The sequence below is a fragment of the Platichthys flesus genome, chromosome 12, assembly GCF_949316205.1.
Source record: "Platichthys flesus chromosome 12, fPlaFle2.1, whole genome shotgun sequence".
Lineage (NCBI taxonomy): Eukaryota > Metazoa > Chordata > Actinopteri > Pleuronectiformes > Pleuronectidae > Platichthys > Platichthys flesus.
The window spans coordinates 11,471,043-11,581,235 of NC_084956.1; the positions used below are offsets into that span (position 1 = coordinate 11,471,043).

General features: G+C 43.7%; 9 protein-coding genes across 14 annotated transcripts; 4 read left to right on the forward strand and 5 right to left on the reverse strand.

The window, feature by feature from the left end:
- Positions 1-6,045: 6,045 nt before the first annotated feature.
- Positions 6,046-16,950, reverse strand: LOC133966382 (E3 ubiquitin-protein ligase TRIM8-like). The gene is made up of 7 exons (XM_062401294.1): positions 16,674-16,950; positions 13,984-14,583; positions 9,092-9,187; positions 8,245-8,478; positions 7,900-7,931; positions 7,363-7,478; positions 6,046-7,252 (listed from the first exon to the last, which is right to left on the reverse strand). Exons 2-7 carry the CDS (start codon positions 14,551-14,553, stop codon positions 6,702-6,704), a joined length of 1,599 nt encoding a protein of 532 aa, XP_062257278.1. The 5' UTR covers positions 14,554-14,583; positions 16,674-16,950; the 3' UTR covers positions 6,046-6,701.
- Positions 16,951-19,768: 2,818 nt separating this feature from the next.
- On the reverse strand, positions 19,769-28,447 carry sufu (suppressor of fused homolog (Drosophila)). The gene is made up of 12 exons (XM_062401225.1): positions 28,008-28,447; positions 27,525-27,659; positions 27,083-27,219; positions 25,706-25,848; positions 24,837-24,922; positions 24,310-24,382; positions 23,891-24,047; positions 23,647-23,749; positions 23,134-23,268; positions 21,484-21,622; positions 21,303-21,371; positions 19,769-21,209 (listed from the first exon to the last, which is right to left on the reverse strand). Exons 1-12 carry the CDS (start codon positions 28,154-28,156, stop codon positions 21,120-21,122), a joined length of 1,416 nt encoding a protein of 471 aa, XP_062257209.1. The 5' UTR covers positions 28,157-28,447; the 3' UTR covers positions 19,769-21,119.
- Positions 28,448-34,377: 5,930 nt separating this feature from the next.
- mettl18 (methyltransferase 18, RPL3 N3-histidine) lies at positions 34,378-37,868 on the reverse strand. The gene is made up of 2 exons (XM_062401318.1): positions 37,608-37,868; positions 34,378-36,039 (listed from the first exon to the last, which is right to left on the reverse strand). The coding sequence occupies exons 1-2, from the start codon at positions 37,710-37,712 to the stop codon at positions 35,071-35,073; spliced, it is 1,074 nt and encodes a 357-aa protein (XP_062257302.1). The 5' UTR covers positions 37,713-37,868; the 3' UTR covers positions 34,378-35,070.
- Positions 37,869-38,047: 179 nt separating this feature from the next.
- Positions 38,048-43,210, forward strand: zdhhc16a (zinc finger DHHC-type palmitoyltransferase 16a). Of its 3 annotated transcripts, XM_062401315.1 has the most exons (12): positions 38,092-38,205; positions 38,434-38,760; positions 39,476-39,733; positions 39,836-40,030; positions 40,118-40,206; positions 40,542-40,570; positions 40,672-40,805; positions 41,007-41,090; positions 41,180-41,265; positions 42,092-42,215; positions 42,386-42,456; positions 42,567-43,210. In XM_062401315.1, exons 2-12 carry the CDS (start codon positions 38,758-38,760, stop codon positions 42,667-42,669), a joined length of 1,176 nt encoding a protein of 391 aa, XP_062257299.1. In that variant the 5' UTR covers positions 38,092-38,205; positions 38,434-38,757; the 3' UTR covers positions 42,670-43,210. The 3 variants fall into 3 exon arrangements, with proteins under 3 accessions (XP_062257301.1, XP_062257299.1, XP_062257300.1); XM_062401317.1 differs by lacking the exon at positions 38,434-38,760 and having other exon boundaries at positions 38,048-38,205; XM_062401316.1 differs by lacking the exon at positions 41,007-41,090.
- Positions 43,211-44,153: 943 nt separating this feature from the next.
- On the forward strand, positions 44,154-50,804 carry ubtd1a (ubiquitin domain containing 1a). 4 transcript variants are annotated; one of them, XM_062400427.1, is made up of 5 exons: positions 44,154-44,493; positions 44,715-44,947; positions 48,835-49,062; positions 49,532-49,717; positions 49,935-50,804. In XM_062400427.1, exons 2-5 carry the CDS (start codon positions 44,869-44,871, stop codon positions 50,147-50,149), a joined length of 708 nt encoding a protein of 235 aa, XP_062256411.1. In that variant the 5' UTR covers positions 44,154-44,493; positions 44,715-44,868; the 3' UTR covers positions 50,150-50,804. The 4 variants fall into 4 exon arrangements, with proteins under 4 accessions (XP_062256411.1, XP_062256410.1, XP_062256412.1 ...); XM_062400426.1 differs by having other exon boundaries at positions 44,861-44,947; XM_062400428.1 differs by lacking the exons at positions 44,154-44,493; positions 44,715-44,947 and adding an exon at positions 46,052-46,477.
- Positions 50,805-51,437: 633 nt separating this feature from the next.
- Positions 51,438-61,619, forward strand: rrp12 (ribosomal RNA processing 12 homolog). The gene is made up of 34 exons (XM_062401354.1): positions 51,438-51,632; positions 52,690-52,919; positions 53,134-53,217; positions 53,341-53,417; positions 53,504-53,609; positions 54,005-54,121; positions 54,206-54,344; positions 54,443-54,570; positions 54,675-54,773; positions 54,858-54,949; positions 55,061-55,172; positions 55,786-55,886; positions 55,976-56,090; positions 56,182-56,324; positions 56,406-56,527; positions 56,614-56,678; positions 56,768-56,930; positions 57,175-57,329; positions 57,497-57,564; positions 57,672-57,765; positions 57,853-58,011; positions 58,120-58,200; positions 58,320-58,425; positions 58,579-58,686; positions 58,778-58,935; positions 59,020-59,111; positions 59,410-59,565; positions 59,660-59,823; positions 59,930-60,034; positions 60,115-60,161; positions 60,259-60,337; positions 60,682-60,749; positions 60,890-60,972; positions 61,066-61,619. Exons 1-34 carry the CDS (start codon positions 51,494-51,496, stop codon positions 61,166-61,168), a joined length of 3,858 nt encoding a protein of 1,285 aa, XP_062257338.1. The 5' UTR covers positions 51,438-51,493; the 3' UTR covers positions 61,169-61,619.
- Positions 61,620-62,503: 884 nt separating this feature from the next.
- Positions 62,504-85,263, reverse strand: antxr1d (ANTXR cell adhesion molecule 1d). The gene is made up of 18 exons (XM_062401684.1): positions 84,899-85,263; positions 80,081-80,152; positions 79,927-79,998; positions 79,506-79,587; positions 78,851-78,881; positions 78,696-78,769; positions 78,221-78,289; positions 78,043-78,123; positions 77,861-77,921; positions 73,587-73,685; positions 72,874-72,943; positions 69,532-69,610; positions 69,172-69,267; positions 68,662-68,700; positions 68,448-68,546; positions 68,194-68,358; positions 68,023-68,103; positions 62,504-63,613 (listed from the first exon to the last, which is right to left on the reverse strand). Exons 1-18 carry the CDS (start codon positions 85,054-85,056, stop codon positions 63,311-63,313), a joined length of 1,731 nt encoding a protein of 576 aa, XP_062257668.1. The 5' UTR covers positions 85,057-85,263; the 3' UTR covers positions 62,504-63,310.
- A 2,669-nt stretch (positions 85,264-87,932) lies between these two features.
- On the forward strand, positions 87,933-90,302 carry znf488 (zinc finger protein 488). Its single transcript, XM_062401522.1, has 3 exons — positions 87,933-88,145; positions 88,509-88,737; positions 88,868-90,302. Exons 1-3 carry the CDS (start codon positions 87,933-87,935, stop codon positions 89,953-89,955), a joined length of 1,530 nt encoding a protein of 509 aa, XP_062257506.1. The 3' UTR covers positions 89,956-90,302.
- A 3,310-nt stretch (positions 90,303-93,612) lies between these two features.
- gdf10a (growth differentiation factor 10a) lies at positions 93,613-98,092 on the reverse strand. Its single transcript, XM_062400523.1, has 3 exons — positions 97,614-98,092; positions 94,764-95,917; positions 93,613-94,643 (listed from the first exon to the last, which is right to left on the reverse strand). The coding sequence occupies exons 1-3, from the start codon at positions 97,855-97,857 to the stop codon at positions 94,452-94,454; spliced, it is 1,590 nt and encodes a 529-aa protein (XP_062256507.1). The 5' UTR covers positions 97,858-98,092; the 3' UTR covers positions 93,613-94,451.
- Between the last annotated feature and the right edge of the window lie 12,101 nt (positions 98,093-110,193).

A 110,193-nucleotide genomic window follows, 5' to 3' on the forward strand; every position in this document is an offset into this window, starting at 1 on the left:
CTTGCATGGGCGGGGGGGGTAACACTAACACAACTTTCCTCCAGACAACTTGGCCATGCCGGTCTGCTGCCATGGCAACACGAGGAATGCACTCGCCACCTGTGTGTGGCACTTGACGGCAGCTTTGTGCTAACGAGGAGACGGGACGGAGGGAGGAGGCTCTTATCAGAGGAAGCTTAAATAAATGATGGTGCATTATCAGGGTGTGTTTCCCCCCCCCCCCCCCCCTTTAAGGCCTCGAGTGCCTCAGTTGGTCGTTGTTATTGCGACGGGAATGTCAACCGTGAGGGGCGGGGGGGGGGGGGGGGGCGATGAGAGGGAAACAACAAACCCATCGCTTCACCTCCTCCGGACTGCGATGGTGTTGGAGGAGCTCGGCTCTTCCTGTGGAATACGATTAATTGTATCCCACAGTGCCGCACTGTTAAAAACCCCTGAAAGCGTCACGTGACAAGTCGGCAAATCAACGCGCAACAAATCCCACCGACGGTTAATGCCGCTGAGAGCAGGTGCCGCTGCTTCTTATTTTCTGACTCATAAAGCACATCCATCTGCTGTGTGCTGAGTGGGAGTTTGTGAACCTTTACACAACTTTTATTGGGTGTAAGGGTTTTATGGTACAGTGTCTGTGTGACCTTGGCGTGGAGGGGACAGATGTGTCCAGAGCAGATGCTCCAGTCTGGAGCATAAGCAGCAACTTGGGCTGCACCTAATAATAAAATGTTGTACAGGAAGAGTTTCCTCTGATTTCTGTCTTCCGTTCTCACCATCAGGTCAAACTCTGAGCACATTTTGGGGCTTATATTTGCTTTGTGCATAATTAAGCTTTAAATTCCCGACATTTTCCTTACACTGTATATGCAATGGATAACTAGAATGGAACTCGGTAGAGAGCAACCTTTTTCAAAGGCATTAGATTTAATCAAGCTGCACCGAATTCCACACATTAGTGTGATATTAGTCAGATCTGGATCTGCTCCAAAATGTAATCCTCATTTTCTTGACTTTTAAAGCATCTTCCACCAAGTGTCGTATCCGTCTGGAAGTTGTGTACTGTTGCTAATTAACAAAACAAGCAGTGATAAAAACATGTCCTCCTTTGCAGAGTGAAAATCTATATTTATAAGGACGTATTTTATAAATTTCATTCTTCACTGCCTTTATTCCTGCTTGTGACAGTGAGTGAATCGCAATTTAACATCTTTAATGAGCATACAATTTGTCATTACAGCATTTACCGATGAAATATATGAGGTGAATTTATTTTTAAGTTTTATTATCTGTAAAAGAAAAAGTGGCCTCATTAATTTCAGAACATTAAGAGAGGGGTTAGAACTGCTGATCTGTGGGAGCACACATTGCCTGATTTTTCATTTCAGCTTTAATACAATTGACTGATGCTTGAGAAGTACCATGCAGCCCAGTGAGTGGGGTCAAGTATAAGCAGCATCTTTTACCAGAGGGGGGCTCTTCACCAATATGGCTGATGCTGAGTCTCTCTTTATTTTTGGCTCATTAAATAACAGAAAAGCTGCTCTCTGACCAGGCCCTGGTGGCGTTGGGGCAGAACGACAGCCGGGGACGTCCACGTGTTCCGGTCAGCTCATCACTACACTCCGATCCATCGAGGAGAGGCATTGTCAAAGCAGCTTAGGTTCATTGTTAAATCCACTGTAGCGACAAACAGGAGAAAAATGGGCAGATTCATGACCGGTCGCTGCATAATGTTTCCTATTGTGGCCTGAAACACTAAAAGCAATAAGCAGAAAAATATCTCAACTCCCCGACATACGACATGAAACACACTGGGGAAAGATAACTACTAAAAACAATAACACAATTGTGAATATGCTTATGCACATTGGTAAATCCATAGTCAACACTCTTGGCTTTAAAACAATGTTGTTCTTTAAAAGTCGCATAACACAGCTATAAGAGAAGTGGCCAAAATCCTAATCATAGATTGTAAATAAAGATGGACGACAAGTTCTTAAACCCTGCCTCCTCCATGTTATTGGATGGCACCGAGCTAAAAAGTCAAAGTACATGTCAAATACATTTTTCTTAAAGATGGCTCCTGTCACTTGAGGCAGTTGTTCGTTCAAGTGTAAGTTTGGCTTTAGCTTGTTATTCAAAATTATGAAGATGGGGTGAACCACCATGATTGACAGCTGACACCTACTCGTGATTGGTCGAAAGCGTGCATCAACGGGACCTTGTTATCACGGTTCAATCCCCCTATTACCACCATGCAGACTCACCAGTCCATGCACAAACTGGCAACGGTTGTATCTGGGATCTGTTAGCTTCATTTCTTGACAGCGGGGGGGGGGGGGGAGTGGAGATGCGTTGTCCATCTTTATAAACAGCATTTAGAATTTTTAAAATGCATATACTGTTCATCCATCCAATTGTAAGTGTTGATATAAAGATGATTTTTAGAAAGTTAGAGTTATTGAAAACAGAAGGAGAAACCTTATGTCTCCATACTGAACTCCAGAGGAGACGAAGCCGGTGGATTTTGCGGTGCCTGAGCAATAAGTCTAACTGACAGCTGACTGGAGATTTTGACGGTGTCTGTCTGAGACTCATTGAGACACTGTGCTCACATTCTGTCAGTTTCATCTGGCCCACAGCGACGCAGGAGCCGGGCCATGTGGCGGACAACAGAGGCACGAGTAGCAGAACTAATTGTCACGTAGGCAAAACTGTTCTACTTTTAATAAGTGCCACTTACGGAGAGAGGCAGTGCAGCCAAAAATATGGTTCACTGACATGTTGTGGAGTGGAAGTAAATCTCTGCAAAATGTAAAAAGAAGGAAACAGAACCTAAAAAAAAAATGTTTGAAAGTGCTGTACTTCAGTAAAGACACTTCTGACATGTGTCACTCTAGGGCCCAGAGTTACTATGGCAACAGCTGAAGCACTTTGTATTCTCACTCGGATACAGCTGTTCTCCACAGTGGGATTCTGAAATGCCCTTTAATTATGAGCTGCAATGTCCACACACACACACACACACACACACACACACACACACACACACACACACACACACACACACACACACACAGCTCCACTGGCACGGCTCACCTGCACACACCCTTCCTGTCTCTGCTCATTTCACTCATATACATTATTTTAATGTCGCCTGTTTCTCTGCAGCTCAAACGCGGCAGAGGGCTGGTTTATGTTACAACCATTTCCAACCGCAGAAATAGATCTGAAGATCAATAAACATCAGCCATGGACCTTTGTCTTTGATGTGTGTGTGTCTGTGTGTGTGTGTGTTTGTGACACTGGAATGCAGTTTTGGCACAGATTTCAAAGGCCTTATCAGATGAAGGTTAGCATTCTGCATGGTCAACGAGTAACCGCTCTGTATGCATTATGCTCTATATGTCCATGTTCCTGTCAGTGTGACATTGTGTGTGTGTGTGTGTATGTGTGTGTGTGTGTGTGTGTAATACTTGAGTGTTGCCATGCCGGCCACCTCTCACATGCACTGCTGAACTGATGGGACAGTTACACAAGCTGTAAATGAACTGGGATTCACTTCAATAATGGTTATCAAGGGCCTGAGCTATAGAGAAAGAATACTCACTAGTATATGTGTTTAATTTAATTTTGCAAAAGGATTCATCTACGAAGCCCCTTTCTTTAAATTCCAGGGACCGACACTTAAATCGTAAGTGTTTAGGATGAATTCACTCTATCTACTCACCACTAAGCCGTTGGAGGCGTGTGTGAAGTGTTTGAGTCCACAAAACACTTTTGGAGTTTCAGGGTTAAACACTGTTGATATGTGATATATGTGTATGATTGTATTGGATGAAACCACAGGAGCAGTGTGGAGGGATTTGATTTTTTTTCTGTTTTATTACGTCAGAAGTCAGTAGTTACTTCAATAGTGTCCGATTGCCATCGCCATAATGGTGCATAGATAATGAGTGGATTTTCATGTTTGGGTGAACTATCCCATTGAATCATTACTGTTAATGTCTTTAAATACAATATATCTGAAGGAAGAAAGTTGAGTAAATAATGGGTAAGACACTGTGTGTGAAACAGAGATAGTGCCCACCCTCACTCCCACTCTCTGATAGTACCTCTAGCCACTGGATAAGGCACACAAACAACAGCTGCACAACAGCTGACAGTTCCCCATGCATTGAGCACACACAAACACACACACACACACACACACACACACACACACACACACACAAAGCAGGCCCACAATCCTGCTGCAGGCAAGGGCGTGTTGTAATCATACATATACAGCTCCAACACACCTGCCACAACAGAGCACAGCTGTCAAGTGCATCACCCTGCACCCTATACGTAACCTCAACCTCACGCACACATACACACGCACACACACGCACACCCTCACCCTGAGTCTACTTCTGCACACATATGAGGAAACACACTGACTGGCTGATTGTCCGCTGACACCTGAGCACACATTCAGTTGCACAACAGGATTCGATGCTCTCCAAGTCTGCACACGAGGCAGCATACACCAAACAGACCCACAAAGCTGCACAGCTCCTTCTCAAGCTTAATGTTGCTGCTAATGCTGTGAGATTGATCAAACCACCACTGGGCAGCACATTGATCTGCAGTGGCATTCAAAGAGGAAAACACTGACGCAGAATCTCCAGAGGATAGAATGTGACACAGTCAAAATTTTTTCAACATTTGGATTTGAAAGTTTAAACAGTTTTGCTGTCATTTCCACTGTTTTGTCCTTTTAGTTATTTATTTTTTTATTTCTCTATGAACACCTTTCTCATTTCTTTATAAATGCTTATTTTTCTTTCCTCGCCTTACAGCTCAAAAAATGGTTGGTTGATATGAATACACAGCTATGAATTAAGTTATTTATATGGATTGAATTAATAGTATGGTCCCTTTTATATATACTGTATGTTTTATTAATAACACACACACAGAAGGAACGGTGCACAAGGGGAATGCTAATAGGTACACACACACACAATAAATGTCAAATTGATGCCACACTGTAACTAAACCTCAGCTCCTCCTCCTCCTCCGCTGCCTCATGTATTAGATTAGCTGCTAATGAAAACTGGGTCCTTGAGATATCAGACATTTGAGTACTCACCTTCCTGAATTCAGTTTAAGTAAAAGAATAAAAAAATAGAGAGAAAGGGAGAATGAGACAGGAGGGCAGAACATTTTATCACCCATAAATAAGTGATGTGCCTCACATGCTCCCCGCATCTCCCCGCCCATCACCCCACCCCCCTAACCATTCTTCCTCCCTCTCAGTCCTCCACTCCGCCCCCTCGGCCCGCTCCCCCTATTGCACAGGGGAGGGGGGAGGGGAACAATGAAAGGGGTGTGAGTGACAGATAAGTAGATGACTGCACTGTCCCAGCCCTCATTAAAACTCTGCGCTTCTATCGGGCGGCCCTCCTCCTCGTCCTCCTCCTGCTCTGCATCAGGACCTGGCAAATGATACCCCGGGAGAGGAAGAGGAGGAGAGAGAGGGGAGGGAGGTGCTGCTCATCAGTTATTCCTGTTCTCTGACCCAACTTGACAACCAGCTCCAATAATGAGACAAAGAGGGATGAGACGCAGACTTTGCCAGGGGACCGGGATCCTGACAAGGGGAGTGAACTGTCCCTAAAACGGAAAACATAGGCGTCCCGACTGCTGCCGCCCGCTCTTTAACAAATCATTTCCCTCCATCATATTCTGGGATTCTTCTGAATGCAGCAAACATGTGGCGATCCAGTGTCTCCCTTTTCCATCTGCAAGCCTGAGCCTATGAATAGACTGAGGCCGAGCTGCAGGGTGGGCTGCACTGGAAGCTACAGGAAGCTCTGACATTTCAACTGTAACCCAGAGAGTCAGTGAAACCTCTTCATCCAAACAAATCATAAAGTGTGCTTTTCAGTATAAACAGACCCCAAGCTAGAATAAAACATTTTTAAAATAATAAATGTCTCACCTAGCTTGTAGTGTTAAAAGTCCACAAGATTCCTTTTAGGTGAAGCTTGAAATACAACAAGATGCGATTTAATATGCTTGTTTATTCAATATTTTCCACATCTTTTTGGTTTATTCATAATCGTATATATTAAAAAATCCATGAAAAACCTGACAAGCAAATGTAGCCCAGTGTGTTTGTAAAGCCACATGGACTTTGGAGTGCACAGGGAGGCTCCCTGCATGCTTTCAGCCGCAAACAGGAAATAATCAAGAGCTCGGAACTTGCAAGTACATTAAGAGCGAGTTAACAGTCTTTTTAGGCACTGAAGTCTCTGGAAACCCATAATGAAGGATATGTCATTTCTTTTAGTCCACTGCTTGACTGGATTTAAGACTATGTTGTTCACATTAGCACTTCCAGTCGAAAATAAAACAGAAAATAAATACAAGTACAGAATGCTTTCAAATTGGAGCATCACTGCTGTATATGTGATTCGGAAAGTGAACAGGACATGGTTTCCCATAATAAGGTCAAGTTAATGTCGAAATAATTTATGAAGGTGTGTGAGTCTGTATGTGTTCGTCCATCAATTTATTCCTCGTATAATAATCTAGTGAGACACAGCGTTGACGACATAGCACTGATGCAAGGTGGAAATTCAATACAAATAAAAGGGAAATATGGAAATGCTGATTCCAAGTCTGCATAAAAAATAGAACAGAGTGACTCTGCTTCATTATTTGGTCCCATAATGCTTTGCTGAAGGCTGGCCGTACAGCTCGTAGAAGTCAGGGTGCCGGGCCGCCTGCGAGCCCACCATCAGTCCACCGATTGGGAAATGCTGCAGCGGCTGGCTCGCATGGGGGGGAAACTCCTGAGAGGTCATGGGGGCGAAGGAGCCCGACGGCGGGTACGGAGGCCGGGCGCGAGGGGCGGGGGCCCTGGAGCAGCAGCAGTTGTTCAGAGTGCACATGAGAACTTTCCTCCCTTCGTACATGGCTTGTTGCGAGGCACCTCCACTGGGGAAGTGGGAGGAGGGGAAGATAGTCCCTGAGTGATGGCTGGAGCTGGAGCCTACACCCATAATGTGATGGGCTGGAGAGTCAAGGAGCCGAATATGGCTGGAACTGGGGTGAGTATTCTGGGAGGTGGAGTTCTCTGTTTTACTTCCCATGAAAGCCATGCTGTACTTCCTCTTCTGTGGCGCTGAACTCGTCCCCAGTTGGGAGCCAGCGGAGCCGGCGCGAGACTGGACGATCTCAACAATGGCCGACTCGTTCAACGGCTCTGAAAGTGGAAAGAAGAGGAAGATGAGAAAGCAGTTCATCTTGATCATTTCCCAGAAATAGTTAAACATTTTAGAATCAGCACATCTACCCGCCACATTTCTTTCTTACCTTCCAGCATTTTCCGCAAGTTCTTCTCTCTCGTTGAGAGTTCAGAGAGCAAATGATCAGAGTTGAGCTGGCCCAGTCCGAGTGGAGGCATGGCACTAATCAGGTGAGAGGTTGACCTGGAAAAGGGGACAGACAGAATAACACGTAAATCCATAAGAAACAGACTCAGCTTGAGACGCTTTCTGGACCTTGAGATTTGGGTAACATTTTCAAAGACTACAAGCATAATTTGCAAATCAACTGATGTGCAGACTTCCATCAAGACATCAGAATAAGGGTCACTTCAACAAAACATGTGCATTAAAGCATCCCAGAAGTTTTAAGCTTTAAGGCAGGAATATTAGATAAACACAATACCCAACAAATCATTAATACCAAAAAACACAATAATTACTGTCCTGTTGCTTTTGAGAAGGATTCCAGGCACAAAGTTGTCCTGCATCAGGTTTCTTCTCATTGTGATTGTATAACTCACGATGAATACAAAAAACCACGATGAACTATGAAATTAAATAGAATAGAAGTAACGAGGCTCACCTGTCCATCAGCATCTGGTAGGGTTTTGTATTCTGAAGAAGACAATAAGACACAAGAGGTATTCAGATGCAACATTTGCTTCGCTAACGGCTGCTGTGAGAACAAAAGAAAACATAGACAATGTTGTCTCCTGGCTTGTTTACACGCATCAGTGTGGGTTACACATGACATCTGTGGGCGACAAAGCTTTTTGTGTTCTTTAAAATCCGACATTTAATTTCTTGGAACGGCTGGAATCACATAATGTAAAACAACTTCTGCTGGTGTGTGTATTGCATGCGTTTGTGTGGCTATACAGACAAATTCCACGTGGGGAGATGTTGCGTAGATTTGTTTTATTCTGACCTTCATGAAGTTGATGTTGTCGGCTTTTTGAAGAAACGTTTGCACTGAGCTCAGGAGCTTCTCTGCTTCCTGACGCCGCTCGTTGAGCTGCAGCACCTGCTGGGATTGCTTCCTCCCGTACACGGAGCAGGTGCTCTCCAGCATCTGCATGGTGTCAGACTGGTTCTCTTCCAGCAGCCTGTGCATCCTCTGATACTGGGCTCTCACACGCTCCTTCAGGTCAGATACTGTGTCCTGTAGAGAGAGAGAGAGAGAGAGAGGACGGGTTAATCTACAAACACACACATTCTACAGGCCTATAACAGCTGTATTTTTTTAGGTCAAAATGAATTCCCTTGCAATGGAAAGTACTACTTTACTGGTGAGAGTGGTTAGTCAATGTTTTTGGTGGCTCAGGAAAATAGTCACTTACATTTTATTAAGTTTGAACATTTTGTCTCTTGAAAGTGCAATAGTAAATTGCTGGAGTGCCAATTTAAACAGACAATTTGGCATTTTGTGTTGTCTTTTCTTGAATTTCCCAGGAGAAGCTACTAAACTATTCAAAAATAGTCTGCAACAGAACAGAAGTAAAGACATGAGACATGTTTAAATATATCTTTACTCGGTTCGTTTTGTGGAATCCACTTGTTCTGGACTAACGTAGTATGGTAATTGGTAAAACATTTTCCACTCTAATGCACAAAGCTTGAAATAAATTACTTTCTCGTAATTTGTCAACAGTGGGTACCACAGTGGTTTCATTTAAACACAGTGTTGACAAAATAAAAAAGACAGATGGAGCAGTGCTGGTCGTGGTCAGATCTGTGTCTCTGTAAGTGCATGCATTGTGTGTGTTGTACTGTACCTTCATCAGTGTCTTGTCAGCCTCCAGCTTGGCGAGCTGCTCATCAATGTTCTGGACACGACCCTCCAGTCTGTCTTGCTGCCTCATTAACGTGGCCTGCAGGGAGACGACAAGCAAGACATGGATAAGACAGAGGAACCCGGACCAGTGTCTTTGAAAGCAGAAAATTATATGTGAGGAAAGTTTCTTAAAAACTCTGCTGCGACCATCAGCAAACGCTGGCTGCTACTCGTGGCTCACTGAGACTCCCTCCTCCACAATCCTGATCATGGAGGGAACAACAGCTGCCGGAGACAACCACATGCATTTATCCATTAGGGAGATCACCAGCAAAAGGCCAACGCAACAACACAAGTCCATCTCTGATTGCCTCTAAGTTTATCAGGGATCCTGCTGCCTCACATGGAGCCCATTGTTGGGACCTGCCGACTTCCTCTGCGGGCTGAGGCATAGTGCAGAAAGAGCCACAGGCCATTAAAAGAGCCGGTAAACATAATCCTTCTCCACTTACAGCACAAGATGCTAATCAATCTACAGTCACAGGCAGACTGCAAACAGGGGAGGGCAGGTACCTTTCTTTAATGAACTGTTTCTGAATGGGGGAAGGCACCCTGCCCACTGTCATGGCAACCAAAAACCTTACCTGTATTCATAAGTGACAGCTAATGTGTGTGGCGGAGTTAAAAGTCGGGGTGGGGGGTTCTGCCACATGCATTGCTCCCGTTGTTTGCATTGGCCTCTGTGTGTCGGTGACAGCCTGTCGTGTCTGTGTGCACAGCGCCGGGCTCGGCTCTCTCCCTCCGCATGAGTGTGCACGGGAGAAAGAGATCGGGAGGAAAGGCGAAGGGCTGTGGGCTCCGCGTGCACATGCCAACAACGGACAGAGAGAGAAGGGAGAAAGACATACAAAAAAAAAGAAGAAGAAGAAGAGAGTGGAGAGTGAAACCAACAGAGGGAAAGTTTGAAGCGCAGAAGAGAGAATGAGGACATTCCTGCGGTCTCCAGTGAGCGCGTTTCAGGGTATCTGCATTGTGGTATCACAGCAACAGGCCTCTTCAGCTGCTTACACCACTCATGGAGTCTTATGTACGACAACTGGCTGGCCACTGTGGTGCACCTCGTCCAGCTAGCTCCTAAAACCAAACTGTAAAACGACTCTAAACGACATAAAACACTGGCCAATATTAGATCCTTTAGTTTGGGTTTCCCTTTAAGCTATCCTTTTAACAGCCGACAATGTGGTCACCTGGGAAACAGGATCTAGTTCACGTGTTTCACTATTCAAGATGATTTGGATGATGGCTTCTGGCATTAGATACACTGATAAACAGAAAGGTAGCATCTGAATTAAGTTTTAGAGCAGTACCATTTTGTAAACCCAACATTAGCAAGTTACAGTTGCTGGTGAGAGTTAGCAATAATTAGCCTTGTTACACATCCCGCAGACCAATATTGTATTTATGTTCTTCACCACACAACCATTCTAGGTTCAATATTCAGTCTTTTAGCTCTGTTTTAGTCGTCACCATCTCCTGTCTGCAGTCTTTGCAGCTTAATGCTACTCTATGCTAGCAGGTCTCCAACTTTTGGCTAACTTTGCTAAAAGTCACAAGGCCAGGAAACCAGAACACTGACCTGAAACCAGCTAAAAGGCTCCATAGAGCTGATGGGCAGTAGCCTACAGATATTTGTCTATGGGGTCGTCTCGATGAAAGAACCAACGACATACAACGATCCTGAGAAATATTGATCCACGCAGTTTGAGTGCTGAGAAGAAAAAGAACCATTTTCACACGGCGGCCATTTTCTTGTGATGTCCCACTATGGGGGGCAAGCTACAAGGTTGCAATATACCCATTAGGAATCTGACAATCTGTTATCATGCCCTGCTCCTTGACTGATGACTGCAACTGAAGGGACAATGGACGGTGAACATTTGGAGGAACATCGGATCATGTTTCAAGGTAAAACAATATATCTGCTAGCTCATTAGCTACTGTTAGACAACAGCTAAAGTTAGCGTTCAGCCTCTTTGGTTTGCTGCCGTTTAATGATACGATGGGGAGGGTGCTTTATTTCTGAAACATCGATAATATAAATTAATCAATATCAATATCTGTGGACACATTTATTTAAACCTGAGGGTAAAAAGCACTGGATTAAAAATTGTAATGCTAAAGGCCCAACTACTACCAGAGCAATTCTGAGGGTGGGTGAAAAGAGCCAGGAATTCAGAAAATTGATGTGGTTAAATCTAATGCATTTTATGTGCAGGGTTAAATAAACACCTCTAAGATGTATACTGATGTGTGTAAAAAAAAAAACTCATGTAAATTGTGCACTGGGGACATATATTTCACGCATTTAACATATTTGTCAGGCTTTCAAGAGAGAAACAAGTAGGCCCTGTTTAGACTAACTAACTGTTAGCATCTAGCTAGCATTACATGCATAACTGTTGTGCATCTAAAAGGGTGGTGGCCCACTTTTGAGACACATGCACATGAGGGAAAGTTTTCCACCAGCAGCATTCTTGTTGGAAAACAGCATCGGTCCTTAATCTCGTGCCACATCCCACACCTGAGCTCCATCTCCACACCACATGTTGTTACACAAGAGGCACTTTCAGTTAACCAGCTCTTTTCAAACAATCTGATAACTGACTCTGCAAACTCACATGGTGCCGAGGCCATTGGCAGAGTTTCTTGTTAAATCCAGTTTTTCTAGTTGCAGTACGTTTAAAACCTTTCAGACAGCTCACTCGCAATAATAATCACCGTCTTAACATAGCACAGCTCAGTGGTGCCCATGGACAAACTCAGGGAAGAACACTTACTGGGTTATTGCAATGGTAAACATTGCCTGAACATCTCTTTGTGAGTTGGTTTCACATTGTAGTATTGTTTCTTTCTGCCTAGATGCTTCTGTTCAACAACCTTGTCTTCCTTATTTTGCCATGTTTCCACCGATTCCCTTTTCGGGGACAGGAAATAACTGATCTGCTGATCTCTCTGTTACAGTTTGAATGCCTACCTTTATCAAGATTAAACTCGCCAATGATCACTTTCCCTACTGTCCTATTTAGGCATTCAGACACCCGCGGGTTGCCAGGAAGCTCATGTTTAAATGAGGAGCCTCAGGCTCAATGAACAGAGAGCCTCTTTCACAATCAACTGACAACTATTCCCCACGTCTGATGTCAATGGACTACCCTCAGCATTCTGGGGAACTGACTCACACCAGCCCAAATACAAGAAACTGCAAACTGAAGAGCTCCCATGAGCGATGGTTTCCTGCTGAGATGCCTGAGAAAACCAAGGTGAGGTTGTGTGGGAGGACTCCTCCTCCGCCTGTCCCAGGAATGACATTACTATTATATTACTCTTCCTTTCTCATCCCAAAATTACCCACACACCTGCAAAGGGTTACTGTAAAAGTTTCCTTTGAGAGCCAAAGTATCTAAAGATATGAACACAGCTACACTGTTTATCCAAAAACCAACAATAGTGCTGCCAGGGGGATTAAAAATCCTTTTACCAAAATAGACCACAGCCCAGTCGAGAAGGACAAACGCTCAGAAAGAAATGATGAGAAGCAACTCCTGCCTAGAACTACTTTAACAAAATGACCCAGCATCCAGGAAGAAGCCTTACTTTGGGGGTTTTGTCACATTCATCCCCATTGATGTGCACTCAGTCTAAAGGCCTAGGCATGGAGAGTGTTCATTTGAGAAGAGCAAGGAACTCTTTACCCTGCAAACATACAGTTGTGAAAGAAGAGAAAAATGGGTGGGTGTGTGCATGTGTGTAGAGAGAGAGCAGCTTTGGAAAGGGCTGAACAGACATCTTTTGTCCCAATAATAGCTCTGAACCAGAGCAACAGATTGGACCGAAGACTTCTACCCATTTAGAACCTAGTGATCTACACACTGGAAAAAAATGTGTCTGTAACATTCCCAACTGGAATAATTCAACTATCAGACATATCAACAAGACATTGAAGATGACAAATTAATCTTAATCTCCCTCTCAGTCATTTTCCAACATTCTTACATTAGACTTAAAAGAAATTGTAGAAATGAGTAAAAAACTGAGGTGGACAGAGCCATGATACACTGGCCTTAAGCGAGATGCATACTATCACCTCTTGAGGTCAACCCTGCCAAGCTGGATCATGATTCACTTCTAGTCAGATAGGTTAACAAACAAATAATCTATGTTCTTATTTCTTACAAGAAATGTCACTAGAACCACTTTTCAGCTACTGCAAATGCTTGAGATTTTATTGATAATCTCTCTGGTTTGAGAACTGTCTCGCAAATCATCACATTTCTATTTTAAAAAACAGCAGGTCAGTTTCTTTATCAGCCTCCAAAGCCTTGCCAGTGTTTGTTTCCCCCCATGAGCAAATGCTGAAACTGATCAGGGTAGCTAACCAAGCAGCTAAACAAAGTACATGTGGATCCGCCCCCCCCACTGCACAGGGTTTATCATTTCTCGTGGATGCAGCTTGCATCACAGCACTTACCCGAGGGCGCAGGGTGGCTTATGTGTGGAGTGGTGGTGTGTAGGCGTGGTTTTGTGCAGTGCTATGATCAAGGTTAAAAGCAGTGTGTGACATATGCCTGCATGTGTGTGCGTGTGCGCCTATCATCTTCCCCGAGTGGTGGCTTTTCACCTGTCCAGTCCATTCACATCACATGAGATTAAAGGGAGCGACAAAAGAAGGAAGCCCCAGACTAGTGAGCTGAGAGGAATATTTGACTCCATGAAACTCAGACAAAAAACAATGAAAGAAAGCTCACCTGTCACATTTTTTGACTGTCACCTGCGTTTCAGTTGACAGTTTAAAGTGAATTGGTGAGTGGGAGTGCGTGTGTGTGATTAATCTACCTGCATTTGTATGCGCTGCATATCCACATCGCAGACTGTATGTCTTTGGTTCGTGCAGTGCGAGATGCAGCAGAAGGGACACAGAGCCAAATGCTCCTCCTCACAGTGGAGCAGCCTGTACTCCTCGTGTGTGGGACAGGTCCAAGCGCTCAGCTCCTCAGCGTCAACTAACAGGTGTCCCGGGGCCGCACAAGGCTGCTGTAGGTGCGTCTGGATATGAACTTGGCAGCAGGGCTCCTTGCAGCGCAGGCAGACCTTCCGCACAGGTAGTGGAGGGCCTCGTCTACAGAGGACACACTGTAAGACGACCGGGGCTTTCTCAGTGTTCAAGGCATTGAACCGCTTGACAATATTGGCAAGCTTGAAGTTCTTCTCCAGTGCTGGTTTCTGGCTATAGTTGTGGTTGCACTCAGGGCAGCGCACTGCAGCATTGTCTTTGGCCCAGGCCTCCGAGATACAATCCTTGCAGAAGTTGTGCTTGCATGGCAGCTGGATGGGCTCAACGAAAACATTCAGGCAAATTGGACAGAGGAGTTCCTCTTCCAAGCTGTTTTTCCAGCTTGCATCCATGACTAAGGCTGGATCCAAACTGATGTGTTTCTACAAGGGTCAAACGAGAGAAAGAGAGATTATATTGACATATGAAAACAAAATAGCCTTGTGACAGTTAAGCCTTCGAGTCTTGTCACTGCTATCTTGTCCAAAATGGTACAGAAAGATCTAAGCAGGGACAGTAACTCTTTACACAAGCAAGCAATCACCCTATTCTTCTATGACTGTCATGTTGTGATCAGGCTAGTTTAAGCTTGTTTCCGATGAAGGCTTCTGGTCAGCATCTTTTTATTTGAAATTTGTGAAGTGGGTAGTTAGCTGTGTTTGTCCTGATAATTATTTTTAAGTCTGTGCTCGCAAATTGTGGTCTACTGCGTAGCCTGAGTTAGCCACATCGATGCTCCACAGGCGATTAGCCCAGTTAGCAGCGGCTCTCATGATACTGTGATGAAGCAGTTGGGCTAATTTTAGCTTTCTACAATTATAACTGTTGCTGGTTGTTTGCGTCATGTTATTGCATTTGCAAAGTTGTTGTCTCCATGTTGTTTTTTATAGCCTCTTCTGCTGCTGTACTTACTATACTGTGCATGTGCTGCAGCCTACTCTGTGATGTGGGAAGGGGCTTTGGAAATGGCAGGGAGGGGCCTGGAAGTTGTAATTGTGCTTTCTACTTTACCTTCAATACAAATCAATTTTTTCTAATAGGTTTAAAATTGAGGTTGTCTGATATTTCAAGACAAAACAATTAATTCTTTCTGAATGTAGTGTATGTAAATATATGTAAATAAGAGTTCAATTATGCGCTGTTTAATATTGCTAAGCTAGCAGGTGTTGTGGAGTGAGTTCTTCGCATTTAATAAGCTCTAAAATGTGTTTCTGAAGGCTGAAACTAATTTAGTCTTGCATCTTCCATGCAGAAATGAAATTGCTGAGAAATGCATCTGTCAAGACGATGTGCTAAAAAAGAGTGAAGTGTGAATAATGTGAGATTGTCAGATAATGCCACAGGATGAGAGTGACAGAGGAGTCAGGTGACTTTCGGCCACTGAGACGTACAGACATCCATAACAGAACCAATATATCGGTAAGCAAATGCTATGGGAGCAGGACAAACTTCAATCGACTCAATCTACGTCTCATTTTTACTGGTGTTATTTTGGAAGATGCTCACTTGATACGTTGGCACATTTGTTTCACTTCATACGGAGTGTGCTCTTATACATTTAACTTTTGATATTATAATGGTCCATAATGATGGGGACATGCATACAGAAGCCGATTGCCACTCACCTTCACACTATAGCTGTGACAGGTGAAGCAGACAAAGCAGTTCAGTATGTAAATGTTGTGTTTTGACTAAGAGTCATCCCACCTGCCCTCAGCACCAAACAATAGAAGTGCCTTGTGATATTACAATTAGGAATTAGGACTTGTTACTTTTTCAACATTAAATCAAAATCTTCAAATTATTACAAGGTTTTAGGTTCAGTTTCTGAAACATTGTTCTACATTTATATTGAAATTGATGCAGATATACATTTTAACAAATTAATAATGCCATTTAAACAATATTTATGGTTTGGAGCACTTCATATACGGAACAGTATTCTGAGGATGCTGTAATTTTATTTCTAAATAGTGTTCAGATTATTTTTTAAGGCAAAACATCAACTTTTTGTTAAGGTCTTAGGATTTCTTAAACCATAAATATGTTGATTATATAGCGAGCAGAATATTTAAAAGGAGTAAAAAAGGGTAATTGTATACGTCTGTATTGTTTCACTTTTTAATGAACTGTAACGTAGACAGTCTTTTAAATGATGGACGAGTCAATGTTGTTTTAATAACACTTTCCTCTCCTGCTGCGGATTGAGTTTTTTAGAATGTGGATGAATCCACATTGATCTAGTCTCGGTGATGGTCGAAAACCCTGCGTTCGTTCCGCGTAAAACATCCTTTCAATCTGGCTCCGGTGTCAACGACGATTCAATACTTGGTTTAAAGGTTGTTTGAAGCAGGTTTTTCCGGAGCTGGGACCAACAACATGTCACAGTGACACCGGATCACTGTGAAAAAGCCTCATTCCAGTCCACTGAGACACGTTGCAAACACCATTGAAGGAAGAAAGGCTACGTTACCAACTATTTATTCCTGCCCATGTCGTCGGTGCACCTCTAATGCCCTCGGAGCTTATCGCATCCAGCCCGCGGTCTGATCCAGCTACTGCCGTGAGATCGGAGCAGGGTGTCCGACATACATCGCTCGATGCGGGGGGAAGGTTTGACACGGTTCCCGGTTGTTATTTCGTCTGGTTCCGCTTTCCCGTGAACTCTGACTAATATCGGATGATAAGTGCAGGCGGCTTGTGACTCGTCGGAACGGAGCTTAGTGCTTCCACACACCGACTCCCCCTCTCTCCCCTCGCTCCCCCTCCTCTGAGATAACGTGACCCGTCACGGAGTTGATACACAGACGGGGGAGGAGCCCGGTGGAGGCCGGAGGAGCCGCGGCCACACAGCAAACTCTACCGGAGAGACCTCACATGTGCATGGCTGGAAAACAACAGTGTGTCCCTGACTGTAGTCAGTGGGGCCCAGGCTTCCAGTGAAACACTAAATCACGCACAGAAAGATGTAGATACACTTCATCTAAGGTTGTGTGCAGAGTTGGTACCTCTTCTTAATGAGACAGCCTTCTTACCAGTTTTTAAATGTAACCAATACTCTGTACAGATAATATAGTTTTGCCTAAGGTTCAATGAGGTATTAATGCGTATAAATACATGGCAATCAAGTGAAGGTTCAGTGTATAGTGGTGAAGTTGCATCTTGCAGCTGAATACCCCTCACCTCACCCTCCACTTCAAAACACAAAAGAGAACCTGTGGTAGCTTTCAGTTGTCGTTAAAACTCAAAAGGGGCTTAGTTTGTCCAGTTTGGGCTACTGTACAAAATATGGCAGCTGCAAACTGTCATGCATCCCCAAGAACTTTTGGACTGTAAACAGATGCACACACAGGCAGACACATTTGTAAGCTATAAAAAACAATACAAAAATATAATAAAATCTATCAAAAGAGTCCTGTACTGATAGCATAGCATGTCATGTCGACACAAATAAACATAAATGATGTCCACAATCGAGGTGATTCTTACCTCTATATTGTTCTTTCTTCTCCTCTTCTACTTTGTGGTGCTTTCTGAATTGTGCACCTGATAATTTAATATTTTCTATCACCGCAGCGTGTACGTCAGGGACATAACTGAGGCGGAAGCGCAAATTCTGTGCGAGCCGCCGCCTGACTGTTCACACAGGGAGCCATCCAGGAGGATGTTTTAGATGCTGGCTTGCCTGTCCATGGAGCCACGGGTGGTGACATCAGCAAATGTCCCTACTATGCTGCCAAAATGAGTAGGTTTTTATACATCTCTTTGTATGCATCATGCTGCTAAGAGGAACTGTTAAGTGAAATGAAATGAAACTCCCTTCTTGTTTTCTGTTCATGCTGAAATAAAGTGGATTCACTTGGTCTGATGTTTTCGATCACATCTTTATAAAACACCTCATTAGCTTCACACTACAAACCTTATGGGGGGGAAAAATGTTTTTGAGAGAAGATTCCTGATTCTTAACTTTTAAGTAAGGCTGTCAAATATATGTAGAAAAGTAGAAGTGTCTGAAGTGTTTATCAAAAGCAGCAAAAATGACACTCTTTAAAATATTTGTTCGTCAAGGCCGGAAACAGACCGTTTGGCCTAGTCGGTAGCGCGTTCGCCTCTTCCAGTTTTCAAGCTAGTAGAATTTCTGAAGATTGACAGTATTACTCATTAATTGCGAAATATCTTACACGATGCAAATTTAATTTAATTAAATATAAAAACAGGAAAAAATTGAATTTGAAAAAAAAATGCGCGCGCAATTCCTGCGCATTCGGCTACTGCGCAGAATGTGCGCAATGGGCTTCTGCGCAGGTATGCGCAATAGGCTTCTGCGCAGAATGTGCGCAGTGGCTTCTGCACAGGATGTGCGCGCGCATTTTTTTATTTAATTTAATTTAATTTAATTTAATTAAAAAAAAACAAAATTTAATTCAATTTAATTTTGTTAGATTTAATTTTTCATCATCATCATCATTTGTCCGTGCTGGTTCAGGGGTAAATGATGCTGGTCTTCACAGGTGACTGACCTACGCAAGCCTGTAGCCAACCCCCCCCCCAGGAGATTATGTGCTTGTGTGTTGTGTGTGTGTGTGTGTGGCCGCGGCGCTTCCCGGTTCTTCCCCGGCACTACGCTGCCTGCCGGTGCGAACAGCCCAAGTATTTAACATGGGCGAGGAAAGGAGGCGGACCGCTTTTTGCAGCTCTTCTACCTCCGGTGCGTCCTCGGGGTTAGAGGATGATGGTGTGACGGTAATGTATTGTTTTACATTGCATGTGTCACGTCATGATAAATCACCCTCCTGTGTCGCCTGTACCAGGAGCCGCCCCGTCACTGGTTATCTTGGCTCGCTGTCTGGCTGGTAACCAGCCGTCCGGACCGCTCCGTGAATAAGGAGGAGGAGATGTTTCTTTACTTGGAATGCGGCCACTTCATTTCTAGGATATACAGCAGGAGCAGCACTCGCATCCCCTCTAGATGGTCCGTCACTTCTCGTTATACACACACGTTTAGCGTATTTTCCCACAATTCCCAGCTGCCCTACGTCACACACTACAAACTTTCCTTAAAGGGGCAGGCCATACCTGCAACACAACAGCTCTCGCTCTCATATACAGATGGCAAGAGAAAGCAGAGAGGGATTTTTACACACTGTCTGATAAAGATTCTGATAGTAAAGGCAAGGGGTAGTGATCGATAAGGTTTTCTTTAACAAGTTAAGTCTTTCATTCTCACTTTCCACCTTAAAACTTTGAAATGAACTGAACTATGAACTAGTTCAGAATTTAAATGGTGAACTATGAATGTGAACTATTCATGTTTACTTTTATGAACTAAACTTTGAACTAGTTCATGAGAGGTGTGAACTTGCACAACACTGATGGCTTCTTAATAGATGTCTGAAGCATTAGTATGTGATTTATTACCCGTTAGCAATGCTTCTGCATTATAGTCACAATAAAAGGTTCCTGGTTATTCACATTCACATTGTTTTATAAGAAATCAAGTATACATGTAAATATTGACTTGTATTCAGCAAAAGGCTTTTAAAAGGATAACGTTCCTCTTTAAAACTACATTAGTGTTCCAGCTTTATTTGTGTAAATATCTACACTCTTTAATGCACTTTGGTTTACAATTAGCCAGTTCAGAAATAAAAAAATGCCATTTCACCCCTGTCTAAACATTACATTTTACACTTTTGAGTTAAAAAACAACAAAAAAAAGATTATATAAGAGTATAATTTTAAGGAGACACGGTAGTAAAAGTAGTCTTTGCTTAGTTTCGGCTTTAACATGGAATGCACTGATGGTATCAGAGAAAGACAGCGAACGCAGCAGCCTTGAATCAAAGTGATGTTTCTCAACAAGAGCTGAAGGCAAGAGTCGACAGCGAGTATGCAGTGCTTGTCAATACAAAGCACTGTGGAATTTAACTCCAAGCAGGTCCTACTTATCAAAATACACATTTTACATTTCAACGGCCACTGGGGAGGACACTTGAGAGAGGACGCTGAACACAGATTCCTAGTTGTTGAAAATTTACAGAGGTGATAGATTTACTTTCATAACTAAACACATGCAGAGTCGAGCATGAGAAAACAGAAAAACGACACATTCAAAAAACAATTACCCAATAGAGGAGTTGTGTTCTTGGCACAGGGGACAGAGGTGGTTCTCCCTGTAGCGCTTGAAAAATATCTACAAAAGATTTGAGATGCTCGTTTGGTTTTCCCAGACAAACAAAGGCAGTGAATGGTAGTTAATGATAGTTCAACCATGTCATACTACAGAATCATGACACTTTTAAGACAAGGACAGTTCTGGCAGGGAACCGCCAACAGTTACAACTTTGGTATGACTAAAAACATAAGAAAAATGTCCAGCATTTGTAAATACTATACACGTTAGCTCAGTTGAAAACAATAGTGACAGAAATGGTTCAACATGTGACTATGCAGCCTTTTTCTAGGGCCACTGGAATAAATAGAACTAGTTTATGAGAACTTTGACTCAGTTGTTGCTAGGAACCTCCTGTCTGCAGGACTCATGCTCAACTACATTTGTGACATATAAGTCAGACCTGGCCTTAATGGATGAATGGGCATCTGGCTTTGCAGGTCAGATAGTGTGTCACCTATAATGATTGTTTTAACAGGTAAACCATCTGGACAGGCTGGATTTGACATTTTTTCGAGGCATTCATGTTGTTAACACTGGGGTTAGTCTGAGATTGCAGTAACAGTCAAAAGTCTCCTGATAGTCCTCTGGGATGAAACAGTCTCAGACTCTCCACTGCAGGAACAACACATCTGTGCGCCCCAGCAGCTTTAGGTCGCTGCATGTTCTGGGAGGCCTCCAGTTCATGACGGTCCACTCTGGAAATGTGTGATTGCAGGTATTTTCTAGTGATTAAATGTCTTGGTCTCATTGCAGTGGATTATCAAACACAGAATCTGGTAGGACAGAGATCGTCAGCTTCTTTTCTGGCCAACTGTACTCCTTTGGTAACTTTGTCTATACAAAGAGAAAGGGTACATGAGTTTAAACAGGCCAGCAGTTGAACAAAACAAAACCGAAAATAAAAGTTAAACAGGCGCTTTTACTTGCCTCCTCACGAGTGTTCAGTTCTTGTAAATCCCCAAGCATTTGCTCTACAAACTCTTCGGTCAACAGTATCTAGACAGGGAAAACAGAAATTCCAATAAATGCCATTAATATGCAAGTGCTACATGAAAACTGTGAGTTTCTGTGTGAGTCTCGATGTGTGTGTGTGTGTGTGTGTGTGTACCTGGAGCCAGGGGCCGTGGGCTGCATATGGATGCTCTTCAGTAGCAAAAGCTCCTTCAACTCCCGTTGACACAAACGTTATGGCTGTGTCTCCATTGATACTTTTGAAAGTGAAATGTCTTCCATGGAGCAACCGACCCCTACAAAAGGGTTGAATACAGCACAGTGTGAGCCACAAAGGGGAATTATAAGTACACAAGGATGTAATATCAATTATTGTGATCATAACTGAATATTTCTCGTTCCATATGAAAACTACTAGCAAGCGTTTAAAAACTTTTAAGAGTTCTATGTTGCAAAGGCAATATAAGAACAGATATGCTTCTAAATTTGTATCATCAGAATTCCAATTCATGGCCAATCTTTCCACATTTGATTTTATAGACTTAATTTTCCATCGTATAAAAATGTATTATTAAATAAAAATAAATTGTAATTTCTTTTGAGCAATTGCATGTTGAAAATTGACAAATAAGCTGAGACTCACTGACTGCAGTGATCAGTGTTAGTCTGTTGTGTCAGCTTAGTTGTTTCCATCCATCAAGTTACAATATCACTATTGATGAGCACATTACTGAAGCTCTATTTGATGAATTATGGTAACGGGGCTGCTTCAAAAACCCATTGTGACTTCAGATAACAACTTTGCTGTTTTAGGATTTTTACTGTAGTATTGATTAGTAAATATTTTCTTGTTCTGAATCTATTCTTAAAACATGCAAATGTTTAAAGTGAAAACTATCTAAAGAAGGACTATGGTGAATGGCTTGACCTAAACATGGTCCAGCTACTTTTCAAAATGAAAATGTCTTAATAAAAAATTAAAACCAAACAACTTCATATAATGTACAATAAAACAAAACTTATAACAAATTCCCCTTAATTATAATGACAATTGCAACATATACTAATTCATACAACACATATTCTGTCGTACTTTAATATGACAGACACATCTTCAGTAAGGTCTCGTTGGGTCTGCTGCATGGTTTGAAACTATCATTTAATTCAATATCTTTTCTAGGTATTAAAAGTTTCAAGCAGAAAACATTTGCAAAGGTAAGTAAAATTAGTCATAGTCACACTCAATGCCAGTATCACATAATCCGGCCTTTTACACCATTTTCTCACTCATAACTCTCCACACGTCTTTCCCTCTCTCACACAAACCTCTTTGTGTGAAGAGCAACATTTTTTTTAAATAACAGTTTGTGTTTTTCAAATATTTCAAAAATATTTCAAATAACGTCTTAATACTCTTGCAGATACAGACGAGCACCAAGCCCAGGTTGTTATCAGCCATGTGTCAATTCCATCAGATAAGGAGAATATAAGAAAAAAAAATACTGCCTGTGTATGAGCTGTTGCCTCTGGTTATTCAATCATCAATATCAGTCAATGATATACAGTCGACCCAGAGTCCAAAAATAGATACATAATGTTCTTATTCATGTGGTTATATTTAGTCTGAACTGTACTGTCTTAAAAATAGCACTGGACATTTTAATAATTATCCAGCATCGTCATTTTTACAGGTGTTTGTGTTCTCGTGTTTATTGAAACCCGGATCGTTTTTTTATTTGTTTCTATTTCCTGCAGAGATCCCAGAGCTGTAGATGCTGTATGTGGGTGCAGGAGAACGGTGTAGTACCGCAGGCAGAGGGGCAGCAGCGTGCCTGCCTCTTGGTTGAATTTCAGATGGACGCTCTCCAACTGACGTGTTCGGACCAACTCATGTGGAACGATGGCCGCTGAACTCTCACTCTCCAAACTGTCCTTCCGACTCCTGAGAAACAGACGTAGAAGAGAAGAGAAAGGTGGAAGGGAAATTAAAGTGAGGAAGTCTGAAATAGGGCATTCAGCCATTATAGGATGAGTGTCTGTGGATAAACAGCTACTGTGAAGGAAACCGCCGCTCCTTGCACTGTGTCCGTGAAGCGTTACTTGACTCTGCAGACGACGCACACACTTCCCGAGAAAAATAGCAACAGGATAGTGACAAACCACAACATCATGCTGGTAGCTAAGAAACAAAGCTGGTAACAGTTCATATGTCAAATGCTCTGAGTCACTGCACATGGTGGAGGGAGTTATCCTGGTGCAACCTCTGTGCTGAGCTGAACCCATGTTAGTGTGTGTGTTGGTGTGTGGGAGGAACACTTACTGAGGCCTCTCATGGCTCTGTCTCTGGCTGCTGATTGGTGGTAGAGCTGCCTTACTATTAAACTCCAGTCCTTTTCTCAGGGTCTCCCTGATCTGCTCTGTGTCTGTCAACACACAAAGATCAGCGTGGAATTATTCCACTGTGCATTGCTGCCAGCACGCGGAAAGAATGGTTAAGTATTCTTGGGTCTGCTCAGTCTTAATTGGAGGATCTAGTCTTTTATTTCCTTTGGGACTTGGCTAACCTTTTTCGGAGAGCCTGCGTGGCTGTGATCCGATGCAGATGGATCGGCTGTCCTCCTCGTCCTCTGGCGGTCGACTCAGATCGTCCCACACACACTTGGCACTGACCCCACTTAGGTTAGAGCCCTCTGACTCAATTCCTTGGTCCACTCTCTCCTGCTTAGAAGAGCAAGAAATATACGCAATCATTAACACTAACTCAAATAAGACTCACCTAAGCTAAACATATTCAGAAATACTTGGACACTGCACAATGATGTACCAACAGGGGGCACTAAATACAATGTCAAACAGGGGTGGAGAACCCATCATGGGCCATTTCATAAAATTACTCTCAGTATTTCCACTAGTTCTGCTATATATTAGATATGTAGTGCATGTAGCTAGCAGCTGAGGAGTATAATAAATAATAAAGCCTTACTTGTAAGTGTGGATCAATGTCAAAAATGGTCTCCCCTCTCCTCATATCTGTGATTAGCCAAGGACCACCAGCTCTGTACACAGGAAAAGCATTAGCATTAGTCCGGCACAACCTTAACCACAGGTTAAACACACACACATTTAATAAATTAAACAGTAACTACATTCTTCAATCTGCTACTCATAATGTGTTGACCGAGCTTCGGTATTTTTCAGTGGCACTGACGGTAGTCTTTCAATTTCAGTTCAGTGACACAAATGCATCTACAAAAGACACTTAACGACTTGAAATGCATGTTTAGTTGTTTTTAGAGCAAACCTAAATGATGAGTTTCTCTCTTTGTGACATTTTTTACAGATGTAGCAATCCTAAATTATAAAACAACACTAACCCATCAATTCAGGTGTGAAACAAAAATAAGCATACACCAAACCATGGAGAAATAGCATAGTCTGTTATGTAAAATACGACTTAAAAACCTAAAACAAGCCTCTGTAATCTATCCAAGCCAACACTTGTCCACTCACACTCGGACTCCACGCATCAGCTCCAGAATCCCTTGGCCGTTCCACTGTTGGGCCGCCTGTAGCTCCTCTGTACACACACCCACAATCTGAACGAGACAAAGAAAGAGCATGAGGAGTGTGGTCTTCAACCTTTTTAGTTTCTAAGTCCTTCTTACAACCCATCATACCGACTTCAACTCTCTCTTGTGGGGCAGCAGCAATGAGACATAGACATCCTCTTTATGTAAGTGTGTGTAAAGCTCTGACTCCCAGAGTCACCATTAAAGATAATTAAAGTGTTTGTGTGTGTGTGTGTGTTTGTGTGAGTGTCAGTAATAGAAAAAAGAAAAGCCAGCAAACCAGATATTGGTCCTCGAGGACAACACACCACATTAGTTTTTTTGGATATCAAAAGTAATCTAACACATTTGCTGTTAATTTCTGGAGGAAGAAGACTAGTGAAATCAGTCTTAGTTCATTTTCTCTACTTAGAGGGGGAGATGCACACATACAGGTGAGATGTTCAGTTAGGTTGCAAATACCAGCATTGTACATATGTAAGTGTGGTAATCATCAGTTTTTATATCATGGTATTGGGAAAATATCGTTTACAGCCATATCCCTAATAATTATTGAACTTACTTTTCTTAAACCTAAATAACAAATACAAACTCAGTTGGGCTTCAAAGAATTATTTATGTACTGAACAATAAAATATAACTTTTACCTAAATGCTCAAAGGTTTTTCCTACATTGTTAAATTTAAACTAAATCTTAATAAAAGTAGCTGTGTCCTGAATTAACAGCAATGATATTATGATGTATGGTTACTTGACAATAATATTTCAAAAGTGCATTATGTGAAGCCATTAATACATATTTGAACTCACCTGGAGAAAGCTCACTGTGCCAAAGGGTGTTTGAATTGGTTGTATCTGTGGATCGTCTGTGAGCAGCATGTGTTGGATACGAGATTCACTGTTGTCCAGTGGATTGTGCCACGATACATGGTCGCCACTACAAAATGTGTTTTCTGTAGAAGAAAGATTAAAAAGGAAACATTCATTTTAAAGGATAGAAAGTAATGCTGTTTTAATGAGTCTACATTAACTAAAGCAGCCGTAAGAAGTATTCACTGACTACTTCTTTTAATAGTTTGATAACAAAGAATTGCTGAGGGAAACGTACGGGAACAGCAAAGGTGAGGGACACAGAGAGGTGCGAGAATGCAAGTGAGCGAGAGAAATCAAACCCCAAATGCCATATGAAGAACATAAAAACCACACTTCAATCTGAGAAATCTGCTTGGGAGGTAACATCCACCCAGTCTAGATTTACTGTAGGAGAAAAGTGAGGGGGAAGACGGCCAGGAATCAGCATTCATTTAGCTCGAGGGCCCAGCCCACCCACGCGCAAATTGACCCCAGCTGGAACGAAAAGGGTTGGAGAGGAGAGGAGAGAGAGAGAATAGCCTTCTTCTCTTTCTGCGTGGCTTTTAAATGCCCCCTCTGTTGTCAACCATTGTGAACATTATATACACAACTGAAGTATTTCAAGAACGTAGCAGAATAGTGTATACTTATTTATCTTACTCATGATACACATTCTCACACAACAACAATGATCTTATTTGTCAAGTCATCCATAAAAAAGACAAGCGTTGCATAATGCTTAAGGGAAAATTGAGAAAATAGACTTCCTCTAAATACAGAGCGCTCCAACAAACACTGATAATGTATACAAAACTTTTATCAGTGGAGTTATACACTACATTTACAAAGAATACATTCGGAAATTGTGTATCAAATCCAGCACAGATAAATCATTTACTATACTATTAACAAACTTTGACTAAATGACTAACATAAATCAAAAGGTGTCCAAGCGAAGTCTGAAGAATGAGGAGCTGTACAAATGTATTTCATAACCTTTTTAGTGTGTCTGGTTTTTTATTAATTAAAACATTCATGTCTTTTTTAAGAGTATAAAGTTATAAATGACATTTACAGAGTACAAATTCATGTCTCAAAACTGCTTGTTTAGTTAGATCAATGGTTAAAAATTCAATTAAGCTTTAAAATGTAATAAAATAGCACCCCTCTTCGTATTTGTTGCTGCAAAACTGGCCATAATTAAGTTGTTACAAATAAGTAATAGATTTCTTTAAATATTTTTTATGAGATTGAATGACGTTACCTTGGTGTTTAAATATGTTGTTCAATCCAAGCATGGGATCAAAACAGAAATACACTGTGTTGTGCTCTTACCAGACTGGAACACGTAGCGAGCCAAGCCTTGCATGAGTTCAGCTGGCCAGGTCGGGGGTGCCGTCTCTCCAACTTCTCTTTTGAGCCTAAAGGTTAGCTCGAAGCCAAACCCGCTGGGTCCATCTGCCGCTGTGAATCTGACACACACACACACAAACACACACAGACCTTATTTAATCTCTTTTATATACATGGGGATTGTGATAGTCCCACTGCTTGAAAAGATCAACAACACACTGAACATGCTGTGAAAGAATAACAAGAGAGGGACACACAGTTCCAGTGTAAGTTAGAAGTTCATGGTATGTTAATGAGATCCTGACATAAGCAATATAATATTACAATGCCCACAGTTTTTCACATTGTGTAATGAATTCAATGAAAAAGATCCCTGAAGCTGCCTGAGCAACAGGTAGTGGAGTATTTACAGCAGCGTACTCACTCGTGCACCCTGTTGTCCCCGTACAGGTCACTCAGTCCGAAGCTGACATAGTGCCAGTGCTCCTGGATATCCTGAGCTGCACAGCCCGAGTTCCTGTACATACTGATGTAGTCTAACGGGTCGGGTCCCCCTAACCTGTGAGGAGCAGGACAGGACAACCGTCAGCCGGACCAAAGATCAACGTGTTCTAGGGTTTCTGCACCCACACCTCAGTACACATGATGTACAGATCCTCAATTGACCAAGCATGCATCAACTTTCACACCAATAGTAAGTACACTCATATTAAGTTGTTATGACGCTGGTGCAGGGCCCCCCCGACCCAGAAAACGGTGGGGCTCCTGGCTGTATTTGGCTTAAACGTTAGCAAGGCGGCTAGGCTAACAGTAGGATAAACGTTTGGCCATTACTATTAAAAACTAGTTCCCCTAACTTCTCAGCGACAGAAATGGCGGACTAGCAACAACAGGACGTGGTACCTACCAGTATTTGACGATGGCCGTTACTTGCAGCGGGTTCGCTTGCTCGGGGTAAAGTCGCCGGCACTCCCCGTAGATAGCCTGCAGTCCGGGGGGAAACAGCGGCACCAGTCCGTGGGCTGGAGCTCCACTGGTAGGCCGTGCCTCATCCATGCCACGGTCTCGAAAAAATCCGCTTATTCTCTTTAAAAAACACCGCGGAGGCAGCGATCTTCCGCTGTCCGCTCCCAGTCAAACTATCAGGAGAGGGAATCAAACCATGCGGGCTCCACGGTGGCGCGGACGCCGGACGGTAAACAACTTTAAGTTCGCTCGTTGTGCTTCACTCTGCAGGAGCCAGCCTGTTGCTCATCTTCTACAAAACCCATCCATCACCATTGGTTGGACGGAGCTTTTTGCGTCACTGACCGACGGCTCCTGTCAGCCAATTAAAAAAGGAAATGTAGGTTTGTGTGGATTTCCAGATCATTCTGATTGGCCCACACGCTGTCAATCAAACAGAAGGCGGATATAACTCCAGAGTCGCTACTAGTTGAGTCAGATGGAACTTCAGAGAAAAGATCGAGTAGCCAAACTAGTTAATGAAGAAGTATTTAAAGTATCTAATTAAGTATAATTAACACAATGTTATTCAAAAAATACTCGAAAAGTCCTGTATTACATGCTTTCTAATTCAATTGTAAGTATCAGGCCTATTTACCAGCAACTCATTTCTACCACTGCAATCAAAATCATGTTTTATAGCTTTTCTATCAAGTAATTATTTAGTCATATTCGTCATAGTTTCGTAAACTTGTGTTTTCATGAACGTTTTAACAACTACTAGTGTCGCAAGTTGCAAGTAAACATATCTTCAAAAAGTATTTCAAGGGCCTAACCTCCACATAAAATCATTAATATTTCACATAGAGTGAAAGATTCTAATCAAACTCTGCTTGAGAACCATTATTACTTAATGTCATAGCCAAGAAGCCAATGTTACAGTATGAGTTACTTAATTATTGATATATATCAGACTTACATTAAATCATAGAGATGTAAACATTAGAACATCTTTAATGTTGGCATTTGAGGATATTCATCAAACATAAGGAGGATTTATTTTCATCCGTTTTCCTGCTGCCTGGATATCGTAATAATTGGGTCACATTGCAAAGGCCTTATTGTATCCCACATGAGTGTTTTCCAAAGAATTTATTACGGTCAAATTGAAATGAGTCAGCAGACCCTTATCATGGGATTAATAAAGGTAAGGAAGTTCAGGGTGGATTTTTTAATCATTACTTCCCTGATAAGAGATAACATGGCATGTCATGGCATCTTTCACAAGCGGAGCACAGCATGTAATCGCACCCTTTATTTTATTAGCCTATGGTTTTGTGCAGGGAAAGGATCATTGAATCCTAACTGTCAGGCATCAGGGTCTTCATAACTGGATTTTCTTACATTTTCTGATATACTAGAACAGGTCAATGGTTCAATACAAGTTTTTTTTGGCTATAACCAAATAATTAGTATTCAACAATGATGGTGAAGAATTTAACCACTATGGGCCTCCTCCAGTGCTATTCTTTAACCCAGTGATTCTCAAATGGGGGTACGCGTACCCCTGGGGGTACTTGAAGGTACTCCAGGGGGTACTTGAGATTTTGTTTTTATATATTTAAAATTAGCATCCATTCAAAAATCCTTGAAAAATTGTTATTTAACAAACATTCAATAAAATATAAGTGTAAGTTCATGAACTAAATTTTATATTCAGTAGGCTTTTCAATTTAATTATCCTAAAAAAACAGAGTCTCCCCATACCGATGGTTTGACCCAACCTTGCACACGCCACCTGTCATCACCTGTCATCACCTGCCTTGAAAACAGCAATGCTGCTGAAACACGGAGGGACAAGTACCAAAGAAGGCGAAACCAGAGCAGAGAGCCTTCCCTAAACAACACCGTGAGAGCTTTTGCCTCTTCGGAGCCTTGCTAAAACGTAAAAGTTTTCCGTTGTGAAGTTAATCATTCATAACAAGTCCGCGTCTCTACCGGTACCCTTTCAAAATAAAAGCATGTAATACAAAAGCGGAAATGAAATTGTATGACCTTAAAGCGAGCAAATATTTTACAATAAATAACAGAAAGACACTTCAACAATATTAACAATAACATAGATTGGGTTATTTACACTGTTTTTTCTGTGGGGAGAGATTAGCCAACAGTGGCATTAAGCCACCACATCTTCAGCGGTATCTCCAGACAAAACATGAAAGTCATGTTGGTAAGCCACCTGATTTTTTTAAGAGGAAACTTTCTGAATTCAGGTCATCTCAAGACACGATGCGAAAAGCCTCCCCGAAGCAGAGGGAAACAAGCTACCTGTCAGTATTTTTTTCGATCCTTAAAGAAGATATTTTAAGATGATAAATATTGAAAAAATATGTTCTGAGCTAATCTTTTATTTAAAACTAAGTTAAAGATTTATTTTTTGGGAAGAAGTTTAGCTATAATTAAGTTCATGAGTTCAGTTTGAGAACATATCTTTATCATGATCCCAAAAGAGGTCACTTTAAGTTGATAATTATTTTGATGTGCACAAATCTTTATTTATATTGAGATAATAATAGTTATTTTTTATATCTTTTTATTTCGAAATAGTTCAAGAGAGACCACTAAAAATGAGCAATGTTATGGACATTGATGGAGTTTTAAAATGCTTTGCGCTGGTTAGGGGGTACTCTGCAGAATTTTCTCTTCAAAGGGGGTACGTCACTGAAAAAAGGTTGAGAACCACTGCTTTAACCCATGTCTTAGTTGTGTATAAACTGAACAACCACAGCACCTTTGCCCTCGTATCTGCAGTCCAAGAACGGGGTCAAACAGTGTTAGGGTAGATTGGAAAGAGTGAAATCCAGCTGTAGAGCTAACAGAGGGGGACAGGAGGGTCCTGGGTACATCGCACAAATGACCTTTTACCTGTAGTGTTTCGGGTACCTCAAAATAATTTTGTCAGATTACCATTATGTTGTAAAAGGAAAGGATGATGATTTTCAAATTTGATCCTATCTTGTTTATAGATAACCCAACAACCTGCAGTCACCATCGCTAAGGATGTTATGAAACTACATAAAGAGAAGATATGCATGTATGTTCAGTATGTAGCGTGGTAGCTTGTGCATGATTTCCTGCCGCAATGTTAATGTAGCAGAATTAAAATAAAATGTGAAAGTTAATCAATTACAGAGGAACAACATTATTTTTATATTTATTAACCACATACAACATGATTAACATGAACGTTGACAAACTTAATGACAAAACAGTAATATTATAAACAATTTCAATTGAACTTATCATGCATCATTTGAACACAAAAATGAAGTCAACAATCCGTGAAGCTGCGCAGTTAGGCTGACAAACCAGTACCGTACCAAAAGAACTAAGCCCATAGATGACGCCTGAAGATGCCCCCATCTATGGAATTCAGTTCTCATAGTAAAGCACTTATGAATATGTGGTCCCCAGGAAACTCTTAATCCAAAAATATCTAAATCTCTTGAACACTATCTATCGTTTCATTTAATGTTTATTTTTTAACTCAGCTCTTTGTATAAATAATAATGGAACAATACACAATTAAAATAATCTATAAAAAATAAGGAAACATGAAATATATGGTGATTAAAAGCAAATGCGGGTTTAAGAGGTATGATGCGTCCATCCCTATTTCTCAAGAAATTCAGATGATGAGATGATGTCATCTGCACTACTTCTATCTATCTTAAGATGATTGAGCAAATGACCATTACTAACTACAGCTTTTATTTCAATTAAATTTTTTTTTACATTTTCTGAAAGTGGTTACAAATTGAGAGGCGTTTTATTCTATAAGAAACAAACCTCCAAACTGCAGTTGGGATTTGTGGATCCAGCTCTGTGGTTATAGAAAGAGTCTGAGGAGGGTTTCTTGGGGTCATCTGAGGAGCTCCACGGTCTTCTTAATCGAAGTATTCCTGGAAATGCTTCACAACGACTGACCGTCTGTCCACCAGGCTGATATAGAAGCAACACTGAAGCAGATCATGGTGCTGATAGTGCTCCGATCAAGGCATGAAATGACTCATCAGTTATCACAGTACACTCCCAGGAAAAGAACTTTGGGACGTGTAATTGTTGGAATACATTTAGTCAACGAACTGTCATCCCAGATAAAAAAAAACTCATTCAAGGCCTCTTATCGGGACAGTATATACATATATAGAGAGAGAGAGAGAGAGAGAGAGAGAGATACTTCCTCAATGTTATCTCAGTCACTGTGGTTGACTCAGTTGGAGAGTACATTCTTTTAGGACACATGCAATTCAGGACAATGAACTTTCTGATGAAGGCCACACCTGAACACATTCAGGAAACTATCTTTCCGGCCGTTGGAATTAGAAACAACCAGTTCTACAGTGTCTCTGCTTACGAGAATGAGGACATTAACCATGTATTCCCGCCTGCACTGAACTAAACAGCAGACTGGTAAAACCCGGGAAAAAAAATCACATCTTAAAAATGTATAAATTGTAGTTTTGTCTCAGCAAATCAAACAATTTAGTAATCATTTACATCAATAATTTCAAAAATGTCAGCATGGACCCGTTTCAGACAGTTCCCGCCTATATACATACCCTTGTCAGTTTCCAGATCTTGGATTTACCACTCATCCATTTCATCATAAAGGCCTCCTAGGTCTGTGCCGTAGCGGATTCAAACTTTAAACATACCTCAGCAGTCCCATCTCAACAAAAAAGCAGTTTCAGTGTTGAATCCGCAGAATCAATCTTTCCAAGCTGAACGAAGACACAGCAAGACATCCCTCCCCAGTTCACCTGCATGTTCAGCTCACGCTCCTACGTCCTCCAGCTCCCGGGTAAGGATACAGCACACTGTCTGACATTCAGAGCAATAGAACCTTAAATACCAGCACCTTTCATATCGCCCATCAGCCTCCCTCCCTCCTCTCTGTTTTTTATACACTCCCTCTGTACGGTAAGCCCGAGTGTCACTTCCCAGTAACAAGGAAACAGTGGGAGTGAGCAGCACACCCCCTCACAATGAATCAACACATAATAGTTTCTGAGGAAAACCATCTGACTGGCCCTGCCCCCTGTTCCCATAAAGTAAGTGGGGGAAAGGCTGCGTCTTCTCGAAGAATCAGGAATTCCCCTACAGGCCTTGAACAGCTGTCGAGATGAGAGGCGATGACGAAGCAGACACACTGGAAGTTTGCCGGGCGAGCATATGCAAACAGAAACTGTGTTAGGTGCTTTGTATGTACCCAACAGTGAAATAAGTAACACTTAACACTGTATTTACATAACCTGTAACAGGAAATTCTGTCCCCACGCTGCGGGTGTTGAAATGTAGAGTCATGTTTGAGCTGGTGACAGTGTTTCCTAGAAGACAGTATTATCTTTGTTAAATTATATTGATCAAAAGGCCACCACTTGCGTCATGGGTGAATTTAGGACAAGACTGATTAATAAGTATATTTTTTGTGGTTGCAGTCGTCATGACTCAGGTCTCATAAGAGCGTTTCATCGAAAACAAAACCTACCTAAAATAACTTTATTTGTCATGTGTTCATAGTCCAACGTGACAGGGATGTGACACTGATCTTGTTCAATCACATGGACGTGGCAGGACTGGGTCAGCAGGGTAAAACCACTGCTTTAAAACAAAGCAGCACACAGTAATATTCAAACAGTTTAACTGTTCGGTGACCACATAAAAAAAGCTGATTTCCTCATTCCCTTCACACAGTCAGTTAAGGTACAATACACTCCCCTGGAATTGATTTATACTTCCTCCCAAAAAAATCCCAGTTAGAATAATTCAATAGATTTCCTCGTAATGGGGTTTCACCACAGTGTAGGAATAATGACAACATAGCTCTTCTGGTATGTGAATGTGCATATTTCCAGGACGTGTCCATCCTCATGTCCTGACTTTGTGTTGCAAGATAACGTAATAAATTTAACTGTAGGTAGAAACCGAAAGGATCAAGAGTACTAAAAATAAGAAGATACAGAGACCCCATAGAGTCCTACCATTGATGTGCACTTACTCCAGAATCCACTTTCAAACTCCATCCTTGGGCTGGTGGGATAAGTTGCAATTGACATTTTGCGCCAGACTTCAGAAACAAGCCTGGCTTTCATGCTGCTGTTTGAACACTGGGGAAATCACTCGCAAAAGGTCACTGAGCCCATTTCCTTTCTTTCCTCCCTGTGCATCTAAAGACCAGTAACAGCCCCTTTCAACTGTACTTCAGTTACTAGCAGAGATATTCAAATGTCTACATAGGAAGTGAAAGACGGTTGAGGTAACCAGAGAGATGAAACTGAATTGTTTTTATTTCAGCTATTTCATGATCTGACAATGTTGCTGTAACATAAAACATACATGCATTAAATTGAGGACTGGAAAACAATGCTGACTGTTTTATTAAGCTCTTATTAAAACTATTAAACTGCAGCCATAAATCCATTAACCCATTAAGACCAATTGCAATATATGCGTGTACATACTTTAAGACCATTTGGGTACGTCTCTATTGCATTTGTCTCATCCACAAAGACATTGTGTAAGACATGTGCCTGATGAAAGACATCATTCGCTGAAATACTCATGGGAGGGTTGAAAAGCATTATATATAATGAAGTTTGTTTGCGCTCTGAGCCGGCAAAAAAATATTAAAGCAGACTTTACTTGTGATACACTGACCAAGGCTCAGTCAGTAAGAGATATGTATGAGGAGATGGACGAACAAAAGGGGCGAGTTTGTCTGCTTTATTGGTTTTTCAAAACATGTTCACAAAGTTCAGGGAGAGGACAATGGTTTGCAATGAAAGCCAAATGTTTAAGCTGTCAAATGTTTTTACTTCATGTCTCTATCTGCTTCAGAGCCTAAGAAATAGGTTTCATAGACAATTGCAATCCTGTCAGCTCCTCCGATTTTAGGTGGTGGATTTCAAACAATGCTTTGGATTTAATGGGTTAACAGACCATAAGGTTCTCAAACACTTTATTCAAATAGCGTTTGTTTTCTTAAAACGTAGGACTACTACGTGTCTCTGAAGTCCTTCCTCCCCCTCCCACAGGTGATCCACAGAGAAAGTCCCCCTCTGCTCCACAAATGTCTCAAACAGGTGGAGGCCTCCGCCTACACCAAAGTAGTGGGATTTGGTGGCGAGGTAGACGAGTCCATCTGGTGCCAGCAGTTTGTGGAGCGTCTCGTGGAGGGTGGGGTAGTAAGCAGCGTTGTAGATTGTCTCTGACGTGAATATAATATCATATTTGGGTGGTGAGCTCTCCTTTAGAACCAAATCCAGAAACGTACTCCAGTCACCAGAGAAAAAACGACACTTCGATAAAAGCGGGTGCTGGGATAGGTCTATGGCTCGTCTCTTTGGGGGCGTGCTGCCGTCTTTCGACGCTTCTTTCTCTTTCAACGTCTTTCCGCAACTTTCTTCCTCTTGTAACTTTCCGTTGCCCCTCCCTTCTTTGTCATCTTCACTGTCTATTTCGTCATCCTCCTGGCAGTTTAGAATTACAGTAGGCACTGTCAGCTGTTCAATAACTGTGCTGTTATAATCTTGAAAGTGGATGTGACTGGCTCCTCTCTTCAGAGCTAGTATCCCCAACAGCCCCGCACCACAGCCCAGATCTAACACTGCCTTCCCCCCAAACGTCTCTCCGTCTCTCTCCATGAGCTCCAGAAGGTCATAAGTGCACTCCCACACCTTCAGCCCTCCCTCGTACACACCGGAGATGAGATCAGACCTCTGCTCTGAAGTGCGAGAGAGGATATTCTCATCATCCTCTCGCTCCGAGGCTGTCTTCTCGAAAACTGTCTCGTTGAGGAAGTGGAGGGGAGGAAGACTTCCGATAGTGACTGTTTCAGGGACAGCGTCCACAAGGAGGAACTGAGGGTCAGATGGTAGATGGTGCTCTTTGGCCTCTTTTACTGGCTCTGCTGGTTTGGTATTGTCCTTGTTCTGAAAAATACAGTATTGTGGGTTAGGGAACAAAGATTTTCCCGGTGGTTATGGACGTGCTTGACGTCTCTGTGCAAATGTATGACTGTGCAACATGGGAGCTACACTGGTTTTAAGTACGGTGGGTTGACGGAAAACATTTTGGGATAAAACTATCATTGTGCCTTTGGACCAACATTGGTATTTATTAATGAAATGTGGATGTTTTAAGATGCTGCGTGTGTGCTGCGTTCACAAAATAGACACTGTCTTATCAAAACAATAAAAAATGAATATTAAAATCTTCAATTTACATATATTTGTACTTATGCCTACCTTAGACTCTTAGTAACTAATCACACTATATAATCAACAATTATTATCTTTAACCAGGTTTTGATAACTAAATAAAAATGAGTAAAATGGGTTCAAAATTCATATTTCAAGTAAATTAGAGTAGTGAGAGGTCAATTCAAATATAACCATGCAGACCTGAACTAATTCTTGCTTCAAAGCTTCAACAGACAATCTACCTTACTTTGTTTTATGTATTTACTAGTCACCTCATTTCCCCATAACTCTATACCAGACCCCGACAGTAAAGATACAAATGTCAAATGACTAATTCATCATGTACTCTGAGGTCGGAGGTACAGTAACAACCCATACAGTCATACACCATCAAAGTGGACAGGATTTCCGCAATGACTCTTTTTTGAGATGAAGGCGCTCTGGGATGTCAAGGCCTGTCAACCTACGCTCTCTAGTGGTTAAATGAACATGAGCATTTTCAGTGTTGACAAACAGAGATGAAATTACTCACAGGGGAAATTTATAAGATGACCTGCATATATGACGACTGTGTGTGTGTGTGTGTGTGTGTGTGTGTGTGTGTGTGTGTGAGGGGGTGCGCCCCTGTGCTCCATTTGAGAGGCGCCTCAAAAAGTTTTGACCAGAACCCAGGTCTGTGTTTAGAGTTGGATAAAGAAAAATGTATTCTAGACTTGTCCAAAAAAGTAAAATTATGAATTAAGTAAAAACATACTTTATCACTGTATTTAGTAATCGCGTTTATTCTAGAGTTTTCTCACAAACACACCTGCCATATCAAGTCATGTATCAGTGACTCTTTTAGAATATGAACTCTTGTTAATTTTACTTTGCATAATGGTTTATTTCTATACCCTTAGATATGATAAAGCTGTTTTATATATTTATAGCCCAGACCATAGAGACAAGATTTAATTTGTCTACTATTCGTCTCATATTTATTTTTGTATAATTATATTATTATTATTATTTATTTTTTTTTACTCTCTCCTTATCTGACTTGTTGATGCATATGTTTCATTATAAATAACAATTTTGTTGGTTCTACAATCATAAAGCTGTTCCACTGGAAAACCCCACCACAGACATACTGAGGGTCCTGCTCCTCCACTTCCAGCCCCATGACCTCACGAAGCTACACACGCCACTGTCTGTGCATGATCTTGAAAACTGCGATCTGACATTACTACCTGACAGTTTCGAGTGTATTGAGTTTCTCATTATCAAACTACATGAATTGCTGGACTAACATTACTTACAGTTGGAGCAGCATTGCCTTTCTTGCAGATTTGTGATTCGGGTCCACTCGCTTGGTCCGAGTTCACACTTTGTGTCGGGACGTCGAAGTTAAAACAAAATGACATGATGACAAAACCTAACACGAGTCGCTTCAGGTTGTAGCTGTTTACTTCAGTGTCCACATGGCGAGCACACCGCCGAGCGAGTGAAGCTAGCACAGCCGCTGCGAGGTGGAACTACAAGTCCCACAATCCCTAGAGCCAGAGTCCCCAACAGCAGGTTATTAAAGTAATTCTAAATTAATAAAGGTAGACAACACAATACATGTTGTGTAGTATTAAGTGTAGATATTTATTACAATGTAAAATGAGGGTAGATAATCGAGAAACTAATCACTGATTATCTGGAGTTGTTTCCTGACTCGGAATACCATAATCCCTTGCGCCTCTCTCCCCCGCGCATGCGCACCACCTCAGGGATCAGGATCCAGTTAACTGTCAAAGCAAGTCAGGTCCTGCTGCTCTTCGTTCAAATGCGGGAATAAATCCGGTTTTCACCTCCTTTTGGACATGTCGACCGGAGGGCTGGTGTCGGTGGGTTTCTGGCTTTCATAGAACAGTAAGTATTTTTCTGAAATAACCCTGAAATCCGGTCAAATAACCAGAAATGAGCCGCAGCTCTCAGCGTCAGGTGTTAAAACCTCGGATGACATCCAAACAAAAGAGATTTGGGAGGGTGGCGGTGCAGCGGGGCAGTCCACAGCTCTGGTCTGGGAGTGATGGGTGCGTTACATGTCACGGCTGTCATGGGGCTGCAGCCACAGCTAACCGTTGTCTTCGCGTCTAGGAACCTGTCAGTGCCGCTGCTGGTGCTCCCAGAAGTCCAGTTCCCTCCGGAGCTCTGTCACCCTGAGGTATCTCACCTACCTCCGCCCAGTCTCCACCCTGCTGCTTCACCCTGTCCGGAATGTAAACAGACAGGAAAGATGTGTCTGTCCTTTTCTTCGACAGAACACACCACCTCTATGTATTACTGTTCTATCATCAGGTTTCTTTGTGTGTGTCTGCTAAACTGTAAAAGTACCTCGTGGAGTTTAAGTGTCCGCTGATCATGGAGAGAACAACTTAACTAACAAATAAAAGAGAAAAATCCAAGTTGACTGACTCTCATATGGTAAGTGTCATCTAAAGAACTGTGTTGTAGGTGAAAGGATTCATCTATCTATTAAATGCTATGCTATTATAATTCCTGCCAATGTTTACACGTATCCATCAAGAGGGATGTTCTGTAAGTTTTACGGTATCTGAAGTGAGGGTTATTTAAATATCCAAGCTAAAGAAAAAACACACCTTGTCGGAACTTGTACCATTTTCTGTCTTTTATTGACTGAAACTAATTTAATGTGAAATCACACATACTCTGGATTGTTAGTAGAATTAATTTTCTTTGTCCACTTTGTTGCAAATGGCTGTACTATGCATGAGATTCGATTTAGGATAGTTTTTAACAAAGGGGAGTGAACAGTTTGCTGCTGATGATTATTGCCCAACAGGTTCGAGTGTCTCATCTATACATTTCATATGTCGAGGTTTGATGTATTTGAACGTTTTATTCATTCTAACATTGGTTTTAGGATTTATTATAACATCAATTTTAAGGGCTCATATTTTATGTATTTAGAGTATGTTTGTGTATTTCCCTGTTTATATTTGGGCTTGCAGGGACACATTCCTTTTTGATATGACAATAAAGGAGTTTTGACAGATTTACAGTTAACTAAAACAGAAGTACTATTACTACTACTACTACTGCGATTAGCAAAGTTGCATGTCTTTCCACTTTGCAGTGAGAGTCTTTAGTTGACTCTTTCTCTTTTTTATTCTTGCAGGTGCAGTTTGGTCCCAGATGCAGAATGCGGTGGTGTCCCAGCTCTGTGCTACACCTGCTGCGCTGTGTATGGTCCCGCTTCTGCACCAGGAGAGGAAAGAGCAGGCTGCCTCTGTGGATCAGGGAATCATGGGCGTACATACTACTGCTGGTGCAGTCACTTTGCTTTAACTCTCTCACTGACTCAGATGTGGTGTTCGACTCCGTCTTTGAACCAGTTTTTTGGACTGTGGACTACGTCACCCGCTGGTTTGGCAAAGTGAGTTTGTGTTTGTCTGTGTGCTACTCTGATTGGTTACAGGAAGTTTTGTTTCCATCTGGAGAATGATCTCTGTGTGTAACCTCTGTCTCTGTCTGGAAGGTGTTTGTTTGCCTGGTGGTGGTACTGACCAGCTCCATCCTGGCGATAGTCTATTTGATTCTGCTGCCTATGGTCATCGACACGTACTCCACTGCATGGATCGTTTGGCACCTTACGTATGGACATTGGAATCTCGTCATGATTGTTTTCCACTACTACAAATCTGCAAAGACCCCACCCGGGTGTCCCCCCACTGTAAGCCCTCAACTTCCCTTTTCAGCTGGAGCACAAATAACTTTTCTAAATGGGCTTAAACTAAACTTAAATGTACCTTTTTACCAGGTAAAAAATGACAGTCCATTTGTGGCAGTCTGTAAAAAGTGCATCATGCCTAAGCCAGCAAGAACACACCACTGTGGTATCTGTAACAGGTGAGTCATTCTTCTCCTCTTCTATAATTTCATTATTGGGGAGAGATTTCTCCTTGGAGATTCAGATGTTTGGTCTATATACTGTATGTCTATATATCTCAAATGGACTCTGTGTCTTATTTTGACTGTCAAAGATAAGTTGTTTGAAAAACGATCCTATACTCACAATAGCTTAGTAGAAAAACTGATTTACTGGGGCCAGGCCTGGTTGGAAAGAGCCGTCTGGTGTTACATGCATTTAGGGTACTATTGCTGTATGTTGTCTGTTAAGAGAGGAGGGAAAAAAGTCCTTTCAATATAAGTATCAAACTGAAAATTCTCTCTTCCTTTTGTAGGTGCATTCTGAAAATGGACCATCATTGTCGTATCCTTTGGGCTTATCATCATTTTTGTTTTATCAGAAATCATATAACTTGACAGTTGAAAAAAAATAGACGGTGGTTTGCCTTAATGTCAGCGTCTCAGCGTGGTTAAATAACTGCGTGGGTCATTTTAACCACCGTTACTTCTTCTCCTTCTGTCTCGTCATGGCCATGGGCTGTGTTTACTGCAGCATCAGTGGCAGGTACCTCTTCCTGGACGCTTACAATGCTATTGAGGTGAGTGGCTCAGACTTACGACACACTGTTAGACAGATGTTGGGTGCAGGACTGCTCTAATGTTGTTCCAAACTGTTTCTTTTTCGGTTACTTTTCCTCCGTGTCAGGTGTCTCTCTCTGTGGGGCCTAACTGTTACCTTACTGACTAACATCTCATGTTTCTGTCTTCAACTTTTGGGTTTATTTGGGCTGTTCCATTAGCGCTTTAAACATTTGGATATGGAAAAGCATGGGATACCAGTAACAGGGATGGGACCTCTTATAGGGCTGCTTCCCCCTGGCCAGGTATAGTCTCTAAATACTCACACAATACAATAACTGTTGTCCTTGTTTATTATCACTGTCTAACATTTCCTCTTTTCATTTTTATCAAGACCCACTATCAGACGCCTGCACCACACTACACCTTTAAAGAAAAGTTCATTAATAAGTGCATCATCTACATGTGGGTCCTCACCAGGTAAAAGCTACATTTCAAGTTGTCACTTGTATAGAGCCTTGCCGCCCAATGTTACCTATTACATACAACAAGCTAAGCAGGTTTCATTTGTTCAGTAGATAAGAGACAGACAGGATGGTTCTGTGACAACATATTCCACCAAGGAAACGGAGAAGATTTTTTAATCAGTTTTTACATTTATAAATGTATAATTTACAAAAAAACTATGCAAAAAATATCTGCATATATGTTTATATTTTACTTAAAATTTATTCGGTTAATTTCCTAATTCAAGGTCTATATATTTGGTTAAATTTGTGTTGGGGTCTATTTAACAATATATACCCCAAGCAATGCTTACTTTTGTAATATTGTTTTTTCACTGTAAAGCCATTTCTTAATAATATCATCACGACAATATTTGTAGCATATGATGACAAATGTTTGGTTAATGTAATTAAGCTGTTGTTCATTTCTTTATTCTTATTGGTTGCTGAAGTTCCTATTTTTAAACTGTATGATGTCACTGTGACTTCACACTGACATCATCACAACAGCATACCTACCATATGATCCTAAATTATTCTTTAATTTATAATGAGCTTTAGCTTGTCTATGTGCCATAGTTGTACACTAGCATTGAGGGTTATATTGTACACTAGAATGCAGCCATTAGAACGTACTTACCAAACTGTGAAGTGCTTTGACTTGTCCTATGTTAACTCCACACATTGTCCCATAAATCACATCCTGATGACTGTCAGTACAGTGCTGTGGAAGTGGGACACGTTTGTTGGCTTTTATTAACTTAGCAGCGGATCTAATGAGGTGTCTTGTGTTCTCGCAGCACAACGGCAGTGTTCCTAGGAGCTCTGACATTTTGGCATGCAGTTCTCATATCCAGAGGAGAGACCAGCATCGAAAAACACATCAACAGCAAAGAAACTAAGCGATTGGCAAAACGGGGGAGGGTAATTATGTTTGATTATTACATTTTTAAATGGTTCTTGTCGTGATAACTTGGGGTATATATTTATGATGAGTCTCAACCCATCAATTAAAGGAAGTTTGTTGTACGTTGAATGTAAAACATAATGAGGTTTTAATTACTCATATTGTTTTCTCTAAACGGTTCTTCCAGGTTTACAAAAACCCTTTCAACTACGGTAGGCTGAATAACTGGAAAGTCTTCCTCGGCGTGGAGAAGAGAAGGTGTGTTTCTCTGATGGGTGTAGAGGCTTTCTTTTGATGCTGCTGGAAATGATCTATGAACAATATACAAGTTATTCTTACCTGTGATTTGCTCCATCTTTTGTCCCTAGTCACTGGGTTACTCGTGTTCTCCTTCCATCTGGACATCTTCCACTTTGTGATGGGTTGACGTGGGACTCCTTACCATTTAAAAAGGACATGATGCCTGTATGACAGACTCCGCCTGGGAACACTTATTATGGTCTTTTCTGTGTCCAGCCCCCTCTGGTCATTCGATGTGGGTGGCTGTAAGGATATGTGCTCCTCAGCTCAATACAAGGAAGAAATGGGGTCATGTCAACCTCCAATACCTCAAAAACTTTCTGTGGCATTGCTCACGGTTCGACAGCCTACGTTTTTCACTTGTGGAAATACAAAGGGTCAGGAATACTTGACTGGGGTTTACTCACAAACGGATATTACTCGATTATGAGCATTGTGAAAATTATCATTTGATATTTTGAAAAGACACGTACTGACTGACATATCATTGGACTGAAGTACATAAAATGATATATATATTTTTCTGAAACAGATGATCTTTAGAACAAAATGGTTCATCTTCATACCTCCTCCTCCCCACAGTATCATTTGCACTGCAGTCCAATAGTATCATTTGATTTGAACATTCAAGCAAAACTGCAGTGCCATCACAATGAGTTATTTATCTGTATTTTGTACCTGTTAAGTTAATAAATCTGTTTTTATTTAAAAACATTGACACTATCAGTGTTAACCTAATACTGAAGAAGTGTATTGTTATTGTTACACATACACAATTTTGTTATTGTACATCAAATGTAAAAAGATGCATTTTTACTCGGGTATTCTTCATATCTGTGTTTAGTTGCCTTCCTCCAGGATCATTTCATCATATTCTGTCAAACTCCATCTCCAGTGTTAAGTCACAGGGTTGTTTAGGGTTGGTTATTCATTTACATGCACGCCAGATTTGATCTGCAGATACACATGAATATATAATAGTGGAAAAAGGTTGACACATCAGTGAAATGAAAACATAAGCGAGAATGCGTCCCGGTGGCGTTGGTTAAAATGGTGGAATGTGAAAGGAAGTCTTTGGGAGGTAGAGAGGAGAGATTAACGGATGAAAACAGATTTCAGTTTGAGTCCAACCCTCTGCTCACTGCTCATTACACCCACCCACTCTGACTGAAACAGACAAGAACATGTGTCAGTATTAATACTTCCAGCAGGTGTCACTGTTCAACATGTCAGGTTTGTGAAGATCAGCTTTGGATAATTTATAGTAATTCAGAAGAAAAGGGAAAGGAATCCTGCAGTTTTTGGAAGAATTTGATCAAATATCATTACTTATTCTGATAAATGGGAAACAACTTCTCATTAGTAATGAAACTTAAAACAATTAATTTGTCATACTTTTATTTCCATGATTTCTGTTATCATGAGCAGCCATGCCCTACTGGGACATGCTGTGGTGAATGCTTGGCATAGATAGGCCATAGGTTGTGTTGTGCAAACATTTATTGTATATGTTTTTGGACCTCTGACTTTTTTTGAAAACGTAGCCCTCTTATTGTGAAGGAGTCCTATCTCAGCTCCTGCTCTTATTCTGGTGAGCAGATTTATCTGAAGTGCGCATGCGTGCAGACTGAACAGGATTTAATTCCAGCCTTGGTGCCAACTGGTCCGTGCGTGTGAAGTGTCGTTCATCATGGTTCGGGGGAAATATGGATATTGATTTCAGTTTTTCTTTTATTTTGGTGAGAAACAGTTGAGATTAGCTGGAGGTTGTGCAGCTCTCTCTCTAACACACACACACACACACACACACACACACACACACACACACACACACACACACACACACACACACACTGATCCCCTGTCAACCCGCTGCTGACTCTCATCTGCTGATCGTCGCGTCAGGATCCAGAGATTCAACTTCACCGCAGAAGCAAGTTCGGATGTGGCAGGCGAACTGCAGACGGATGCATAACTTAGCGCACTGGATTTCTGGTATGGCAAAAAAAAAAATAAACACATTTTTCAAATATGTAGAAAGTGAAATCAACGACATTATCACGTGAATGTGTGTATTTAAAACGATGGGTCAGATAAAGTGTAATGTGGCATTAGCGTGATTGACGTTGGAGAGAGGCTGGCAGTGGCTCGGGCGCGTGTCCCCGTCAGCTGGCAGTACACGTGACGTAAACATCGCGGCTCGTCTGACCTCACAGGACCAAGGAGTGCTGGGCCGTCATCATTCCCCCGGCGTGCTTTTCACACCATCGTTATCATCACATGTGCATTTTTGGAAGAACGCGTGGCTGGAGGATGAGATGCGGACGCTGATGTTTTGTGTCTCCTTGCTGCGGTGATGCAGGGGCCGTGATGGGAGGCTGCGTGGGGAGGAGCAGGACGGAGGGACCAGGGAGTGCCCGGAGCTCCACGAGGAGCAAGAAACGTGGAGGTGAGGATGTGAGACACACGTTGAAGTTTGAGTGAATACACAAGAGAAGTGCTTCGTGCTTCAAGAGATGATGTCCTTCAATCAGGAAGTGGGGGTGAGGTGGTTTCTGTGCGTTGACTTTTGCAGAGGGTGCCATATGGTAAATGTTCAAGTGTAGTCACATGGTGGTTTTCCAGTCTTATCGACCATAGTCAAGTCATAGTCACCCATTCACACCCCACTTTCTGTGAGACACAGCCAGGGGATCAGTATCTTGCCCAAGGAGTCTACAGCAGACTGAAGGTCATGGGGATCGAACCACCAACCGTCTGGTTGGTGGATGACCCTCTCCCCGCCCCTCTTCAGGAGGCAGAGAGTGTCTCAGCCTGAGAGAGGCTACAAATATTTTTTGCAGGCCTTGCACTGTTACGTTGAAACATCATTCCATTACCGTCAAGTGGAAATTGCTTCTGTTACACAGCAGACACAAAATAATTATTTCAGGACGCACTGTCACAGCTATCGATGCAAGCGATTGGCTCACTTAGCACCAGGCAGATATGGCAACAGGATGCAGCTGAAGAGATTCAGGCATTTCATGATGAAATGATTCCTGTAGCTGCATGGTAGACGTCTGCCTCAGTCAGCAGGCTTACTGACTCAGGTGCTCAAACATTTCAGGCGCCACGGCTTAGTCATGTGTCTAATCTGTGCCGAGCAACTTGCGCTGATAAGGCCGGTGTTTAAACTCTTTTCACTTCATTCCTCGTGTGACAGAGCGACACCGGGTTGTCATGCATTATGTATTGAGCAGCAGCAGCAGCAGCAGCAGCAGCAGCAGCACAGGGTGGTTTCACATCAGAAGTTGACCCACTTGGTGCAGAAGGAGATGATGTGACCTCACAGCTCAGACCACGTCCTCAACAATTTGTGAAATGCAAACACACAAAACCCTTTTACTACTTGCTCTGTTCATGCAAATCTGAAAAGATATATATTTGCATGTGTTCATGTGGAAAAACGTCACCTGTTGCATGAGAGGTCACAGACGTCGCTTCTCCTTCAAACATGCCATAAGAGTTAGACAAGGGTTTATTGTCTGTTAATTGGTTTAACATGTTGCCTTTGGGTATTTCTATCCTGCCGCTAAACACAGCTGATAGGATTAAGGCTTCTTCTGGCCAGGCACCTTCTTCCATGAACCGATTCCTGTGGTGTTTTGGGGGGGGTGATGGTTATTAGCATGGATATAGGTGGAGGGATAGTGGTAGTTTTAAGTCAACTGGGCGGGTGACCATTAGCTGAGCTTTAAATCGGCGAAGCAGTGGCCAGATCAGGTGGGGTTGTTGGTGTAGCAAGCTGGATGCACACAGCTGGTGTTGTGCTCTTCCTCCTCAGGCCCCCGGCTCTGTAGCTCATTATTGCCGACTTTTGATTTGTAGTTCAACTCGGACTCGAACCTCAGAGGAAGAGCAGCTATGGGAGTGCCGAACTCCACAGAATACAACTATTACCATGCTCCGAATACTCCCTTTAGGATGTTGTTGAAAAGTAAGTATAGATTTCTTCTGGTCTAGGGTGAGAGAAATACTTTCATGTTTGCTGTTTTCATGTTTGTTTTCATGTCATGGCTCAGAGGGGTTTGTGTAGAGTTCAAAACCTTCTGTGCTGTTGTTACTATTGTTCAAAGGTTTTTAACCTTTTTTTATAGAGTTTGACATCCTTTTATCAATGATTTGTGGTTATAGCTGTAATTTATTAAATAATAGACATAATTATAATGCGTAATTATTGATATTTTTCCACAGTGCTGCCTCTTTAAAATGTCTTTGATGGATTATGAATGCGTTTAAGGATGTTATTGTTGCAAAGCCGATACAGGACTTACTTGGATTAATGCATTTTCCAGTATCATCGTTTTAAAACAGTGCAGTGCAGAAAAAGGAACTATTACATCCAAATAGCATTAAGCAAAGGTGCAACATTAACTTGTGCCCAAAAATAAGGATTTTTTCAGTTCTTTTTCAGCTACAGGTTGACTTTTTCCATCCAATGTGAATTGTTAAAGTTAACAGAGAAAAAAGCTGGAGCAACTGACTTCAATAGAAATTGCTAAGCTCAGATTCCAGGTACATATGGCTCACAGCTCATGACACACAAGCAGAGTTGACCTTGTGCATCCACAGTGTACACGAACAATCAGGCTCAGTGACGTGGATGAAACCATCATCACATAATCTAGGTTGTCATCACTGATGAAATTCACATCATTCTATAAAACACAGAGCCAAAAGGTTATATTAGGATATTATATTGCAGTATGTACAACCAGGAAAAGGTGTGTGTTGTTGTGCTGTTGCCCATATTAAACCTTCAACACATAAACTTTTTTTTTTTCTCATTATTCCACTTTTATTCCACAGTCTGTTCTAGGATCTTCAGACGTGAAATATTTGTTTGGTTTACATATTCATGTGCACAATTGCAACTTTGCAGCTGCACATACACAATAACTAAAGTAGATATGAAACCTGAAGAACTATCTTTGTGCAAGAGAAATCAAATGAATATTTTAATATTGATTATGCACAATCATAATGAATAATCATTGGCAGAGATGTGATTAAAGGAGTACTGAATATATCTTTTTATTCTCCAGACTCCTTTCATCTTTTTATTATATGACTTTGAAAATTGGATGAAATTATGTACAAAAATTTGGGAGGTACAGTTATACTTCAGTCAGAAGATCAAACTCTGTTATATCGTCATGCAGTATACATCAGATAGTAAACTACACTGTGTTTGACAGCAGCACAGCCCTGTTTAGAAAAGTTCTCCAATTTGAAACCATATGATGACGTGATGAGTGAAGTGTAGTGGATTTGTGTTTGTGATGTTGTTGTGCTTGCTGCTGGAAGACTTATGTGTTTTCGCTGCCTTTCATTGGCCAATGGGTGCTCATCTCTGCAACCAATGCCTTATGGGATGGGGCAGATAAATCCTGTTATGTGGAACCTGATTACTGCCTATAATCTTCCGCAGTGTGTGTGTTTGTGCGTGCTCATGTCAGTGCACATGTTATGTGTTACTAGCCACTGCAGTAATCTAGAGCACTATAAATAATCACTTTGATTTTCCTCTCCCTGTAAACCAAATTTACTTTCTTGGTACGTGGGCTCAGTGGATATGTCGGCATGTTTCACTTTGGAAACACATTCAGGAGGTGCGTGAAGTTACTTTGTCCGTCTGCTGTTGGACTTCTGACAAAGAACAGTTCTGTGCATTGTAGTAATTGGCTTGTACTTAGCTCATGTAGCAAATGAAGAAGATGAAGATATCACAGATGTCGGGGTGTACACAGCTCCTTCTCAAGGATGACTTTTACTAAAGACTTTAGCATGGGACCGAAACAAGTGAGACTTGTTATGTAACTTTTCTACTGTGTATTCCATTTATTTTAGTTTATATGATGTGGAATATTTGTTATTGTCAAAATGTTTTGTTTCATAGTTAATTCATCCTCGCTTGATACAACTCTGCTCAGGGACAAGACATTTAAATGAATGACTTACTGATATTCACGTGTGTTCCAAGGTCAACATAAAGTTATTCAGGCCTGAGCCAACAAATCCACCATCTACATTCTGGGCCAGTTTCTCATTGCTCCAGTGCTCTGTCATCCCTTTTAGCGGTTTTACCTGTGTCATAAAAAATTTAAATAAAAAGTTAATGCAAATCTAGAAGCTTTTTAACAATTTTGGAGCACCTAGTGGTTCACCTTGTTGGTGGGGTCACCCCATGTCCAGAGGCCTGAGCAGGCCTTTGCTGCATGTCTTCCACATCTCTTTCACGCTTTTGTTCTCAGGTCAGATTAAACACAACCTTCTTTTTTTTTATCTTTCAAGGACGTAGCGAGCCCCTCAAGAAGGAGCGACCAAAATGGAAGAGTGAATACCCAATGACGGAGGGCCAGCTGAGGAGTAAGAGGGACGAGTTTTGGGACACGGCTCCGGCCTTCGATGGACGGAAAGAGATCTGGGACGCACTCAGAGCTGCAGCTCTGGCTGCAGAGTGCAATGACCTGGAGCTAGCACAGGCCATCGTGGACGGAGCCTGCATTACTGTGCCACACGGTACGAGCACGCCCACAGGCACATGCTCACCAACGCACACACTCAGATATTGAAATGTTTCTCATCCGGATGTGAATTGTAAGCTGTTAATGTTGTGGGAACCTCCAGCAGAAATGCACTATAATGATTCAGAAATTGTCAAAGGACACTTTGCAGGATCCCCATGCCTCAGTTGTTCAGAGATTACTCCTGTGGTAGTTACATAATAGTCAGAGTGCTGCGTGACCGCTGTGAGTGGCCTGGTGCACACACACAGCCATGACTGTGTTCATTCACTGTGTTCATGCTTTCTACTTTCCATAGTGTTGTTGATGTAAATGGGTTGTAAGTAAATATAATGTAAATGTGTTGGCCTCATACTTCCCCTTGTTGACAGACCTGGGTTTTGGAGTAGAGAAAGGGTTAATGTGTCTGGGTTGGAAGGTTTTTGGAACCAGGTTTCTGATGTGGATCCCATCTCCTTCCGCAGGCTCCCTCACAGAGAGCTACGATGAACTGGGAAACCGCTACCAGCTCCCGGCCTACACTTTAGCCCCGCCTGTCAACCTCATCACTGAAACGTCCAGCCCGAGCAAAACCTCTGATTCCGCCCATAAACAGGCCCAGGCCGCTCCGTGCAGACAAGAGTTCCAGCTGCGGGTGCGGCTGTCAACAGGTGAGAAATACCCTGCATGACCTGTGACGTACTTGCACGCACACAATGACATTTAAATGTAAAGAACAACATGTTGTGGAGTTGTCCTCATGCATATATAATATCACATAGGCTCTTCTCAGCTGGAGACTGATCTATAATTTAAAGCCTTTCAATGTCTCGCAGCTCGGTCAGGAATCTGTGTCAGCTCTTATTTCTTCCTTGTGGTTTCCCTCAGGGAATGATGTGCGCCTGACAGCCAGCATGGCGGACTCCATCGCCGAGCTGAAGAAACAGCTGGAGGAGCAGGAGGAAATCGATGTGATTCGCCAGAGGTGGTTCTTCTCCGGGAAGCTCCTGACCGACAAGACTCGACTCCAGGACACCAAGATCCAGAAGGACTTTGTCGTCCAAGTGATTGTGAACGTGAACCCTTCAGTCATACCGAACTGAGGCGGGGGGGGGGGGGGGGGGCTGCAGGGAGAGGAATAGGGCTTGAAATCCCTTTCCATTCGGTACTGCTGTGGAATTTTCTGTACATTTTTATATAATAAATTATTGCTTTTATATTGCTCCTTTTTGTATTTTCCTTTTTCCAATTGAAGTAAGAATATTGAAAAGCACTGAAACACTTTAGAGAAAAAGTAGAGTCCCAAGATGTGCATCCAATTGTCTGTCTGTGTGTCTGTGTGTTTGTCTTGACATTAACTAGTTGTTTACATGGACTCACCTCCCCCCCCCCCCCTCCACTCCTTGTCACGTGTGTTTACTTGTGCTTATTCATGAACTAAATCTTTTAAATAATCTCTGGGATCCACAGAAGGAAAAATCCATTCTCCTATTATTTCAGCTTATTTAATTTTATTCAAGATTCCTGTCATGCAATTCGAGGAATTGGCTGAAGAGGGCAGAAAACAAAACATGTAAATATCAGTTTCCTCACACATGCTGTTGGGTCTTGCGACTATCAGCCAACTACACTTTCATTTCACACTCTTTTATTCATAATGAGGTCACGGAATCCAATGAATGATCAGTTCTGTTTATCATTCTCATCACTCCAAACAAGATACTATAGTTTTATTTACAACAGTTGCTCCACTGTACTTCGATAACTTATCAATAAATATTGTTAAGTCTAAGTCATTATGTGCTTTTCTGACTCCTACGCACCACATGTATGTCTCTGCAGAAAGGAACAAGTTGGAAGTATGCTAAAGCAATATTGGTACAGTATGTTTATGTTCTGCAGGATTTTACACTTGTCCAAGATGGGCAAACGAAACACTTTGGAGTTTTTACGACAATGAAGGGGAAGGTGAGGTGGAGGGTATTCAGCTGCAACATGCAAATAAACCACTAGATGTCACTAAATTCTACAAATTGAACTTTTAAACCTTTATTTTAGAGAAAGATTACACAAACACTGCCGGATGGAAATCCAGAGAAAAAGGTGGATGGATGCAGAGCCATCAAATTTGAATGCGGATCCAGGAAGATTTTTCCCTGTTTTCTCTTTTTTCCCCGAGAATAAAATGATGAAATAAATCAGGTCCATTTGAACTGATTTAGGTGAGTGTGTGAGATTGGGTGCAGCTTTATTTCAGGGGGACTGTTGGGTTGACTTGTGGTTTATTTGTGTGCAGTGGACAGCCCCCTCTAACGGCAGAATAACACCATGTGCATCTCAGAGATACACCCCATACACGTGAGAGGGCCTGTGACGTCACTCCAGAGCGACAGAGCCGCCTGAAGCAGCTCGGGCAACGGAGCAGATTGTTTTTTTAAACCCCGAAAATGGTGAAATCGGGGAAACTTCGCTCCGGAGCGGGCTCGAAGCTGAAACGCTGGAAGAAGGGACACAGCAGCGACTCCAACCCGGAGACGAGTCGCTTCCGGCAGGCTGCTAAGAGCCGCTTCTTCAGCCGACCCACCGGTGAGACTCCCCATTACACGTGGGTCTGTGGCTAGAGGCTAAACTTAGCTACAGCTAACCATTTAACTTCTAGCAGCACGGGGGAAGTGTGTGTACTGCGCGAATCAGTGTGTGTGTCAGTTAAACCAGTAAGGATGTCAGTGGGAAATAACTTCAGGTCTTTATAAATTATTCTTCAGTCTGTTTGAACAACCTGAATCCGACTGTTTTCATCTGATCATCACTGCAGTGTGTGTGTGTGTGTGTGTGTGTGTGTGTGTGTGTGTGTGTGTGTGTGTGTGTGTGTGTGTGTGTGTGTGTGTGTGTGTGTGTGTGTGTGTGTGTGTGTGTGTGTGTGTGTGTGTGTGTGTGTGTGTGTGTGTGTGTGTGTGTGTGTGTGTGTGTGTGTTACACCTCAGTTTGTCCTCTTTAAATTGTAACTGATGTCCAATTTGGCAGCACCCTGAATTAAACTGAAAGGGAAATACAACAGTAAGTGTAACAATACACTTTGTTACACACTTTAATCCTTGAACCGACTATTATTTATAACGATTAAAGATTAAATCAAATAAAGCAGAAAATTACTAAAAGTTAACGAAAATTAATAAGGGATTGGGATTATTTTAAAGTAGTATCTGTGGTCAAAACACGTTGTGAAATATGTGGCTAAAATGAATACGACTTTAACCCTGAGATTCAATTTGTTTGTTCTTTTATTATAAAATGTAATAATTAAAAGATAAAAAATAGTGGGTCCTATCAACGGTATCGCTGGTTTTGCAGTTTAATAATTTCAGGAATTGTTTTCAGGAAAACTGAACCAGGAAATAAACAGAGTGTTTCACTGGATGAGCCGTGTAGGACACTTTTATAAAATCAGATTTGGTGAAACCAAGCTGTAACCACGAAGATAGGCTGTGTCTATGGACTGGTCAGCAGTAGTTGCTTCTCCCAAGTCGGTCTCTGTTAATCTTCAAATGGAATCTTGTCCAGATTAGAATCCAATTAAATCATTGAGCTTCATCCTAAACATTGTAAAGGTAAATTAAATTGACATTGTGTTTTCCCTCCACAGAAAAGAGTGATCTAACAGTCGATGCCCTCAAGCTTCACAATGACCTGCAGACGGGTCCGCTGGAGCTCAGTGCAGGCCGCCGCCAAGACCCCTTCATGGAGGAGGAGCCGGAAGAGGCGTTTTCAGAAAGAACCTCTGGCACCTTCCTCAGCGGCCTGTCGGACTGCTCCAACCTGACCTTCAGAAAGGTGCAGCGTTACTGGGAGTCCAACTCAGCAGCTCACAAAGAGGTAGGAATTACAGCAAAGGTAGATCATGTATTTACAGCACCCCATTAATGAATAGTTTTATGAGATATTGTGGGGTGTGTGTAATGTTTGCAGACTTCAGTTTTGATGTGTTTGCATCACATATGCTGGTAGCACTGAAAATAGAGATTTAAAGTTGATGCAAGGATATAACCCCCACTAACGTGTTTTTAATGGCCAATATAATCCCTCACAGATTTGTGCAGTATTGGCAGCTGTTACAGAGGTGATCCGTGGTCAAGGAGGGAAAGAGACTGAAACAGAGTACTTTGCTGCTTTGGTGAGTGCTGCCTTTTTTTATATATATTCACTAAGATATCGAACATCTTGTTTTGTGCTGAAAAGTGTTATTCAGAGGAGGTGTGTTGTCTGAAAATGAAGCATGTTTGCGTGTTTTTTCTAGATGACCACCCTGGAGGTTGTGGATTCGCCAGAGTCCCAGGCTGCAGTGGCATACCTCCTCAACCTCGTCATGAAACGGTAAGATTATACACTTCTGTTTTTCTCCCAAAGCATAACTTCCATTGATGTCCTCAGATGTGTGACTGGTGTGTTGTGTCCCCCAGGGTTCCTACTCCGGTGCTCATCTCCAAGTTCTCAGACACCACCAAGGCTCTGATGGACGTCATGACTAAACAGGCCACGTCTGAGATGGCCTCGGCTCTCAGATGGGTCAGTAGATTTGTTTCTGCACCAGTTTGTCTCTGGTCGTTTTTGTAAAACTAGCAAATAAATATCTTTTTTGAATGCCCTGGGCCGGAGACAGCCAGTGTTCAGAAGGATTATGTTTTGGGGTTGTCCGTTCAGTTTTGGTCAACGATTAACAGATTCGATTTGGGTGGTCAAAAGGTTGAGGTCACAGTAGCCTTACAAAACATTTTGAACTTGATATCTCAACTCTTCTCATGTGGAATCCAAATATTGACCAGCTCTCACTTGATCTCAGTGATAAACTAATTCGATTTCAGTTGTCTAAGAAAAAAACTGTTTGTAGAAAGGAGCTGCACTGGTTGGTGGAGGGATACACCCTCCAGGAGGTAATATTAGTTTACTGTTTGTGTCTATAGATCCTGTCGTGCTTGGCCACCTTGTTACGGAAGCAGGATGCGTCTGTGTGGACTTATCCGTCCACTCTTCAGGTTTACCACGGCCTGCTCAGCTTCACAGTGCACAGCAAACCTAAGGTCAGTCTCCTCCTCCTCGGAAGTAACACCTGTTAAATTTCAATATCGAATAAGATGCTGACATCGTCCACTTTTCCTCCTCAGGTTCGTAAATCAGCACAGCAGGGGGTTTGCTCCATCATCAGAGGAAGTGATTTCCTGTTCGCAGAAAACGCCCCCGCCCACCACCCTGCTGCAGTGACCACGGCCAAGTTCTGCATGAAAGAGATGGAGCAGGCAGGAGGTGAAGCACCAGGATTATTGACACAAGTTACTGACAGATTATTTTTGTCTATGAACAAATGGAAGATTAACCCCGTCTGCTTTTCTCTTACCCCCCAGGCAGCAAAGAGGACACCACCACACTTCACATGCTGGGTCTTCTAAAGGAGCTGATGGGGACGTTTCCTCAGGGAGCCGTCAAGTCCTGTTGTGAGACTCTGCTGCGAGTGATGACACTCGGTCATGTGGTGAGAACTCAGCAAAACACATAGTTGTGACCGAATGCTCTTTGTTCATCTGCACAGTCTCTCAAACGCATTGTTTAATCTGTCTGCTGTGTTTCTGGTTGCAGTTGGTGACTGCGAGCGCCATGCAGGCCTTCCATAAGCTGTTCAGCGGGAAGCCGAACACTTTATCCCTCTCGCCGGAACTCAACGCTCAGATCATCACGGTGAGGGAACACAAACAACAAAGACATGTGCCAAAGTCATCTTTAAGGAATATGGTGTGAAAACTTGTCATCTCTCATCTCCAGGCTCTGTACGACTACCTGCCCAGTGAGAACGAGCTGCAGCCTCTGCTCGCCTGGCTCGCCGTCATGGAGAAAGCACACATTCACCTGGCAAGGTAATAAACTCACAACAGCAACACTCTTATCTTTTGTAATCATGCTTTTTTTGTGTGTTTTTTTTTGGTCGGACAAGTTGAGTTCATTGTGTCAACTGTCTCTTTGTCCAGCTTGCAGAGCTCTCTGAGTTTCGGTCACCTCCCTCGCCTGTTCTCCGCTGCCATGTCCTGCCTCTTATCGCCTCACACGCAGGTGGCTTCTGCCGCCGCCAACACACTAAAGGTAACGGAATCATCTCCTAGATAGGTTCAGACCAGGTGTTAACATCCGTCCTGAGAGATCCAATCGCAAGCTGAAGGCTCTGAGCTCGCCTCCCTCCTGTATGGGGCCACATGTGATCAGATCTCACTTCCCTGCTCTGTATGCAAATAGACATGTACGTTATCTGTGTTTGAAGAACAGATACTGTGTTTACCCAGTGGGAGATTAAAGATGTGTCTGATGTCAGTTTGTAAGTGTCAGTGAGATATAGAACGCGTAGTCAGGAGGGGCTGAGTGACTCAATGCACTGAAGGCAGCTCTACTACAGAATAACCCATCAAAGTATATATAAATTACCCATTGAAAGATCTCAGTCAGAGATTAGATTTTGGTGGTTGCCACAAACAAATCAACGTATAAACAAAGAGGCCTTAAAAAACTTGATTATAACAATGGTGGTGGGTCAGAGGATGAGATGGTGGTCCTTCACATGTGGCCCAGGATCCATTTATGTTCATTTATGAATGTGGTCTGACTGGATCTCAAGCCATCCAGAGAGCCACTCTTGTACTTAGTGCCGATCCTTGTCGTTTATTTTCAAGTCTTCATCTTTTTTTTCTTCTCATCTCTTCAGACTCTGTTGACTGAATGTGTTGGCCCTTTCTTGGATGGAATAGGCCTCATCAGTGCCACAGCCTCTGCAGGAAATCCCTCTTATATCTGCAAAATGTTTCGGTAAAATTCCCAATTCCAGTCTAACTTTTCTTTATAGAGGCTCCACGTAAACGCTCAACCTGATGAGTGTGTGTGTGTCTTTGTTCCAGTATCGTAGAGGAAGGATTGTCTTATCGCTTCCATGCCTCCTGGCCATTTGTGCTGCAGACCCTGGGCTGCTTCTATCGGGTCGCTGGGAAACAAGCTCACCCCGTCATGGCCAAGGTATAGTCACACAACGCCAAAGATCACCACGTGGAGTAAAGATGGTGGAAAACCTTTTGCCTGAGTCTTTGTGTTGTGTCCTGTGCGACAGTCCCTGCAGTCCCTCGCCGACCTGCGCGCCACTCCTCAGTTCTCCTTCAGAGGAGAGTTGGACCTGGCTATAGGAGGCGCTGTGGAGAGCATGGGACCCGAGGTGGTGCTTGGTGCTGTGCCTCTCAACATCACCGGCTTCAAGTAAGAGCCCAGAGACTCACAGTGGAGCGGCCCCCCCTCGTCTCGCTGTGGTTTATCTGACTGTCGTCTTTCTTTCACCAGCGATGACCTGGAGTTCCCACGAAGTTGGCTGGTCCCGGTCTTACGGGATCACGTGAAGAACACTCACCTTGGTTTCTTCAATTCTTACTTCCTCCCTCTGGCGTCTACGCTCAAACAGAGAGGTAAAGATCGTGTGTGCTCCAGCTGACCGTGATGTTACTGGGAAGGGGGATTGTCTTTTTCTAATGACTTTGTCTTTGTGTTGCAGCTGAAGAGTTGGAGCAGGCAGGACAGAAACTAGAGGCCAAAGTTTACCAGACTTTACAGCTTCAGGTAACTGACTTAACACGACAACGCTCAGTATCATGAGTAGAATTCTTTTATTAAGACGTACGCGTCTTACGTGCTGTTCTTATTTTCAGATCTGGACCATGCTCCCCGGCTTCTGCACGTGTCCCGTGGATCTGCTGGTGTCTTTCAAAGGCCTCGCCCGCACAATTGGTGTAGCCATTAATGAACAGCCAGACCTGAGACTCACAGTGTGCCAGGCTCTGCGCACCATCATCAACAAGAGCTGCTCCACAGGTAGGACTCGCTTGTTCAGAGACCAATACATTACATAACATTCACCCTGTGCACTGTGCTATAGAAATGGTCCACCAGGGCCTACATTGGTATTTTTGCTGACCGTGATGTCACGTCTTTGAGAATGTTCAGATCACATTTCTAAAATCAGTATAAAAGCTAATGTAAATCAATAAACTATAATACATGTTCCAAAATTGTGTTACAAAGGGTTAAAACCGACATGTCTGCTTTATGTCTGCAGAAGAAGAGAAGGCTGAAGTGGGCCGCTTCTCTAAGAACTTCCTGCCCATCCTTTTCAACGTGTACGGCCAGCAGCCTGCAGCCGGAGAGTCCGGCACCTACAGGATGGCCGTGCTGGACACCATCAAAGTTTACCTGACCGTTACCGAAACAGACGTCAGTACAGCTCGATGAGCTTAATTCATTTGCACAGTGATGAAGCCTTGTTTGATAAGATTATTAAACTTGCATACCGAGCCATTGCTGTGATCCACACAGGACTGATGATTGACTGACTTGCCTAGGCCCCATTTCCTCTCACTAATCCAAACTATCGTCCACAGATGACCTGCACTTTCCTGCAAAAAGCCACAGACAGACTGAGCAGCACCGAGTCCAACGAGTTCACGCGGTACGATATGAAAACAGATTGCTTAAATGTATCTTATATATTTTGTAATATGGTAGATGTCAATATAGTTACCCGTGTATATCTTTTGCTCCTTTTCTACTCTTCAGGCTGTCCATGATGGACCTTATAGTTGCCATGGCTCCCTTTGTAGATGAGGTGACCATGACTAAAACCTTTGATCTGATTCGGCCATACCTGGAGGTAATTGATCAGTGTTCTCAGTTCGAACCTAAAAACAACCCGAAGTATATTCCGTGTTAACCTTGTGTCTGTTGCGTTTGTTTTCAGACCAAAGACCAGGGCATGCAGAAGAAGGCGTACCGAGTGCTGGAGGAGATGTGCGGTGGAGAACGAGACGAGTGCAGATCGTTTGTTTTGGCGAATCTGGAAACGCTCAAAGTCGTCCTGCTCGAGACTCTGAAGAACGCCTCGTCGCCCGCAAAGAGGGTGAGACCGCTGCGCCGAGAGAAATACAATAAATAACACATCACATTAGGCTGTCTCGATTTGCAGGGCTGTCTGATTTTAATCTCTATATCTTTTGCTTGTTCTCAGCCGAGACTCAAGTGTCTGGGCCACATCGTGAAGAGGCTCAGCGAAGAGCACAAAGACTTCATCGCCGCACTGCTGCCAGAGGTACACACACACACACACACACACACATACACAAACTCTCATGGACACAATCAAGTGGTGGCAAACGCACAGGGTATTCTGATGTGTATCATTTTCATGAGGATTTTTCTCTCCGGCAGGTGATTATATGTACGAAGGAAGTTTCTGTTGGAGCTCGTAAGAACGCATTTAACCTGCTGGTGGAAATTGGAAATGCTTTTGTCCGCTTCTGTGGGAACACAAAAGGTAACACGCTTGTTCTCCTGTATATATATATATATATATATATATATATATATTTGTGTGTGTGTGTGTGTGTTTTGAGTGTTTTTTATGGGTGTGTGTGTGTGTGTGGACACAAGTGGACTGTGAGGTTTTAACCATCTGTCTCTGATCCAGATGCCATGGAGCAGTATTTGGTATTGGTGTACGCAGGATTCTCAGGCTCTGTCACCATGATCACCTGCACGGTGCTGGCACTCACTCGATTAGTGTTCCAGTATAAAGGTAAACCTGATGACTTGAAGCTGTTTGCTGTTGCTATTTTAAACGCCTGTATTTGCGGATGGGACTCAGTGCGACTCCTTCTCTTTCCCAGACTCCATCGAGGTGTCGGTCATGGAGCAGCTGCTGCAAAACATTTGTCTGCTGCTCTCATCTCGCACGAGAGAGATCGTCAAGGCCGCCTTAGGCTTCATCAAGGTCATCCTCTTCATCATGGACCCTAAGACGCTGGCTTCACACGCCACTGCCATGGTATGAATTGCACATTGTCAGTGCTGGAGTTAAGCGTAAAGATATTTGTGCACTGATTTAACGGATTTTATCTCTTGTGTTCAGATGGAGGGCATTGGCAAAATTCATGACGACGTGAGGAGACACTTCAGAACAAAACTGAAGAACATCTTCACCAAGTTCATCAGGAAGTTTGGGTTAGTGTTTTGAAATACGTTTCAAAATACATGAGCGAGGAGAAAGAGCTCAGGGGGCAGTGAGTAGCAGTGTTTTATACTTGCTGGTGAGGTCACATTATCCGACACTAAATTAGAGCCGAGTCAGATGATGCCTTCACCTCGAGACGTCCTCCAGGCCTGATCTTCAGAAGTGAAGGATAGTGTAGTCATTCAAAAATAATATATGGGATCGACAAATATCGAATACATTGTTTATTACAGTACGTCTGTGTGATGTGCGTATGTGTAAGTGTCTGATCATCTGGTTTGTTTATAGTTTTGAGATGGTGAAGAGCATGCTGCCTGCAGAACACCACAAGGTGCTGATAAACATCCGCAAGGCTGACTCCCGCACCAAGAGACGGAAACAGGCCAGTGAGGAGCAGGACGACTCCGAGAGCGAAGAGGAGGGGCCTGCAACAAGGAGCGAAAGGTTAGACCACTGCTCCACATACATGGGGCTCTGCCATCAGTTATACATTCATCCTTTTTCTCTTTTGTAACCTTGTCTCCTGTTCTTTTTATAGTATTGAGGACATCCTCGCACAGTCGGATAGCGACATGTCAGAGGACGAAGGGAAGGCGAAGAAGAAACCAGGCAAACGGCAGAAGGGACGGGCCTGGCTCAAAGAAGGAGAGGAAGATGAACCTCTCAACTTCCTGGACCCGAAAGTTTCCCAGCGAGTGTTAGGTAACAGAAAACAGCCCCTCCTCACTTTCGTTTCTCTAATCGCTTCCAGCTTGTGTGGCGGTTTCCCAAGAAAACCAAGCTGAAACGTGTTTGTGTGTTTTCTCAGCCACCAACCCAGCGCGGAAAAAGAGCACCAAGGCTGACCATGGCTTCAAAGTGACTTCAGATGGACGGCTGGTCATTAAAGAGGATGAGGAGGAAGGTGATAAAGGTGAGCAGAAGAAAGTACTGTCGTGTGTGTTTCTTTATGTCTGAACAGGATGTGACACCGACCCGTTAATGTTTCCACAGATGAGGGAGACATGAAAGATATTCTAGAAGAGGCTGGAGTCAAGAGTGTGAGTTCTTAACACACATGATACAGGAGTTGTATAATTTTGCTTCTATATATATTGCTGCTCTTTATTTATGATCTTATTTTTTTATCACCATCAGAAAAAGTCACAGAAAAGGAAGATTCAAGATGACAACTTTGATGATGACATGGACATCGAACCCCAGATGAAATATAAAGGTATGATCATTATGAGATAGTATACTGTGTGTAGAGCAGTACGAAACCTCTGTGGTCTGAAATGGGTTATAGATCAGGCTTTTCTTTACGTTACAATAAGTTGTTCTTGATTATTTAACCTTTATAAGTTAGGCTGCACAAGTGATATTTATTACAAAGTTAATGGTAATTTGCTTTTTTTATGATGAGGATTTGAAACAATAAACATTGGCCATTATATTTTTTTACACTCAGTATTTGTGTCATCCCCCGAAAGTCCATATCGCTCAGGCTCTACTGATGACATGTTGGTCCATGGAGATTTGTGATTTCAGACTAAGCAACACTGTTTTTCCCCCACTCAGCTGGAGGCTCAGGTATCCACAGACCCCTTGGAGGCAGACCAGACTTTGGAGATGATTACAAATCAAAGGTGAGTCTGACAGCGTGCATGTACACACACACACACACACACACACACACACACACACACACACACGCAAACACAATGCAGCAGTTGTTGGTTGGAACCATGAATTCTGAGCTTCTGTTCTTTCCTCTTTCATCTCACAGAAAGGAAAAGGAGACGTGAAGAAACAAGGAAAACATGATCCTTATGCTTACATCCCTCTGAAGAAAGCTCAGCTCAATCGCAGGTGCGAGCAACATGTCTCTGCAGAGCTCCACAACGGATTTTGTTTTAAAATGTTGGGAACTTACACACCTCTTTTATTGTTGTTTGCCCACAGGAAGCGAGCCAAAATACAGGGCCAGTTCAAGGGCATGGTGAAAGGAGCCCAAAAGGGGGCGCTGTCTGGAAAGAAAATGCAAAAGAAAAAGAGGAAAGCCTGAGGGGCACATCTTATATAAATCCAATGGACTCTAAATGTGTTTGTGTGTTTGCTTGTTCATACACTCGTACTGAAATGTGAACATACACCTCGGACGTGTGTGTGTCTGTGTGTTTCTGTCATGGAAAGTGAAACCAGTTTGTTTTTAAACTGTTGACGTCCTGCAGTGAGTAAGTAAACAAACAAACAAATATTGTGTTGAATGTGCTGTCCCTGACTCAATCGATATCGGCTGATCAAACGGAAAATCCTTTGATTGTCAAATAAACCCCTCAGACAAATTAACCAATTAAATACTGTTTGTGAAGAGTAACATGTCCCTCTTGTTGTTGCATTACTTGGTCTCTTGGGGGCGCTGTAGACTTCTGAATCATTAAAAGTGAATAGCAGCAATTATTAATGCTTTAATCAATTAATATTTTTACTTAATTAAAACAGTTTTCAAGCTGAAATGTTACAAAGAATTCCTGTTTTTCATTTCAGCACCACACATTTCCCTCCAGATACACTAATTGTATGTACCTTCAGTTCTTCTCCGTCCAGGCATTGAGGGAGAAGCTAAATGTATGTTTGTGGTGCAGGCTGTGGTAGAAGCCTTATGTGATTCATGTCCTCAGAGAGATTGCAGCAAAATGAGTCATGAAGTGACAAACTGACCATGATCCTTTGTGTCTGAGCCTCACCGTGTCTGTCAGGAGGGGAGCAGATGATGTAGATGCTGATTCAGGACATTGTCAGACCTCACGTCATCGGCAGTGAAGTAATCTATTTGTATGGACATATACTTTGAATAACAACCTCAACACCCTTTAGCTTTTTCACACTTAATTGTATTAGGATTTTAATTTGAGTGTATAAAATTTACTTATGTTTACTGCACACAGCCCATAATGAAAGAAATGTGTTTTGAATCTGTTCCAAGGCCACTGAGTCTGCACTGGTGGTTTAAATGAAAACGCGTCTAAAAGATTTACATCAGAGCGACGTGTTCCAGAAATATGACTTTGAGGGGACCACTGATCATCTTAGAATCCGGTCATTAACTTTGTAGAGCGGCTATATAAATGCCAGCGATAGAGTATTAGAGCCCTGACATCAACGGAACTGTAATTAGTTTAATTAAAGAACATTTCCAAATGTTCCTGCAGTAAATTCAATGGACTAATAAACATGTCATTAGTTCACGCAGAGTCAGGCCCCATCTCCTCAGAGCTCCGTCAGCTCAAATGTGTTGGTAAGCTGATTCATAATGACGATGCAAAAATAGCGTAATCTTGACAAATTGTAACTTTTAACACTTTAAATCAAGAGAAAAGAAAATCAATGCCCGGTCACATATAGAAAAAAGTTGTGTTTATTGAAGAAAAGTTAGTATAGAAATGATGCCAATGATCATTTCAGTCACAAAACAAAGAATAAAGGAAGATCCTGAAGATACTTATTTTCAATGCAAGACCACAGATACAAAGCTTCCCTCTATCCACCAACATGCCCCCCCTCCTCAAAGACCCAGAAATCCACCTGGTACTAAATAGAAAGCAGATGCACGCAGGGCCCGTGTTAAAATAAATAAAATATGGTGAAACTGCCCTGCAGTTACAATTAGATCCCCTAACTTAATTTTTTTAACTAGTTTGTAGAAAATGATTTGGTTAAAAAAAAGTAAAAGGATGCATCCATGTGATTTGTAGCAACTTAATATAGTGTACATTTAAAAACCAAGGCAACATCACCATCACTACATGCTCTTATTTCTCACCCTCGCTCAACTTTATTATTCTCTGCAAGCCCACAGGAAACATGTGCATTTATAATCACCATCCATTCGTACTCAACTTTCAACAACACATAAAACCTTTCTGCCAAATGTCCAGAAACACTTGAACTTACTCGCACCTTTATGTCAACGTGAACTCTGCTAAATACAAGGAACTACATGCATTTTTCTATGTTTCATACTAAAGAAAGTTATCTTGATGGAATTCAGTAGCTGATTCTCTTCAGATAAATAGTTTGCTGTCCAGCAACAAAGCACAGAGCTGCATGGAAGAGCTCCAGGCAGAGTCTTTGGGGTGAAAGGAGGACATGTATTTTTATGGAACGAGTTGACGTATCAGTGGTTTGTTGGAGGCCCCGTTCTTTATCATGAGAGCCTGGGTGGGGGTCGAGATGGCGGGGGTCCTGGAGGCCCCGGGGGTGCGCGCGTAGGTGGTGGAGCTTGAGGGGACTGGACCACGGAAGGGGGTGCACGGGAGGGAGGCGTGGTGCGGGGCCCTCTGGACGGCGGTTTTGTGCGGGGGACCGAATTGGAGACCAGAGGTTGCTCTTCGGGCGCAGGAGGATGAGGAGGAGGCGGAGGCGAGGGAGAGTGATGTGCGCGAGGAGGAGGAGGAGCCCGGTTGTTCGACTCCTCATCTTTGACCCGTTGGAAGCTAATACAGCGGCCCTGTGAGACACGAGAGGAGAAAAGCACAGCCACACATCATCATTTCAATGAAGATTAAAACGCCGTGTCCATCTTTGTGCTGAAATCAATGAGCGTCTAAGATCCACCACGGTGGTTTTGTGTGAGTCTGTGCCCAGATCTGCCGACAGAGGCGCTTGTGTGTGACGCACAGAGCTGCTTCTGTCCACACCTGCACCACAATAGCTGTGATGCGAGCAAAGGCACCCATCCGCTGAAGCCTGCCCCAGTTCCCCTCCTCTTCTCTCGGAGGCTTCTTGATGCAGAACAGAAAGCGGTTCATGTCTCTAATGTGCTCGACTTGTTGGAATGTAAAAGGGGCTGATTTCAACATCGCCACAATCGTTAACAGAGGCCCCTCGGCATTTAACATAATTTACAAGTCGGGAGAGAATGGAACGCTTCTCTTATTGTTCTCATTGAGGGTTTTGTGTGTCTTCTCTTCACCCTCTCTGTCCCCTGTATAGCATCCCTCTGTACACACACACACACACACACACACACTCGCTTGGGCAGTGTGTGAAGGATGGAGCAGTAGATCTCTGTGTCACTGATCCTTGGTGGTCTGATTACACCTTATTAAACAGAGAGCCCCTAAAGTCACACGGGGGCCATTAAGAGGGCCCCTGCAGCAGTAGCTTTGTGACTTAGAAGGGGGCCCATTGTGGGTTTGCATATGAAGGGGCGCGTAATTGATTTGGGGGGGAAGCCTGGTTTAGGGTGGGGGGGCAGTGACTCCTTTGGGTCAGAGTGAAAAGGCCAGTTTGAGAGCAGCAGAGCAGCAGAGCAACACCAGAGCGAGCATATGGACACAATGAGAACACAAGCTCATGAATATGTGTATGTTTGTGTGTGTGTGTGTGTGTGTGTGTGGCTGTAAGCAAGCCTCGACCAGGACATATGGCCTGAATGAAGCTTCGGCCTCATGAATAACAGAAACAGAGGAAGGAGGAAAGTTAGAGAGGAGGGGGCTGCAAGGGACCACCAAAAACACAGGGCCGGAGCTGAAAAGAGCCGGAGAGATGGACGACGGAAAGAGATATCGCCACTTTAAAGCCGACAATATGTACATAACTGAGTGGTGTGAGAGGTCAGGGCTGAGTCACTGGTGACGGTCAGAGACCCCCGTGTGCCCCCTCGGCTGTGACTTCTGCTACGGTTTCACTTCCCCCCCCGGCGACTGTTTACTTCAATCTCTCAACTCCTTTTTTATGGGAGAAAAACAAAACCTTAAAACACCTCAAGCATCCCTCTTCACACCACTTCTCTGTCTGCTCCTCCGTCTGAGCCCCGAGACTTTGCCCTTCCCTATAAAACACACACACACACACACACTCGTATGCTCGCACACACACATGAAGCAGTGTGTGCCCGTCTATGTGTGGGCACGCGTTTGTCACCATTTATAGTAAAGAAAAGGGGAGAAAGACGAGAGAGGAGACGCACATCGGACCTGACAGCTCCGCCTGTCACCTCGCATGACATTACAGCGATCCACTCACCAAAGGAAAATATGCTCCATGTGTGCTCACAAGATTTAACACAGTTTCTACACAGCATATGCTTCTGCCCAGGATACTGAGACAGTGTCAGTGTATCAGACCTGGCAGTATCCAGCCACGCAGATTTACCAAGAAAGCGGATGTTTGTCTGTTTGTCAGTTAGCAGAATTACAGAAAAACTACAGATTCCCTTTAAATTTCATAGAGGAATTGGGCATGATTATGGGACTACATATTTTGACGTGGATCCGGACAAACAAGTATAGTAATAGGGACATTCTTCCAGAATCGGAGACTGGGCTGTTCTGGATCTATATTATATTTTAAATGGATGAGAGTTGTTCCACCATCTTGCTTCATACAAGCTCAACTACAAACATCTACCAGACAAAGTTGCCGTTTGAAGTTTGAAGCAAGAATCTATTTAAACTTCTGAGCTTGTTGCTAAATAGTTTTTTAGCAACAATGTTTTTTTTTTTTTTTTTTTAAAGTAAGATTCAAAAGAACAAAACAAGTCATCATTTGTCGTTTTTTTCAAATTAGCTTAGCCATATAGCCACCTTCTGCCCCTGTAGCACCTGGCAACTACACAAAAGCTTGGGGGGGGGGGAGGATGTCGCTAACACAATTTTTAAATGCACCTTTTTCAGTCGTGTGGTATGCCGGAGTGATTTAAGTGGATCACGAGTTGACATAGTTTGGTCAGTATTGTATTTGTGGAAGAAATTCAAGATATCGCACAACTTCACTGAATCTAAAAGTATCTACACGGCTGGATGGGACTTCAAATAGATCAGAACGTACTGTGGCCCATTTTTCGGTGGCTTGATCCTTTTGCGTGAACTGATTGGTGTTTTGTGGAAGGGGAGGCGCTGCTCTGCTCATTTGTGTCGTCTGTGTGTGTGAGGACGGAGGGACGGTGGCCGCCCTCTGGTCCGGTGTGTGCTGTGTGACGGGGCCATCAGCTCTGGGGACAAAAGAGAGGGAATCTCTTCTGTCACAATATGGCTCGTGGCCTTTCAACTCTCCATCTGTTTGTGTGACACTAACTCGGGAGAGCTGACACACATGTTACAGTGACACAACCACACACACACACACACACACACACACACACACACACGCATTGGGCAGAGAGATGGAAATGCAAAGTGTGGCAGGAACTGGCAGCCCGCTGATGACCGTTTGCAGAGGCAGTGAAGTGGGAGTGATGTGGGCAGAGAGCAGGACGAGCTCCTCCTGAGCTGCTGGTTAGTAATCCACAAGGAGGAGTCGGATCCACGCCGCGTACCGCTGTGCTTTTTGCCACCGTGTCGGGTTTGTTGTGACGCGACGGGCGCTGTTTGTCGTCACGCTGCAGCGTCGTGCTTTAGAGAATTTAGACTTGTTGCAGTTGTTTCGTCAGCGATGAGAAACCTTTGTCGTCTCTCATGTCCGATTTTGCCTATTTTCTATTATCGCTTACAAAAAAAAGTGGATTTCCATTGGCCTTCACTTCTTACAATGTGAGGGGCAGGGATCCATTTTCCCGAGTTAATGGCGCGTGAAGCGAGTCGTGGGGGTCAAAGACTCAAGAAACTTCTGCTCTGACAGGGACCTATTGTTCAGCTTCGGGGAAAAAAGCCCAAGATGGAAAGACGGGAGAAAACCATTGACGATGACCATTTTTTATAAACTGCAGATACAGTAGAGACTCACATCCACTCATACTGATGATGAATCATGTCAGTCAAGCAACAAATCAATACATTTTGCAGCGATATGGCCTCGGCTACGAAAAGCGACAATGAGACCATTTACAACGGACCAGATGTTTCACCATGACAACCAGTGTGATGATGAAAACATCTCAGGGGGGGGGGGGGGGGGGCTTGTGGGACACCGTGCAGAGGGTCAAGGTCAGATAAGGGGGCCGCTCTCCGCTGTCTCTTGTTCATCAATTCACCGAAAATGGGCCACAGTACATTCTGATCTATCTGCACAAATACAATACAGACCATCATGCATACCACACGACTGAAAAAGGTGCATTTAAAAATTGTGTTAGCGACATCCTTCACCCCCCCCCCCCCCCCCAAGCTTTCGTGTAGTTGCCAGGTGCGGCTAAGCTAATTTGAAAAAAACGACAAATGATGACTTGTTCTGTTCTTTTGAATCTTACTTTTTATGTTAAGGAGGAAAATAAAGTGCCAAAAAACAATTTAGCAACAAGCTCAGAAGTTTAAATAGATTCTTGCTTCAAACTTCAAAACGGCAACTTTGTCACGCAGACGCGGAGGGGACCGCAGTGATGTCATGATTTAGGACTTTTCAGAAGCGGGAGCCAGTGATACGACATAAACGCCTTTCGGACATTTTTATTTTTCCTCCCATGATCATCACTTGAAAGGAGACAGCGACATGTGAGATGCTCTTCATGTGGAAAGAAGACAGAAACCCAGTTATTTTCTTGGATTCACAGGAAGAAGTACAGAAGATACAGTCGTCCCTGTGCGTGGACAATGGCCGCTTTGACGACCCGCGCGGTATCAGTAGCTCAGTGACTCACTGTGTGCGCCTCGTGTGTGTGTTTGTGTGTGTGTGTGTGTGTAGAAAGGCTGCTGTGTTGGAGATCATGTCGTACATGTTGCCGACTGACACGTGTTGTGACCGACACAGACAAGGAGACAGAGACAAAACAACACTTTCCAGAACCTCCCGTAGCATCGGGGCTTTCAATTCAAAAGATTTTCAAGTGGTTCTTACCCACAGAGCCATCCCCCCCCAAATTACACAGGATTACCCAATTACAGTTTGTCTGTCACTGATTATGCCTGTTGTTTCTGCTCCGTCTGGTTTTATACACGTGTTTCAGGAAATGTCACGGCGGCGGAGAGACGGGGGCCTCACCTGGTCCCCGGGGTGCGGCCTCATCAGAGACACCTGGTCGTAACCTCTCCTGAACAGAGCCCACAGAGCGTCCAGCTTCCCCTGGACGAAAACAAGAAGATCTCCAAGTGAGAAGAAAACCCAACCGTAAACGTGCACTCAGCTTCTAAAAGCACTGACATAACAACCTACCTGAATGGGTGTGTACCACCTCCTCTGCTGCGGGGGGCGGCGCGGTGGTTTTCGAGGTTTGGGCTCGTACGGTTCAAATTCCTGCTCCGGCATCTTCACGACTGCGTTTTTGGGTTTGTCCAGCTTGGCTCCTTCCTCAGTGGAGCCCTTCTCCCCCCATCGCACCTAGGAAGGGTTGAGTAAAAATAATATATTTAAAAATCTACATTCTGTGAGTGTTTGGGTTGTTGCAAGCTGAGGTTGGGTGTGGGTACCTCCATGCGTTTGATCCCACCCACTCCTCTTCCGCCGTAGTAGGAGGCGTCCACTGTGGGCCACCTCTTCTTTGGCATCCCATCCTCATCATCCGACTCCTGTGGGTCAGAACTCAGTCTTATCAAAACTCAAACCCATACTGTCACAATCCCTTTATCTTTGCATGGATATCCGATTATAATGAATAGAAACTAAATGTAGCTGGTGACTTACGGGCTCTGGAGGTGGGGGTGGTGGAGGTTCTTTGATAACCTGGATATTGAAAATAACAAGTGTCAGGAGGTAAACAAAACAAAAGCTCGAATACTTCAGCCTGGCTCCTGACCTCTGACTTATCACTTCATCATTATGTGTCGGTCAGTGTTGATATTGTGGTGTTGGCCACAAACAAATCACCATGTGGTCACTGAGGAGCACAAATCACGTGTTTGATTCAGTGTGAAACTGTGGAGGACGTCAGCAGAGTCACACGTGGCCCAGAAGGCATTTGTGTTCACACAGTGAAAAGAACAGAGCGCCATGCTTCCCAGAGTGACCTCCGAATGTGCTCTGAATGATAGGCTCTAACATTCAGGAGGCATTTGTGTGTGGTCAGACCTGAACCGATATGAACATCTGTCGGCTCACTCGGACACGTGTTAATTCCAGGTCTGAACAGGGTTTTAAATGACAATTTAATCTGACTACCAGGCGGAGACATTTGTGTCTAAGGTGCAAACTTACCAACGTGCAGCAGAGAGGCCAGAACCACCACATCAGCAGCAGAGCCAACACCAGGAACACCACCAGCAGCGATATCAACACGATGGTGCCGTCGAACTGCACACACACACAGAATAACGGGATGAGGATTAAACCGAACTGGAAGTCAAGGGACGAGGAAAAGGTGAAAATGAAAAGGGACAGTACTCACAGCCTCCTCTGATGACAGACACAACAGAGGAGACGTCAGAGAGGAAGAGGACAGAGGACTGGAGAACCCAGAGAAAATAAGAAGGTGGAAAGAAAGATTATTCAAACAGGGGCAGCGTGCTAAGAAGGACGAATCAGCGTGCGGCGGATAGAAACACGGGGTGTACTCACACATTCAGTGGTGGTGATGTGAACGGAGCTGGTGATGTAGGAGAGGCCCTGGTTCATGCTCACCTGCAGGTAGATCACCCTGACAAACACAGACGCAGATCCTCAGACACAAGTCATTTTGGGGGCTGGACTCTAGAGTTTGCCTTTCACACATGAGGATGGAACGTATGGAGATCACAGCATCAGCCCCTTATCACCGAAAGCTCTGCTGACATCTTCAACTGTGTCTCCTACGTGTGAGGCACCTCCTGTTCCTCCTGAGATATTTCTTTTTTTTTTTTGTTTATTTTCAGAGGATCTCGTTTGGATCTTATCTTTATTTACATTTTTTGAGGGAGCTGGCCCTGCGGAAATCCAGTGACAGTCCAGAGGCTCTAACTTGGAACATTTGGATTCTCACACGTCTCCTCCTGAGAACTTCAGGAGATCATCCGGAGTGAGGTCCATGTCTGACAGCAGCCGGAGTTGCAGTCACACAACACATTTCAGTGCACACATCTGCCTCGCATGCACCCTGCCTTGTTTTTCATCTACTGTAAGCTCGCCCCAGGTGTCGCATACATTCCTCGATCTATTCTGTCCGTACTTGCTGCCTTAAAAATGCCAAACACAAACACGCTGACGCAGACAAAAAAATAAGTCTTTGCAGAGGTCAGGGAGTTCTCCACCCTCAGCAGGAATCTCTTCTGTTTGGATCAGACCCAGACCTCTAATGCGGAAACCACAGACAGCTAAATTACTTTTTCTCCTCCAGTGTTCGCTGCTGATATATCTGCAGGAAGGGCAGCGGAGGAAAAGAGATGAGGGGGAAGATGACCGCATTGGCCAAAGATGCGATAAACACTGGCGTACCCAGGGATTATGGTGAAAAAGGCCTCTAGTTGGCAGGTTAATTATGAAGTTCTTCAGAAATCTGAGGAAAATAAGACACCGGCTGGGGTTTCGCCTGCTGGGTCGGAGTTCTGGGTTTGTGGAAAAGAATGGAGAAAGGCTTCTGGTTGTGGTCTTGGGGTAGGGAGAGGTGGCAGAGACAAGGGGGCCATTGAGCTCCGGGTTTAGATTTGAGGAGAGGGGCGACAAAGGGGAGGTCACTGCAGGGTGTGTGTGTGGGGTGGGGGGGAGAGAAGAGGAAACAGCGTGGGGGATGGTAGGAGGAGGGGCCCTTCCTGCTCTACATCCCCTTAGCACTGTCCCTCCACACCCCCCACCACCCTGCATCCTCCTCATACCGCTGCAGCTCCACTCATAACTCACACCGACCCTCAGAGTAGGAAATTGACATCGCAGGTGCCGTTCATCTTTTTCTACTTCTCCTTCCCTCCCCTTTTCTGCCCCCTCTTCTTTCCCCATTATACGCTTAGCCCTCCTCTTTGGCGGGAGGGAGGGGGGGGGGGGCACAGGGCTATCAGCTTCTCTCTGACACAGAGATCTCGGCCCCTATCAATCATCAATCTGCCCACTATAGCCTATATATATTTATGTATGTCTTCACCCTGTGTGTGTGTGTGTGTGTGTGTGGGGGGGGGGGGGGGGGGGGGGGGGGGTAAGCTGCATCCGGAAGGTTCCCAGTCAACACAGATTTGTGTGACGGCAGCGTCAATGACTTCATTGTATGCGACAAGGCTCGGGTGGAACAGGAGGTGATTGAGGATCTTTGGGGTTTGGGCGAGGAGGTGCTGCTGGGAGCTGGAGTCCCTGAGAGCCCCTGTACAGACGCTTATACCCCAAAACCAGAGGCACATAATGAGATGTGACAGGTCGGGGTGAATCTCAGGGCAGCAGCTAATGGTTATTCTGATTATTGATGAAGTTTGTTATGGAAGATGGGAGAAAAAAAGTGAAAAATCGACTTTGTTTAGTTTACATTTGAGAAGACATTTTAAAAATTGTTGGGGTTTTTGCCTAATAGGTGGTGTAAATGTTTATGTATTGATCATGTATATTTATGCTTATAAACTGTGGTGGGGGACGTTCTCAAACATTTCACAGAAGTAAAAGTAACACAATAATCAACAAATATATGGTAAATCTAAATGCAAAATGTACTTAAGCACACTAATACAGTAAAAGGACTTGTTACATCCCACCACTGGTCATGAATATGGTTTAAAGTCGTGTCAAATATAATATCAGGTGATATTGCGTAATGAGAAGGAGCATTTTTGTGTACTGGTGATATTTTGTACCACCACCACCTGTCCAACCTGCACAGGGGCGCCCTCGCTTCACTCCATCCATGTGCACGTCACCGCTCCACAGCCCAGGACTCATCAGCCAGCTGTTGGCCTCCTCTTGGGCCCTGCGGCCATTCACAGCTGACTTCCTCTTAAGCGGCACTGAGGGTGTTAGGCAGCGCTGCCTCTGCTCTAATGGGCCTCTGTTACAGGGAAGACGTCTCCTTCAGGCACCACTGTGGTGAGTAATGATGCTCTCTGCTCTGAGGAGGAGCAGCCAAACAAAGCCACACTGACATGGAGGCATATTCAGGACTGCACACCTGATGGACTGTGTAATGACTATTATGTTGTGATTATGTCAAACACTCATCTATCAATTATCTTCAACTTTTGTCAAACGGTGCGAGTAAAATAAACGATGCCACAGCAGACTTGTCAATCTTCGTGTGGCCACAGAATAAAAACAAATTTTCCTTTTTCCTTATCTCTGAGGAGCACTTTTCAATGGCGGACAAGACAAGCTCAAATCAAGCTAGAAATCTGAATGACAGCAACAAGACAGATGATGACTGGGAGGTGTCTGAGGCCGCAGGCTGGAAGTGTATAATTATTCAGGGGACTGCAGGCGGCGGGGACAGGGAAGGCTGCCGGGGCTTCTGTCCCCTCCGAGCTCGGCCCGCCGGCATCGGCCGCGACCGCCCCGCGAGAAACTTCTGCTCTGGACCTACAGGACCTAAGCTGGAAGCCCCTCGGAGGAAACTTTACACTCCGCTCACACTTTCTCTCTCCTAAAGTGTCAGACTGAGATTGGGATACATCACGCACACAAACACACACACGCGGTTGTGAAAGTCCTCTCCAGCAGGCTCTCATTAAGTCGTGTTCCTGGGCTCTACTCCTGTTGTCCCCTCGTGATTGGTGTCTGGCTTCGTTAGCTGTGACAAACGCTGATTGATCACAGACACCCGATGACTTTGGCCCTAATTTGTTCAAGGACTTCTGTGTCCACACCAAACTTGCGTGTGGCTGTACAGTATCTAGGGTACGTGGCTCACGGGGCAACAGCTGCACGCGGAGGCTCGGGCAACTGTTACGGCCGACCGATGGTGGGGTCGGGGGGGTGGGGGGAAAGGTGGCGAGAGTCGATAAGAAACATCCAGCTTACCTGCCGACCTCCTCGACAACAGGAGCAGGACAGAGCAGGAAGGTATCCTCCACTCCAGCTGGTCTCTCATCTGCACAGTCGGAAAAAAGAACAAAATCTCATTTTATGAAGTCAAAATTTAAACATCTGCTGTGTAAAAAACACTTCCCGTATTTGTCTTAGATGTGAAAGCCAAACCAGATTCCCATTATCCATTTAGATTCACAAGTTAATGTATAACAGCATGTCTGCAGTAATAAGAAGCATGCATAAGACAGAAATCCATCAGAAATCCATTAACTTTCTGTATGTATATTCCACAGCGATGTATCAGCCAACTCATCCAGATCCGTACCAACATGTTATATGTGTTTCCTTGGATCAAGCCTCACCCCTCCAAAAAATGTCATAATTCTGCTTTATAACAAACAAATGCAGACGGAAACAATAGAATAACACTCAGAGAGCACATTCCTTTGTCATGGCTAAACAGTCCCCTTCAATTCAAAGAAGCTGCACACTCATGCATAGGTATCAGTCTCCTAAATATGCAGAGTTTTTGACATCAACATCTTTGTTTTCTTCAGATAATTCACAAAACCGATAAAAATGTCGCCATTTTGCAACGTTAAATATAATCTGCCCCTGATCCAGAACCTCAACCAATGTCTAATGGGTTCACCCCTGGCTTCTACAACAAACAAACAAACAAACAAACAAGGTGGGAGACTTACCCACTGTGTACGTATCATTGAGTTTGAAGCTGCACAGCACGTGATCAGTATTCCTGGCGTGGAGGAAACCGTTGCCTCTCACCACCACCTGGAAACGCTCTGAGACAAACAAACACAAAGGGAACGAGCAGCATCAGAGCTGATGAGCCACATGCACACGCTCGCGCACAACAACAGTGAGACACACATTTTCAGCACAAAACTGGTCTTCAATTTTGGTTTGAACTAGTTTCCACTTTCCCATCATGGCTGACAACCGTCCTCTTTCTGTGACGCGGTGGCTTTAGCAGTAGAAACGGGTTCATGCTTCATTACTGCTCGTTTATATCTGGGTGCTTGTGCGTGTATGTGTGGAAAGGCCTTAATATGCTCCAGTGGTGCTAATGCTTAAAGTGTTGCTATTCACAAATAGCTTAAGACTCTGCTGCAGCCAGAAGGTGTTCATGTGTGTGTGTGTGTGTCTGTGTGTGTGTGTGTGTCTTTGACCTTTCGTCTCCCTCAGGCTCTGTTAAAGCGCACTGACAGAGGCTTGCCAGCATATGCTGCAGTGCCTATGTGGCTGCTACCCAGCATATGTTAGAGAGTGGGGAAAAACACTTCCTTAAAAACATGGCTGCAGGGCTGACAACAGCACAGCACTGTCAAAGTAGGTCTGACCTTACCTGTGGCACAACGGCATGTGTGTGTGTGTGTGTGTTTATGTGTATATATGTGGAAGTGTATGTGAGGATATGTGTGTAACCTGTACATTCTGCATTCTGCGTTGTGTTTTTCTGAGGAATGTGTAATCGTCTGTATGCCTCCAGTATGCATGCATTGTTTGAACATGTGTGTGAGTGCACGTGCGTGGTCCCTGGCCGTGCACGGAGGTTTCCTCCAGCACCATCCTGGCTAATAGAAGTGAACATTTGCCACACCTTTAACATTTAAAGCTCCAGCGTGAAGATCACTGGATAAAAACATCACAGGGTGTGAGTGTATACGTGACAGTGTTTCCTTAAAGGTCAAAGACGCTGCCATGAAAAGTCATACACACAAATACACACACAGAGACGGAGCATTTAACAGATGCCTGCACATCTCCACATGTTTGCAGATGCTGCAAGGACGTGGACGAGAGTGGGTTTGTGTTCCAAGAGGAAAACTGGTGATGGACAAGACAGATGATAACTGAAACCGAGCTCTTACCAAACAGTAATTAGTTGAATATGTTATTTGGTTATACATATCACTTGTGAACCCAGGTGACCTCATACAACTTATCTGCATGTGTGGGTTCACACTTATTTACAGATGTTCAATGACTTGCAACTTGTCAGTACTGCTCATGTCATTTTGTCAGGAAGAGGGATTCTACATGTGTACATACACACACACACGCACACACACACGCACACACACACACACACACAAACACACACACACACACACACACAGACGCACGTACACATATAAATCACCCGATTAACCACTCATCCCATCACAGACAGCCTAGTCATTTACTCTTCACCATGTCCTCTCCTTCCCTCTGCCCTAATTTCAATATAAAACACCACCACAACAATCAACCATGAATGTTAGCTGTACAACCATATATCAAATAAACTGGGCTGTATTACATTTTCTCATAATCCAATGACGTGCTTATGTTGTTTGTAGACACAACAACATTCGGCTTAATGAGAGGACTCAACACTAATTATTCCTAATGCTCAGTGCCTTGGCTGCAGTCATCCCCCTTTCACCCATTGTTACCATCAAAGAGCAGGGCACATGTGCACACACACACACACACACACACACACGCACACACACACACACACACACACACACACACACAGAGAGACACACTCACACAGACAGAATGCTGAACATGGCAGATATTACTCTGATTATTAGAGCCAGACACTTTTAGGTATTAAAAACAACTCAACCTTATTTTAAACAACTAAAAAAAGAAAACATTAATACCAGCAAGTATATAGAACTTGAAATAAGAAAATATTTGTGTTTTAAACTTAGAATGCAAACATAACTGCATATCTTTTTTTTTTTTTTCATTGTTTATTTTTTTCTTAAATAAAAGTTTTCATGTGGGCAAAAATAAATACTGATATATCAACGAAAGGCTCATATCGGCTGATATTTAATATACTGATAAATTAGTCTGTCTCTTTTAATTGTAAGAAATGCCAAATCAAATATTGGTACTGGCTTTGCTTTATTGATCTATTGATTATGAAGTGCATTGGATTACACAATACTTGTTAAAACATCAGATTTGCTCAAAATTTTACATTTTATTTGTTACTTTTTAACCCTAATCAGTCAGTACTAGCATCCAGCTAGAAGTCTGGATCTGAGCATCTTGTGTACACACCCTGACCCACTGCACACACACTGAGGCTTGATGGACTAAAAGGTCAGTGCTGTCAGACACATGGTGGGCAGGGACTGGTGGTGCCCTGCTGTCATGCTCAACACATGGCTGCGGCCACACGTCCACTTACATCTACACCTGGACGTCTGACGAGGAGGATTACATTTGTATGAATGTCTTGTCTGTGTGACCGTCACATGTACATGCATCTGAACGCGTGTCTTGTGTGTGTGTGTGTGCATGTGTGTGCGTGTGTGTGTGTGTGTGTGTGGGAGAAAATGGTGTACGGCTTGTCCGAACAGCGGCTCTTCAATCACGTTAGTGCGACGGGACAGTGAAGGGCAGGGAGGGGCAAAGGAGGAAGGGACGACGGGGAGAAAAGGGTCAGACGTTAATGAAAGCAGCAATCTCTGCTGTCATGTTAGATCTGAGGCCCGACTCACGCTGTCCTCTCGGTGTACGCGCGCACGTGTGTGTGAGGGAAATCAGGGCTGTCACGTCTGATAGTGCAGCCCAACGTTCACTGTCCAGTCTGATGGCCTGTTCGCAGGCAGCCCGGTCTGGTCACTTCACATCAGTGTGAGGGACATGTGTGTACACGTGCTTGAAGATGTGTGTGTGTGTGTGTGTGTGTGTGTGTGTGTGTAAGTGTAAGTTTAAGTGTGTTGCTGTAGAGCATGTATGCTATGTGACTACACGCAGGCAGAGATGAGGACAGACAGAGACACTGTCATAACACCTATGCAAAATGTCAGAATGGATATAATATGTGTGTATAAATGCATCAGGATGGACAGATGTGGGCAGATGGTTGTAGTCAAACATCTGGACAATCTATTTCACACTCCTGCTTAACCTGCGTTTGTAACCGACAATCACATTATTCTACATTATACTGCAAAAATAAGCTTTAAGTAAGGGAAATACTTTCTGTATATTTATCCAGAGGAATTGGAAGCAATGTAGGATGTCAGAAGATAAGAGCAGTACGTTATTCATGCCTGTCATAACCCTCAAAAGCAAACAAAGCATTATAAGTAAAGGTTCAGCACATTACAATCTTCATTAATTAGGCCAGAATCAGGCTTTGGTTCAAGTGGCTCCCTCGCTTCTTAGTTCACTGACCATTATTCTGCTCATCAATCGAATAATAAATGAGGCTGGATGTTATTTGTCCACATGTCGAGTGACACAGTCCCACTCAGGCTTCGGCAAGAGTGTGTGAATCACAGTTGTGACTTTAATTCTTTAGAATTTCTTCCTTATTTTTTATCCTTTTAGGGCAACGCTTCTCCTGCTGCTCTCCTCGTATCCTTCCCCGTCCTTCATAGCTCATGATGGATGTTAATCTACATTGGTCGTCCTGGTAGCCCGGCTCTAAATGCACTCTCTTAAGTGAGTCCTAATAAGGTCATGTCAGAGCTCATCCATCCAGCTGGCTACACATAAAGTCTCTCTCTCTGTCTTGCAATCGTTCTTGGCCGTTATCCTGCTTTTTAGTACAGAGGAGCTGGACATGGGGAGAGGAAGTGAGGAAGAGGAGCGGGTTCAAAATGCCCAAATGACTATTTAGCATATACGATGTGGCAAACTAGGCCAGAGAAGCAGCCATGCTTAAACATTGGCAGCTAATTCCTCTGACCAACACCCGCCACCCCTCCTCTCTCTTTTCCTGCACACACGCTGTGCCGAAGCGGCGATGCTAATTCTCCCCCGGCCGGGACTGACAATACGCTCTCTGTCACTCCGCAGTCATAAGCGTCCATGCGATTACTTAGCCTCATGTTCCTCTCCAGAGGCTTTGGATGATTGTCATCTTACACAATTGCACACCGCGACTGCACCGGTGTCTCAACAAGGAGGGGAAACCCTTGCTCCTCCTCACACCTCTTACCTCCTGCACACACACTGGACGGCTCCGCTGCCAGAATCTCAATGCAGGACTTCTTGATGATCTGAGAGACAAGAGGCAGAAAAGAAAAAACATTTATTGGTTAATTCAATAACATGATATGATTTTGTGTGTCTTTCTGTGTGGGTTTGGGTGATTATACATGTGCTATGTGTTTGTCGTACCGAGTCAATGATTCCCCTCAGGGCCTGGAAGCCTCCCCACACAGGAAACACATGATCCACCGTGTCTGCAATAGTTGCGAGCTAGAAAAACATACACATGCAAAATATAAAAAAAAATGAATTCTGTTTGCTTTCTTAGGCATTTGCAACATCTTCAATATCCTCCTGCAGATCCTACCTGGGTCTGGTTGAACTCTTTGACCCCAACACAGTAAACAATCGCTCCCAAAGACCTGGCCCTCTGTGCCTGCAGGAGAAGAACAAATAAACCAGCATGTAATGAGGTTAAAGAAACTCTGGTCGAGCAAATACATGTCCCAAAGAACATATCAGCTATTCTCATTCTACACAGAGGACATTTTCTGAATTTTCATATTTATTACCTCTGTTATTTTTATCTGCTCACACAAAAAAAACAATTTCAATGAAATTCTGTGGGGGATCAGACCATTGCCCTAGATAGAACAAAAACATTTTTGGCATGAATCCGGATCGGGGGGCGGATCCAGGCCTTTTGTTTCAGCTACTTAAACATTGTAAGAAATGTCTTACAATCTCACAATCTTACAAAGTCTCAACAATGAAACCTCACCACAACATCAACACCCCCCCCCCCCCCCCCCCAACACCTTCACTTTACAAACACATCCTACCTCTCGCTGAGCTGTGTCAACCTGCCAGTCATTCAGTTCTCCGTCAGTCAGAGCGATGATCACACTGGCCGTCCCTGAGGAATACACAGATCGACTCTTATTATTCTCTGTTCTACATGTAGGCAAATGTAATCAGCTTATTATGCGGAGCTTACCATGCCTCTCTTGATATATCTGTTGATTAGCCTGCAAATGCAAAGAGGGTGTGCGTTAGTCCTGATTCTGAACTAGAGAAAAGAAAATAAACCAAGTACAGGTTCAATAAACAAATGACCAGAGCACGGTATTGTTGGTATTGTTATAAAACATCAGTTTGATTTGTATGGGACATGTTTTAGTTCAGCTTCGTTCTTTGTCTGCTTCGATGCACCCAAGACTGGAAATCCAGACATTTTCTTGTTTCTGTGAACACTCTCCTGCTGCGTTTTGAGTTCCTTTCTGAAAAAGCTCACGACTGAAGTTTGCTACGTGCTCTTTTAGGACATGAACCCTTCCGTGACCTGGCTGGAGAAAAGCGGGGTCACTGGTGTTTGTTTTTAGATTTTAAGATGCCATCTAGAAATGTTGCTAAATCTCTGATCGAGATGAAAAGGAGAACCAGACCACGGGGACCTGTGGAATCACGCTGTGTTTTAAACTGCTTTGCTTTGGTATGTGTCCAGAAAGCTGGGCAGTTTCAAGAGGCAGAAATAATACGAGCCGCTCCTCATACCTCTCTAATTCATCCTTGTTCCAGCTGCCAGACTCAATCAATCCTCAGTGGATATTTTATAAGACTAAGACGGGCTGGTTCTTTAAACATCGCCTTACCATCTCCAGGCCCAGGTTCATAAATGTGTCTCCTCCGGGAACAACCCCCTTCAGATCCCTTAAGCCACCAGTAATGGCCTCCCTGTGGGGTAAACACACAGCCTGAATAAAAACAACGGAAAAAAAGCTGCTCAGAAAAAAAAGAAAGAATGGGAAAGATTCCCACTGAAGCAGATACAAAGAGGGTGTAGAGAGTAGTTGGAGTTGGCAAGAGAAGTGTGAGTCCCCTGCCAAAGTTGTCCTCAGCAGACTCATGCAATGCTTTGTATCGGTACGCTGCCAAACGCTGGATGGAATTTGTGTGAAATTAAATTTGAGTTGCAAAAAACGACATAAATGGGAGAAGGGATGATGTCCGAGGCTGGTGCAGGTACAGAGAGAGCCACAGGAGGGGATGGTGTTGATCAGCGGTGGCTCTTACCTGTTCTCGGTCAGCTTCATGATGATGGTCCCTCGGGTGGAGAAGACGATGAAGGACATTCTCAGCATGGGGCTGCAAACACACAGTTGTAGTGAAAATAGTGAAAAAGTCCAACAAACCTCCCAAAGAGCAGAATGACTCGCGCTGCCGGTACCTGATAAACTTCTCTGCCAACTGCTTCACAAAGGAGTAAATCTCTATCCAGTGATGCTTCACACTGCCGGATCTGAAAGACAACAGGCAAAAAGATTCCATTATGATTATGATCATAAATATTATTCTGTTAGATTGAATGCAGCACAAACACATGGCCATCATCCTTTAGTGTACTTTCTGTTTAGTGCCTTATGAGCTAGTGACAGCATGCAAATCACAAAACACAACAAAAAAGAACAAACAACAAATCCCGTGGACAGTGTGTCCATCCGATCAGCGACGGTCGATAGCAGGCACATTTTGCGTTAGAATGTCAATGCGGTTGGGCTTTCTGATTTGTTGTTGAATATTGTTGTTGTGTTTTGTGGCTTGCCAGAGTGACTTGCACTTCAGGGCCACCGTATGGGATAGTCAACATGGTCAACATAACACCATGCTAAACATCTGCATATTAGTCTTTTGCTGGTGTTAGTATTTGGCTTGATTACTTTAGCTTCAGAAGACGAAGGTAAAACTGTAATGTCACTATCATTTAATAAGAATATGAGTCCATTTCAGTGTAGAACAGGCGTCCTTTTTATGGGATGTGATTATGTACGATATGGAAGTATGTTTCAGGAGCAACAGTAATCGTTAATGTCCTCGTGATCTGAGGACATTCCTCTTGACGCTCAGTCCCCGTCACATTCCCTTACCTCTGACTGTAACCTGTCAGCAGTGAGAGGTGCTGGTTAGCCCTCGACGTGCTGCTGAGGACATGGCAGTCTCCTTAATGAAAGCCGGTCCCAGGGGGCTGCTAATGGGGGCTAATTGCTGCTGGGCCAGAGGGCTGAGGTTAGACAGGGACAGATGTAGCAGTCTGCCTCTAGCAGGGACCATGCAGCAGGCAGCTGGCCTGTTTGTCCGTGTCCGTGTGTGTGTAGCATCTGTGTTTGTGTGAGCGTCTGTGTGTGTGTGTGTGTGTCTGTGTGACTGTGAGGGGGAACAGATGGTCCCAGTGAGCACAGCCAGTCTGACAACAGGTTGGGGGTCCGCAGAGTGTAAAGGCTGCGACATGAACAACACAGAGACGCTGGAGTAACACTCAGCAGGGGGCCAAGGCTATTTGAGGATGCAACATCAAACAGCTAATGCACCAAACCCTATGTGTGTGCGTGTGTGTGCGTGTGTGTGTCTCTGTGTGAGAGAGGGTAATAAACGGAGTGAAAGTGTGGGCTGGTTAGATTCATGATGGCTCTTTTGTGCTCCTTATTTAAGCAGTCACTTCTTGGTTAACATGTTGTGGTATGAGGTGGCTACAGAACCAACTTTCCTTCTTGGTCAGATTTGTTTTTCTTACTGTGTCAGGTACTGGATTACCTTTGTACAGTGGCCCTGAGATGCAAATCACAACAGCAAATCACAAAACAACACAAGTGAGACAACACAACAGCAATCAAGAGAACATTGAAAAAGTAACGTGATCTCTGTTTTGTGATTTTGCTTTCTTTTTTGGACGTTGTGTTTTTTTGTTAGACATACATGTGATGTGTTGTTTTTCGTGATTTTTATTGTGAATTGCATCTTCATATTCCATACATATTTACATTGTGCGTATGAATGACTGAGGAGGAGGTGGACTTGATAACCACTATTAGTTATTTCCTCTGTGTGCAAATGATTGGTTGATTAATCGATCGAAATTGAATGGATGAAAGTTTTCAATGTTATGACAGTGTCCACATAGTGGTCATTTGGTCAGCACTGTTTGGGTCCTTTGAGATTGGTCGACTGCTAAGAGCGTGTGTTGAATATGTTAGTACCACTTAGCAAAGGCTTCCTGTTGAGCTCTAAACTGCTCTAGCCACGGTAAAGATAGTAGGCGGGCATGTTACATGTTATAAGTGACAGTGACATGTTGTAGAAAAAACCTAGAGATACAAACAAGGTATTTCAGTATTTTTAGACTCCTTCTGCTGTGGACTTTGAACTGTTTAACTTTGCGGACATTTTGGCGGTACAAAAACTCCAATACCCACTAAAGGGAAATGGCAGGAAACCCGAAAAGCAAAAATATGGAATAAATCACTGCCATCATTCAACAAATGCAGCAATTATTCTCCAGCCGTCTACCTGCATTCCTCAGTCTGCATAATATGAGGGCAGAGTCTCTTTGAGCTACAATATTTTCCCTGCAAAGTGCTTCGATCCATGAAAACAAATCGCTCTCTTCCTCACTCGGCCATAAAACACAACACCTATTATTCTATTTGTGGGCAAATCCGATCGAGCGGAAAAATGCAGCCTGGTATTCGATGTGGGTCAGACACAGAGTGTAGGAATGTGGGGAACTGATGGTAGCTGGGTTTCTCCTAATCTTCACCCTGTGTCCACTGTGATGCTTCCAGTGGAGTGCACACACATTCTTTACCCAGCATGCCTCACTGTGGACACTTAGGCCACAGCTCAATGTTTACAGTCAAACAGCGAACGGGTGTAGACACAGGGGGTTTTGCTCTTTGATTTTCTCTTCAGATTAGGTCATTTAAGATCAGACAAGTCGGTGCCACCTCAGGAGACAGATCAGCAGTTTCCTGGAGGCCTGCTGGAGCATGCAGGTCCAGACAGTCCAAGAACACTGAGGAGTACCACAGGCTTGGCCATGCGTGACTTTGCCACGCTCCCGAGGCTACTCCTAAACTTTTTGAAGCAAAAGGGTAAAGATTGAAGAGCGGCTGACAGATGCTGCGTCTGAAAGATCATCAAATGTATTAGAACCAAAGCAAAATGTCACTCACAAGTCCCCACAGCTCATGGGTGGAGAGCCCCGGGCAACCAAGGACATACAGAAAGACATTTTATACCTTATGTTATACACACACAAATATTCTATTATTTTGACATTATAAACTCTTATTCCTCTACTCCAGCAGGGCAGCAAATTCCGCCTAATGCTACCTTATGATTTTTGAGTGTCAGTCGCTGCTCACTTGGCATGTTTCAACATGTTTGATTGTTCTGTGTCCACGTGCATAATCTCCCCTTGCAGCTCAAGCAAAAAATGTCAATTATAATGTGTGTGCAGACATAAACAGCGACACAGTGTGAGGCTAGACAGGTCAAGTACAGTCACAGTCCAAAAAGATGGTCAAAACACCCTCGCTGACAAGGAAGCCAGAAAAATATCATGAGATTTAATAAGTCAAAATAGTTTGCGGCTGCGAGTCGGCCAATCGTGTTAAACCAACATCTTAAAATAAAATGACACAAAGACTGATCTGGGGTTAGTCGAGAGTTGGTTTTAATGTTAGAAAAAGGTTAATGCGCTCGCTGCCAGTCCAAAGCTCCAAGAGCTTTAAGTTATCTTAGAATCTCGGATCTAAATCAGGCTCTGGTTTGTTTTACATTCTTCCTCTGTCACGTCTCATTTCCAGTCAACCCTCTCGGGCTTCTATCAAATAAAGCTTTAAGCATCAGCCCAAGATCAAGTTCATGCATAGATTGTTTAAGACATATAGACTAGTAGTGCCACTTGTATATAAAGCAGTTTATAAGGTGTACTTTAATAGGGGTTGTAAATTCTAGGCCTCATTATTACCCCCGCCAAGGAGGTTATGTTATCTTCTGCGATTGCTTGATAGTTAGCACAATTCTGCAAAAACTTCTCAACCGATTTCTATGAAATTTTGTGGATGGGAGGCGCCTGGCCAAAGAAAGAGCTAATTCAATTTTGGGCAATTTTTGTTTTTCCAATATTTTCCCCTTCTTGAGGAAATAATCAGGCGTGTTTAGGGAACAGGCAGGTTTATGAGTGTGTATGATTTGGTGCAGATCCAAATCAAATGCAGATCTAGTGAATTTACATGCGGTTTCATAAGGGGCCTGGGTGGAGGCCATTCTAATTGTGAGATAATCACATTTTACTTCAGATATCCTTTTGCTTATTTCTTGAAGACGTCTTTCTGGTGGATTAAAATGCAAATCTAAAAGTCAAGCAAGTTATGTGAGAAAGATGCACACTATCCACTATTTCATAACTTAGCAACCCCAAAGCTCTTACAAATGATTCATAAATGACCCCTAAACTTTGAATTAATATCTTATTATATCATTCATTGCAGTATGATACGCTCCTCTAAAGACAATGCCTTATACTGGTGTCAATATATAGCCTATGTCATGTTGTTTTAGATCTCTTTGTTCCAAAGAGGAACATCAACCGAATCAGATCGAGTACTGCTGGGAAACAATAAAGAATGGCCCTTGCTTCTACGTCACTAAATGTCCGGATATAGGATGCAGTCGTCTCACGGTGGATGGAGGCCGGAGCAGTGTGAAAGATCACTGGGCCACACGGCACCAGTGTGGGGCAGCTGCTGCAGCTGTGTCCGCTGCAGGCGTCATCAGCCTGAAACTCTATCCATCCATCCGGCTCGCCCTGCCCACATCCCGTGGGTAAACTCTCCTGCCTCGCCGGGCTAAGAGAAAACCGTAATGCTCCGAGTATTATCCCCACACGTCACAAATACCGGTGCTCAAAGGCACGCAAAAGATAAACAATGAGGGTTAAACGCTTTTGGGTGCTCAATCATGCCATAAAACATGAAACTGCTGTTTTATTTAGCACCGATGATGTCATAAGGGACAGAATCAAAGTCTGGACTCCTGCTTTCTGAACTTCTGGTCCAAGTTACAACGTCTGTTACTTTTTTCCTCTCGCACCGTTACAACAACACCAGGACCGATGCGCACCGCGTTTCCGAACCACTGGGGCGGTTGCATGGCAAAGCGCAGCGATGGGAAAGTAACAAAGCCATAAATAAAACGAGACACTCACTTGTCCAGGACAAAATAGAGGTCGAAGGCTCCCTGACAGGACATCTCCACCTCCTCCTCCTCCTCCGCCTGTTGCAGCTCTCCTTTCACCGACACCACGAGAAAGAACGTTCCCAGCAAAGCCAAGGCGAGGAACATGCGAGTGTGCGTCCTCGCCATCTTTCCCGGTTACTGTTGACTGCTCCAACGCTGACAACCGAAAAATCTTCACATGTTCTCTCTACAGCCTGTTTCTGAATCGGCTGTGGGCGTCCGTAGTGTCGTTCATCGGTGTTCTGTCCTCTTAGGTCGCGCGCTTTCAGTCAACAGGAGTCTCGTTCGGCTCGAGCCGGGCGCTGCCAAGTCTTTTCTCTTTCGGCCGAGAGAGGGGGAAAAAAAACGCACTGCATGGATCAGGGCAGGACGGAGGAGAGGAGCGACACCCGAGGAGAAACTCAAAACTCCACTGTTCCACAGAGAGAAAAAAATGCTGCTCCTCAAAGCAGAAAAAAAACCCGATTGAGCCCATACCAGTGAGCCCAGTAAAGTCCAATACACATACAAGTCAGAGGATACTGGTTGGTTTGATGTAAAAAGTTGATTAGTCAGAAATGAAAGAAAATGTATTGCGGTGGTCATGATATATCCTCATATCCATGACACTCAAGCCAACTCAATATAATTGCATTATTGTGTCTAAAAGTAAAATTCCAAAATAATAATAATAATGAGGGAAATACTTTGCTATACCTGGAGCTGTAATGGATGAACCCAAAATAACAAGGTAGCCTATGGTGCGTTTATAGGATGGAGAAAATATCATTGAGTCTGTTTTTAATTTGTATTTTCTTAAACACAAGAATAAGGCCATTCATCACATTTATCACAAATGGCTGCTTAAACTCAAACTCAACTTGTTTGATGCAAAGTTTCATCTCCTCGATATTTGTTTGCTTTATTGTTCATTATCACGATTTGAAAAATACACAAAGCTTTGGCGGATGATTTAAAGTCATATTTAATAAATCCACCATCATTTGTTCTGAATAGTCAATAATTCAGTAAATCAATGATTATTTTGAAAATAATTCACATCCACAGTCTGAGACATTTCGCCCCCACATGTCGAACAGAGGAACTGCACAGACAGGCCCAATTCAATCACGGACCTTTAATGTAAATCGACCCATGACAGGATGCGAGGCTGAAAGGTTTTCTAAAGTACGTGTTCCTGTGGATGTCGAAGAAATGTTATCACATATGAAACAATATATTGTTTCAACCCATAGTGTGATTACACATTAAACCAGACCCGAGGATTCCCTTATTTATTCTGCTGTGTGTTGCTTTCTCAAAGTTGGCTCGATAACAACCAGGACATTCAACCAAACCAAAGCTTTGATGCAGAATAATCCATTAAATGCTCATTAGACAGAAACATTTAGTTGATGAATAATGCATTTGCCCGGTGGCTGCCTGTTTCATGTTCTGTAATGGAGGCCAATTTTACAATTTCCTATTCGCCCACATTAGCCAGGATCATTCCCAGGGCTGGTGCGAGTCTCGTGTAGCTGGACTCATTGTTTCCAGAGTCGTGACCGAGAACTGTCTCTGGACTCCCCACATAGCTTGAAGCGCAAAGTGGCTGATGCGCAAAGTGGAGTGGCTTTCATTTTTAAAACTGCACATACTAAGATGTGTGAAGGTATCCACTAAGAGATAATAGGGGTTTGTTATTTGACCTATGGTGAAGGCCTGAGTGAGGTCTCCTGCCTCAGGTTGTGATCCTGGCGTCAGGAAGTTCAGAGCATTACCCTAAATTGCGTAAATACGCAGCAGGGATTTGGACTCATGATGATAAAAACCGGAAATTACTCTTCTTCACATGTGGTGCACAGCATGTCCACGTCAGCCAGCTGCATGCTTGTTGTATTGTAATTAATCACATTAATACACACATCCCAAATATTCATTAAATGGTCACTGCTCCCTCCATACCAACGCCCACATCTCTCATCTTCGTGGAGAGGACATGTAAATCCGACAAGGGCACTTTTGCCCAGGGTCTAAAATTCAAAGCCTGTGTGCACGCGCGTGTGTGTGAATGCGTGAGCGCGCACGTGTTTACATCAATGCGCAACGCTCCAGTGCGCTCTCTGAGGGGAATAAGTGGGAGTGTGAGAGGAGCGGGGACGACAGAACGGAGGAGGATTCAGTCGGATAAGTAACCCGTCACCAAGGAACGCGAGCGCATCATCATTAGCGAGGTCCACTGCACCAGCTGCAACTTGCTGCCACATCACGGCACCAACAGCCTCCTCCATGTCCGCCGGGTGAGTCCATGCACATGCTACTGATGCTCCGCTGCAGGTCACTGGGACGTACAGTCTTTCTATCAAACGTCGTTTATTAATAAAACAGGAATTTTCAGATTGGCACCTGCCTCATCCAGCCTCGTTCAGCTGTCAACATTTAAAAAAGACAAAGCCCTTGAATATCAGATAGCTTTTATTGAGCAGAGAGGTCTGGATCAATAGTCTCGTAATCTCCGTGCGTTAATGTTGCTCATAAATTAGGAGAAAACGTATTGAAGTTATCCTGGCGCACGGGAGGCAGTTGGTCTCCACGGCAGATGGGGAGACAAAAGGAGAAACCGGGTGAAAAAACTGAGACAAAGGACGTTAGAGAGCATTTTGCCTCGGTACCGGCTGCGACACAGTTGAGACGCGGAATTTGTAGCAGGAGAAAACATTATACACATACTGAGGCAGAAATTATTATTTTTCAATATTGCTCGCAAGACAATTCAGAGTTGGTTTCGAGCATCTGTATCCGACGGCATGTCAGTCCAATAATATCATCTAGCCTTATTTCTACCTTCTTAAAAAAAAAAAAAGATACTTGCAAACTTTAAATATGAAAATATATTCTTAAATTTGTCATGATTTTTGTCTAATTCTGTTAAATCAGACATCGTGATTTTAACTTGATCTTGAAATAATAATATTTATTCCATCTTTGACATTAACCCCTTTGTATTTTGTTACAGATTGACGATGGATCACAGTTTCCTGCCTCGGTCCATCTGGACCAGTGACAGTAAATTCCTGCAGCATCCAGCGGATCTCTACAGCAGCGTGGTCGTTACGCGCAGCATCCCCGCGGGCACGTGCTTTGGTCCATGTGTGCTCCAAAACACTTTCTATGAGACCATCGCCTTCATAGCGCAGAAATCCTTTGACAGGAGAGCGAAACCCTACGTGTTCCGGGTGAGTTGCGCAGTTTTGTGTTAGCTGTCATTTGTACTTCTCGCCGAACAGATTTGCTTTGGTTAGTTGGTGGAATTTTCCATATTTTCAGGATCCTGGGGATTTCGTGACCATAATTTCATGACATCACCAGGCTCCATTTTAAATGTTCACATTTATTCGCCTTAGATTTAATTTGGCTTTATTTATAATGTTCACAAAGCTGCCATAACAAAATGATAAATAACGCTACTTAAAGGTGCCACCTGCAGAAAATGATTAACAATTTGACATTATTTTAGTAGTTTCCAGGAAACAAAATAGATTGAAATGTGATCATATGGAGGCTGGTGTAAAAATGTCAGGTGCTCCTGTCGTCAACAGGTGGACCCTGAGGCCATGCGTAATTCTGCGCTGGTGCTGTCCTGGCTGCGGCTCGTGCAGGCTGCGCGCAACGGAGAGGAGCAGAACACCGAGGCCTTCCTGAAAGCGGGTCAGCTGTACGTGCGGACCACCCGGGACATCCGGCAGGAAGAGGAGCTGCTGGTGTGGTACGACCAGGAGCTGTCTCACCTACTGGGCTTCACAGACATGAGCCGAGGATCAGCGGAAGGTGAGGTGCAGCTCTGTTACATTTCAACGTGTCATTATGTCGGAGTCATGATGTACACCTCACAATATATGTCACATAAAATATGGATTTATTCGTTCCTAATCATTTGTTGTCTTCTTGTCTGTTATAGAGTACAGGTGTTGCAGATGTAACCAGGTCTTCAAGAACGAGTATCCCTTCCTGGCCCACTGCCGTTTCCTCTGCACTCAAGTCAAGAGTGACCCCTGGAGCCGCGAGGTTTACGCGCACAAGCACGTGGAAATAAAGAGGCAACGCCGAGTGACAGATTTCCACAACATCGCCAGAGATTTGGAACACAAAAGATCCAGCGGCAACGAGGACGCGGAGATTTATCCCAAGAGGAGGAAATACGAGGAAACGCTTTATCCCAAAGGCCGGAAAACTGTGCTATTAGAAAAGACAAATATTTCAAACGATGATAACATTACTCAGCTGGTCAAAGGTTACGACCAGGCAGCAGGAGACGCGTCCTCCTCTGCGGGGAAACTGAAAGGCGACAAGATCAAACCGGATCATTTGGGATGTAAGGTCGATGATGATGAGGACGAGGATATTGACGTGGTGGGAGCCAAAGAGACCTTTACGCAGGGCAGAGAGATGGCAGAGAGCTCCGAGGTGCACTCGCGCAGCAGCAGTGCGTTCTCTCTGGTCAGGTCCAACGGTCAGGGCGGACAGAAAAGCGCTTTCTGCAAACCGAGCAAAAGAACTTCTCCCATCAACCCCCAGGCGCATCTCAGCAGCGCTGCAACAGCCCCCTCTAGCCGCCTAGAGGAGCTGCCTGACGTTTTCACCCCCAGGGCCGTTTTGGGATACAACAACCTGATGGCGTCCAGCGTCCTAAGCGGAGACTTGCAAAGCGGACCCCCCCCGGTGGCGCTGAACAACACTTTCCATTACGCACCGGAGCACTGGTCCAGGAGCGTCGGCGCACAGCTGCAGACCGCCTCCTCCCTCACCATCCTCCCGCCGACGTACACCTCCTTCGGCGTGTCGGTGCAGAACTGGTGCGCCAAGTGCAACCTGTCCTTCCGCATGACCTCCGACCTCGTCTTCCACATGCGCTCCCACCACAAGAAGGAGTTTGCAGTGGAGTCCCAGGTAAGGAGGCGCAGGGAGGAGAAACTCACTTGCCCGATCTGCCACGAATACTTCCGGGAGCGCCACCACCTGTCCAGACACATGACCTCACACAACTGAGACGAGAGGGGGATGAAAAAAAGAAACTCTATTTATTTCCTAGCAAATGCTCGTATTTAACATGTTTATAACAGTGAATGTAGGTAACTGTCAAGAAAATAGCCAGACGGACAGACATGGCCTCCACAGCCTGTCCACTAGATGACGATAGAGGTACGTGTTGATCTCACTGCAGTGGTTTGTCTGTCCTTTAGCCCTGTTGATTAGGTCGATGGTTATTTTTGTGCCTTATGGAACTCAGGAGGGGAGGAAGAGAGAGAACACATCATGATTGTCATAAATATCCGGACGCATGCCCTCTTATTCATCAGCTTTTCTCTGCTCTGATTGGTACAGAACACATGGATTGGGTGTATTTGCACATTGGTTTTGAAATCTAAAATGATGAAAATCAAATACACGTCTCGAGTATTTTTTTCCCTAAATCAGAAATGGTGTCAGTTTTTTTTTGTGTCCCAATAGGCTGCAACTGAGAACAAAATTATCTGTTAAACATGTTTGCTTTCTAACATTGCTTATAGTTCAACAATGGTTCACGTTGCCTAGATCACTGCAAGTTTGCCCAAAAAGGTCCACATTTGTTTTGGGATATTTTGGCCACACTTGGTATTTTAGAAGCGGGCGACCCCAGGCTCACGTCCTTTTTCTCCAGGCCACAAGAAGTCCAGCAGTGGCAAATTATGGCCTGAAGTGGCCCACATCCGTCTGCTGTCTGGGTTGTGATTAGACTGTGCTGAACGATCCAAGGTGCATCACTACAATTTCAAAATATTGCTTGAGATATTTCATCCAACATTTCTACGTGCTATGTTTAAAAAGGAAAAAAAGATATAGGAAAACCAAATCAATTTGTAGTTAAAAACTGTCAAACTTCTTTACCAGACTTGGAGGGAGCCCACACACAGGCCCCCCGCTTTGAATTGCAGATTTTATGTTTCCTCCACAAATGATGTTCAACTTACCTCCCATGCGGGTCAGGCTCCGGACACACGGACATAAATAGCCGTCTCTGTTGCAGGTAAATGAGGCGGGAAGGAGGCATGAAGTTCATGGGAAAGTCAGGCCTCTTCCCTGTTGGGCGCCCTGTAATGTAAGCATGGCTGTAAAACCCTCCCATGCTGCTGGTATCTACTTTTGTTTGAGTAAAAGAGTTGATCCTCCTCAGTCTCACTCCGCTGATCAGACTCTCAACAGGTGCCTTCTGGGAAGCTCATTCATCATTTCCTGTAAAATATAACAGCTTTATGTCATGGGTGTGTTTTGCTTGTGATGATGATCGGGTGGAGATCATTACTCATATGTTTTATTAGTGGGACTGCAGCCTAAAAAAGACATGGAAACTGGGAGAACAAACCAGGAGAGCACTGAAACATGTTTCTAATCTTTCAGTGAGTATTAGAACCTCATTCAGTTTCAGGTATTCAGAATGAACTTCTTAGCTGAATGAATAACGATTAAAAGAATATTTTATTTCACTGGTCTGAATCAAATACCCTGTGGCCTGCGTGATTAAATGAATGATAAAGAAGCCCAGTGTCACTTTATTTAAAGCTATGAGCCATTAGTTTGGGAGGAAAGAGCCAATTCAGCCCAGACAGAAAATCCTCTGTTGTCTAATAATGGCTGCATTGCTCTCCTTTAATTGAACAGTCATCATGTGGAAAAACAAATATTGTTCTTGGTTCCCCAGCTTGCCTCGTTTTGGCTTTTAGGCACATTGGGCCCCGTGCACGTACCTAAGACTACTGTGGTTTTCTCCACTGGAACTGACCGTGGTAAGTACTCTCCTGTGACTGTGATTGTGGTTGACACAGGGTTCACTTTTTAATAGCAGACTCTGGGTCCAGACTGTGTAAGGGATCAGTTAGGAAATGAAGAAAAAGAAAAAATCCAACCTCGATGTATACGTTACAATTGGGTCAGCCTACTTTGAAGCTCAGAAATCTATTAATGTAAACATGATTCATAATAACCCTAATTACGGTCATCATCGTAATTTAAACAGAGGTTATAGACCCCATAAAAAGGTACATTTGTGAAAAAGGTTTCGAGCTGCGGAACATTTCCACTCGTTCAAGATGGAGAAAACAGAACCAGGTTTTTATGTTTTTGAAACTTTTCTCTCACTCCTCTCATCTGTCTCTGGCTTTCACCATAAAACATTAAAGATTCATTTTAAGCTCTTGTTATAACAAATGGGGAAATAGTGTTTATCCCAGGTATTATTATAAAACAAAAAAATATAGTTTTTTTTTATTTTTTTTATGTCATAATCACTGGCTTTATTAACAAACACCCACCAATCCCATCCTTGAGAGTTTTTGTGGTTTATTGTCCTGTACAAATTTATTCAAAGGGGATTTTATGTTTGTGACATCACCTAATTCATCACCGTCATATGCAGGGAGTTGGCTCATAGAGTGTGTAACTATATCTTGAAGGTCCAATATTTCTATTTGGTGGGAGCATTCGGTGCATTTTATTTCCCTCGCCCTTTCACAGGTCCAAGTTTACAGTTGCGATCACGGACCTGGAGGAATCCTGTGACAGATGTGCCGAAGAGGTAGTCCAGCTGTTCCTTAGCACTGTTGAGCTGAGGACGAAATCCAGCGTGAATTGAAATTGGCAAAACGACAACGTGTATACGCTTCGATCTCCAGTGAGCTGAATGCGCTGAACTTGCACCGCAACAGACATTTAGGAATCAGACTGAGAGCTTTTTTCACTTCTGTGTCAAAAAACAAATAAAATCCCCTTTGATACATTGCTGACAGTAAAACATGAAATAGCATATGTTTAATGTCTGTTTATCTGATAACAGGAGAGGGCTGAACTGGTTTTTAGAGACAATAACAGCTGACTGACAGCTGTTATTATGTAAGACGACTTATATTCTCAGCAGTAAACAGTACCAGGGCTCAGTATTTTGTTCCTATTCTGCTAAATGTCTCTGTTTGTATTTGGGACACCATCACTGTCCACTCTTGGCAAACTTCAAAGCATGTCTGTAAACAGATGTGGCGCTCACTGTCGACTCTTTCACGCTCAAGGCGAAAGCGACCAAAAAGGAATGGATTAATAATCACAAGGCACCCTCTGCCATTTCACTGTCAGTTTGAAACACTGTTTAGGCACCGCGCGGGTCAGCGTCTTCCCCCCAGGGAATAAAAGTGACAAGCGCTGGAGTTCAAGTGGTTGAGATCATCTATCTGTTACCATCTGTATATGTTTTTTCTTTCAGGGGGGTGGGGGGGGGGGGTATTACAGAGAACATCCTGCACTTGTAAATGCTTTGCTTTTGAATGGAGGGAGACGGATGGGTAGAAAAAGGGGAAGTGCGCCGTGTTTTGATGTTCAAGTGGCTGACGTCCTAATAGGTGCGTGCCTGCTTCCTCCGTCAACCAGTAATGCGGTACTCACATTATTTGCCGGACAACAAAACGCCTGAGCCTTTGGTGTGGGGGTTATAATGAGTTCAAGGGGCTGCAGGGGAATGTTTGTTATCTTCGAGTGGAACCTTCCCGGAATACTAGAGCCCTTTTTGCCCCCCTTCCCCCCCCAGAAACACAGTTGAAATTAAGTGTATAAAACAATAATATTCCAGCAAGGGCATTGGATTAAATTACATTTTTTATTCTAACTTACACAAGGCTACCTTTTCATAATTTAAACAATACACATGTACAGCATCTCATCTAGAATATAATAATACAAAACCTAGTAACCATGACAAATTATCTTTAACCAAGTGTCACATTCAAAATAGAAACATTCTTCTGTTTTCATTGTAGTATTCGTGAAGGGGTGGCGAGTGTTAATGGATTCCAGATGCTCTCCCCAATTCACTGGATACTTCCTCGAGAGCAAGAATGTACAATAACCTTCCCGTCTTGCAAACAAATTAAACGCTGCATGTATGTACACAGTGGCGTGTGATTACCTCCAAAGTAAGAACAGCTGGACACAGTATGTAAAAATGACAAAATCTGTCTCTTAATCTCTCATCTGTGTGTTGCAGTGTAAAGCTGCCCGATGACACATTGATAAAGTCTCATACTTATAGCTTGTTGTGTCCAAAGAAAACATGAACACACACTCACAGCGAACTTTCTGAAAGACCGATATATTCTGAGATAAAAGAGAAAACATTCTCTAAATGCTCCTGTCCATGAAACCCTCAATATTATCTCAAACGGAATCAAAACAACCGGGGCTTCGTGGCCATGTGGAGCCCCGACTCTACATGTGCGACTCTGTTCCTCTCGCCGAGGCTGATGCCAGACAATGTGTCTCTTCAAGTCTTCCACCGCAGGACTAAAGAGATGGAAGTGATTTCTCTACAGCCTACGTTCCTTGAGGAATAATGATGGCCAAAGTGACGCTGTTTCTCCAGGATCAAGAAACCACTCGACAAACAGATGTATGGTTCTGTGTCTCCGTTAGTCCTGTTTTTCCGTTTCTCCCCACATCCACCATGTTGGTCCCCCTCCCCCCTCCTATCTGCAGGAGCAGGACTGGATGGACATGTTGGGGTAAACCTTGAGCACCAGGTTCCTAGACTCGTCCTGGTAGAGCACCGCCAGGGGATTCATCTTTTCTGGGACGCAGCAGGGCTCAGGAACCCCAGGGATGATGCCAACGGCTCGGACTATGCTTTGGATGGTGGCATGGTTGGACGGCCTCGCCACCTGGGAGAGTTTGAGTAGATAGAAGGAGAAGAACAACACACTATAGTTACTTAATATAACTTGTTAATACTGTGTATAAACCAAATTATATGATATAGAGCAACATGTTTGCGCTCCTACCTTGGGCATGGGGAATCCACATGTACCAGCACAGTAGTAGGCTTCAAAGGCCTTGGGAGCTATGACCCACTCGCTCCAGCCAATATCTGCAAAGTCCACTCTGAGGTTCCTCCTGGAGCAGCCTCTGTGCTGGCCATTGCCCCACTGCCTCCCCCTGGCATTACGCATTGTCTGTTCATCAAAACTCAGGACAGGCGACTGTGCGTTAGAGCGCCCCCTGTGCTTTTTTACATCCTTTGCCTCATTTCTCCTCTCATGCTTTCGTCCATCACCGCTAGTCCGCGTGCGACCGTTTTTGTCTTTCTTCACAGTTGAGTCGTCGGCTTTGAGCCCATGATGTGATGTTCTTTCTTCTTCTTTGAGAACCTGGGGTTCTTCTCTTTCATGTGCTCCTCCTCCCTCCACTTCTTCATCCTGGCTCTTTCTCTTCTCCTCCTTCCTTCCTGATTTAGGCTTGGGCTTGAGGTACCAAGTGCTCTCCCAGAGGTCGTCTTTCCTGTACCCATCAGGCCTGTAGTCAACCTCAGGTAGCACATTGTTCTGGATGGGGTCAGTGGGAAGAGTCGCCTGCCTTCTCACGCGTCCTTTCACCTCTGGTGAGGAGTTAGCTGTGTGCGGCAGCTGAGAGGAATGTGAGCGCTCTCCTCCCTCGTTGGACGGGTCATATCTCTGAAGACTTGCAGCCACGCTGTTGGGCTCCTCCAGGGCTTGGTCATTGGCATAAACTAATAGGTAGGGCAGGCTGCCGGCGGACAGCACTTCCTCTGGTTTCCTTTGGTGGTGCTGCCCTAAGTCCAACTCCACTGTCACCAGGAGATGACCCTTATCCCGCGCCTCCTTTATGACCTGGGTCACATCTTTCATCTGCCACACCCCTCTCCTGTGGGGGTGAAAGGTCACGTTCCCTAGGAGTGACCCCATTGACCCAGATGTGACCTCTGACCCGGAGGAGACAGAGCGAAAGAGCAGGCTGATGGACGGAGAAGGGTTGACGACCGCGGAGCGACAGGACGGGCTCTCAAAGCGTTTACAGAACCAGGGTTTTTGGTGAGGGCGCCGCTCGAGCAGGAAGTGGAATGTGGCAGAAAGGATGACCTCTGAATCCTGGAGGGTTGTGAGGTTTAGTCGATACGCCGCCCTATAGTCAGAGGAGTCTGAAAAGACAATCAATCAATCAGTGTCAGTCAGGTGAACAACACAATGACAACTGTCTTTCTTTCATTACCTCCGCCAGGAAGGTTATGTTCTAATCTGTGTTTGTTTGTTATCAGGATTACACAAACACTACTTAACTGATAACCACAAAACTTGGTGGTAAGATGTCGTAAAGGTCAGGGAGGGACCCATTGAATGCTGGTGTGACGATTTTTTTTCACTTTCTTTAACATTGAGAAATGTGAAATTTTTTATAACCAAAACTTCTTCAGAAACATCAATCTTAAAACTTCAATCCACACAGACACAATTTGAATGTTTTGCAGCTCATAAATGTGTTATTTCAAAATCTGTTTGGTTGTTCTTGGACAGATATACTGAGAAGCCAAATTCTATAGAGAACCATTTGCCAAAGTAAACACCAGCAACAAGCAACTAGACCTTATCTGAACGCACAGCTTTGAGCATTTCTACACTATTCATCACTGATTTTCATCATGTGATTTAAGCATTGTCTGAATAAGAAGCGAACGACTTGATGATAAAGTTCTATGGGAAAGGCATTTTCAAAAAAGGTACCAAGTGGCCGAAACACTATCTTATGTTTTAACTCCTTTCCTTGTTCTGTGTTACATGACAGGGCTGTGGGGCTGCTGCGAGGCTCCGTGGTCCTTGGTAGGATTTCAGAAGGTGCCCTTAAGAGGAACCAGACTGTGGAGCTCGGGCTGGCAGCGGTAGGGTGGTGGGGGCCAGCATGCGGGGAGCTACATATTCATGATGAACATTAACTTCAACAGCAGAGTTATTGTTCATTGTGCAAGAGTTCAGCGGAAGTATGAACTGACTCAAGAGATATACATTACCTCGGATTCAGCCTGCATATGGAAATGCTTACCTCAGTTTCTCTTAAAGCTTCCCCTTAAGCCTAATACAGCCGGCACTGTCTGCTGCAGACACCAGGACGTAATCAACTGTTTTAACAGATCTTACATTGTTGTGAAAACGCTCTTACATCTCTCCTCGGATTACACTGGGCCACTGCAGTAAAAATACTCACGTGTTATGATATGCCATCTGAGAACTATGTGGGCTATAAATGTCTGCGAGTTGTGTTTATAAAAACAGCATCAGACAGGGAGGGACGACTGTGCTTTAAGCCCCTTGACTCCGGGACGTGGAGTCACATACGTCCCGTAGACATAACAGGACCACGGAAGCCGCGACAATGAGCCTTTCTGCGGCGCGCAAAACCCACCGCTGAGGTATTGAACCCGGGCATTTGCTCTCAGGGACTCGCATGCATTCTTGCGCACAGTGCGCGTCTGTCTGCGGTAATTGGCCAGCCTGTGCGCAAGAGGAGGCACAGCTGCTTCCACAAACAGTGAATCCAAAGCGTCCCGAAATCATTTCAATGCATTCTCAGACCGTTCCAAAACAATCACACCTATTTAGAGCGTCTGACCGAGACATGCACTTTTAATAACCATGCATGGAAAATATCAAGGGGCTTTCTGGACGCTCCAGTCTTTTATTGTTTGCTTTGTGCCACATACCCATGGCGCACGAACAGAACCCAAGGCTGTTTGTTTTTTTGTTTTGGCAAAAAATGAAATCAGTATGCACTTGAGTAATTCTAATGGAGGCGATGCCTATTTATCGATTACTGTGTTCAGGTTGGTGAATGTGTTCACGCACCTTGATTGGCTCTGACACTCCTGACTGTGTTTCCCTCCTTGAGGCGGGTTTCCCTGTTGTATTTCTCGTACAGATTGGACATGTGCTGGGAGACCACGTCCTGATCAGCGCCATCCGAGAACGGGTCCGACGAGGACCGGAGAGAGCCGCTGTCCCGTGCGCTCCAGGCGCCCCCCTTCATGACCCTCACCGACGCTGCACCCAAGAAACAGCTCAATATCAACAGGAGCAGGTGCGAGTGCATCGTACTTGGAGCTGCCGTGTGCGTGCTACAATGAATCCAAAAATGCAAGGAATGCAGAGAAATGTCCCAAACTCTCCAATGAGGACTTAAAGATGCGCCAAAACAATCCAGAGGCAAAAAAAAGAGGCTGTGCGTAAATGTCCCAACGCTCCGCTCTCACTGTCCGCTTGGTGCGCGCTGAGCCGTCACACTCGTGGATGCTGAGTGGGTTAGTCCGGGCAAGAGTTTGAGCTGCTACTTCTTACATCTGCGTCTGTGTGGGCGCCAGAGGCTTGAGGAGTGTTATAGTGGAGCGGTGAGAGGCGCTGACGTATACTCCTGTCAGCCAACGAGGTCTCTGCAGAGGACACAGCCAGGAGTTTAGGTCATGATGCTGACCTGCCCCCTCTCCCTCCTCCTCCTCTCTCATGATCGCGATGATGATGATGTCGTTCTAAGTTTCTCATCCATGTACAGTGACAACAATGATCGTGGTTTGTTTAGCACTGTTCACACAAAGACACTTTTGAACCTCAATAAGCTTTTTTCTCCGCTTTTTTTCTTTGCAAGTAATTCCACCTCAACATTTCCATCTCACCACATTATTTCCAGTAACTGCTTCTGACATGCTCTCAGTCACACATAATTAGCATGGAAACACCTACAATAATAGTCTGACCAACCACCCAAGGGCTATTGTTAGCAAAAAGTGATCCACATTCTGTACAGTTGTGTGTGTGTGTGTGTGTGGAGGTGTGTGTGTGTGTGTGTGTGGAGGTGTGTGTGTGTGTGTGTGTGTGTGTGTGTGTGTGTGTGTGTGAGAGAGAGTTTTGGAGTGAGAGGCTGTGAGATGACACTTTTGAGGGACTGTCTGTGATTTCATTCATGGCCTCCAGTGGGACGGCAGGGCTCAGACTCAGCACAGATTTGTCTCTGGTGGTGTGTACATGTATATTTGTACGAATGTGTGCATGCGAGTTGTTTCCAGTGTGTGTCTCTGATGTCTGGAGCTCTGTACCAACAATGCTTGTTTTGTGGAAGTGGTGGTCTCCAGCAGAGAGGCTATAACTAGCTGGGCCTCTCGGGTCACACTCTTCCCCTCCACACACACACACGCACACACATATGCATACATACACATGCACACATGCACGAGCACACGTACACAGCTACTTAGTACATTTTTGGCCCTCAAGGGCCCCACAGGATACTCCTTTTCACCATGTTCCACACCAGCGACAGGTCTTAAATCTGGACTTCTCTGGAGATCTGTTTGAATGTGTGTGTATGTATGTGTGTGTGTGTGTGTGTGTGTGTGTGTGTGTGTGTGTGTGTGAGTGTGACAACGGGGGAGCATTATGAAGGAGTTGGCTGGAATGGCATCCTTTATGGTTTTGTCATTTCACACAAACACATAAATGCTTCGCCTCTTCCCATACCATGCTGAGTTATGCTCCGTTGCAAAACAAAATATGATTAATTGCATCGGTTATTTATTTGAACACATGTGATGCTGTTTTCCATTTGATTAAGAGTCATCTTTGAAAAACACTGTAAGAAATCAAGTGAGAACTGAAAGTGGCATTTTGAGAATGACCACTCCTGTAAATCAAAACCTCCCGGCAACACAAACAAATATTGAAAGATATACAGTTGTTTATTTTGAAGAAATAAGAAATGAAAACCATACAGAATTTGCACAACAGTGAGTGGTCGTACTCTGTTATTAACAAGACATTAAAAACACTTGTCATTATGACAACAAGGGAGTAAATTGTTGCCCGCAAGGAGTCCTTTGCACTGCAGACCGATCAGCTTGAATTGTCTATTCAATACGTTTTTTACTGGAATGCCTTAAAAAAGTTTGAAGTCAACATATGGTAGAGCAGGGAGAGAGGGAGGGTGAGTCGAGGTGATATCTGAAACCATGAGCATTAGGGTCCTAATAAATAGTCCTGGGGAGAAGACAGCCCAATACCTCAAGCGTGAGGACGACAACATGAAATGGCTTTGACCTCTAACCCTGCGTATGTAGGGCAGTGTGAGATTAATGTAAGGCATTATCTACGATAATGCTCCCCTGTCCGTTGTGACCGTGGAGGACACTAGCATCATAATCGTGACTAGATCGAATACGATGAAAAACAGCAGGGGAGAAAAAACCACTGGTAAATGTTTCTCAAGAGGGCTCAACAGGCGCATAATCTAAGGATATGGTTACACGTGTCAGTTCTGTATGACTTTTTATGTTTCAGCCTGGAGCACACGCATGTATTAAGTGACAGGTCAAAGTGCGTCGGATTTAGATTTTTCTTGTGTCGCTGCTCTTCAAAGCCACATGTGGAAGCAGTCACGGCTCTCGCTGAGATCACAATCTCCCACTTTTTGATTTTCATGAATAAAAACCACATCAGATGGAAGACAGCCACTTTGAGGCCAAATGTGGATATGCAGCGGTGTGATCTTTGGGATCAGAAATCACAGTGATGGCACAACTGAGACCGTACAGCCACCCTGGTACACAGCATGCATCAGTGCGCCGCAGAGCTGAGAGAGGGACACAAAGTGGAATATACCAGAGTCATGCAATGTGGATTGTTAATGCAGGATTTGAAAGACTGTTATATAATCCGTGACGTCTGATCTGTAAGTCATACTGCACATTGATCACTGCAGCAGCCCCGCACTGTGAGACTTGTTGTGTTAAACCACTCGGGCTGCGGTACAGGGCTGCGGTGTTTTAAAGTTTGTTCAACATGGAGGTCCCCTCGCAGGGCCCTGCAAACCAAACAGGGGTTGCGTTCTGCTCTTGGTGGGGGTGTGGAGGAGCGTGAGGAATTAACATGCCCGCGTGTGTTTGTCTGTGTGTGGCGCAAGGACTCATGGTTGGTTCTGGAAACGCTCCTAGTTTAACACCTTTCCTTGTTATTGGCTAAGACTTTCTGGTTTTGGAGCTTAGTAGTGGGGGTTTGAGAGATGTTTATGGATAGGCATACGGGATTTAATGTGGATCAACTATTGGCCAGTTGTCCTCTAGTTGTCATGGCTTGCTAAAAAGGAACTGGGCTTTGCACGTACATGGAGGACACACTAACTGGCAATGGCTCCGGCTCATAAAAATAAAAAGGGGGAAGCTGGAGTCAAATGTTGCGCATGTTGCGTATCGACCAGGATGTTTACAGCTATAAGCGAATTTCCTGTGAACCTCTGGATTATTTTATGACTGGACGAACCAACAGGTCACACTCTAACATACAAGAGGTCACTTGGGATTTGCAGGAATTCAAGTGAAAAGCGCCAACGTCACTTTAAAGGCTGTTTTATGATTTTTAGGATGCTGTTAAACAGACAAAAACATGCAGGCGAGAGCCGCTGCTTCGTCTAAATCACTGCATTGTTCCAGGAGTTTTCTGTTTGGCTCTGTTCCTTGGCTGCGGTTCACGACAGGCTCGGGTCACCTATATTCTGAGTAAAAAAGTTATGGGAATATTTGCTGAGTTTATTGGTGAGAGTTAAATGAGAAGAACAATACTTCTCTCTTATTTGTGCGCTTTAGTCAGCCTGGCAGTTAGTTTAGCTGGAGGAACAACTGGCAGGGTAAGTGTTCTAAGAACAAGCAAAAAATAAGCAGTTTATTTTACACTTAAAAATCATTTTCAGACCTCAAATCAGGAAGATTAGGTACTGCGGGGGGGGGGGGGGGGGGGGGCTGGTACAGCATGACGTGACGTAAACATTCTCTGGAAATCATGTCTTTTTGTTTGCAGCACATCAGTGTTGGCCCTTACCACTTAAAGCTCTGGAATCGTCTTTTGTATTCTGAGAGAGAAAGCAAATGAGCATATTTCCCGATCTCTTACGTCTCTGGAATTATTTTTTATTAATTTTTTATAAAATGTTTCAATGTTATAATCACCACAAACAAGGAGAGGCAGAAATCTCAGTCAATAGCAAATAGCTACAACCAAAAGTATGTGCATGGCTGGCCACCACAATTGGCAATTGAGAAAGCCGATGAACTAATGCTGGTAAAGCCCTGCAGTTAGACTGACACCAGATTACAGGATCCAAGTGTCCAGTAAAACACCACAATAAGGGCGCCATGGTTTTTGGCCCGAATCAGAGAGCCTGACCTTCCAAGGGGACACAGGTTTCAGTGTAATGATCAGAAATCCCTCCATGTGAATTTCATCTACTTGAGTGGGTAGGTAGGTGTGTGAGTGTGAGAAAGAGCAGGAGCATGTTTCTGTGTGTGTGTGCGACTATGGAGTCTACAGCTATGCTAGGGGTTGTACCTCTGTGACCCATTCACATGGTTAATAAAACATTCATAGAAGCAGAGGAATGTTATGGTTTTTGTGTGCGTGTGCATGCATGTGCAGGCAAACATGTGTGTATGTGTGTGTGTGTGTGTGTGCATGCGTTTATGTGTGTGAAAGAGGGAGAATGTGTGTATATGTGTCCTTGTGTCTGTGATGTTGGGCCTCCTGCAGTGACCCCTCGGAGTGCACCATTCTGTCCGCAAACAAAGGGCCGGCTGTTCCCCCCCACTTCAACCGTGGACTGCTCCAACGCTGCCGGCCGTGCGCTGCCGAGCTAACCAAATATTTCCCTTCCTGCGCCGAATTTGTCTAAATAAATAGTTTTGAGTTTTGGGTTTTTCTTTCTCCTCCGGTTCTTTGTTTTTGACAGAGGACTCCTGAACACACAGGTGGTCAATTGATCTCGAAGCTCGGACGGCGGAGCTGGACATCTTGTTTTACCTGAGGCTTCAAACTGCAGGGCAAGAACCCGACTTCTCACAGTCTCACCTCGTGTGACATCTTGACTCCAGTGTGGAAAAACCATCCCCGCAGCACAACGGGCCTCTGTGGGAGGACTGTTTCATGTGGAATAGACGTCTGACTGATTCAGATTCATTTTGCTCACTTCTGTCTTCACAGCCCGTGGCGAGGTATATAGAGATGTATTGTGCAAGAGACTTTACTGACTGACGGGGTATTTTCTCTGTGCACGGCTCTAACCACTTGACAGGGGAGCTGATTGGTGATTGAGGAAAATAAATGGAAAATGTGTGTGTGTCCTTGCAGGATTGATGTCGTCTCCCAGGTCTGACATACAGCTTTTGTTCTGTCTCTCCATCTCTCAATGCCCATGTTTTTCACTGACACAAATATCAAGCTTGCACTATGTACCCTGAGTAATTGCTAATAGCTTATTATTGTTTTTGTGGTCCACGTTCATTTTATTTGAGTAGGTTTCTGTGCAGCCACCAATTATCATGTCAACTCTAACTACCTCCAAGAAAGCCTTTTTCTGATCTACCCACTGATTCCACAAACCTCTGTCTGTCCGTTGGAACGTTTATCTCCCAAACCGTTCAACTTATCAGCTTCAAACTTGGCAAGTGTATCGGCCTTAAATGCAGTGGGCCTTCAGTCTGCAGACCAAGTTGAACATGTCTTCTTCTACGTCCTCTGATAAACTATGGCTGTTGATAGCTGGATCAAACCCTAGATCAAAATCACCACCAGATCCTTTTGATTATTTGATCATTTTGAATTTACCATATCGCACTGACACAGACATTCAGGGTTGTGTCATGGAGGTTGATCTAAGACAACAACATTAATATTGCAATTTGCAAAGTGTCTACAATGTAAAATTCCAACATTCATTTTGTTGCTGTAATGCTTTCTATTGAGCTTTATTCTGAAAACAACAATGACACAAGTTAAGTAAATACGTGAACAGTGTTAAAACAAATTGAGTTGCATTTGATGTATGAACACATAGACTGTGAAGATTCATTAATTACAAAGAACAATTCTGAAGCAGAATTTACTCAGGTCAAGCAAACAGCCCATTTCAAACAGGTTTAAAATGGCCACTGCACTAGTACCATAGTTTGTCAGCAATTGCTTGTGCGTTCACACAATACACTGTCCAGATTGACGTGTTGTACTGACAGAGTGACTCTGCGCTCACACGCTGCAGCAACTGAGTGTGCAGTGTGAGCTGGGAGCAGAATATTTTGCAGACAGTGGAATTTGAGCTGTGACTGGTGGCGCTGTGTTTACTCTGACGCCCAAGATATTCATTACAGGCCGCGCTGTGCCGCTGCTACTTCCTGAACAAGTCCCATTGGCCTGTGACCTTCACCTCCACAGGCTTTCCTTAAACCCCATTGGGCCCAAGCCAGGATGGAGGAAATTGCACCATGCAGGAGATTGATTGGCTAAATCCTTTAATTATTTGGATTTTGCCAAGTTTTGAGTGACTTTGCCTTTGCTCGCTGACTGTGTCGGACAAAGACGTGAATTTTTCGCCTGCTTGACCGACCACGCTTTAAAAAAATATTGTGAAATTCAAATGAAATTTGAGGGTTTATTTGAGATGTGGGAATTGCAGCAGGTTTCATAATATTGATAGAAAACAGAGACAAAACACTTGGGAATGAGTTTGAGTGTTTTAACTGTAAAACAAATCAAAGGGCACTTATTTGTCACTTCCTCCTCACTTCACATTTCTGGTGTTTTCTTTAACTTGACTCCTGAGGTGGGAAGAATGGACAAAGTGTATTTCTTCAGTGGGATGTGACAATTTTCTTCGCGCATGCATGAGTGTTTCCCCACAACGTGATGTAGCCACACACATTCGTTACAATATCCTGCTGAGATTTACATGGGGTTTGTTTCTGTTGGGCCGACTTTTACCCAACAGCCTCCAGCCTGTTATCCCAGAGCTCCGGCGCTCTAAAGAAAGCAGATATGTAATTGGTGTTGGGAATATGATGGCGGCGCCTTTTCAAAGCTTGATGGATCTGTCAGACTGACCCTTGCTCTAATTAGCTTCTGTCTCCATCATTTTGCGAGGCGGTGTGTGATACTTCCCAATAAATTTGCCCTCCTAGCAGAGTAATAACTACAATATCTATTTCCCATTAGTGGGGGGTTGAGGCCTCCCGTCACTCTCTGGCCTCTAATTGGACATGACCGTTGCTGCGGTGATGTCATGTTGGCACTTTTCAGGAAGTGAAAAGCCCAATGGTGGTTAAGTGACTGATTAGCGAAAGTCTGGAAAGTGGAGATCGAAAGAGAACCGTGTTTTTCTATTTCCAAGTCATGTTGAATCAGTTTGATGTTTCACAGTTTTGGCAGCCGTTAATACATGTACAAACATTTCATCCACTGAGGTCCATTGTTATCTGTTGATGTTACAGGCGGGTCAGCCTGCAGAATAAATATACAGTACGAGAGAGTGAGACCCGTGCACATTGTCAGCGAGAGCCTGCTGTAAGGTCAAGGCCAGAGCAGCGGTAGCTAATCTCACTGGAACGCAGGTTCAACTAATACCAGTGAAGGCCCTTTGTTGATAACTTCCTGGTTTTAAACAGCGTGAACCCTCGGCTTTATCTACATTATTGCTTTTATCAGATGAGAAGACAAGAGGAACATTTTTTTTTTTTATTAATACAAGGGAGCAGGTTTTAAAAACATAATGAGAACCATGGGCAGATCCAGTGGTGGGACCAGGGGGGCATTGGCCCCAACGGAATTTTGATTGGCTCCTGAAGTCCCCCTGTCCTGTCTTCTTTGACCTTTTTTCTTTGAATAAACAAGTCACTTACATTTCACACCTTAATATGGACATTTTATATTGAATGTTTTTTTTTTTATACTTTAGTATACAGAATACAATTCTATAAACGAGGAATTTTGTTTTTAAGATATAAAATGATTCAATGATGTGTGGCTTTGCTCAAAGCTATAGAGTCAACAGTAAATTAAAAGTGCACCCTACTGAATTAGAAACTGTGCATGAATGCTGGACATATAATTGTCCCCCTTTTGGAAACTATTTATGTTTACCCTTTATGGCCCCTGATTTAGAAAAATCCTAGATCCACCACTAAGGAGATCACCAAGAAGTTTTAGAAAGTTTTGGGAGAGTTCCTATTGCTGTTAAACAAATCAAACCATTATGAAAAATATTGATATTGCACAAAAGAAAATTAATTAATTCTTTACTTTCAGTTTTTTCAGGCAATAAATTAAATCCAATAAGTCAAATCAAAATGTATGTTTTATCCTTCCTTATTTTGACTGTCAACTTTATCTCTTCCCTTTTCTTTCACTCTCTCTTTCTCTTACTTTCTACGAAGTTCATCTCTTTGCAACTGACTTTCTTTTTTTCCAAAACTGCAATTCTTCAGTTCCCCCCCATTCTGATTTCTCTTCTCTTTTTGTGTGTGTCTATGTGCAGCCATGCAAAAGCATAAATCTCAATGATTGATTGCCACTGCTTAAAGCTGACGGTTTGATTTGTGAACAGGAAATACTAAAAAGCTGGTGATAGCCGATATGTCTGCTTTGTGACTGAACTCAGCAGATCACACAAAATAAGACACTGGCCGTAAAGTGTCAAACGTTTGACAACTGCACAATTAAAATGAACAATGTCAAATTTCTCATTACTTTACTTTTCTGGTCCAATTCACCCCCCGGAGCTTCGGGATCAATGGCCCTGCGTGGCCCCCCTTGTCAATGCTTTTGCTTATAAATTATAAATGATATTTATGAATGGTGTTTGGACGTATCAGCGTTCATGTGAGTTAACATTCAGCCTCCATGTAAAGTGAAACCTCGGTCCTATAGTTCAGAGTCCTTCTGATTCACAAGGCATTTTTCTGAAATGAATGGACTTCCCCTACTGACACGGTGGGAGCAACAGGGGAGCGGTGTCAGATGTAACAACGCATGTGTGTGTGTGTGTGTGTGTGTGTGTGTGTGTGTATATGCTTGTGTGTCTATTGTGTATTTGACTGCTACCAAGGCCATGGACCATGAGGTCTTCACATTGTTTAAATGTACTCTGCCACCCTCATTTTCAACTTAAAAGCATCCAGGCTATAGGACTCTCACCATCATCTGCTTTGAAACTTTTCCCAACTCGACAAAAGCACCATCCTCCTCCAGTGCCCCCATTTACCTCCTGTACCTCAGACGTGAGGTAGAGACAGATGATAGATTTGAATAGGAGACGCCTGATGTCATGCTGGGCAGCCAAATAAGCCAGAGTCAAGAAAAATACTCTCTCCGACAAGTCGTTAATATACTGATTCTAATGGAATGGGAAATAGGCTAATTTGTTGGAACTAAAACGCTGTGAATGTGTATTTTTTTTACCTTTTGGCTGCTTAACTCCCTGTTTGCCTTCCCTGTTTACCACAAGTGCCAAGGAATAAAATCATCAAATATCAATTAAACCGAAGTTAAGAGCGTATGTGTGTGTGTGTGTCGGCGGTGGCCATGATCTCCCCACACATCCTTTTCTAATAGAGCTGTGGGGTCGTATTAGGGAGATAAAGCTGTAACAGTGGTGCACATTGGGTCATGACAGTGTCAGGGGTGAGACATGTGGCACACACCAGAGTTCTTCTGCTAACACCCAGACGTCTGCTGTACCACACAGAGCCGATTGTTCCACAGCCATGGGCCCTTCCATTCAGGATCCAGGGCCTTCTCCGGTCCATCCTGGGCCCAGAGAGGACTCCCCTCTCTCCTGGGGGTGACTAATGCTGAATGACAGGCAGACACTGATCAAAGCTGTTCCAGGAAGCCCCCCCTGTCACAGTTTGGAGGGGCCCGAGAGGGGACGATAAATGGAGAGACAGGAGCAGTATGCCTGGTCTGGACCTGGGCCAGGGATCAAGGATCAGACAGCATGGCTGGACTTTATTAGCTTCATCCCAGACAATACAAACTCCGCAGTGGACCTCCACCCCTGCCAGATTATCTCATCTCTCTTCTTTGCCTGGTGGCCCTGAGCCATGCCACACAGGAGCTCTGCAGCAGGAAGGGAGGCCTGGTTAATAGATCCTGAGTCTGGCCTTTGCACTTCTGTGTATCCAAATACAAAAACAGACCCAAGCCTCGTCTGAGTATTGGCCATCAAAAAAGTCTCATCCAACCCGAGGATTCTGTTTTATGCCTTTGAAATATCAGTTTTGTAGAGCATCACACCACATATTGGACTTGAAGCGCAGTTCTCAGATTCCCATGGAGGTGTTTATGTTAGTTTGATGTGCCTCGAAGGCAGCCGGCATGAAATGTAACGTGACTGAGTGAAGATCCCTGGCAGCCAAAGGGAAAATACAGTATTTTCCAATGTGAACATGTGCTCTTTCATGTCTCTGTGTGCGAGTTCAAGCTAACCTCTGAGCGGCAGACGAAGTAAACTGAAGAAAACTTGTCTGTAAAACATGTTTATATTTGTAATATAAAGTTAAGCACAATATGTCATGGTATATCCTGGGAGCATACGTTTCTCCCCTGTTAACCGTTCTGACCGGAGCCAAGGAAAACACTTAGCCCGGGCTCGACTGCTTCCCTGAACTCTCTGTGTTTCTCTATCAGAGCACATGGTGAAAAGTGGGTCTGTACAGCAAGACAAATGTGTCGTCTTGTTTTTCAGACAGGAAACATAAAGCCAGCTTTGTCCTTATATTAAGTAACACTCCACCAAACTCAACACTACATCCATACTGCAACGTCTTCTGTGTTTTAGTCTTGATGGGTAGAAACTGAGACATTTCGAAACAACAAGGTAGACACTCACAACCACTTGCTGATTGGGTCATTTTGTTAATTTTTGATGATTCATCAGGCTCTTACTACATAATCCTCTTTTGGAAGAAAACAACTCCGATACCAGTGTAGAACGCAACCTGGAGGATCACTACCATGCATTGATGATCATGTTGTCTTTGCTTACAGCTGTTGTGCAGTTAGATGCTGCATTTTATAAAGACACAACTGCTAACATGCAGGATATGAGCAATTCCTGTGAACACAGGCTCAGTGTGTGTTAGTCGTCACTCACCACTCGTTTTCAGGCGTTTTAGTATGGATGGTGATAACAACTGATCCGGAGCCAAACCGCTTGTGTGGACAGGGATTATTTTAGTTCCAAAACGCTGTTTTCAAATCAAATGAAGGAAAACAAGCCTTTTGTTTGCAATCAGTGACCGAATGGAAACACACCAGGAGAAGAAAGTCGCTCCAGGGGCGTTTATGTAGGTAACAAGCGAGCTTTATCTTGATTTGACATTGCTTTGATGCCCGTCTGTTGTTACCAATACAAGAGGGAGGCGAAAGTATAGGAAGTCCTTTGTGACCTCCACGGTCTGCGCCTCGAGGCAGCTCCTACACGGCAGCTCCGTGGCATTAATTGCACAGAGGAGCTCTGCGTTGAGAAAACCCTTGATGTGATGGATGAATGAAGGGCACTGAGTGGCAACTCTGGGCCTGATTGTGTTTCTCTTCAGTCACCACATTGCCAATACAAACCTGGACAGGCAAAGACAAACAAGAGAGAGGCCAATAAGTCACTCTCTCTCTCTCTCTGGAAAGAACAGCCTGTGGTTGCTGGCAGTAACATACACCTTGTTAGGCTGCAGGGCGACATGCTGCATTAAACAAACTAATACATTTTTTTTTTCCTATCAGCCAAACACATCAGGTTTGTTAATGTACTACTCAGTGACTTACACCATTAGTAACTGTTAGTGGTGATGTATATATGTATATATATATGGCCATTTAGCAGCTTTCCAAACAATCCCATTTGCAGCAGTTGAGTTCATGTGGATGTAAACAGGAAATAAAACCACCCGTCATGTTGTGGCTGAGCGTGCCCTTGACCTTCCTCTTTGCCTTAATGCACTAAAGGTCAAAACAATCCCACATTCTGCTCCGGGTCTCTCATCATTTCTCAATATATCATTAAACTGTTTATGTCCATGTCATTATTCTGCTTCTTGCGATGGAGCTGAGTGTTCTGATATTGTATTTTGATCTGGAGATCTTCAAACACGTCGCCATAAATCCGGAAAGGCAAATCGCAGATCCAAGAGGATTGCTGCGGTGCCTCGAGGTCTGAGCGCAGTTTTGATGGGGTGAAATTCAAAAGAATAATCGTGGTTTCAGAGGAATAAAAACTGGAACCGTGGCCAAGCGGGATCCACAGTGAAGTGCTTCCGTATGCCTCCTGAGTCCGTCGGCCTGTGATTTCATTGTTCAGCCACCGCAGTTTGCGTTCTGAATTCTTACAGTTCCTATTATTATCCATCCAAATCCACCTCATTAAGTCAGACTCGCCTTGTTCGTCTGAAATTGTCTAAGTGAAGCTCAGAAGTGGCTTGTTTAATTTCAAGCTTCATCTGCAACAATAAAACACTGTTATTGTGGCCCCGGGGGCCCGCTCCTGCAATAAGCCACAAAGTGTCTGCTTTAATGGCCAAGATCAGAGTGTCTTTGAAAAAAGATCCTGGTCGACCACAACAACTGGCTTTCA

Excerpts from the sequence above, each read along its gene's own strand:
- LOC133966382 (XM_062401294.1), bottom strand. The coding sequence starts at position 14,553 with ATGGATGCAAGCTGGAAAAACAGCTTGGAAGAGGAACTCCTCTGTCCA. Across the intron at positions 8,479-9,091 it reads CTGACAAGACACTGATGAAG|GACACAGTATCTGACCTGAA; the intron begins GTACAGTACAAC and ends CTCTCTCTACAG. Across the intron at positions 7,932-8,244 it reads ACAACATCAACTTCATGAAG|AATACAAAACCCTACCAGAT; the intron begins GTCAGAATAAAA and ends TGTCTTCTTCAG.
- sufu (XM_062401225.1), bottom strand. The coding sequence starts at position 28,156 with ATGGATGAGGCACGGCCTACCAGTGGAGCTCCAGCCCACGGACTGGTG. Across the intron at positions 23,269-23,646 it reads CAGAGCCATGAGAGGCCTCA|GAGTCGGAAGGACAGTTTGG; the intron begins GTAAGTGTTCCT and ends TCTGTTTCTCAG. Across the intron at positions 21,210-21,302 it reads AACTGAACACTCGTGAGGAG|ACAAAGTTACCAAAGGAGTA; the intron begins GCAAGTAAAAGC and ends CTCTTTGTATAG.
- mettl18 (XM_062401318.1), bottom strand. The coding sequence starts at position 37,712 with ATGTCATTTTGTTTTAACTTCGACGTCCCGACACAAAGTGTGAACTCG. Across the intron at positions 36,040-37,607 it reads AAGGCAATGCTGCTCCAACT|AACAAGGACAATACCAAACC; the intron begins GTAAGTAATGTT and ends TGTATTTTTCAG.
- zdhhc16a (XM_062401315.1), top strand. Across the intron at positions 40,207-40,541 it reads CACTGTGGTATCTGTAACAG|GTGCATTCTGAAAATGGACC; the intron begins GTGAGTCATTCT and ends TTCCTTTTGTAG. Across the intron at positions 42,216-42,385 it reads GATTGGCAAAACGGGGGAGG|GTTTACAAAAACCCTTTCAA; the intron begins GTAATTATGTTT and ends CGGTTCTTCCAG.
- ubtd1a (XM_062400426.1), top strand. The coding sequence starts at position 44,442 with ATGTGGCAGGCGAACTGCAGACGGATGCATAACTTAGCGCACTGGATT. Across the intron at positions 44,948-48,834 it reads GAGGAGCAAGAAACGTGGAG|GACGTAGCGAGCCCCTCAAG; the intron begins GTGAGGATGTGA and ends TTATCTTTCAAG. Across the intron at positions 49,718-49,934 it reads GCGGGTGCGGCTGTCAACAG|GGAATGATGTGCGCCTGACA; the intron begins GTGAGAAATACC and ends GGTTTCCCTCAG.
- rrp12 (XM_062401354.1), top strand. The coding sequence starts at position 51,494 with ATGGTGAAATCGGGGAAACTTCGCTCCGGAGCGGGCTCGAAGCTGAAA. Across the intron at positions 58,687-58,777 it reads ATTAGTGTTCCAGTATAAAG|ACTCCATCGAGGTGTCGGTC; the intron begins GTAAACCTGATG and ends TCTCTTTCCCAG. Across the intron at positions 59,566-59,659 it reads CCTGCAACAAGGAGCGAAAG|TATTGAGGACATCCTCGCAC; the intron begins GTTAGACCACTG and ends TTCTTTTTATAG.
- antxr1d (XM_062401684.1), bottom strand. The coding sequence starts at position 85,056 with ATGGCGAGGACGCACACTCGCATGTTCCTCGCCTTGGCTTTGCTGGGA. Across the intron at positions 78,124-78,220 it reads AAGAGTTCAACCAGACCCAG|CTCGCAACTATTGCAGACAC; the intron begins GTAGGATCTGCA and ends ATGTTTTTCTAG. Across the intron at positions 69,611-72,873 it reads GTTGTCGAGGAGGTCGGCAG|GGTGATCTACCTGCAGGTGA; the intron begins GTAAGCTGGATG and ends TGTGTTTGTCAG.
- znf488 (XM_062401522.1), top strand. The coding sequence starts at position 87,933 with ATGGATCACAGTTTCCTGCCTCGGTCCATCTGGACCAGTGACAGTAAA. Across the intron at positions 88,146-88,508 it reads CGAAACCCTACGTGTTCCGG|GTGGACCCTGAGGCCATGCG; the intron begins GTGAGTTGCGCA and ends TGTCGTCAACAG. Across the intron at positions 88,738-88,867 it reads GAGCCGAGGATCAGCGGAAG|AGTACAGGTGTTGCAGATGT; the intron begins GTGAGGTGCAGC and ends TGTCTGTTATAG.
- gdf10a (XM_062400523.1), bottom strand. The coding sequence starts at position 97,857 with ATGCACTCGCACCTGCTCCTGTTGATATTGAGCTGTTTCTTGGGTGCA. Across the intron at positions 95,918-97,613 it reads GAGTGTCAGAGCCAATCAAG|ACTCCTCTGACTATAGGGCG; the intron begins GTGCGTGAACAC and ends TTGTCTTTTCAG. Across the intron at positions 94,644-94,763 it reads GTGGATTCCCCATGCCCAAG|GTGGCGAGGCCGTCCAACCA; the intron begins GTAGGAGCGCAA and ends AAACTCTCCCAG.